We start from the raw sequence: 144179 nt of genomic DNA, 5'->3' as shown, positions 1-144179 counted from the left end.
ATAGCCCCGGATTCTGAAGAGGAATGGGGCTCAAAAGGGACTTAGCCAAGCCTGGAATATCCAAGCCAGGAATAAGACAAACATTGATCAAGTCTCAGCCAAAGTCACAATCCCTGCACTGAAAGGCTTCCTCCACACACAATGAGTGTTTGAGTTAATGGAAAGCACTCTGCATTATCAAATGCAGTCCTAAAATTACACAAATATCATACTTAGAATGAGGATTTGAAGTGTGAATTATTCAAGTTTACCAGGAAAAATTTCAGCTGTGCATATCTAACTCCTCCACATAAGTCTAGGTTAAAGCAAAGCCTCTAGTATAGACATAAATTTCCTGTTACTTTTCTCTAGTTCACCAAAACCACTAAGTTTAGGAGGCTTATTTATTCCAATTTCATTCTGCACACAATAAGAATTTCTATTTTTTTTTTTTTTTTGAAGTTAATGCATAAAGTTTATATTTATTCATTTACCTGGAAATTTAGAATTTCAAATTAGCTTTCAGTCACTTAACAGGGAATTTCAATGGCAATTTCTTATAGGTAAATTGAAAAATAGGACCATGAGAATTTTCAGTTTTGTTCTTTGACTCCAAGTCTTTGTGTACTTGTGCTTATAAAAGCATTAAAACAGAGCTTCAGACAATATGAACAAACACTTTTTCACTGAAGAAAGTGGACTGTATACACTCCACTTACAACAAGATGCAGGTCTGGCCCATTGTTCTGGTTTTGGCTGAGATAGAGTTAACTTTCTTAATAGCTGGTGTGGTGTCACGTTTTCCATTTAGGAGGAAAATAATGGACAATATATCACGTTGTTTTAGCTGTTGCAGAGCAGTGCTTATACTAAGTCATGAACTTTTCAGCTTTCTCATCAGCTGCCCTGCCAGTGAGGAGACTGGGGGTTCACAACACACCGTGAGGGGATAGAATGAGGACATCTGACCCAAATCAATATTCCATAAAATATAAAATCATGCCTAGCAATAAAAGTGGGGGAATTTGGCCAGGCAGGATGCCATTGCTTTGGGACTGGATGGGCATTATTTGGTGAATGGTGACCAATCATGTTTTGCTTCACTTGTTTTGTGTATTCTTTATTTTTATTTTTATTATTATTATTATTATTATTATTACTATTACTATTACTATTACTATTACTATTATTAATATTATTATTCCTTCCTTTTCTGTCCTGCTATACTATATCTCAAACCATGAGTTTTACTATTTTTCCACTTCTGCCTCCAGTCCCACTGAGAGGGAGTGAACAAATTGGCTGTGGTGTTTAGCTGCCTGCTGGGTTAAACCACAACACCCATAATTCACAGTTTTGTTGAAATGTTCTATATAATGAACGAGTAAATAAAATATATACTCTTGTGCTTAAAACAAGGCTTTGGACAAACAGCAAAAACAGAACTCATGCCAAGCCATCTGCAAATCACAGGAATGCATTTCAGCAAAACCCCCTGCAAAACCCCCTTCTATAATATAAACTGGCATATTTGCCTTTATGTTTCTTAAGTTTCTCCTTGCTAATACGGGACAACAAATATTAAGCTTAGCCTCAGATACAAAGGCATCCAGTAGATACTAATGGATGCAGACTATCTTAATGTTAGAACAAAAATTATAGGCTTTAAAATATCTGTCAGACTTTCCCCCAGGGCACTTGTTACTTGATTTTCACCATTTTAACAGGTAACAAGTGGAAAAATTCAGGCATCAGGTAGGTGAAGGAAATTTCAACATCTGAACATTAAAAATTCATTTTTTATCGGTATTTCTAGCTTTCAAAAAACAAAAAAAAGGTAAAAATAAAACATTTATTTCTCCATAGCTTCCTTTTCACTGTAGTTAAAACACGGGCTTTGGATATCACTGTTAACAACGTTGTGAGTACATTACATTTAAACTTAAAAAATTATGAAGACTATGAAACATATTTTCGGTGTAAAACTCTGATTTTTTTTTTCTTTTTTCACAAAGAAGTGAGAAACACATCATCAAGCTTAGTCCTTGTGTCTTCTTTAGGTGACAATGATGAGCATGTTCTTTGTATTGAATGTTGCAGGAGGGCACGTTTCCCAGATGGGAACCAGGTAGGCTCACTCTTTCTTGGTCGGGTAAGTTTCTGCCTTCTCCTTGCTCTTGCTGTTCTCGCTGACACCAGTGGATCCCACATCAACTGCCTTCTGGGAAGTGGCAGAAAACGTCTGTATGAGGATCCGTACAGCATCGCTCAGCTGCAGGTTCTGGACAGACAGTCCATTTTGGTTATTGCATGTAATTAAGATGCAACTGTCATTCAAATGTTTACAAGTCAAAACATAACTTTGCTCATCTAAACTGATGTCTTCCAGGCCATCATCCCTGATTTGTACTTTGGCAGTGGCATACCATGCGTTGTCTTTAGGATCCACTTTCAGTGAGATGCCAGCCAAGGTCTGTTTTTTCCAAGAGATCTTCAGGTACTTTATAAATAAAAACACATGAACTCATGTTAATAAAGACCAAAGTCTTAATCAAGATCAGGCCGGATTCAGTATGGTGATAGTAATGACCCAGGAGAATAGCATTTATCTAAACTAGTGAAATCCAATATTCACTCACACGATCCTTATTCTGGTTCTAACCAAAACAAAATATTAGTATCCCTTTCTATAGCTGTGGGCAACTGCCAGATAAATACTGATAATATTATTTATATCTCCCACTGCAATTAATTTCACCTAAATTTGTCAGACTAATTACAAGACCACAGTTCTCCTCTTTCCTGTAATTATTACAGTGCTAGCACCTCAAAATCCAATTCACAACTAGACTTCCATCATATCTGTTTTTCCACATACAAAAGAACATAAAGACCAGAAAGAGCTCTTGCAGGCTCTGCAGTTCTCAAGTTAAGATTTAGATGTGTGTAATAAGTAAAACAAACAGACAAACAAAAGACAACTTCATGACCTATTTACACTTCTCTTTATTATGCCAAGTTATTTCCCTTTCTGCCTTCCATTTGCACAGCTCTGTTCAACAGAAGCAACAAAGAAAATTCATATTATTTTGCAAATTTACCACCTACTGTTAGAGATTTATTTTCTTCTATTCATTTTCATAGTATACTGAGCAGTTTTAAATGGGCCAGAAACACTATTTCTATTATTACTGCTAATGGTTCCAAAAGGGAAAAGATTTAACTTCATCATTATTTTTTACAATGCATTATCATAGAAAACATCAATATCTATAAATGATAGCTATTGAAAGATTGTATATTGCAAGACCTTTGAGACATGATGGTTTTGTTATGTTCATGGAGTGCAACTATCATCTTTGCAACTCAGTGTGAAATAGTGGCTTCTGTGCAATAAGCAACATTCTGTGTTAGTACCTCTTCAATCAGTAGATAGATGGCAGAGAAAATGAAATACAAATGGAAAAATTTATATTTATATAATATAATAAATATTTATATAATATAATAAATAGACAGAAGCTAGTTTTACAGGTCTTTAGTGGAATAAATTATCTATTTCTTTTTCCTCCTTGTAAACAGGAATCAGGTTTATTGACTTTTCACGTAATATTATCTTGCTTAGTGACATATATTTTGTGCTTAGTTTTGCTCATTGTGTTTGTTTTGATTTGAATGCTTTTGCATCATTGAATTAAAAACACTATCAGTCATCTTCTTCCCCCAACTCAACCTTACTAAGGTTTTAAAGAAGTAGTAGATGTAATTGGGCAGAGCCATATGTTTTATGAAGAAGTTTCTAGCTTTCAAAAAAAAAAAAAAAAAGATAAAAAAAAATAAAGCATTTATCCATAGCTTCCTTTTCACTGTAGTTAAAACACTGGCTTGAAGCTTCACTGATGAAGAACCTGTACAAACTTTGATACTGTCTGGAATTCTCCAATTCTCCAAAGATGAGTTTTGCCCTGCTCTTGAGTTGTAGCAGTCACAGTATTCCACTAAGAGGGAGGTCAAACCTAGAAGCTATAACTATTCTTCTTATATTTATTTATGTGAGTTTGTGTGTATTTATGTACATATCAAAGATGTACATTCTTTCACTGATCAGGAACTCTGAGCACAGAGGAGCTAGATGATCAAATGATGTAAAATGACCTATGAATTGAGATGGATTAAGTCCAGCTGAATTTAAACTACCTAAGAGCTGTAGAACACATTCTAACATTTCAGTAAATAAACATGAACAATTACATTGTTTGTAGCAGTTGTACAGTTGACCATACAAATTTTGACAAAAATGTTGACAACAAGAACATCACCATACTTTTTTTTTTCCCCCTCAAGCTAGTAACATACAGTGAACAACTAAAACAAAGGGAAGAAAAGTAGAGCACAGTTATGGAAGATTGATTAGATAGAGCAGATCAACATCTGTTTTCTAAGAACTAAAAATAAAATAAAATAAAATAAAATAAAATAAAATAAAATAAAATAAAATAAAATAAAATAAAATAAAATAAAATAAAATAAAATAAAATAAAATAAAATAAAATTAAAATAAAATAAAATAAAATAAAATACAATAAAATAAAATACAATAAAATAAAATGATAGTAAGAAGAATAAATGATTCTAGAGCTGAATTGAACAGAATAGATTAGCCTATCATCTAAAAAAGCCTTGTGCCAAGATATATATACGTTATATTTATATGTATGTATATATATGCATATTGTATATATATGCATATATAATACATATATATATTAAGAATGTATTATGAGATTAACATTCAGTATTTTCATAAATTAGAAATGATTTTCCTTTAAATATACAAACTGGCTCTATCTTATCAGGCCCATCTCCACATGGACATCTTTCTATGTCCAGAGACATAGAAATTCCAAATTTAAATAAAACTTCAACGTTCTAATAATCTTCTGTAATGCACAGGCAAGCCCCAAACTTTTCCAGATTTCCATAGGATTAAGTCACAGATAAAAAAAAATATATATCAAATAGTTATGAAAATTGTTTTCTTTCTAAACATGATCAAAGGGAGATAGGCAAATATTCAATTTCACAGAATCATAGAATAATGTAACATCTGAGGATAAGAAGGGACCTCTGGAAGTCATCTGGTCCAACCCCTCTGCTCAGGTAGGGACACCTTGAGCATTTTGTCCAGGGCACTGTCTATTTCTATAAGACATACAGAGTTTTCAAGTCAGCATTATATCAAATGCCTGAGGAATACCTCAGAACCTCATACCTCTTATGTTATTTAAAATATTTAAAATGGTCATAAAATCTTGAAAAAAACTTTACACTGCTAACATAAAAATTGACAAAACAACAAAATACAATAAAAAAAAAAAATGAAGAAAAAAAAAAGGACTTTTAAGTGGAAGTAATTTGTGTTACTCATTGTTGATTTCAAAAACTCATAAAACATCTTTTACATGACTTAGAATTGACTAATGTCCATTCAGATGTTCAAATGAAATCTTGTAAATCTTTTTCTTCTAGAAGCCCTGAATTATTTGTATTTTACTTGGTCTATAATCAATATATAACATTTTGAAACACATCTAGAACTCAGCTCATAATTATTATAAGCCATTGATATTAAGTAACATTCTTCATTTCCATTTCTTTCAGTAGAGCTATCCTTGATTTTGTCCTACATATCAAGGTGAATGAAATACAGTACTAAATTCTCCTTTAAATTGACTCAGGAATAACAGCAATAAGATGAAAAATGATGATGATAATAATATTTCTGCTATGCACTACACTGTAATCAGGAAAGATCTCCTTGACCAGTCTGTCTAGTAAATCAATTTTACCAAATTTAGTGTCTACCTGAGTTGCATTTTGTTTCATGCTTGGATTATAGAAGTAAAATAAAGTCACCATCCCTGCTTTACTGAACTTGGTGACTACCTTGGTTTCACCAACAATGAGAGTAAGCCTGATGCTGAAATGCAGGATGCAGAATATGAAAATCAAGCCAAAAATGAGGATAAATCCAGCCAACAGGAAAAACAGAAAAGATAGGAGAGTGTTTAGAAAACTCATAGCTGTAAGTGTCTTGAAGGAGCAGAAGCAGAATGATGTACTTCAGAGAGCACTACATCTCACTGTTGGCATTCTGGTGACCTGTCCTTAAGCCACAAGCCACATCTTCCATCTAAGTGTGTTGGAAATTCTGCCACATCACAATCGGTGGCATAGGGATGACATAGAAACCTCCTGCATACCTGATATGCCTGTGCAGTTCCCAGCCATTACAGGTCATGACCTTCCAGTCTTTGTATAACCATACAACCAGCATTATGATACTAACTGACTTTTTCAGAAAATTTTAGTGCTTCCCAGCAGTAACCTGGGGAGATATTAAATTTATCTAAATTGTGGGTTATTTCTCTAGTTGATCTCTATCTAACATATACGTAATTATGTCCTGGAGATCAAAAGATTATTGAAGATGGCAGGAACAACTGAAGTTCACAGAATCACAGGATCACGGAATTTCTAGGTTGGAAGAGACCTCAAGATCATCGAGTCCAACTTCTGACCTAACACTAACAGTCCTCCACTAAACCATATCCCTAAGCTCTACATCTAAATGTCTAAACAGGGTCACATACAGAAGATTGCTTGGGGCCACATCCAGTGTTGTTTTGATGGATGGAGTTTTTCTGGGCAATCTGTGTCAACATTTCACCACCCTCACAGTAAAAGCATGTTCTGTTCTGTTCAGGTATGTTTTCTTTTGTGCCCATTGTCTGTTGTCATTTCATAAGATACTGCTGAGAAGAGCCCAACTCACTCTTCTTTACAACCCTCATGGGGTATTTATTCACATGGATAACATCCTTCCTGAACCCTCTCTTCTCCAGGCTAAACAGTCCCAGTTGTCTCAGACAGTCCCAAATGATCCCAGCTGTGCCCCAAAGACATCATAAATCTTACAATTTCCACACCACACAAAGCAACTTAGCCAGGATGTCTAGCTTTATGGAATTTAATGTAAATTGGAAATACACCAAATCTAGCTTTCTTTTGAAGAAATACCTAGTCCAAAAACAAAAGAAAAAAAAAAAAAAACAAAAACAAAACAAAACAAAAAAACACTTGTTTTTAACATATTTAGTAAACTTGGTTTTAATATCAGAAATGGAAAACAAAAAAGTATGTACTAATATTGCTATTTATATTGCAGTACTGTACCAAGATTCCACATAAATATTTATGAAGCTCTTATTTGTTATTTCTTGAGAAAATGTTACTAACTTATAAGTTAGCAACAAGAAAAGCATATCAGCTTTGTAGATACAACACTATATATCTGTGGATTTGTGTGTGAAAACAGTGAAATAGCTCATTAACATGCTTTTTACTGAGCTTACTTGCCAAGACAGCCTAAGTGAAAAAATAAAATTTAGATTTTTTTCAAGGAAAAATCTGAGTTTATATATAACTCTTTTTGTACTCTGAGCATGAAATGCATATTACTAGTTTAGGTTGCTTTCTTTGTTTATTTGTTTTTAATTGTCAGATGATTTTTCTGGTGTAGATGAGGTCTTTGGTGACACCACAGTACATGGGACTGGCACTGACTCAAGCATGCTGAGCCAGAAGCTTATATTAAATTTGGGGAGAGTCCAGAGGCCTAAGCATATCTATAACTACAGTCTCTTAAATTCAAATGTAATGAAACTTGTGTGTCTACTGTAGATTTAATGTATAGACCGCAACTGCATATAATAAAAGTGCTCTGGGGTTTTGTATCTGTTGTTATGTCTTTCCTAGCAGGAGGGATTTTCTTTATGTTTTACTGTAGAAACAATGATCTATTGGTGATCTATATAATTATAGACTACAAAGTATATACTGTAGTATCTTTCAGTGTCTGTATCAAACATGTTAGTGAATAAAGAGCAACAATGAAGAATGAATCATGATACGTATTGAATCGGTAATACATTCAAGACCTATTGATTTTCTCATCTTGTTGTAGATAGAGTGCAAAAAATTTGATCTCACATACTTCATAAGGTTCAGGTGAAGTGTCACCTATAAAATTTGCTAAAAGAATGCAACCACCACAGCACCTACTTTGAAAGATATTAACCACGGTGTAACAATGTTGCATATCCTTTTGTCTAGATCCACGGATCCAAGTGGGGATAAGCAAAGTCCTGAATGATTACATACTGAAGTTAGAAACACTAACTACAGATAATCAAAGTTCAAGAATTTATCATTATTATTATTATTATTTATGGTACAGTTATTCATTTTCAATTTATTATATGTTCTTGGCAGTTACTCAATAGTCACTTTCCTAGAGGAAAAATTGAACTTTTAACTTGATTGTGTTTTCTTTGCCTTTTTAGCTTCCTCATAAAGCCATAAAAGGATTAGCAGCTTCATCTGATAAATTGACACCTATGTGTCCCTGTTGGACATCATCAGATCCAGCAATGATCAGATACAGTCAGCACACTCTACAAACTGAAACAGAAGTACATCTATACTAGCATTTCAGTGAGGCTGAGGACTTCACTTTGGAAGCAAACCTTGTGCTCGCTACCACCTACTGCATTTTGGTTGGCACTGTGGAGTGGCACAAAGGTGTGCTCACCGCACTTATTTTGTGTGACACATTCCAGGAGCACACTAGACTGGAGCTATTTCACAGTAAAACCCCTAAGATGACTATAATATATCTGTCAGGTCCTCAGGGCCAACTGTTTCTCCTACAGACCACTTCTATTAAGCTGCACTACTTGTTAATGGAGACATAACTTAAAAGAACCTGTCTTTTTCCCTAAATACATTACTTTATCCTGGGGAGAGATCTCTTACTCTCACTCATCCTGTGAATTGAACTGTCACCTATTCTGCCTGATATTAAGAACTAAATCTGCTATTAAAGCACTAGTCAGAGAGATGAGTAACAGTTTCTCATACTATAATAGCTTGTAAAAGTCTGCAGACAAAAATAAATAAATAAAATTATGTGGATATGTATATGTGTGGCTTCATGCCTTTTGTAACTTTTGTTTTACTAATAAATACAGATTTACGCAATCATTTGCTGTTGGGTACAAAACTATCTTGTTCCACTATGGCATTTTGTCTCAGAGTAGCATATTTTCACAACTTTATATCAAAAGGGTAAATAGAGGCTATCTACTTTATGTATGGAATATGCTTTCATCTAGAAAAAATAAAATTAAATAATCTTGAAAACTTACTAATGCATTTTTTTGAACTCATGATTGATAATTTTTATAAGTTTATTTCCTACACTATTTCTTGGCATAAATAGATATGTAGATACATATATTTAAAGAAAAAAAAATCACATTAACTACCCACTGTATTTTTATAGTATTGTGGACAACACATAATTCATACTATAATGAAATTCACATACTAGATCTATCATTATTAAATTAATTACTTTTATCAGCATGGATGTTCTATCTTTCTAGCAAATGCTGCTCTCACACAAACCAAGTAAGCAATATTATCATGGGAAGGAACAAGAAATATATCATGTTTTTCTTTATAATGAATAGAACAAGATAGCATGTGTTTTCACCTGGAATAACCCATGTCATGTTTGTCTGTAGGCAAAATATTGATTGTTTGAGAAAGATCTCTATTTCTAGAGTAGACTAACAGGAAAATATTAAGTATCTGCTATAATTTTTCTTCAAGGAAAAGTGTACTGCTTCTACCTCAGAAGTAAAAAGTAAACTATAGCTCTGTGAAGCTCTCTCTTTCCCTATATATATATATATATATATATGTATCTAACATGAAATATCATTTTGAATCATTCTGAATGAATTATTTTTATCTTAGTTTTCAAATCCTCTTTGTAGAGATTCATAAAGAAAAGGTCATTTTGTATTCACAGGCCTCATATCTTTCAACAAAAGAAGAACATTCCCAAGTATTATGGAGAAAAATTTGCATTTGCTTTTATAAAGAGGTTTTGCCTTATCTATGATTTCCATTCTTTTCAAGACAACATCTCTTAAAGATGTCTTGTGAATGCACAATGTTTAAATATATATATTTGTGAAGGGAGAGGATAAGAATGAAAAAACACTGTATATTTTATATATAGTGACAATCCGTGTTCTAGCTACAATAACCTGAACAATACAACTCAGTATCTGCTGGTACCAAACAGTAAGAATTCAGAAATTCTTTGTTTCTCCCTATAGAATCACAGAATCCCAGGATGGCTGATGTTCGCAGAGCCCTCTGGAGGCTTTCTGCTTCAAACCCCTGCCCAAGCAGAGACACCCAGAGCAGGCTGATATAATTTTGATTTTGTATAAAAAATAATCCTGAATCCTCTGAATTCCCATATCCTCATTAATCCAAGAAAAGGGAAAAAAAAAAAAAAAAAAAAGAAGAAAAAAAAAAGTCTGTGTTGGGAAAATAATAATAATGATGATGATAACACACCACCAAAAACAAAACAAAACAAAAAACAACAACAACAACAACAAACAACAAAAACTCCTTTATAAACAGCAGCATATGGATCACATACCTCAGGAAAAACACATCCTCAGCTAGCAAGACCAATATTAAGAAAAGTTGAACGCTCTTTTCCACTATCCGAGCACTTAGTCAGTCTCTTAAGGTCTCATGCAGCGCTGCCTGGCACAGATATCTTTTTATGGCTCCTGGATGCCCTCAGTAAATTTTTCCTGAACCAAGGTCCAGGAGACCAGATGTGTTTTTGTGTTTTTAAATGGAAATTATCTAGCTTCTTAGCTGACTTTTTGCTTTTGTTTGTGTTGTTGTTGTTGTTGTTTTCCTTTATATGATATTTTCTTTCCCTAAGAAAAGCAAAGTAAGAAAAAAGTTTGAAGTTGTCTTCTCTTCTCAACATGAGATCTCCATTGTTTGCTTCTATATGGTTTCTATTTCCCTTTTCAAATGCAGTTACCACACTTCTCACAAGCTAGATAGGTCTAAACAGAACTGTAAATTTAATGTGATACCCTGACATATTTGATGTCTATGTCTTAGAAGTTCTGACCTGTTTATCCCCAACTTCAGATTTCTGTTGATTTCCACTCTCCAGGACATCCTTCCAGTTCTTTTCCTTAGTTATTTAAGCAATGTTGTGTAAACAACATGGGAGAACTGCTATTTCAGACTTCATAATAGAAAGGCAATGAAAATCTGGTTCCATGTGTTGCTTTCAGATGCTTAATTACTTTCACTGCCTTCATGTTTTGTCTTTGCTTTTTCCTCTTATTATAAAATTCCATTCAAAACACTACAAAAAGTTGCCCATAAAGTTTGCAAATCCTGAAGATACATGTGATACTCCATCAGATAGAGATGAAGGATAAACAACTCAAGTTCCACTGCTTTCTGCTTCCAAAATAAATAAATAAATAAATAAATCTGCTCACTCCTGCACTTTCTACTTATCTTAACGAGGTACCACCTTATTCCTGCCAAAGGCCATGAAAAAGGATATTGAAATATCATCTCTCATAAGCTCCAGGCCGTGAAACTGAAATGGAGTAAGAGTTTTAGGAAAGCCATTTTTGGTGACTATTATTAGACCTATCTCCATTTAAATGACTCGTTTGTTGGAAAATTATTATTACTTCACTAAATGTGTCATGTTCTTTCCACAAACCACATAATATAGTACAAGATAATTAAATAGTTTAAATCTACCTAGTTTAATTGTCCCTGCTTGTATTACATAACTGCTGGTGTGTAGTCAATAAGATACGCTCACTTAACAAAGGCAAATTATTTCACTCAAAATTCTTCTTGCCTTATCCGCCTGAATGACATTATCAGCCTGAACTACTCTCCTAGACAGTGTTATGACCTATATTTAAAAGGGTAATATTGAAGACTAAAACAATAAACACTTCTTTTTAATTGTCTTTTAATCCTTAATAAAGTATAGAATAATAAAAATTTCTTTCAATTTGTTACTTTGACTAATTTTAATGAAACGTTTAAAAAGAAAAGATCTGGTGGCCTGGGTGTGATAGGCACTGACAGGTTTCTCATGCAGATTTATGGAGATGAGTATTGTCTTATGGATATTTAAAGGATCATAGTTTGGACTGATAGATCAGCTACTTTATGTGCTCAAAAGGCTTACATTAATGAAGTTTAAAAATTACACATTCTCATGTGATTTAAGACTAAGGTGATGGTGAATAAGGTGAATAAGACAGGATACAATGCATACTGTAGTCCTCACACTTGAAAGGACATTTCCTATGGCACTGTAAAAAAATGATGATCTCCATTGTATAATCTAGTCAAGTGGATTTGCTCAGTTTCATAAATGCTTGTCAGCTTCTAGACCCCATTACAACAGAAATTCAGTTTCACTTTCTCAGGGTCACTCCTGGCATTCTCAGAGGTATGAGACCAATTATATTTATATTTCTGTTTATTATTATTGTTAGTGTAATTGCATGAAAACTGCCAATAGCTTTTCCTTTTTTTCATCATGAGGATTATAACTTAGCTAAATTATAATTAATTAGCTAAATAATTAGCTAAGTTATAATCCTCATGATAATAAAACATTAAATTCCCAAATTATAAGGAAAAACATAAGAATTAGCAACAAACTCCAAGAAGGCCAGCAATTATGCAGCATTGCCTGCAAGTACTTTAAATTTATATTTACTATATTCAAAGGAGTTTAAATTTACTTTTTCTCTCTGATTTCAAGGCATATAGAATGACTTAATGCAAACAGTCAGAAACAAATGTGTTTCATGGATTTACATAGGACTTGGCATGACTCTGACTGTCTGGCTGCTAGTAAGCTGACTTCAATGAAGCTAATGTTTATAGAAAAAAACTTTAATTAGGTATTCCATGCAATAGGTAGCATGTAATTGGCATGAATATACCTTCTGCGAGCAGCCTGATTAGTCATAAATAAAGCTATGCAGTGCTGCTGAGAGTAATAGATGAATGCTGTGTTCTACTGGTACCGATGCATATTGACTTGAATAGCTCATGATGATAATAACATTGTTTTAATGAACTGGAGCTGCCAAGGCAAGACAGAGGACACTTTGTGTCATAAATCTATAACCCCTACTTTTAGATAATGAGCACAGACTAATTTAAGGTGACACAAAATAACCTGATTGCAACAATTCACTTGCAATTGGGCAAACATATATACATACAGTTGTGTAGGTGTAATTGGAATTCCATAATGAACCTTTTTTGCAGAATATTCAAATTTATACAGACAGATTTGATTTGACACACTGTTCTAAGCATAGGTTATTTACATTATTACCAAACTTACTATATGTTTATAATGCCATCTGACAAACAGAAATTGGAAGTCAAATGTTGTTTCTTACTCCAGAGGAGTATGTTTGCTCCATATGAAGAACTACATTAAGCAGAGCTTGGACTTAATAAGTGATTTTGTAGTAAAGATAACTCTTTACATAGGGCTGTCATAGATTTCTCTTTGTTTCACAACTATATATACACACATATTTACACAGGTGTTTATAAAGCTATCTGTAAATAATATTTATGTAAGAGGTGTGTTTCTACCACAGACATATCCATACTCTTCAAAACAGGGATTTTTAATTGATGAGAACTGGAGAGCTCTGGAATATGAACTCTATAAAATAAAAGTGACAGTTACAATCTTTAAGACTCAAAATTATAACCAAAATCCTCTTGCTATGACACAATGTTTTGCTCTAAGAAAGGCTACAGGGGAACTAGAATATACATGTAAAATGTGGAATACTAGATAAGAAAAAAAAATACAAGTTATAGATATTATGAAAATTTTAGTGCAAAATGCACCCAAATAATCAGCAATCATATTCAAGATCCAAAAGTAAACAAGTTTGGGCATATATAATAATTATATACATTTTAATGTGGTTGGCTGCCTGCAAATGGTCACTATTACCAATATAAAAGTTTAAAACTTTCTTTGTCATGGATAGAAGAGAAACTAACGAAAAAAAAAAAAAAAAAAAAAAAAAAAAAAGAAGAAAAAAAAAGACAAATTGTACAACTTTTACATTTATCTATAAAGTTTACTCTTCAGAACTCTCTTCTCTTTTGTTTTTCTAGGGTGTTTTTTGTAGCACTAAGGAAGGTTATAATCAGTCTTGTTCAAGGAAAAGTGAGTTGTTAAGAAATGGTGAGAGAAAATTTCAAGCTTCTATTCCTGGAGTTTGGTCCTGTTTTCCTGAAGATTAAACAAAACAAAAATACCCAAGAAATACAGTAGAGGTTAAAGGAAAAGTGGTGTGTCTCTTTCTGGTGTACAGTCTCAATGACATCTCTGCTGAGAATGACATCTCTCTGAGAATGAAATATTTTGTATATTCTTATGCATTTTAGAGAACTAATGAAAGGCATTATTTTCATTAATCTTTAACTGTGGACCAGAAAAACAAGATCTAATATATATATATATTAATATATATATTTTTTTTATATATATATCCCTATTTATATATATATATATATATATATATATATATTTTATATATATATATATATAAATATATATATATATTTATCTCCCTATCTTCTGTCAGAGTACCTTCTATGATTTCTTTTTGGTGGCTTGTTCATTTTTCTCAGCTTTAAGTAATTATTTCTTTGGACTTTATGAAGTTCCATGCACCTTTCAGTGACTTTTCAGAAAACAAAGTAGTTGTGAAGATTATGTACACCAAAATGGTGATTCTTAATAAATCTCAACAGACCTACGAAACAAATAAGACTGGCATATACAACTTCACTTTGATGACAAAACTCAACCTGGATCAAAAATTATGTATGGTCTCTGTGGTTGTTCTTTCCCCCCCTCCCTCCCCCCCAGTTAAAAATTTCCTCCCCAGTAAGCACAAAAAAGAACTGAGCATTATTCTAACAATTGCTATAGATTAGTATTGATGAAGATGTACTTAGTATTGATGAAGAATCAATAGTCCAAAGCAAAGTAGGGCATATGTTCACAACAGATCCAAATTCATATGAGTTTAGCCTTAGCCAGCAGTTCTTCATCCACAAGCTGAACTTTTATGTGCTCTAGGCTATTTCGCTAGCAACTCTGAGACTACTTGATAAGTGCTGTGTTACCATTCTACATGGAGATTACTGGCTTCCCAGCCTGCACAGTCTACCCATCTCAGCTAGAGGATGCACAGAAATTCTGAAAAGGGACAGAGAGAAATTATACTTATTCTTTCACATGGATTTTTCACCTGAAAAATATAGTTTTCACCACCTTACCTCTCCCAATACAATCCACAGTACATTCTTCAAGCGATACATTTGTGATTTCATGGGTGGTAGTACTCCCGGGAGGACTCTGAAGATAAAAATTTAGCCACTGACGCAGATGCTAGCAATCAGAAGGAAAAGAATTAATTGTCTAGGGAGCAAGTTAAGATGTGTGACGTGGATTTTAAAAATCCCTTCCATTTATTAGCTATTTTTATTAGCTATTATTAGCTATTAGCTTTTTGACTTTTTCCACAACTATCTCAAAACATGGATGTATTCACTATAAAAAAATCATCATTTGGTGGTCATCACTATGTTGGAAAACAAAGCAAAGCAAAACAAAAACATAAAATTCTCTTGTACTTCCCTGTTGTATTCCAGGAGATGTCAGTTATTTTCACCCATCATAATAATTTGCCAAAGAAAATGAGGAGCTGCTTCCACCGAAAAACCTGTTCTATAAAGTGCTGTAATAACATCTAAGGACAGTTTTCAATTTCACTGATCTTTCAGTAATATGCTTAAAGCTTTAAAGGCATCCTACCTAGTGGTATTTCTGAAGAAAGTGGTTTTACTCTACTACTCAATGAGCTGCACAATGACCACTCTTTATGGTTTATGGAAGATGCATAGAATGACAGTAATTAATTGATCCTGATCTGTTTCTCCTCATCTCTTGCTAAACATCTGAATTTAAAGAGAGAAAGATTAGGTTATAGATTAATTTCACAGTTAAGTACCATAACATAGTACATGTCACACACCAAGTGCGTTTTGATCCTTTATTTTTCCCCAACTATTTTTTTTTTTAGGAGAAAGTTATAAAAATACTGAAAAGCTTTCTTAGCATGGTAGTTTTACTAGATTTCATAGTGTCAAGGTGTTAAATCATGCAATTTCAACTATCACAAATTATTAGAGCTTATTACTAAGACTACTATTTGCTCTTTGCAAATGTCATAGGGAAGAAAATTTCAGGTATTGAACTTATAAACACTTGCAGACAAAGTCTGCCATTCTAAAAAGCAGAAACTTAATTTTTGTTTTAAATTAAACGTAGATGACACATTTGTATAGCAATTAATAGATTGTAAAAATCACAAATTCCTCTTAAAGCAGTTTTATTTATTTATTCTACAGCTCTCATGGCATACACAATTTTATAAGATTTCTTTCTTTTTTTTTTTTTTTTTGACACTTTTTTATGCGGATTACAGATCTGCAAAGTAGAGAGAACTTTTAAATAGGTAGCAGTATAAAAGCACTTATTAGAATTCAAAGCTACGTTTTAGAAAGTCCCAAACCTCTTTATGAAGATATTCCAAAAAGAAGTGATAACAGTCACATGGAGAAATATCAAATCACATTATTCCATACAAGATGAAGTCAGCTGACAAAATTCCCAATTAGACGCAGTAAACAGGCAATATTTTTTGCCTCGTTACTGATTTTAACTCCACCAAGAGACAACACCAAAGTGTTGACCATTTTACTGAGGGTCTGAAGTATTGGCCCTGTTGGTTAAAATGTGCTTTCTTTGCAGGAAATGTCATTTTACTTTAATAGTAATAGTAATAGTAATAGTAATAGTAATAGTAATAGTAATAGTAATAGTAATAGTAATAGTAATAAATCCATTTCCTTTTATCTGAACATAAGTCCAGGATTTGCATCTTTTCTGTACTACTCATCCAAATTTATGAGTTCTTAAGGAGTTTAAAAGTTTTCATTAACAATTTATCATTGTCTCTTTCTACATTAAACTGCTGGCAACAGTTTGCCATATAATTTGAAATTAATGTCCAAATTTTGACAAGTCACTTCTTTAATGGCAATTAATTATTTTCTACTGAGATTTACTAATAAACTTTATTTTTCCTGTTTGAATCAGGCTTTAGTTTGAGCTAACAATATATCATACTGCTGAACACTTTTCCAGTTTTTCATGGTACCTAAACACCACAAGAATCTTGCAGCCATGCATTTACTGGGAGTATTATTTGTTGATATCATTGTCATTCTAGCAGTTATCATTTTTTAATCATGATATCACTGAAAACATATATCACTGAAAACAAGGAAGCTCACAGAAATAGGCATTTAAATGCTGCCTATTTTTTCTTTTTTCTTTTTTCTTTTTTTTTTTTTTTTCTATCAGCTGTCTTTTTTTTTTCTATCAGCTGTCACATAGACACTTCTAAATGAGCCTGTTTGGAAGCAATTGGTCTTTGACTGATGTGCAGATGCAGCAAAGATGTTACTGTATAATCAGAGAGAGAGAATACATTTTCACTCCCAAACTTGCAACAGGCAACAGGCAAAGCAGAGTCACAATCAAAGGGAGCTAAATACAGCTCTTCTTGGCTCAGTCTCTTATAAACTGTCTGACTGAGCTTCTACTATTCAATGTTGCCAAACCAGTAAGTTTCAGGTGACTGTAGCAGAGAATAAAAACTCTGTTATTTCAGCAACAGTGTGAAGATTTGCTTTGCACTCTGCAAATCAGAAACAGTGGGTACTATAGGGAGTGGCAGGGATATTTGAAAAGCAAGAAAATCAAGAATGAAGAGAGAAGGTTTCAAGCCCAATATGCTGACCTGGGTCAGAGCATTTGAAATAGGATAAAGAGAACACTTTCATCACTATTTTTCAGAGTCCTTGCTCTATTTTTGCTCTTTTTAATCCCTAAGATATTTACATCAGCATAAATTAAACCTCTTGAAAGAGAAGTGTAGTTTTGTGAGTCTGTAGTATACTCATGTCTCCCACACTTCCCTGTTCTTCAATAGCAGTGGTCAGTATTACCTGACAGTATTTCATAAACAGGTCTGACCAACTGAACAAGAGGTGAAAAACAATAAAGACACCTTTCTGCTGTGTTGAAATACTGTGGTCCTTTGACAGTCTGGTTTTTGAAAACATATCTGGGAATAAGATTTATGGAGCTACACACATATATCATCAGTCTAAGAATTGATTTTGTACTGACAGAAATTAAGTCTTGGTGATTTCTGACAGCTTCAAGATTAAGGAGATACAATCTGAGGTCACAATGTTGGATTTCACCACTAAATGTCTGCATGAGTACTGCTTCAGAAATCTTAATGCTTTACAATGTCTGGTCTATGATCTTATTAGCTTTGCCAAGCCCTGGCAAACTTGTACCAGCAGAAGGATACTTGAGATGGCTCTTTTTGCCACCATTCTAAACAGAAAAGTATAGAATTTTTCTTAAAAAAAATGTTTATATTAGTCTGCCATTCAAATAGCAGAATGAAAATGGAGACAACAAATATGGCTGGGTAAGGAAAAGGAGGCACAAGAATGGGAGAGGAGGAGAGGAGAGGAGAGGAGAGGAGAGGAGAGGAGAGGAGAGGAGAGGAGAGGAGAGGAGAGGAGAGGAGAGGAGAGGAGAGGAGAGGAGAGGAGAGGAGAGGAGAGGAGAGGAGAGGAGAGGAGAGGAGAGGAGAGGAGAGGAGAGGAGAGGAGAGGAGAGGAGAGGAGAGGAGAGGAGAGGAGAGGAGAGGAGAGGATTATACATTCAAATTTAGTGTTGTTAAGATTGACAATGGAAATTTATCTCTTTTACTTACTTTGTTCAGGACATCTTTCAGAATGAAGATGATGAAGGTCTGGTGGTATGATGACCAGAGATGGGGAGAGTAACATCTAGAAAAACAAAGAAAGACAAAACTCACTGTATTCATATCAACTGTTCCTGTAACACCACCATCAACTGAAGGATTAGAAGATGTAAGAAGTCTACTATTTCATTCTTGTCACAAGAATAAAATTTTTTATGCCTGTCACAATAGTTTTGATATATCTGTCGTGCTTCTTCCCTATTTAACATAATCCTGAATGAGTAAATTTAGTATATCTTTAAATTGTTGCTGAATTTTAACTCTTGTCTTGAGCTAAGATGGATTTTTTTATCCCTACAAAAATTCATCAAACTTCCTCATATTTCTGAACAGTTAAGCATACTTCTACTGTTGAGTAATGTACACTATTACAGAGCATTACACTGGATTCTGCATTGCTCATTGCTCTTAAATATCTTTTTAAGAGGGGACTCATCCAATTAGAAAGCTAGCTGGAAGGCGACAAGCTTCACTAGACACAAAGGAACAAGCTATTTGAGAAAAAAAAAAAAAAAAAAAAAAGGATAGATAGATAGATAGATAGATAGATAGATAGATAGATAGATTTCCATCTTCCACTAGATTGTTGAGACCAATGGAAATCAGAAAACATAAATCTGGACAGAGGTCAGCTGGAGCTCAAATAATATTTTTGTTTTAGATCAGTTTTATAGCTGAGGAAAATGCAGAGTGAACTACAAGAAAAGGGTGCTGGTTCATCTGAGACCTATTTTATAACTTCAGTTACGGTGTGTTTTATTTTTTAAGGAAATAACAGTTATGCACACATGCAAAAAGCTTTCAGGCAGATTTAATCAACTCGAACACCTCAGGAAGTACCTTTGGGCCTTGGTTAAATTGACAAGACCACTTATCTTTCTGAAATGGTGTATTTGAGTCTTTATAGACCAAATTCCCTTCATCCCTCCTGCAGCAGCTGTGCTAAACCTCAAAGGCTTTTTCTAAGCAATGTATCTAACTTGGAGCTCCTATTTTAAATTATCTAGTCTACCTACATAGCTTACTACTCCTGACCATAACACTGCTTAATGTAATGTGATGCGATGTAAATGTCAGCTTGAATCACTGCTAAAAACAAATGACACTTTTTGGGACAAACTAGGAATTAGAAATGGTAAACAAATATTCTGCTGTCAGCATGTCTCTGCATCAGGCTGATCAACAGCCTGGCCTTTCCCTTCTGGTGCACTCTGAACAGCAGCAATTTTGCTTTTGTGTTTTAATAATGGGGGGCCAGGAGTTTGAAGTGGTGAATATTCAGTCCCATGAAAGAAGCCCTTGTTGGATAAAAAGAAGACAAATACTAGGCATCTACAAGGACAAATCAAAACAATGTTGACTGAAAAATTATTTAGGTGATACAAATAGTTTTATTCTTGCCAAATAAAAATGTAGTTAGTTATTGAACTCCATTGTAATATTTTGTTAACAGCAGTTTTACTTTAATATAGCCATTCTCAACATCACTCAAGAAGTTACCTTAATTTAGTAGTAAATTAATAAAATAAATACATAAATTGTTCAGAGGAATGTAGCTTACTGACTGTCAGAAATTGACTGTAAGATGTGAAGTTTATTTGGAGAATCTGTAATTCATCACCAATTTAAATCAATGGTAGTACACTGAGACTCAGTGAAGATGAACTATGTTGTGGTCAACAGCTATGCTTTTAGAATGCAACTCTTGTTTATGAAGACAAATGACTGAATTTTAACCTCCTGTCACAAGCAATGCATTTTTTTTCTGCAACCACCCTTGTGTCCTGAAGGACTTCAAGATAGAGGATGGTCTTCCCAGTACAGTCTTGCTATATTATATTTCTCCCACAACAGTTTCATAGTACCAGATAAAATGCTTTCACACATTTCTCTAAAAATACTTCAGGCAAAGCTAGGAATTCGTACAAGGCTACTCATTTTTCCTGGGAAAATCATAACTTACTTGCTGAATTCAACCAATTCATTCAAAGGGTATATCACAGAATCATAAAATATCCTGAGCTTGAAGGGACCAACAAGGATCACTGAATCCAACTCTTGGCTCTGCACAGGACCACTTAAAAATCAAACCATATGTCTGAGAGCATTTTTCAAAGGCTTCCTGAACTCTGGCAGGCTTGGTGCCGTGATCACTTCCCTGGGAAGCTTGTTCCAGTCCCTGTCCATCCTCTGGGTGAAGAACCTTTTCCTAACATCCAGCCTGAACCTCTCCTGTTGCAGCTGCGTCCTGTCACTGTCACCAGAGAGCAGAGCTCAGCACCTGCCCCTCCAGTCCCCTGGTGAGGAAGCTGCAGGCTGCCATGAGGCCTCCCCTCAGCCTGCTCTGCTCCGGGCTGAGCAAACCAAGGGGCCTCAGCCGCTCCTCATATGTCCTGCCCTCTAGGTTCTTCTCCATCTTTGTTGCCCTTTCTTTGGATGTTCTTTAGTAGTTTTCTGTCCCTTTTGTACTGTGGTGCCCAAAACTTCACACAGTACTTGAAGTGAGGCCTCATCAGTGCAGGGTACAGTGAGACAAATGCTTCCATTGACCAGGAAGTGCCCGATGCACCACAGGATATATTTGTCTGTTTTGGCTGTCAGGGCACACTGTTGACTCATTCAACTTGCCATAAAAAAAAAAAAATAAATAAATAAAAATAAAAATAAAATCCCCAGATTGCTTTCTGTGGGGCCACTCTCCAGTTTCTTGTCTCCCAGCAAGACACATATATTCAGGATTGCCTTGTCCCAGTTTGAGAACACAATACTTGCTCTTGAGATCTAATTAAAAATATGACACTAGAAACAAATGGGTGCCTTTTACCCTCCATCAAAGAAATACTCAGTTACTTTGGCATAGCACTTCAAAGGGACTTTTTTACTAGCATTTCCACAATCCAGGTACCAGAAGTATCGTGTCAGGAAGGTTGTTCTGAAGATCAATTACAGAAACTGCCACGCTGCAATGACAAGAGCTGGCATGTTCTAAAGTATTATCTTCACAGCTTGATCCATTTCTGTAAATGTCACAAACCAGGTCTAAATTTGTGTTTTGTTTTGTTTCCCTCTTTCAGCCATAAAAATTCCTGACAAAGATATGGGAACAATCTGTTAAAGTCTAACATCTCCATAATAAGATTGCAGCAATTCTCTAAAGTTCCAGTCTCCAAATGTACAGAATATTCTTCTTTCTACTTCAGAAAGATCAAGATTGTTGTTCTAGCACATCCAAAAGAAGTGGATAGTACACATTCCAGTTCCCCTCTGGATGGCACTCTGGCTTAGAAACATCTTTTGCCGACCAGAGGGTAATTCATTAAAAATATGACTCAGCCATCCTGGCAACTGAGTAGAAGCAGTGCCAAGCAGCTGTAATCTGCTTTGTCTCACACAAACAGATCTTCTACTATTAGATCTGATATATATATATATATATATATATATATATATATATATGTTTTATTCGTTAAGAAGGTTTTATATATATACATTCGTTAGGAAGGTTTTCCAGTAAGGTGTTCCTTAAACCGTCTTGCCAAAGAGAAGCCTCAATAGCAGCTGAGATCCTTTCCCCCCCTTCCAAAAACTTTAAACAGGTCAGAATATATACATATATATATATATATATATATATATATAAAAATATATATATATATGTAAAATTTGATCAAGGCTCAGCTCAAACCACTTGGTAATATCTAGTAAAACTATATAAAAGATTGTACAAATCCCATGGATTCAACTGCAAAGCAAGTATTACTTGTTCAATATTTCTATTATATTTCCACAGTTTCTTTTTTCTGTTTATTCTTCAAAGGGCATAATTTAAAAAATAAAAAATAAATAAAATCATCTAAAGCCTCCAAAGAGTTTGGTATTCATTTTAAGTCCAGAACAAACTAAGTGAGGTCCAAAACAATTCTCCCTGACAATTTTTTCATCATCTTCTCATCAAGCCAGTGGCCTAACCCAGCTGATGCTTAAATTAAGGTCCTACACAATGGATTCTGGCTTTCTAATCAGTTCTACAGATGTTCCTATATCAGATTTTGTCTACATTAGTGTCAAGAAGTTCCAAAGAAGAGCTGGTAATTCTGGATAAATTTAGCTCTTTATAAAGGCATTCTCTGAATAGCCAACAGTACACATTATCCAAGACTGTGCTGTTTGGAGGTGAGATTTGAGGGAGAGTATGTTGTCACTTTAAAGCTATTTCAACTAAATCAACTCTAACTTATCCTTGTTGTATCTTCTACAACAGTCTATGTAGACAGAGCCCAGGACTCTCAAGTTCCCAGACCTTTTGTGAAAATCTCTGTGAAATGCCTACATTTCATGAAGAAATGTAATGATGTTACATGTAAATATGTTAACACAACCATTATCAGCTGCCTACATAACAGGCAGAGTTCTCAGGCTTCAGTAACTTCCTACTTTGGAGGAATCTGGTAAACTTGTGATTTTCCCATTTTACATCTACCTCACCTCTAGAAGGTGTAGAAGAAGATCTGCACACATAGCAGTGCAGGAAGACTCATATTTCAGGGTCAAACATCAGTACTTATCTATGGCAAGTAGATCTGTCTCAAGAACAGATTATAAGCAAAGATAAATCATTGGGAGCCCTGTGCAGCTACACAAATAACAAATAACATTGAATGCCATGTCAAATATAAGTCATGTGTTGAGATGGACAGAGTGATCTGGTAACTCCTTCCATAGAATAAAGTGAGTTCATAGGTTACTGCAAGACTTCCAGAATTGAAGTATGTTCAGTCCATTTAAACTGACCAATTTCCTATTCACATCAAGGACGTATTAACCACTGACAAGTCAAGTTGAAAGTGAGACAGATAGAGTATTCCATACACAGGAGAATGTATGCCACAATAATTCCACTAGATTTTAAGAACAAGAAAGTAAAAAAAAAATATTATTTTTTTTAAATTAAAAATATGATGGAAACATCAGTGAAAATACAGTCAAACTCTGCATTGTGTGGATATGCATATAAAACTTTCACTAATTCATCATGTATATTTCACTCCACTTCAGTGTATTTAAATCATTTTGAGTTGCCGGTATCTGTTTTCCATTCATCATGGATCACTCTCCTTTCTAATCACTGTATAGCAGTTACTTGATTAATTTCAGATTTGTTGGTGACAAACAGTTGAAGAAAACTATATAGAAACAAACTTTGCATGTTGCTTTAAAAGTATTATTTCCATTTTCATTTTTCTATGCTATATGCTTTCTCCACTTCCTAAACTATGTCTACTGTCTGAGCACTGTCTATTCTGTATACATGTGAAAATACTCTTCCTCAATGAAAGTTTCACTGTGTCAGTGGTGTACAGCTGATCTGGAAGGAAACACCTGTAGAAAGAAGCACATGTCATGCTTGAGATCTGAGCAGAGCATCCTACAGTGTACTAGTATTCCTTACAAAATACCAGTAAATTAGCACTGACATCAAGAATATATGCATAGCTTACAGTATTTGCCATGCAAAAATTCTACCTCAAATTCTTCTAGATTTCTTTGTTGTTTTTCCATTGCTGTTCTTATTGAAACAAGAAAATTAGTTTGCATACCAAGGATTTCTTTGGAAAGTTGGAAAAGGTGGAAAATCTCCCTCAAGACTTGAGGTATTTAGAAGTATTCCTCAGGGAGAAGAAAAACTATATAAATAAATTATTCTGTGCTACAATTCTTGGTTTATAATTCAAATGGTCCATACAGCATATGAGACAGCTGAAATACAGCATGTAAATAATCAGTAGTCATGGAAGAACTGCAACTGCTGTTGGACTTACAACAGGAATTAAGAGCGCTGGATGCCCACTGGTCCCTGTTTTGAGGAAGTATTTTTCCATTATGGTCATGTTGCTTCATGTGTTAATAATGATTCTGGTGTCAAAAGTCTTATGGTGCCTCTTCAACAATGTTTCTAGATGAAGTCTTCCTTCTGTACCTACCTCTAGGCTCTGGTAAGAGCTCCTCTCAGACTTACATCTGAAAATATAACAAGGACAGGAATTTTAAAAGGATTAGAAGGCAATTCAAAATAAAACACTTGGTCTCATGGAATATACAAGATTAATTAAAACACTGGAACTAGAGGTTTGTTCTCAAATAGAACACTGATAAACCTGTTAAGAGAATATTGTGCTCATAGTTAGCTTTGAAGAGTTCTCACAGAACAAGAGGAGTTCCAAATACAAATCATAGCCTGAAGAAAGATGTCTCTGAAAAAGAGAGCTTTAGTTTATCATGAAGAGGATTGCTATATAATGGAGTAAAATGTCAAGTTCCCTCCCAGGTAGAATATATTGGTTACTTATAAGTTCATTAATTCTTTGGACACAAGTATAACAAATGCACTGACTAGTACTTTAAACCTCAGCATTCAGAGAAAGCAAACAAACAAGAAAAAAAAAAAAAAAAAAAAAGCAATGAGGATAATTGATCTCTTCTCTATATTATCAAGTTAAATAGTTGCATCTCTGCATTCTGAGTTTTTAAATCTTGAAAAAAACATCTTTTTGAAACCCTGATGTAAACAGACTCATGGTTTTTGAGTTCTGTATTCCTCTGAGAATTGTATAAGATGCATCACTTTATGATATACAGTAGATCACACCAGATAATCTCGTGGAACCTCATCAGTATCCCCAGATGGCAATAAGAGCAACATCTATATTTTCAGTAAAGAAATATATAAAGAATATAAACCTTTCAGCAACAGTTATTATTTCACTCTGAAATGAAATACATTTCTCACCAGTTGTTTACCCATATTATTCACTGATTATAGATTTTATCTCCTTAGCACATCCCTCTTAAGTTCTTAGTTCTTCATTAGACTAAAAATGATTTGTCCAGCTGTCCCAGACACCATGAGTATGCCTGAGATACCATGCATGAGACACCATGAGATACCATGAAAAAGAAAGAATGTTTCTCTTTGTAAGAGAAAAATAAATAGAAGATGCAAAGTGGGGGAAAAAAATAAATAAAGCATCTCAGTCTTCATATAAAAGCAGTTTCCATCTTTCAAGCAAGTCATGTCTTTACTTCTGAACTGAATCGGAAAGAATAAATGGAGGACCCTCTTTTCTACACCTCGAATATCTCTCTGCTTCAGGTCAGGCCAAAATGTCATTTCTTTGAGATTCTTAACAGCTTTGAAGTGGAGGTTTATGGATATGGCTTCTGAATCCTGAGTTTATAGTTAAACAGTCATTTTCAGAGGGAAGATCATCACTTTTGGAAGGAGCCTACATTGAAGCTTGTTGATAAATTGAACTGTGTACACAGTTGACACTTAGACATACTTGATCAGTCATGTATTCCTTCTTTCTGTGTCTTTACATGGTGCATGGGCCTGTGGGAGTCCTTAGCTGACTTTACTTGAGCAAACACTCCCTCTCTGTGTAAAGTGAACAGCTGTTGTCTCAGAAACAGCACAGTGCTACACACAGTCTAATCAGCTGTGATGTAGAGCTATCATCCTACCTCTAGTTTTGGTGTTCTCTCTGCTAGCAGTGATTCAGGGGTCTTTGTGCCTTGTAGACCTACTGGCACCATCTATAACTGAATTTAGTGAAATTCTTACTAAACACTGAGACCAAAATCAGCCAAGAATAAAAAGTCATATTTGACAGTTTTCTGACTTCCTATGAAATTTCTGAACAAAACAGAAGGACAGAACTACATTCAAAATGTCTAAAATTCATCAGCAATTAAATTTTGGAGACATATGTGTTTTTTGTTTTTTTATGAGTAGCTTTGAAAATAATTTCCCTTCCCTTCCCTTCCCTTCCCTTCCCTTCCCTTCCCTTCCCTTCCCTTCCCTTCCCTTCCCTTCCCTTCCCTTCCCTTCCCTTCCCTTCCCTTCCCTTCCCTTCCCTTCCCTTCCCTTCCCTTCCCTTCCCTTCCCTTCCCTTCCCTTCCCCCTTTTTTTTTTTTTTGCCCAGCAGCTGAAAGAAAATGTTTAGCATAAAATTTTCTGGTAGTACATGTCCCATATTAGAGATATTTCAGATGATTTGGCTTTCTTGATAAATCATGAAAAAAGTTTGTAGACTCTAATACCCTTTACCATAATATTTAAGACTGTCAAAATGTAGTTTGCCTCAGACTTTCTGAATGGGCTTCAACTATTAACCATTAATTCCCTGATGCTAACATTTGACATTTGTCCCTGTAGATTGATCCCTAGAAGCTAATTGTATTCTTCTCAAACTATTGTCCCTTGAAGAGTAAAACATCTGGCGAGGCATTTAAAAGTATAGTGACCTCCACTGATGTTTAAAGTTTTGTTTAGCTCCTTCACTGCTTTGATCTTTCTGCTTTCCATAATATCTTCTTTCTAGGGAAATGCCCTTGGAAAGGGGAATTGTGAAAAGACTATTCCTGGAAAGCTGTATCTGGGTAGCGAAAAGGAGCAAGTAGGCATTATCAGCTTCCATCACCCAGTGAAGTTGTCTCCAGGTAAAATGTTGTCTTTGCATGGCCTTCACCAAGGGAGTAATGACTATTAGAATGCAGAATTGTTTTCCTGCACAGAAAACTATAATTTCTCTGCTGGACTATGAATCATGAACTAGTGGTTTATTTTCAGTTTAAATTATCAGCTAATTATTATTTTTCAGGCAAGCAATAATCCCTTTCATGACAGAAAGCCTTCAAAGGGAATATTTTCAATCGAGAACACAAAGAGCTTAGGAATATAAAGCAAAGAAAGGTTAATCTTGTCTTGGTGCAAGCCTTCCCCCTTCTCTAAGTAGTCCAGAGCTTCAAGTAGTTGGAACAGCCTTGAATACAGAGATTTTCATTTACCACTCTGTGATAATCCACTTAAAATCTATATCTGTGAAAATTTGTATTTTAAGGCCAGAAGTCTGAAAGTGAAATGGCAAGATAAAACAGGAAGACAGAAACGCAGCAGTGCTGGTAAAAGTGAGAGGAATTCACAAAGAAAAAAAAAAAAAAAAAAAAGAATTTGATTAGGACAACAGAGGACAGCAAAATAAGAGATTTAGGGTTAGATGACAACATTATCTAGGACATATTCTTCAGAATTAATTCGTTGTATAAAATTAGTGTTGTATCTTTCATCAAGGCAGAAGAATACAAATATTATTCTGGTTTTAGTCTGAAATACTAAATGAAGCAGGATCTAGTCCTGGGAAAATGCCAATAAAAACTGTTGGGTTAGTGTGGAGAAAGAAAGTAGGCTCCTTCCTCCTTCTGAGCCATTAGTCTAAGCAGAAGGCACCACTGCCTTTCCCCCAAAAGGCAGAAAATTCAGTGATGCTGGGAAGTCCATCTATTGGGCCTTTTAGCTTCCCATTTCCCTGCTGCATTAAGTGGAGCTGCTGAAAAGACTTGCACTAAGCGTAACAGATCCATATGGTAATATGTGCAGCGTGGAGCAGACATGCTTGCAGCACGCCACTGGCTTTGGGTTGCATGCTTAGGGAGCTTCCCATGCTCTGCCAGGGCCTCCTGCCCACAGAAATGTTTGCATTTGGAAATGGAAGCATTTGCAAATGGAATTTGTTTGGGTCCCTTTGGTTGTTTGATCCCAGCACTGAGTCAGGAAAATGTACTAGCATAACTGTGCCAGGTATAGATGAGCTCAGGAAAGCATATCTGAGCAGAGGATGGCATAGCATTCTTCATCAGTCTAGAGAGTGACAGGAACCCACATCAGTTCCTCTCTCTCTCCCCCCACACACAAATTTTCTTTTAAACTCAACCTTCATGCCCTTCATTGTCATGTTTTGCCAGGCAACGATCAAAGGAAATTGTGCAGCTGCCTTTTAAGTCTATTACACAACAAGAGTTCCAGGATTTTGATTTCATTTCAGAGGTAGGTCACAACTTCTCAATCTAGTCCTTCCTATTTTTCTGCCTTTGAACTTTATTTTAGTGCCTGAAATGTTAAGATGTTCATCTTCCTGGCTGGTAGCTCAAATACCATACAAGCATCACTTTATAGTTTGATGGGGTTTTTGAGTATTAGTTCAGCTGAAGCAGATGAGTTTCCTGGAGGGCAAAGTGAAGGAAGAGGAGACAAGAAAGAGAAAAATCTTGAAAATTTCTAATGCAAGTGAGAAATGGAAAGCAAGGTATCACCAGAAGATAAACCTTGCTAGGATAAGGAACTAAAGGGAAAGTTGAGAGGTTAGAGAAACATTTACAAAGTCAAAATGTAAACTATTAGAAAGAAAAAATAAATAAAAAGAAAAAAATGTAGCCAAAAGGAATGTAAAATCATTGAGATTTTAGTCATGTTTAAATAAGGATTAGAAATTACTTGAATTGCAACTGATGCCACTAATCTCTCAGCTGTTGTGTTTTAGCCATATAAACTAGTTTACAACAGTGGCAACTGTTGTTCATTTATATCTTTTTTAAACTCATTAATTATTTTATGGCTTCCAGTTTAACATTCTACTCCCTACCTAGTATTGAAACTTCTTTAGAAAAAGGGAGCTGTTTAATTGGACAAAGACAATCCATGCAAGTTCTACACAAAGGTATAAAGTATTGTTATCTAAAACAGTTTTGTTTTGTTTTGTTTTGTTTTGTTTTGTTTTGTTTTGTTTTTTAACAGAATAAGGAAGACTCCAGTGCAGAGTTCATGGACAAAAATGTATTCAGTATTACACAATCTGTCTTGAGATCTGAAGGGCACAGCCAAGTATGTTTGTGTTGTGTGTTTCTTCCACCATTTAGAACAACAACAACTCCAGTCACTTAGTGGAAATTACAGTGATGCTTTTCATCAGATTCTGAGAATAATGTCTGGCAAAGTGGCTTTAGTCATCTTTCCTAAGGCAGCTATTGTGAGCATATCTTGGTACTGGCTTTGTACTAACAGAGATATTAAAAGGTTTGCTCCTGGAGAAGTAAATGAAATGCTTCAGGACACAAAGGCGGCAGAGCATACAGAAAGCAGATAGATTTTAGAGGCAATCATATACTGAGGAATTAATAATTCTCACTGACTGAATCATGTACTAGGTAGTCAACATAGTCAAATACCATTTATTTCTACATGTCTTTATGAAATAAAAGTTTTGGCAACTTCATGACTGCTAGCTATATCACACAGGACAGTGACTCATAGTAAGGGTACCGTTAATGGTTGTCTGTGCACTGCTGAATCTGCTGCCCAGTTATTAACCACTAATCCCAAGTAGTCTAGAGGACAAAATAGTTTTGATTTATAACTCCACTTAATGTGTTTTCTGGAGTACTGTAATGATAACACATGCACATTTATCTTCATTGTTGCTGCTGGGAAATTTAAAGGATGTCTGTAGCAAGCTTTTCCCATTTAGAGAAATAAATGTTAGGATTTTAAAGCACTCTGTGTTATCAGAAGAAAACAACAAATCTATAACCTAAGAAATAGTATGTGGATGAAGAAAATAATATTCAAATTTCTTCTACTGCATATTGTTTTAGAATTCCAAATATACAGAATCAAACCCAATTCACAGTAGATACAACCCTAATGTTAAGTCAAGAACATAAGCACTCAATGCAACTGACTGTGTAGGTTAAATAGCAGCTACTAATAAAACCAGTACTGAATATTCCTTGTCAGTCTCAACTGTCATTTTGAATGACACTAGACTGTGATCAGAATCACAGTGAATTGTGATTTCACTAGCTTATTGTATTCTGAGAAAGCTGTAATTTCAAAACCATGACTTCTTTGATGTAAAACACTTGTGACAATTCTTACCGAAGTCAGAACATACTGAGTTATAAAACACTTAGAACACATTTAGTTATGAAATAATTTATGTCATGCAAAGTTGCAGCTGTAATTCAATGCAATTCTATTGATTTCAGAGAAGCAATACTGCCTTACACTGATATTCTGGTCCTGTAAACTTAAATAAACTTAGAGCAGTTAGGACTGTCACTGCACAAGCTAAGCTTTGCTATTAACTCTACTTATTCTCTGACAGATACATATCTTTTTTTTAATCTGTTCATATATCTATATCTATATCTATATATATACATGTATATATTATTATTTTTTTTTTTAATTTGCTCATTCTGACCATAAGCAATGCTGAGTTGTATTTATGGCTACAGCTGCTGTTAGCGCAACTATGAAGGTCTTAGGGTCCTCCAGTACTGTATGTAGGACTAACTACAAATAAAGCCAATATTGATACAGTGTTTTGTTGTCAGAACAGACCTGAAACAGGCAACAGATAAACAAGACAAATATTGCTCATATGTATTGTCATTAATAACAACAAAAACATATAATGTTACCTAATTTCTTACCTTTAGCAGAGAGGTTTTTTTGTTCTGAGGATACCTGCCTGAGAATTCTGCTTCTAGTTACTTCTTGAGGTTAGTCCTGATAGTTAAATTATCCTGAGGATGTATCTATTTTATTTACCTTTTAATATGTACATGTAAGTTAAATTACTTTCATTAGTAGAGAAGTTTCAGGCACACTTCTGTCACCTGTCTCCTTAACCAGCGTAGGTTCACAGAAGACCTGAATATATTTTCTTTTTCAGAACAGAATAACATCAACATAGAATGTGTATTCTTTGCATTCATTCGTTCAGTGTTAATTTCAACAGCTCCATGAGTAATATTATTGACATCTTATGGATAGACTCTGAGACACGGGGAAACTACTTATATCAACTAAAAGGGAAGATATTTGAGTCATACAGATTCAGTGGTAGAATAGGAAGGAGAACCTTAAAAACCTGAGTCTTAAGGCTCATGTCTAACATTTGATTCATTCTCTGAGCATGAACCTCAGCATCAACCTTAAGTTAGGACTTTTAGTATAGCAAATTACAGGGGAAGCAGGGGAAGAAGGTGTTTACTGAACACAGTGTGTGCTGAAATACCAGCATCCCTGTTTGCCTATCCATTGCTGGTAGGATGCTTAGTAAAGTATATGAGCTTTTTTGCCAGATTATCTATTTTAACATGCATTTCTCACATGGGAAAGATGTATTCAGGAACCCTACTAGCTTTGAAGAAACTGTTGCTGAGAGCTTTATGATGTCAACACCAGGGCCATGTAAGAATACCCAAACCAAAAATCATTCTTAAGGAGTTTTTTTTTTTCTCCCTTTCACCTTCTGACTTACTTAAGAGAGTGCTAGGAAAGATCTGCTGCTTATTTACGGTTCCATATTAGATGACTTCACACCAGACAGAAGTCTACATTGGGATACTTCAGACAGCAGGAGGCTGATATACTGCATCTTCAGACCGCTGGTGGTGTGTGGGGAGAAAATGTCTCATTTCTTAACAGTGGAACTTTCACAGTTATCATCTCTCATCTTCCATAATTCTTTCTTGTGAACGTGTGAATTAACCCAGGACAGAACAGAAAATGAGAAAATAAAGGTGTGGAAGCAGGTGAAAGGATGGACAGTGCAGTGGAAGCTCAGGAAGACAAAGTGATTTCTAAGGCAAGAAGAGAACCACATATCAGATTTGCTGGTAAAGTTATGATGGCAAGGCTTGAGAAGACTGAAGGTGATGGCTCTGAACAAGGAGAAAAGGTGAGGGGGAAACCTGAGGCAGTGTTTCTTGCAGGAGAAAATAGATGAGAAAATAGAAGAGCTGCAGCTAACCTGACACTATGCACCAGGGACTGCCAATGAGATGTGAAAACTTTCCATTACTAACATTTACCTAACAATAGCTGGTTGAGTGAAATTCATTACCATAAATTGGCTGTTCACTGAACTATGGAATGATTTCAGTGCTCACAGTCCCTTTCCCAAAAGAGAGGTGAGAACATCACAGACCTCACTCTTAGCAAAGGAACACCGTTCTCAGTCACAGGTCCCGCAGACTGGTCCCACAAGCCAAAGTGCAGGACCTCATGGCAAGACAGGGAGCATAAAGACAGTTTAACCTACTACTGTGTTTAGTTTCTGCTTCTTTTCAACACAGATTTTAAAACATCCATAGGTAGCATTTGGACTCTAAGTGCACATTTTAAAAGAGTTCAATTTCTACTGTAGATATTATTAATAGAAAACTGTCAGGCCACATATTTGCTATTAAAAAGATTTTTTTATTATTATTATGAAATTATTTTACTAATTTTAGCAATTGCTCTACTAATCATTACAAATTGATATCTAAGATATTATTAAGAGAACGTGGCTGTCTGGAGAACAAGTCCTACGAGGAGCGGCTGAGGGAGCTGGGCTTGTTCAGCCTGGAGAAAAGGAGGCTCAGGGGCGACCTTATTGCTCTCTACAGGTACCTTAAAGGAGGCTGTAGAGAGGTGGGAGTTGGTCTATTCTCCCACGTGCCTGGTGACAGGACGAGGGGGAATGGGCTTAAGTTGAGCCAGGGGAGTTTTAGGTTGGATCTTAGGAAGAACTTCTTTACCGAAAGGGTTGTTAGACATTGGAACAGGCTGCCCAGGGAAGTGGTGGAGTCACCATCCCTGGAAGTCTTTAAAAGATGTTTAGATGTAGAGCTTAGGGATATGGTTTAGTGGGGACTGTTAGCGTTAGGTCAGAGGTTGGACTCGATGATCTTGAGGTCTCTTCCAACCTAGAAATTCTGTGATTCTGTGATTCTGTCTTATTCTGATTCTTCATCCATGAAGTCGATGAAGTCGATGGGGCCGGATGGGATCCACCCAAGGGTACTGAGAGAACTGGCAGAGGAGCTGGCCAAGCCACTGTCCATCATTTATCAGCAGTCCTGGCGATCGGGGGAGGTCCCAGTTGACTGGCGGCTAGCAAATGTGACGCCCATCTACAAGAAGGGCCGGAGGGCAGACCCAGGAAATTACAGGCCTGTCAGTTTGACCTCAGTACCAGGGAAGCTCATGGAGCAGATCCTCCTGAGAGTCATCACGCAGCACTTGCAGGGCAAGCAGGCGATCAGGCCCAGTCAGCATGGGTTTATGAAAGGCAGGTCCTGCTTGACGAACCTGATCTCCTTCTATGATAAAGTGACGCGCTGGGTGGATGAGGGAAAGGCTGTGGATGTGGTCTACCTTGACTTCAGCAAGGCTTTTGACACGGTTTCCCACAGCATTCTCCTCAAGAAACTGGCTGCTCTTGGCTTGGACTGGCGCACGCTTCGTTGGGTTAGAAACTGGCTGCATAGCCAGGCCCAAAGAGTTGTGGTAAATGGAGTGAAGTCCAGTTGGAGGCCAGTCACTAGTGGCGTCCCCCAGGGCTCGGTGCTGGGGCCGGTCCTCTTTAATATCTTCATCGATGATCTGGACGAGGGCATTGAGTGCACCCTCAGTAAGTTCGCAGATGACACCAAGTTAGATGCGTGTGTCAATCTGCTTGAGGGTAGGAAGGCTCTGCAGGAGGATCTGGATAGGCTGCACCGATGGGCTGAGGTCAACTGCATGAAGTTCAACAAGACCAAGTGCTGGGTACTGCACCTGGGGCGCAATAACCCCAAGCAGAGCTACAGACTGGGAGAGGAATGGTTGGAGAGCTGCCAGGCAGAGAAGGACCTGGGAGTGATGGTGGATAGTCGGCTGAATATGAGCCAGCAGTGTGCTCAGGTGGCCAAGAAGGCCAACGGCATCCTGGCTTGTATCAGAAACAGTGTGACCAGCAGGGCTAGGGAGGTGATCGTTCCCCTGTACTCAGCTCTGGTGAGGCCGCACCTCGAGTACTGTGTTCAGTTTTGGGCCCCTCGCTACAAGAAGGACATTGAGGTGCTTGAGCGGGTCCAGAGAAGGGCGACAAAGCTGGTGAGGGGCCTGGAGAACAAGTCCTACGAGGAGCGGCTGAGGGAGCTGGGCTTGTTCAGCCTGGAGAAGAGGAGGCTCAGGGGCGACCTTATCGCTCTCTACAGATACCTTAAAGGAGGCTGTAGTGAGGTGGGGGTTGGCCTGTTCTCCTACGTGCCTGGTGACAGGACGAGGGGGAATGGGCTTAAGTTGAGCCAGGGGAGTTTTAGGTTGGATCTTAGGAAGAACTTCTTTACCGAAAGGGTTGTTAGACATTGGAACAGGCTGCCCAGGGAAGTGGTGGAGTCACCATCCCTGGAAGTCTTTAAAAGATGTTTAGATGTAGAGCTTAGGGATATGGTTTAGTGGGGACTGTTAGCGTTAGGTCAGAGGTTGGACTCGATGATCTTGAGGTCTCTTCCAACCTAGAAATTCTGTGATTCTGTGATTCTGTGATTCAATGACATTTCATAAAATTAATCAGCAAGAGTGGTCCTCACTCAAGTCTTAGCAGCCTCACTTTTGTTTAAAAAAAATTAATAATAATTTATTTTTTTATTTTTTTTTTTTATTTTTTTTCAATTAGAAGTCATTAGTCTCTTGCAGGCATGTATTGTTGAAAATCACCATGTTGACAGTCATAATGAAAAATGTTTACCTTAAAATATAGATGACAGAATTTACTTTGAAGTCCGTACATAAGGGCTTTGCCTAGTTTCCTTATTCATCAGCTGCTTCATTACTGTGAAAGCTAGAGGTTTGACTCTTCTGACCTGTTATAAATAGAGTCTCAACTCAACCTGAATTTAGTAATATTTATAAAAGACAAGTAAACAGCGTTGGGTGCACGGGGAGTCTATGCTCTACCAACACACACACACAAACATAGAACCTTCTAAATATAAAAAACATTGCTTTTACATACTAAACCCGAGTATGCCTATACATATGTACAATCAGAAAAGGTAACAAACTGTCCTTTAAGTCTATTACTATTAATGTCCATGACTGGGGGAGCATAGTTGGCCTCGTTGAAGTGTTCCCATATCTTCCATGACAGTCTCCTTTTTCCATTCCTTTTCTTGATTAAAAACACCAGAGAATTCCAGGGCTAGTCGTGGGAACAATATGTCTCGCTTTAAGTTGTTAAGCAACCCAGTCTTCGGGCCTTATGTATCCTAATCTTCCTGGATCGAAGAAAAACATATCCATCTCCTTTTCAAGGCCAATAGGGTCTGGATCAAAAGGCACGTCCAGGCCAACAGGGGGCGGAACAGCAAAAGCCTTCGATGGCTGTAGCAGCAGAGGGGCCCATGGCGTAGCAGAAGGATCAGTAAACGAGCCCACAGCTCCCTCACTGTCTGGCAAACCACGTTTCTGACTGTGGTCCCACGTGGCTCTTTAAGGCCTCAGAGACTGCTTGCCAGGTGCTGAGCAATCCCACTGCAACCTTGTCGTTTTTAGTTGCAGAGTCCCCCACCTTGACCTCAATTTGGTCCCATATTTCAGGATCATAAACTGACTGATTGTTAATAAGGAGAATAAGCTGTAAGGTTACCAGGACAGTCTTTGTTTCTAAGGATGTATGATTCCCCGTGATGCGCAACTGCTTACCAGCGAGGGGCAGTTGTGTGCGCAGGTCTGCTTCTCTCAGCTCGAGCTTCTCTCCAGCTCCGGTGCGGCTATTTCCAGTGACTTTCTGTGCGAGCTTCTTTGAGTGGTTTGCTGAGTTTGGCCAAACCTGTCTTCATGGGGCGATCAATGTGCCTGTTCCCATCCTAGTCTCCGTTCTGCTGGCCTGTTCCTTTTCATTCCTCTTTCCTGCTTCTTTATTGATGACATAACTTCATCGTGTTGCCTTTTTTTATCTTGAGGGCAGGCTCCCCTCTTATACCCTTCTCCCCACAGCAGTCCTTTTCAAAAACAACTTTTCATTGGTCAAACAACTCTGAATACAACAGCAACAAAGGAGAACTAAAGAAAACATAGGGCCGCTCCTTGATAGGGAAGGTCTCCTCACAGACGATGACGTAGGCAAAGCAGAGACGCTTAACGCCTTCTTTGCCTCTGTCTTCAATGCCGATGATGGGCTTCGGGACCCAGGGTGCCCTGAGCTGGAGGACCGGGACGGTGGGGATGACAAACTCCCAACTGACCCTGAACGTGTGCGGGATTTGCTACTCCACCTGGATCCCTACAAGTCCATGGGTCCGGATGGGATTCATCCCCGGGTGCTGAAAGAGCTGGCGGATGTCATCGCAGAACCTCTATCAATTATTTTTCAACGATCCTGGGAATTTGGAGAGGTCCCTGTAGACTGGAAGCTGGCAAATGTTGTGCCAATTTTCAAGAAGGGTCAGAAAGAAGACCCTAGCAATTACAGGCCTGTCAGTCTCACGTCAGTGCCTGGTAAAATCATGGAGAAGTTGGTTCTCGGACTCATTGAGGCGCACCTGGGGGACAAAGCAGTCATTGGTCCCAGCCAGCATGGGTTTGTGAAGGGTAGGTCCTGCCTAACTAACCTGATTTCCTTTTATGATAAGATCACCCGTATGGTGGACCAAGGGAAACCAGCTGATGTGATTTTTTTGGACTTCAGCAAGGCTTTTGACACGGTTTCCCATAGGATCCTACTGGACAAAATGTCCACCATACAGCTAAATAAAAACATCATACGATGGGTGAGCAATTGGCTAACGGGCAGGGCCCAAAGGGTTATGGTAAATGGAGCTGCGTCAGGCTGGCGGGCGGTCACCAGTGGGGTCCCTCAAGGCTCCATTTTAGGACCGGTACTTTTCAATATTTTTATAAACGATCTGGATGTAGGAATAGAGGGTATTTTGAGCAAGTTTGCTGATGACACCAAACTTGGAGGAGTTGTGGACTCAAATGAGGGCGTAAAGGCCTTGCAGAGGGATCTGGACAGGTTGGAGAGCTGGGCGATCACCAACCGCATGAAGTTCAATAAGAGCAAGTGCCGGGTCCTGCACCTGGGACGGGGAAACCCTGGCTGCATGTACAGACTGGGCGATGAGACGCTGGAGAGCAGCCTAGAAGAGAGGGATCTGGGGGTCGTGGTAGACAGCAAGTTGAATATGAGCCAGCAGTGTGCCCTGGCAGCCAGGAGGGCCAATCGTATCCTGGGGTGCATCAAGAACGGCATCGCTAGTAGGTCAAGGGAGGTGATTGTCCCGCTCTACTCTGCGCTGGTGCGGCCTCACCTCGAGTACTGTGTGCAGTTCTGGGCACCACAGTATAAAAAGGACATGAAACTGTTGGAAAGTGTCCAGAGGAGGGCTACGAAGATGGTGAAAGGCCTTGAGGGGAAGACGTACGAGGAACGGCTGAGGTCACTGGGCCTGTTCAGCCTGGAGAAGAGGAGGCTGAGGGGAGACCTCATCGCAGTCTACAACTTCCTCGTAAGGGGTTGTCAAGAGGCAGGAGACCTTTTCTCCATTAACACTAGTGACAGGACCCGCGGGAACGGGGTTAAGCTGAGGCAGGGGAAATTTAGGCTGGACGTCAGGAGGGGGTTCTTCACAGAGAGGGTGGTTGCACACTGGAACAGGCTCCCCAGGGAAGTGGTCACTGCACCGAGCCTGTCTGAATTTAAGAAGAGATTGGACTGTGAACTTAGGCACATGGTCTGAACTTTTGGGTGGACCCGTGCGGTGTCGAGAGTTGGACTTGATGATCCTTGGGGGTCCCTTCCAACTCGGGATATTCTATGATTCTATGATAACTGGAGACTGCATGGATTCTCCTGAATCACCCTTCTTTGTTTCTTCTAAACTCTTTTACATTCCTGATGGCCTCATCGTTAAGAGTTTGATGTTATCACCAACCACGGGGCTTTCTGACCCCCATGGCCACACTCCCACATCTCCCCCTTCTTATTAGTATCAACCATCCTTTAGTTTAAGTAACCCTAATAACTTAAGCAACACCTTGCAAGTCATAATACTGGAGGTAGTTACCAGCGAAAGAAGAACATACAGTGTTGAAAGGAACCTAGGCATTGCTGAGATTCCTGTTTTTAATGTAAATGTATAAGTGGCTGCAGAAATCTATGGCATCCTTCAGAACTCTGAATGCCCACAGTGGCTTAGAACATCTCTGACTCCTTTCCCAGAGTTTTTTGTTTTGTTTTGTTTTGTTTTTTTATGTTGACTGTATGCCCCTTTCATCAACTTTCCACAGTCTATTTAGAATGACTTAAAAATATTTCCTGGAACAGATCACAAGAGGAATCTGGTGTTTACAGGCAGATATTCCAGTGTGCCATCCAGATCAAAGAGTAAAAACTATTTGAGGATTGAGGAAAATAAAGAGTGATTTTCCCCCAGGCATCTGCTTTCAGCATGAACTCTGCTCCTTGCCCCCTGACACAACTAATAGAAAAGTACAAGCTTTTATAAAATAACAAGCAAAACAATGAAAATGGAGACAAACATCATGGCCATGAGGGATCCTGGAAGAGGAAGGAGAGTGGGATTATCCAATCACCATTACAGGACCATTCCTTTTGGCAGTAACAGGAAATCTTTCATTAGGTCTGTGCTATCAAACTGGTCCCAAACAAAATGACTGGTAAAGTGGAATTTTGGCTCCAGACGTTTGGTTGGTCTTTATTCATTCCTAAAGAGAAAAGAATGTATGCCACATAGAAAATAAATAGCATTTAAAAGTAAGAAGCCAGGCACTATTTAATTTTTATTTTTTTTTTTCACAGTGTAACCAATGCACTTCACAGCAGATACAGTGCCAATAATGCATTACAACTCTCTTACAAAGTTCAGTGTTGAAACTCTCTTAATTCTTACCAGTTTAGAGACATCAGAGCACAAACATCTAATTTGTTCATTTTGCACAGAATACATGGTATTCAGTGGTGGCTTTTACTATTTTTACTTTTACTTTTAAGACTATGGCTTTCAGAGTTTTACATTAAAAATATTACAAGCTATGTCTTAGAGACGCCAGTATGAACCATGCATCAGGGTGCAAGCACATTTCCACTCAATGCACAAGGACTAGTGCAACATCTATATGAAAATTCTGTAGACATTAACGTATTAACATTTACAATACAGTCATGAGTTATAACACCTATCCTTCAAACTAATGTCAGTCTTCTCTGGGCAACAGATTTCTGACTTTTTTTTTTTTTTAAGAAGTCCTTCTACGCTAGTTTTTCTCCTATAACCTTAATACAGAAATTCTGCTTTCAATGCTTCGAGCAGCTAAACACCTTCTGATAATGAGGGCTGCAAGCTCCTCCTTTCTGAGCTTGTTAGCATTATTCCTTCCATCAGTCTCAAAGGAGTACTCAAAATCAGATTTTAGCAGAAAATGTACTATTCTGCATGAGGTATTCTGTTGTCAAAAAGACACTGGGTGAAATCCTTCTATTTGCTTTCATCTCTCCTCAGACCTCAGAAAAAATAAAATAAAAATAAAATAATAAATAAAATAAAATAAAATAAAATAAAATAAAATAAAATAAAATAAAATAACAAATCAGTAATAATAATAAAAATCCCACAGGCAAGAGAGAACAAAAGGCTAAAAAACTATATATAACCTTGAACTTTCTGCAATATTCTACAGAAATCTAAATTTTATATTTATTTAAAACTATCTGTGATACCTAGTTAGTTTGAGTCCCTTGCTTTTGGATTGCTTTAAAAGCAAGCTTAAGGAAAGACAGAAAGGGATAAACACTCACCACTCTCTAGAAAGCAAGTATTTAACAGATTTTAAATTAAAACAGTATTTAAATTACACACTGGAAAATGAAGCTTATAAAAAAAATAAACTCTGAGTACATCTTTTACCTTGACAGCAATAGAATTCATACAATGAAAACTAGAATCCATCTGTTCCGTGAATGCAATCACAGCACCTCCCTCAGTACTGACGAAATTCTTTCCTATCAGTAAATCAACTTTTCACCAGAAGCAGAATTTTCATGTTTGTCTTCAGTGATACCAATTCTTATCTTCAGTCAGAACATTTATGTTCTCCATTCTGTTGCTTTGTTTTTGTTTTTTAGTAAAAATAAATTAATGTGAATCCACAAAACTCATCAAATAAATCCAGAATTATTTTAAACTTCTGAAATATTTCTGCATTCTAACTGGGGAAACAAAATAAATAATAAAACATATTTTTTTATGCTTAGAACAAAATTTTTATAGAAAAAAATGTTTCTGAAAATGACAATCAGAGCTTGATGTATATAAAAAGGTTTAAGAATATGCTCTCTAATCTATATATGAAAATGTCTTTCCATTGCTAATATAATTTCTACTACATTTGCAAAATCTTAGTTGTATGGGACTTAGCCAAGAGCATCTTGTCGTCTATGAAGTTTTCTGTTCCATTGTGCTCTTTAATAATGTTGTCAAATACTAAAATGGTCATATCAATGTTTTACTCTAACCTGGCACACAGACTTTATCAAAGCAGAGAAGCAAATAATATTCAATTTAATATCTGAAAATGCTTTAATTTTGGCATTGCACACAAAAAGTTACGGTATTTTAAGAGGGGCTGAAGAAGTCATGGTTTAATCACATTAAAAGCCTGTGAGGATACTTTGATGTTTCTGGGCAACTGAATATAATAATGGACAACTGCACAACAAGGTTTTTGGAGAAGTACCAAATAACTGAGCAGAACTGTAAGTATCAGCACATACAATATTAGCCCAACTGAGGAGGCTTCTGAATGTAAAACTGAAATAGGATAGCAGATTTGCATTAGTATTATGTATTTTATATATACTCCTTAGAAGGAGCACTGAAAATTATTTAATTTATCTTCTGTAAGTTCTGTATTTTTGCTCAGGAAGGTATAACAAAGGCTTTCATATATCATTTTAAAAGTAACATTGATGCATAATATTGCAATATTGTCCACTGCTGCCAAAACTCTATCAAATTGAATACATTGAACATTCAAATATGAATGTTCAATTACGTAGCTTAAAAATGACAGATTTTTTTAAAAACAGAGAAAAAATTAAAAAAAAAATAAATAAAAAAGGGTGTATTAATATGTATTAGTAAGAAACAAATTGTGAATCTGTGAAACATTATGTGACCTATAAATGTTGAGACAAAGACCTTCAATAAGGGTGTATGCACGTTTGAAGCAGCTATTATAATGAAACCTCAATATAATAGAGACGTCATACAATAAATTACCAGGTGTTACTTTTGAACAATTACCATAAACTTAGTCTTCAGATGAAACACTATAAAATAAACTGTAAAAATAATATATAGAAAAACAAAACAAAACAAAACCACTGTTTATAAAAATTCATTAGAGAGGAATACAAATTATAGCATTATTGTTTAATTAATTGGAATAGGAATTATAAACAAGTATTATATTTTTCAATATAGGAATCAACATAAGATTAACAGATTCTGATCCCTTGGTTTCATTTAAGGAAGTATTTATGTTATATTATAATTTAAACTATAAACAAATATATCATAATGCAACCCTCAATGTCCATGAAGAACATTCTGGGCATTCATGGTGGGCAACAGTGAGAAAAGCAAATGTTGTGAAGACACACCAATCACTAAGATTTTTTGGGTGACTATAGTGTGAACATGGATGGTGTATTTATGTTGAGCCTGTGAATACACAGATGTCTACATTTACCTGTCTTGAGTATTCCGAACCCTTCAGGTCCCTTCAGTTTTCCTGCTCCTATACCATCAGAGGCAGAGGGACAAACATGACATTACCTGTTTAAAATGACTGTGACCTGCTTTCTGCAGACTTCGCAAACCAAAAGGTTTGTATTTGCTGTTTTTCTCAGGAGGAAAAACAATTTAAAGGGAAATTGACTTCTGCAGTAAACAATGACTCATCCTTACTTCCCACCAACAGAAGCCATTTGGGGGTTTTGTTTTTAAATATTGAATTGGCAAAAAATATTATACTCTCTGTGGGGACAGTACTGGTCATTGTTGTTAAGAGTGTTTAACATTTTCAAATCTAAATGACAAAGTAGTCTTAATGCCACCCTACAGAGCCAGTCTGCCTCCTCAGCTGGATCAAAAGAAAATCGCTTTTCCAATGGGTAGACCTCTCATACATTCCCTGAATGAATTCAGTTCAGGGAAGCTTGAAGAGGAAACCTTTCTTTTGAATTCAGCAAGACTTAAACCATGATGATAAAGATCATTCTGTGAAGCCAGAAATGCAAACAAATTACTTCCAGCCTGGGTAATCTTTGAGTTTCAGGTAGGCATGCAGAGATGTATGGAAAAGCAGCTACCACAAAGAATTACAAAAGGGAAGACTTATTACTGTGAGCAGACTCCTGTCTCTTTCTGGATCCTATCAGTTAGTGAAACTCAAGCCCTGTTTTCAGTAGAAAAATTGTCCTCATTTATACATTTCATACACTTTCTAGTACTTTAATACTCTTTTCTTGACTAAGAACAGGGATGAAGAACATAGAACAGTTTATAGGTCTTAACATCCCCCGTGGCTCCCTCACCCAGCTCATATTATGTTGATTTACCATAAGCAAAATTTGTAGGCAAAGCAAGATTTGTCACTGTGAAGGGAAATGAGATTGCTCAGCAATTTTACAAATATAATTTCTTCCTTAAAATACCATGAAACTTTTAATATATTTTTTAATACATATTGCAGATTTTTTAGTGGGCAAAAACACCTGCCTATAGATAAAAGGTGGAGATTCTTTTTTCTGTTACAGTTTTAAACTTTAACTGCTTACCTGCAATGGCAGCCTGAAGTTTCCTCTAAAGCCTTTGTAATGTTCCAGTTCTCTCGGTGAGATTTGCTAATATATAACCTCAAAAATTTAGTATTCACTGATCTAGAACAGGTCTCAGAACCCACAACCTGTAACAAGTTTTGGACATCTTGCCCAGGAGTGCAAACCAAATTATCCCACATATGCAAAAAAATAAAATAAAATAAAATAAAATAAAATAAAATAAAATAAAATAAAATAAAATAAAATAAAATAAAATAAAATAAAATAAAATAAAATAAAATAAAATAAAATAAAATAAAATAAAATAAAATAAAATAAAAATCCAGTGCCTTGTAACAGGACAGTCAACACAACGAAACTGTACATGTGCAGACAGATGTACAGGGATGCTTTTCCATTATTCTGGAAGTAATAGCTCTGATCCATCTTCTAAACAAAATCATGTAGCCTGTTTGAAATCATAGACCAGCAGGCAGAACAGGCAGAAATCATCTTTTTTAAAAACAAAACAAAACAAAACAAAAACTGTTACCAGAATCCTTGGAGGACACTGGTTTATGCCTGACATGATCATAATCCACCTTTCCAACCTCTGAAAGAGAAAGAAACTTAGTGATCTAGGGGGCCATACTGGTGCATCATCAGTCGGATGATCCCTTCCATCTGATTGTAACATTATCTTAGACAAGAGTATAATAATATCTTTTTTTTTTCTTTTTCTTTTTTTTTTTTTCAGGTTTTGAGTCATCTGGCAACATGGCTTTCCAACTGCAATTGCTGGAACAATTGAAGCAGAAGCAAGAGACCACCAAAGGACATACTGATTTTTGTTGACTTAAACCACTTGGGTAAGAAGTACGTGGTGTGAACCGGCACAGGTGTTTTCTCAACCTGAAAAACCTTTGTCATTGAGTCAATTTCCCCCATGGCATGTTCATTGTGGAAATTCACAAGCACAACATTTCTTTCTAATTCCTTGTTTCATATTCTAAACTCTAGTCTAGCTAAGAAATTTTACTTTAGTTGCTATTCTCTCTATTATAAACACCACAAAATACAGTTTTATTTTACAAACATAAAATAATGTCTTTAATGTATAACTAAGCTGAGAACTGCAATAAATTTAAAAAAAAAAAAAAAAAAGTTATGAAAGCAATGATTTTAATAATGCAAATTAGAAGTATTAACATTAATCCTCAGTTTTATGGAAACAGTAAACTGAAATGATAACTGATACAATTAAATAAAATATATCTCTTACATCATGGCAATTTAAATCCAGATTCCTCCTGTTGAGCTTTCAATTGAAAGGCCAAAGGCGCTCACAAATTATAAATTGCAAAGTACAGTTCAGATAACAATTTTAAACAAATCTTTTACTACCATTACAAATAAGCAACAGAAAATTATAGAAACTGTGTTGGAGGTGATTCTCCTTCAAAGCCTTCCACAATCCTATGTCTCTGAATGTCAGAAAACTGGATAAGGTTAAAGCCTTTGAAGGACATCAACATGTGAATATAAAATACACTACCCAGAGCTCATGCGTTGGTTGCACTCTTACTGCTACTACATTAAACACATGCATTCAAACACAGAAGACACGCACTGAAGATCAGGAAGTACGATCACAGACAAAACCTTACGAAAAAGTAACACTTTGACCTGTACTTACTTTACAAGTGGTAAACACAAATGCAGAAAATAAATGTCTCTGTTTTGAAAAATACATTTCAGGAGATGTTCACCATGGGTGCAAACAGTTTCCACAGATTTGTTTGTCCCCTCTCTGCCTTTCTGGCAAATTCTCCTCTGTGTCCCTTTCTTTCAATGAGAAAATGTTTTACTGAAGAGGCTTTGGCTCCCATCCTTAATGCTCAATGATTTGAGCTACTGAACACTCATTATTGAAATTAATGCAAATTAAGCATGTCTTAATGGCATCAATTCAGGATAGCATCACTCTTTATGTCAGTACATAAGCACATGCTTTTCTAAATTCTGGACTAATTACTGTACTGATTAGGAATAGGTTTAAGCATGTCTTTAAGCAGTAGTGGTCAGAATAATAGGACTCCAAATATTGCAATCCCACCTATCAGTAAATGAGTTTTTTTCCAGGTAGATTTCAAAAATGGTCACAGCATCTAAGCCTAGGTAACCGTTGTCTCTGTTTCTTGCATTTTTATTTTTTTTTTGACCAATGCTTAGAGTTCTTGTAATTTATATATATTTTTATTATATATATATATATAATTATATATATATATATAATTATATATATATATATATAATAAAAATAATAATATATTCTTGTAATATATTAATGTAATTTATATATTAATTTACATGCAAACTGGAAAAAAAAAAAAAACACAGAGGACTAAAATAACACATTTATTACATGCTAAGTTACAGTTCACTGCATTCCCATTTCAATTTGAACTCACAGTACTATGGGAAACTGAAATGATTTCATCAGAAACAGATGAAATACACAGAAAAGTTTGTCAACAGACAGAAGCAAGTGCATCTCTAAACAAAAGTCATAACATTCCATAGATTTAATATTTCATTACATTGTTTTATAGAAATTAACGATGAAAGACTTTTTATCCATCCCTCCTTTATTCAGGATGTTTTCTGTTGCCCAGGTAAATCACTGGAGGTTGATTGGCAACTGACAACCAAATAAAAAAACTAACTGGATGTGCTGTGAAATTTGTATTTCCCCTTGCAAAGTGACAAGTTCTTTCAAGTCCCTGTTGTTTAAAGATAAATGAATGACAAGCAGGAGCTCACAAAAATTTGGACCTGTATTGAGTAGCAAGTAGAATGACTTTCAAATATGCATCTAACATACTGCTACTGAAGCCACCTTCATCCCTCCTACAGAGGAAGATGTTTAGTGTGCTGTCAAAAATCACACTGCACTATGGAATTAAAACTGACATATTTCCATTGTACTGAACATTTTCTGAAAATGAGAATCTAAAGAAACAATAACATTGTTAATGATGCTGCACCTCTACCCTCAGTCTACCAGTCAGAGGAAGTTTGTGCTCAGAAAGGTCATACAACAGATGATGTTTGGCTAAATAAAGAAATAAAGCTTGAACTAAAATGTGATCTTCTCAGTCACACTTACTTCCAGATTCACCGCACATAGTCTGGCATTCTTTATTAAACTTTAGGGCTGAACACTGCAGTAACTGTTCACATATGTACTGAACATCTTATTAATTCTGGTACCAACTAGCCTATGAAAATCCATTACTTTATTTCTGATAAAAATTCAGAGGAGGTAGCACATTCAGAAATATGGGGGAGGGGGTGGGAAGGTGGCTTCTTCCATGTATCATTTTCTATAATTAACCATTAATCATGTCTTTATCTCTAGTACCGAGCATCCTCACCTACAGCCAAATGTTAATCCCATTAATCCTCTTTAAAGATCTGTAAGGTTTTCTGTGTAATTCTGACTTCTACTTAATGCATATCTTAATTTTACAGTGATTTTTGCAAGCTCACTTGAGACCAGTTTCTTTCTGAGAAAGGAGGAAAGACTGCATTTTTCTATAATGAAGACAATGGATTTAAAAATAGAATTTAGACAGTAAATGCTGCCAGCCAGCAATAGTCAACACATAGAAGTTAGTCCAGAAAGACTACCACTGAAGAATTCCTACTAAAGGGAACAGAAGCTCTGACCATAGAAAGGTTAGAGTACTGGTCCTGTGATTTTGGGGGGATACATCCCATCTTGAAGAAGGATCTGTAATACATAAGAATTATGTTTATTTTTTCCTCTTATGAAAATGCTTTTTCATTAAGAAAAAAAAAAAAAAAAAAAAAGTATATATATCAAGGATATATATATATCAAGGAGGTAATTACACAGCAATCCGTAACACAGTATCAGTAAATCTGGCTTTGGCTCAGTGAGAAGCATAAGCAGTAACAAACAGAATATACAAAACTATACTGTATGTGAAGCAGACCAGGTCCTGTATTTTACTCAAGAATGGATAGGATGGATAAATGGCTTTGAATACAAAGTCTATAGTACTATTATAGGGTTTTTCCAAACTCTGATTATACAAATTCTACTAAACTCTTTAACTCTTTCTCTGCCCCTGAGTATGGATAAGACAAAGGAGATGGAGATGGGGAGGATGTGTAGAGTATTATGTTGAAGGGCCAACATAATACGTTAGCCAACACCAGTCTGGATTCCATGAAATTAGATCAATGGCAGCTAGGTAGGAATTTATCAAATTTGTAGCCCTCTTGGAGAACTCTGGGAAACCTGCAATAGTGAAATAACAGCAGATGGAGCACAGACATACATGTAATCAAAGGCTGAAAGCCAAAAGCCTATACCAATGGTCAGGATAAGACAAGCTCAGAATTACCCTTGTGGATTTTTTGCAATATACGCATTTCTTGCTGCTCTTGTCTCTGTGTTTTGTATAAATATGAATGTGATTAATCATGACTTAACCATTCTTCTTAACATACAGCAGAGAACAAATGACTAGTTGAAAAATAGAAATGTTCCACTTCAACTTTTTAAAGTCAGGAGTTAATAAATATCATCATCTTATAGATGAAATGAATGAGAATAACTAATCTCATATTATTAAGGCTTTATTTGTTAAGGTGTAAGAGATGCTACAGAATTCATCTGCATTATCATTTAGAATTGAAATTCAAAGGTTATGTAGAAATGTTCAGTTCAATAATATAGCCTTTTGTCTGTGCATTTTGTTAGAGCTGGACAAAAATAGGTTTGTTTTCAGATAACCTAAATCATAAGAAGTTTTATTTTTAAATTTCCTCTTCAAAATATGTTCTATAGTTGATCACAAGAGGGAGACTACATCATCATATTTTCCCTCATTGTTTCAGATTTTAAAAACATCCAATCTGAATCATTTTGGACCAGCTCTATTCTTTAGTCATTCCATGGTCATTCACTGAAAAGCATTGACAGGTAACTAACTTTTTTTTTCTGAGTTTGTCCAACCACTGAATTTTATAGATAAAGATAGCCAATCCAATAAACAAGATTGAACAATGCAAAGGCTGTTGGAAAGAAGATTCGAGAATAGGAGTCAATTTTTGCAATACGAATGTGTATCCTTCCTTCTCTCCAAGATCCTGTGCGGCAGTCTTCAAAACAACAAAAGAAGCTAGCACAGTCTTTCCCTTCTAGGCACTCATATCCATAATCATCATCACGTTCGGGGAGATGATTAATGTTATTAATTGGAATCAGTGTTGATCCAGGTCGAACAGCAATTGCAGGTGGTTTCTTAAGAGAAAAAAAAAAAAAAAGAAAAGAAAAATACAGTGTTTGTTTTTGTTCTACCTTCTCGTCAAATAATTCCATATGCTTCCCACAGCAAGGGCCACTATAAGCACATTAGCACAATATAAAGAAATTCAAATATTGCAGAAAACAGTTTTGGGAGCTTTGCAAATTATGAACTGCTCTATATAATTAGCTCAGGCAGGCAAAAGATCATAAATGTTTTTTACCTGCCACAGTGAAAACTGGGTTTTGATGGGATCTGGGAATACTGAGTTACACAGATAGGGTTAGCTGATCCCATCTACACAACACTGTTCTTCTACACAGAAGGACATTTTGAAGTCAGCCACAGCTTGGTGACTGGGTCATAAACAAAACCATGGTCAGGATATAAGCACCACTACCAAGGGAATGATGGCTTTACTATCATTTGGAATCTTTAGTACTGGACTGGGCTTGTTTCTGGATTTTCACTAAAGGAAGATAGTGGGATCAGAACAGCATTACTGTTGGATTTTTGCAGGCTGATACACACAAGGCCAGGTTATGTCATCTAACCCTCTGATGCTAAATCCCTAAATATGCCATGCTGAAAGAAACCAAGACATAAGGCTCCTTAGGAGAATGCCATGAAGTCAGTGAAAATGATTAATTTAGTTCTTAATTCTTACTTCTACTTTCCATGTGCATAACTCAACCTTCTTGCATTCTCATTAAAACTGAGTGTAACAGATGTTAAGATTCATAAATAACTTTCACAGAAATAACCTGTGTGCCTTATTACCTATTATATATGTTGTTTGCTATTACCTTTCTTGTGACTTTCCACCTTCCTTATACTTGCACTACCACTGCCCATCTTTCCTCTTTTTATTATTTTGTTTCCATGTAGCTCTTCGCTCCTTATCCTTGTTTTCCCAAATATTCCAAAATACATTCTCCCTTTCTCTGTCTGTCCTTATTTTAATTTCTAAATCCCATAGCCTTTTTACACTATTCTATAGTCATCTTGTTCACTCATTCTTTCAGTCCCATCCCACTTCTGGTATCTCCTAAAATTTTCAGACTGAATATGGTGGTTACATCGATACTGCTCTTACTTTTTTTTTCTTCTTGTCATACAAGGAATCAAAACAGGAAATAATGCAGTCATTAACTGAATTTACAATGAAGTAATTAGCAACTCTCTCTACTGAAACATATAAAAGAATCCTTCTTATAATTTATACATGATAGGAAAGTATGAAAGTATACATTATAGGAAAGTATGAGAAATGTATGAAAAGCAAGAAGCCACATCATATCAATTGTTCTGATGCTTTAGAGTCCAATTGTCCCACTTCCAGGAAATTACTTTGGCCAGTACACAGATGTCTATACATTGTTAAAGGAGGAACTTTATTGCTGCAGGGACATTTTACTACCATATCCCAAGGGGACAGTGTTAAAACTGTGTAGTATCCTCTATATTTTTAATAGCCTTTGTAACTTTACTAATAAGCATTTTTACCAGAGGAAGATTAATACAGACTGCTGCTTCAACACTTTTTAGACATGATGACCTAGGGAGGTAATTATCATCCTAAAGGACCTCATTATTCTTTTCAGTTATGATAAAATACTGACAACAATAAAACAGCAGCTACATATGAGACATTAAAAACAGATCTTATTTTTGTAAAATGTAACATTAAATTTGTTTTGAACTTACAAAATCATTACTTTTTTGAAATATATATAGGGAAATATGTCTATTTAATATAGGCATGCCTATTTCTGACTTTACAAGAATTTTCTGACTGCTGGTTCCACCAATGTAAGACTGATGGAATGATTCATTTTCATTCATGAAATAAAATAGGAATTCCCAACTCAGAAACATCATGATAGGAAGAAAAAATGATGGTACAACTTTTTATTGTTGACGGGACAAATGATTTCTAATTTTCTGAGAATTGATACCTCATCTTTATCTGTGCCTAATCTGGAGAACATCTCTCCCCCAGAATAGATATAGATTATAAAAATGTTTTTTTTTGCAATCAAAACCAGTCATTATGCATTACACGAGATTAAGACCACAGTAAAGAATGCAGTGAGACTTCATAATCAACGTGTTAATTCAACACCAAAAGGGGAAGGAATGTTTTATATTTCAAGGGTACATTGATCACATGACCTAACTCACCACTCAGATTACTATAGTAGTCACCTGCTCTCAAGAATTACTGACATATCACAGGAAGACATTCAGAGAAGGGAAACAAGGAAATAGTCCATTCCACAGCAAAACGGAAGAAAAACTAAAACAGTCCTATAAGAAGAGCAGCCAAGGAAATCCTTACTTTTCAATAGCTTGTACCTTCAGAATCCCAGCAGGATTCTCCAGCACTCAGTGATTGTTTGCTCTAGAGTTTCTTCTGTTGCTGGAAATATTACCAGCATTCTCCCTGCCATCTGTTCAACAAATCCTATGTTATACCACCATAGTTGATTGAAACTAGCTTCTGATGTACATGTAGAATTTTGTAGAGGTGCCCTGAGAGAGGCAGAAAGAGTGCCATCTTACAGGCCTAGCTCCTTACAGGGAGTACATAACATGTACATAAAACAATGTAATAAGGTAAAGGAGGTGGGGTGAGGGGATAAGATGTGAAAAAGTTATATTTTTCAAAATATCAAATGAAATCTTTAAGGTAAACCTGGAGATCAGGAAAGGACAAAACTAAAATAAATTCCTTAGCAATTTGGCCTACTGAGCCCAACATGGATCCACATCAATGAGAGAAAACAGATCTAGGATCCATAACCTATGAATTTAGAGATTACAAAGCAGAGCTCAAATCATCAGAAAGGTGAATAGTCCAGAAAGAAACTTGTAGTGACAACTGGTAACTTGAACAAACAAACAAACAAAAAATCATTTAACCTTTTTTTTTTTTTTCCATTTTTGGTATAAGTGAGTTTATGGTGTGTGGCAAAGTAGAATGCAATACTTCACAATAACATAAACTCATGTTATTGGCAGGGACTGGCAGGGACTTTAAAAAAAAAAAAAGTATATAGAGTACTATACATGTACTGTGCATGTACATAACTATTAATACTGCAGATAAAATTCTACATACAGTGACAAGCATTTATAATACTCTGCAGTAAGATGAAAACCAAATTAGTTTGAATTAACAATAGCACATGTACAAAAGACAGCCATCATCTGTGGAGCTCATAACATAGGCGATACATTCACTTCAGGTGAAATGGAAACCAGAACAAGATCCACAACTTATTAAGTTTAATCTTTCCTGCCCAAACTCATTATCATTACTAATGTGGATTTGCATAAGCCAATTCATAGTACCTTTCTTGATTTATGCCAGCACATATTTTTTAAGATAATATTGCAGTAATCATTTGTAAAATCTCACCATTACTTCACAAGATCTTTTGTTACACCTTTTCGGCATCAGTTCTTGGAATAATATTTTATTGCATTTTGAAATAGAAATAAAACTTATGCAAAGCAATTTTTCTTAGGAAAACACACCTGTGAATAAGAACTTTTCAGAAAAAAATAAAATGACTATTTGAATTAAATTAACTAAATTGTGTAGACTTTTCTTTTTTAATTGCACATCCATAATTGCAAGAAAGAATGAATAGTAGTCTCTGACAAAGAAAGAAAGAAAGAAAGAAAGAAAGAAAGGAAAGAAGAAAGAAAGAAAGAAAGAAAGAAAGAAAGAAAGAAAGAAAGAAAGAAAGAAAGAAAGAAAGAAAGAAAGAAAGAAAGAAAGAAAGAAAGAAAGAAAGAAAGAAAGAAAGAGGAAATAAATCCAGATTTGTAAATGTGTGACTTCCTATTGATTAACCAGATATTTTGTTTAATTGCTCTGTTTGGAGCAAGAAATTTTAGATTTTCTTAAATTTTAATAAAAACTTTATTTATTGAATGAAAATCCTTTACATTTAAATATATTCAATTTGACACCCTCCATTTTTTTAGCCCTTTCTTATCTAGTATGCTCTTAAAGCCATAATGTGCTGAAGCATGTTTAAAGAACTGTACATGAAAATATTTTTTTTTCACTCCTTAGAAATAAAAGGCATGTTTTAAGAACAAAGTAAAACACAACTGAAAAGTGTTTTGAGAATTAAATTACTACTTCTAATCTTAGTCCAAATGTCAGCTGTTTATTTGACGTGTCTTAGTTTATATTTCACTATTCTTCTATATTTTGCATTATTTTATGTGTGGAAAATCTCAAAGCACTTGTCAGATTATTGCACAAATGGCTGATATAGGAAGATGAGTTCTGGAAGGTCTCAGTGCTCCATTTCTTGAGAGCATACTTTCAAACCACTTCAATGTCTGCTGATTTGCCACCAGCTGATCTTTAATTTCTCACTGGTTTGAATATGCAGTAATCCTCCTCTCTTCACTTTTTCCTTGTTGCACATGCTGTGAATACACCCATTTCTGATCCCTGATCCCTAAGTGTTGTTGAGACTTTGTTGCCACAATAATCTCAAACTGAACTGAAACTATACTAACACTGGGATGTACCCCAAATTCTGCAGCCTCTATCATTAAGCAAACACAGTAAGTTTAGCTGTGGCCCTTGCTAACACCTACCTTCCATGCAGTTGCTCTTACCACTAACAGCGAGGAGGTTTTACATCTACATTTTCCAATTGACTTCCAATTTTCTTGTCTGGGATTTCCTGAGGATCATGGTGATACACGACAAAGGCAGGATAATGTAGTACTAACCTTTCACCGCTAGTCTTGTCACCATTATTAGTTGTCCATATGAAACAAACAGACTCTCACTTCCCTGCTATTAAGCCACAGCAGTTCCACAGAGCTGCCATAAAACAATTTCCCACAATAGCACTGCTCAAAACAGGTGCACCAGCACTTACTGATGGGAGTCACAAATCAGATGTGGTTCATACCAGGATTTCTGCAATTCCATATCTGGGCTTCTGTAATTTCATTTCATCTTCTGTTTGATCTTACACAGGTGTCATTCAGCCCTCTCCCAGGAAAGACAACTGATTTGTCTATGCTACAACTTGTTTGGATGAAATGATCCAAAAGTGGGCTTTACAACTTTGTCCTTCCTTTTATTCAGTCCCAAAGAAGACTAGAATAAAGCCTCAACTAATAGGACTACTTTTCTAATGAATAAGCGATTTAATTCCTTTTCCTAAATATTTTAGTAATGTAAAGATTAGTTTTAAATATTTGTACTGTCTTCCAACAATGTTTTTTTTCAGAAATTCCAATATTCTAACCATGTGAACAGAAATTCTCTTAAAATAGAATAGTATTTACTCCTATGATATCTGGGCATTCATACAAGAAAAACCTCAACTGGTAAAAAAAAAACAGAAGATTCATTTTACCAGAAAGAAACATGGAAGTAAATGAAAAAATTACTTAAAGTAATGTTTATGAAGTTAAAGAGGGTCAGAATTCTAACTGATAATAAGCAGTTTTTCCTCTGCAGTGTTAGCAAGGTAAGACCCAAATGACATTAGGTGATACAGACCCTAACAACTCCTCACAGCTTCAGTCCATTTACATTATCTTTGTTGCTAAAATCTCACCTGTGGCTCTTTGACAGATGTTGTTTCCAGAAATGCTTTGCCCCTACAGAACTCTCCATAGGCACAAGCTCCATGGGCAGCTGTAGAAGCACCATGGGTATAGCATGGAAAATTACATCAAAACAACCCTCTAGGGTGTTTTAGACTTGTGTTCTCACTCACATATGAGTGGAATGATCAAAAGTTTGCTTTTTAGTAGTATTTACAGAAAACGAATACAACCCCCCACTTATATAAAAATAAATAAATAAATAAATAAATAAGCTGTCTTTGAAAAAGTACCTCAAAATTAATATGATAATAAAATCAAGAACCATTTTTTTTCCTTCTTAATCATTTGGTTAAACTTACTGATGGCTTAGATTTTGCCTTCTTATCTTTTCCTTTGTCCCCTTTTCTGTTGCTGGTAAAATAATGCAAGGTGCCATATTCCATCAAGGCAGCAAACACAAAAATGAAGCAAACTGAGACAAAAAGGTCCATTGCAGTCACATAGGAAACCTTTGGGAGTGACTTCCTGGCAATTGTACTCAATGTTGTCATGGTCAGCACCGTTGTAATGCCTGTTTGATAACGAAAGTAAGAAAGACAACAGAAAAGTAAGGATATATGTGAGTAATTTGATCATATTGTTACTATATATATATAAATACACTACACAAATTAGCCCTTAATTCATTCATGAGGCATACAAGAACTGAGCCACAACAGGATTCATCCTAGATCACGTTCATACACACTGTGGATCCAGTGCCCACCAGGGGATCATTCAGAAGGTAGCACATTTCACCTTTAATTTAAATCCTTCCCATATTCAACACACATCAAAGAAAACAAGACACTGATAAAGTTTGTATAATTTTATAAATGTTACAGAATGCATGTGTAAAAGAAGTACAATAGGCAAAGTGGTACAAATAAGCACACATTTTATAAACAGGTAAAAGACCCTTGGTTCTTGATAGTTTAAAATGTCTAAAAACACACACAGATAAAATAAAGGTGCATTATATATCAATAATTAAAAATAATAACAACAACAACAAAAACAGAAACAATAAACTTTCAGAAAGCATCAGAAAAAGGAATTCAGTACTTGAAGGGGACTTATAAAAAAGATGGGGAGCAACTCTTTGCTCAATCGGATAATTACAGAATGAGGGGAAGTGGATTTAAACTAAGAGAGAGGAGATTTAGATAAGAAGTTAGGAGGAAATTCTTTGCTCAGAGGGTGGTGAGGCACTGGAACAGGTTGCCGAGAGAGGTTGTGGATGTCCCAAGACCAGGTTAGATGAGGCCCTGAGCAACTGATCTAGTGGGTGACGTTCCTGCCTAAGCAGGGGGGTTGGAACTGTAAGATCTATGAGGTACCTTCCAACCCAAGCTATTCTATGATTCTATGATTATATGAATAATGTTTACAACTATTTGCTTCTGATTTGTAGTAGGTCAAATTAGATGACTCTCTTAGCCTTTCTGGTCTCATTCTTTGTTACTAGATATTTTTTCAACACTTTGTCTTTAGTAATAGAAAATGTTTCCCTTTATTTACTTATATATATAGGTTAATTAAATGAACAAGCTGTCCTAGGTACCAATTTGCTTAGTATCTCAACAATACCCCTTTCACTGGTTTAACATTTAGAAGGTGTTAACACTTTCTTCTTATATGTGATGCTTCAGGGAGATGCAAAGCTTTTTCATAGTAGTCCAAAATTAAGATGTGACCTTTACTTTGGAGAGCAATACTTGAACACACACATAATTTGTTACTTACATGTGCAGGCTTATTGAAAAAGAAAAAAAAAAAAAAAAAAGTTAAAAGTTTTTGTTTGTTTGTTTGTTTGTTTGTTTTTAAGTGCTATACCAGTCTAGGGCTTTCTATGGCTTTTCAATCTAAGCATGGAATCAGGAGTTGCTATTGACTGATGATGCAGGAGGGAAGCAGAGGTGATTTTACAACAAATTTTTCAAAGAAATTACTTGCCTAAAAGGGCACACAGACAACCACACAGTTTTTCAGTAGTGTGCTTTGCTCCCAGTAGATGTTTTTGAGAATCAATTAGACATTACTCTACAAAATTATGTATCCAAAGGCCTTTAATCATTACAATCCTTCTGCTTTGGGAAACCCCAATCTGCCAGGATCTTCCAGCATGTATGCAAGAAAAATTACCAAGCAGTTTATATATACCCCATTTATATATACCATTTTATATAGACCCCAGCACAGACTCCAGGTTGGAAGTGACACCCACTATTCCCTCTGCTGGCTTCTGTTCCAAAAGGATGAAAGATGACATGGACTTTTCCAGTCCTCTCCGCTCTCTGGAAGGAAGCAAACCTTCCACAGCATCACAACTACTTGCCATGATGCACCTTACTTAGTTTTGGATTTCTTTCCTTAATTTATCAGTCCTTATTTTATTTTTTTTCCCTTTAAAATTACATCTGTTTAACTTCTAAACTCTTTAACTCTTTTTTTTTTTTTTTTTTTTTTTTTAATTTCATCAGGACGCCTGCATTTGAGAAAAGTCATCCTACAATCTGCCAAATATTGGCTTTTGAGTATTCACACAAAAGGAACTCAGAGTTAACTGCAGGGAGCCATAAATATGATATGGCAAACATTTGTAGTACATCTCAAGTAGATGAAAGACAGTACTGCTGAAGTGACAGCATGAAAACTCTAGTTTCAACATGAGATCCAAAGCAAATTTGCTGAGTTAGTGGTACAGAAAAAGCACTCTGTAAAAAGAACAAATTAGATACTAGCAGGATACCAATACGACAGTTTTTTTTTCGTTACAGCTAGAATCCTCTTGGACTGTCCCCAAAATGATGCCCAATGATTACAAAGTAAAAGAAATTTTATAATACATTTATTAATATCAAGAGATAATTTCACTTATTTATTCAAGATTTTATGCTCAGAAACTTATCACAGAACTTTTGAATAGCACATATGTAAGATCCAAGACTTGGATTTTCTTCCCTTACCTTTTTATTAGGCTACTAAGCCATGCTCATTTTTGCTTAATTTCTTTCTTGACTCTTGAATCTTCCAGTCCCGACTGGACTGTAGTCCATTTTCAGTGGAAAGGCAGGGAGTTAAAGCCTGGACTTTCCTACTTCTAGTAGGAAATGCTCCTCCCAGGTGGGAATGGTGTATTCAAAACCCTTTAAAATGATGAAGATCTCTCACATCCTAAGATACACTCTCAACTCTTGGCCTTTCCAAAAAGAAGGGGTCATACTGTCATTACCAGTTTTACTATAATCACCCACCAGTGCTAAGCTGTGAATTGTTAATGTGCATCCTATGCCTTCCATGCATCTCCATCTATTATGAATATATGGGGACTACGACACTTCTACAAGGCAGTGTATGAATCCCAAATGATCACATGTAGGAGGCTAGTGCCACACCAATCAGTTCAGCCATGATAACATTAACACAGAACTAAAACTGTAGTGAACTTGCAACGTTTAAGTAATATCTGTAAAAAAATCAATGTCCCAAAGGATGGAAACAGAAAATTTGCAATTTAATGTGCTTAAATGGTTGAAGTTCAACTTTGGTTGAAAATTTTCTCTCTTATCTTGGACTTAAGAGAGCCATTTGTTTTCATTATTAAAACAAACAAATAAACAAAATAAATTCACCAAACACACACACATAAAATAAAATAAAATAAAATAAAATAAAATAAAATAAAATAAAATAAAATAAAATAAAATAAAATAAAATAAAATAAAAACATATCTTCACAGTTTTCTGGAGAATGGAGATGACAAAAAAAAAAAAAAAAAAAAAAAACCATAAAAAAGAAAAATATATATTTATGTGAACAGCAGCATGTCCACAAGGCCTGGGTCAATGTTTCCAGATTTCCATTCTCAACACTCCCTCCTTGTGCTGTGCTACTACAGCTGGATCCTCATACCTTGCAGTTCAAGAGAAAGGGTAAGCAACGGTCATAACCTGAAGGGGAATAAACTGTGGTTAATTCAGTGCCCTCTGCAGTTTTGTATTCCTGCGGAGTACCAGAACCTTCGGAGGTGACAAAACACATCCTTACCCAGAGATGTCCTTGCAGGAACTGCATCCTTATTGATCCAAAATGACACCCATGAAAGAACAACTGTGAGAATACAAGGAATGTATGTCTGGATAGTGAAATATCCCATACGTCTGCTGAGATCAAAGAAGATTGTCATAATAATATAATCACCTACAAATTAAAAATAAATAAATAAATAAATAATGCATTCTTGGATGACATTTAAAATTGGTTTTAGTTATATCTTCTTCTATTATATTTGTTCTACATTGACATTACATGCAATAAAACTTCACACTTTGCCTTACCAGACAGAGTATGAGAAATTTCAGTTGTATTTCGTAACCCTACAAATGCAAACTGGTACAATCTCCAGTATTTTGGATCTGCTACTTCAACAGAGGTTTTCTTCCATTTGTATTCTATTTCATTTCTGGGATATCCATCTAGAACAAAACAGAGCAAATCAAGTGTTCAGCCATGGTATATATCAAAGCATGTTTTGTGATTTCTGAAGTTGTTTATAAAATAAACTAGGGCAATATATAAAGTGCATCAGAAAGTGAGAAAATCTGTACTCCACCTGATACACCTAACAATGAAAACATATCTAGCCTAACTTTAAAGTCTAGCTAGTATGATCAACCAAAAACGGTACAAATACAACTGGTTAGGAAATACCTACACAAAATTTTGGAACTCTGACATGAAAAACTGTCTCAGAGTCATCGCTATGTATCAATATGTAATATACATTAAGTTTAATAGACTACAAAGAGCTTAAAAGTATATACACTTGCTAGTTTATACTTTGCTAAAATTTCAGTTCCCTAGCATGGATTTTTGTGACTGGAGTCACTGTTCAGTAATCCAACTGGAACTGCAACTTTCTTGATTTTCATGTGTTTCACATGTTGTTCCAAATTATCCAAATTGTATTTAAACATCAGAGCTACCAAAGTTAATTTAGCTAGAGATATTAAAAAAGAAAGTGCTAGATGAAAATATTCATTTAAGAAGAATCACTGAAGTTTGATTTCATTGCCTATTAGATTTCACATTTAGGAATAAATTGTTTAGCTGTGTTCAGGTTGTTTAGGATTCTTTTGCCAGTAATAGAACAATTCCCTTAGGAACAGTATATATATGTTTAACATAGTTTATATTAAAAAAATAAGTCTGTATGTTGTATTTGTTGCTCATATAAGTAAGTTCGACTGAAAGTATAAGGAGTCATAGGATTTAGCATTTACAAGAACAGGCTGAAGAGAGCAGGTCTTTTTGCTCTTAAGTATACCACATGGAACCAATTCAAAGCTGGCAAGTATGGCAGGCATTAAAAAATAAAGTTCTTCCAGGAAAATAGATCCCTATTAACTGGAATGGGCACTGCATCACATTCCTAAGCAATATGATTATTTTTAAAGCTGCAACTAAATGAAACGCATGTAATTCAACTCATTCATTATTGCATTTAATAGTGCAATAAATAATACAATAAATCAAAGCAAATTATAAACAAGTCTGTTATTTTTCCTTCAGTGCAAGGCGTTAAAAAGTAATTACTTGCTCTCTTGTTGCCAGAACTTAGGGAAATTTAAAGCCTGAATGTAGAAAGAGAAGAAAACAAAGTATTGTACCACCTACAGCTTGAAAATTCCAGTGGACAGGAGTGTTCATCCATAGGAAAGTTATGAAGCTGAAGATAACATTCAGCATTAATTGTCAGTCTAATTAGAAAATGAAATTAAAAAAAAAAAAAGAGAGAGAAAAAAAAAAAAAAAAAGAAAAAATAAAAAGACAAGGGAGATTATATTCAAGCATCCAGACATCCAGAAACTTCAGACTAGATAGTAAAAAGCATGCACTGAAATCAGTTTTGCCACTTAATGGACCTTATGGATAGCCAACTGTGTATCTGCAAAAAGCATCCACCATGACCTTTGAAGAACAAAAACTATCATCACGTGCAGCCTGAGGACCTGTGTTGTTTCAATTGCCATATCAAGTCAATTTCAAAAATGTCAAGTGATTTGAGGGATTTCCCAGATGTCTCTTAAAGAAAAAGGGGTAAAAGGGTGGGGATGAAGGCAGGGCAAGGAGAGTTTATTACACCAAAACTTTAACATAGGGCCTGCTCTATGCTTATGGAAGAAGCTCTGGTAAAGACAGTAGTATGGATTGGAAAGAGCATTTCATAACATTTCTACTCATCCAATGTCTAAGGCACTTAAATTATTCAGGTAGCTAATAAACATTTTAGAAGCAGTTTTGAACTCATACTATTTGGACAACAGAAACATTTGCTGCTTTTAGAAAAATACTATTACAGATTCCCAAAGATCTTCCAAGCAACGAATGAGAAAAACAGTTCAACTAACTTTCACTTGAAAGCTAGATTAAAGGGTTTGACTCTGAACTGCCTTCTTTGCATTTAGAATAGCTCCTTGTCTGATGGTACTACAGTGAAGAAAATCAGAATTTCTTCTAAAATAAGACTTTGAAAATTAACATGAAAATTAACAAAATGCTCATGTGCTGAACTGTATGCAATACTTCCATACCAGACTAAAAGGGATAGGAAAAGGGTTGTTCCATGCACTACCATAAAACACCATAAATCTGTGAATTAAGTAGTTATTCTACCCAAAATGTCATTAGGTTTCCCAAAATCTGACCTGACCAAGAGAAAGATATGGGATTATAAGGGAAAGTGTAGTTCTTTTTATACACCTTGGGGGGGGGGGGGGGGGCGGCGGAGGAGGGGGGAGGAGGGAAGAGACCTCTGGAGATGCTTTTCAAATTTACCAACTATGGTATATGCATTTATTGCCTTTGCTTTCCATTTTAAGTCTTTGGATAATCAAGCCCTTACAGAAAAAGACAACAAAACTAGATTTCTTTAAAAGCAATGCAACCAGATCTGGAATCACTGAAGGGTGCAAAGGAATGAGTAAGGTCTAAGCTCAGAGTAAACTCAGTAGGCCAGAATGTAAGAGTAACTGAGCATTAAAGAATCAGCACACCTTGAGTTAGGAAAGAGTGGTGGTGCAGGGGAATCTGGAGTACTGTCAGACTTAGTTATTGTTGCTTCAATCTGCAACCTATGGATTTCTCACTGTTATTCCACTTAAGGCTAAATTCAGACCATAATCTCAACTATACAGATGTTTGCTTTTTACAGTGCCAGGTGAATACACAGTTTTGCTCTTTTATTACTAGCTTATTGCACTTTATAGCTCAAACTCCAGCACAATAACTCTAAACTATTGCTTTGGGAGAGCTCACATTTTTTGGTTTGTTTTGCTTGTTTGATTGATATATTAAACTCTGTTAAACTAAACAGACAGAAGGGTAAAGTCTAAGTATGAATTTTTCGCTAAAAATAAATAAATAAATAAATATCATGTTAACAAAAGAGACTATATAGGGATTTTTATAAACACCAGAAGAATAAACTGTTTACAAAGTGCTCTCCCAAGGTATTCATATACCTTCAAATGAAGCATATTAAGAAAAAATTAAGGGAACAGAATCTCTTTAAAACAATACAATTCTTCTTTCTTCTGTTACAGAATACTTTTAAAAAATACTCATACAACACTAACAGCCTGCATATGAAAACATCATAAATGAAAAAAAAAAGTAATTTAAACTTTCTACTTTAAATAGTAATCATGATAGTAATAACTGATGGAGAGCAGAATCAGATTTACGGCATCTTTTGCATTCACTAACAGCTCCAAAACTAGCAAGATTTTTTAGACTTTCTTGCGAAATGAAAATAAAAACTGAGAGATGACCCTAAAATTCTTTCTGTAGACTAAAGCTATTCAAGAACTCTTTGATAAGTGACTAAAAGATCAGTACAGATAGCCTAGATGCAAAACTTTAAATCATCTAAAGCATGCCCCATTTACCAAGCAGATTAATTGCCAACATGTTTGCTTATGCCAAATTTGGAGGAACAGGTTTAAAAGCCTTTTAGGGTAAACACGTAAAGTAGTATAGGCAGAACTTGGTCCTTAGAATTAATTAAACTTTTTATGATTTTTATTTTTTGAAGCACTCATATTTTTCTGATAGAATATAATTTGGTGGAAATTAAATAATGAACTGCTTAGCACAGAAATTTGTTAAATGATTTATGACTAGATCTGTGTTAGCTTAACGACAGACCACCACTATTATGTGTTACTATATATGTTACTGATATATTGATATATGTTACTGGCTACATAATATATATATATATATATATATTTTTAATCCTGTCTTTACCTAAATGTAATTAAAATTTGCTATCCATTTCAATTGGATCTACCCAATGATCTGCGCAATATATTTCAGTACTAACTATTTTATGTTTTTCATGATCAAATAGTTTATTCTTTTTCTCCTTAGAAAATTTTCAAATTCCTGTGGTCCAAGAAAGAATTGCCAGAGACATGCTCCATATTTTTTATTTTCATATTCTTAGCTATAACAATTCTGTTTGTTTGTTTTTGTTTTTCTACTTATTTATTAAGAACCCACCTTAGAGTGTATAATACTCTTCCATCACTCCAGATTCGAAGTAAGCGATTTGGAGTTGTAATCCAGTGAGCATCAGATTTCCTTGAGTTCCGGAAGAAAGTGTCTGGAATCCAAATTTTTCCAACCATATTGCTGTTAAGCATAAGCACTTTCATTGAGCTGTTAAATTTTAGACGACTGTCATACCAAGTCTGGGCAAAAATTATATCTATGGTGTATTCCTAAAAAAAAAAAAAAAAAACCACAGAGAAATATCCATATCTATGTATACATTTACCAAAGCCTGCAAGTCAAGAATTTGTAATTCATATATAAATCCAAGGCCACCTCTTCTATTCTCTTTTGTATCATTTGTGTTGCACTCGGCTGCCCCAAGCTAGGAAATTACAGACTGATGAAAGGCACATACAGCCTTCTGCCTCTACCTCCTCTCCCCTGAAACATAAGGGAGGAGCTAAGGAGTAGGAGACCTGATAGAAGCTTGTTGTAACTTGGTGGTCTTCAGAAAACACAACAAATTCTGGGGCCACAGACAGAAATTTAAGATCAGCCTTTACAATTCTGGGCTAGACTACATACTACATATAGTCTACATACTACAGACAGAGATTCTCCATTGCTTAAAAAGCAAATCAAAAAAAAAATTCTTACGTTTTTCCTCTCCCCAAAAAACTCCACAATATATGCTTTAAGGTCCTTCAAGAAAGCTACAATCATCTTCAACATTCAACAACAACAACAACAAAATAATAATAAAAAATCATCCAGTGGCCAAATTTCAGATTTTGAAAAATTCCTGGATATACAGGAAGTGAACAACTCAGATTGCAGAATTACCTGTTACTATCTGCCTTATGTATTTACTACATACACACAAAATATGTGACATTATCATAGTAAGGAAAAGAATTTCCCTAAAGGAACTTGACATTACTTATTAGATCCTGAAGAAAACTTTTTGGATAGAAAGCAAAGTCCTCAGTAGACTTTTATGGATATAAAATAAAAGTGGTGAAGAATAATAATAATAATAATAATAATAATAACAACAACAATAATAAACTTAGCCTTTTAATGAGGCAATTCTTGACACAGTAAAGAGGGAGATATAAGGGAGATATGCATTGAAATAAAAAATTCATTGCATCTGCAAAGAATCCCACCATTTGCTCCTCCACATCACATAAAGAATCAAAGCTTCTGTTGTGTTTGTCACAGCTCCAGACCATGGCTCTGATCTAAACATCAGTAGCCACTCCATTTTGTGGCAGATCTTTCCTAGATGGCTGTCCCATGACACCTCCAATGAACAACTCAACATCTCTTTTCAGAGCTCAGTCTGCTGGGAAAAAGTACTGAAGACAAGACTTAGACACATTGTGTTTGTTGGTCACCTGTCATTTATGAGGGGAAAAGGGAGAGAGAGAGACAATGGTTCAAATGCCTGCTTAAGCCAAACGATGCGCTACGAGTTTACTTGGCCAATAAAAATGTGTGTTGCAAATAGTCAATGGACTCCTCACCCAGTTCTCCAAATGATAAAAGCCACCTCCCAAGAAAGCTTGTGAAATTTTCCACTCCATCCTTGAGAAGTGCAAAGATAGGTATTAGGACTGCCTAAACCTCTCTCAATTTTCCCACCTCTTCATGTGGGAGAAGAATAGGTTTGGGATAGAATTCAAGAAGGAGGCTTGCCTCTGCTCTCTGGTCCACCTGGACTTTGGTAACTCATTCACTCAAAGATTACAAATGATTAGTGTAGGAGGCAAACAGCAGGGGGACAGAGGGAACAAAAGGAGTAATGAAAAATGCATTTTAGGGATAACTTCACTCAAATTCTGTTTATTCCTTGAGGGGCTTTGCCACCAGGGGAAGATTCTGCAGGTCAGAACAAGTACTTGATTATTTTATTTCTATGAAAGTCCTTCAAGACAGCTGTGAAAACCCAGGTCTTGTTTATTCTTAAAACTCTGTTTTCTGTGTTCACCTACAGTGGTTACAAATGGAAAGGAAACTTGCTTTGGTCTATTGTAAATGAATACACAAGACAGTACACTAAAGAAGTGCTTTAATGGACTTAAATGGAACGGCATGAACAAAGATTTATTTGTTGCCTTAACAGTACAAATAGGAGAAAAAAAAAAGTCAGTGAGTGAAATCAACAGAAACAACCAAATGTATGAAAAGAGCAGGCTGACTGAGTTTGAAGGTGCTAACCTAAGCAACCACTTCACAGTGGCACTGTGCACAAAGGCAAGGAAACTCAGGTTGCCATAGAATACCAACCACCCTAAATTAGAGGATCTCACAGATGATTTTGAATGTACAGAGCAAAGGAACAGCCTCAGTAGACCCAGATGCTTGGATTCTACTATTTTTCAGTATTAAATGTGCAAGTTTTTTGTTTTTTTTTTTTTTTATCAGAACTGTGTATTACAGGAGTTGTTTAAACAAAACTCATATTTTCTCATTAAAAGGGGAAACAGGGATCCCTAAAATATGTTGAAAATGTGGTAGAAAAATCACTATAATAAAGCACTTAGGTATCTTCTCTAAAAGTACTTTGTTTCCAGAATGAGATGAATGAAATCCCCATCTTTGTTTATATACCATAATAAAAAGCACAACGGCACATCAGATTTATACAATTTTATTTTAGTGCAGCAAATCTTTCTGAGCAACTATGTTGCTTTCCTTGTTTTCTTAGAAAAAGTGAAATTTAACACTCTTATCACTACCTCTATTAATCTTATAAAGCTCACAATTCAATGCCATTCTGTAACCATAAAAACTGGTTTACTATTTTCTCTTCCAAATGAAACTAATGATAAAATAGCCATGCAGAATAAAATGAAATCAATCTATGCCTACATTAGTCACAGCCATAGCAAAATGTGTGCTTATTCATATTTAGCCTCACATGGTTCAATAACCATGTCACATGTTAGCTCAGATTTGGTATTTGATTAGATCACTGAACTCTTTTGTGCAGCTGGCATAAAGAGCCCACCTGCCTAATTATTTACAGATAACTGCAATCCTCTTCCATCTCTTTCCTCTCTAAAAGATCATAACAAACTCCAAAATCTGGGAATACAGTGACAAATCAGAGATTACTATTAAAGGGCCATGCAGTCACAACAATCTGTGAATACTGACAAGCAGGTGTGTAGTCTCAGAGAAAAACAAGTAAAAGCAACTATTTCAAATAGAGTAGGAACAGTTATTGTATGTGAATATATTGAATTCTCAAAATTAGTTTCTCAAAAAGAACAAGTACAGTTCAATTATAGTCAAGCAAGAAAATAGCCTGCTAATGTTTTTTATTGGAAAGTTGGGGGGGGGGGCAAATACCATTCTACAAGATTATTTCTTAGTGTACCTACAACATGCCAATTCCAACATAACAATAGCATCAATAAGGATTAAAAAAATTACACAAAGAAGAAAACATTTTTTCTTGATTATTTTGTCTGGCAGTCTCACAAGTGATTTGATATTCCATAGTAAAAATTGTAGAAAAGTCAAGCAATGAGTAGCTAAATGTCTGGCTGGATTGTGTTAACCACAACACATTTTCTTTGGCAACTGGAAAAAGTAGCCTAGCTTTCTGGGACTAAATACAATGCAGTGAGAAGCCCCCCTCCCCCCCCACAAAAAAAAAAAAAAAATGGAGCTGAAATATTGTGTTATCCAACTACAGCCCTGCAATACAGTTCATTACTGATGAATTTCAGAGGGGTAAAAATAAATAAATAAGTAAATAAATAAATAAATAAATAAAAGTGTCTACTTTTCATTCCTTCTTCACTCACAATAAACCTACCCTAGCTTCTCTACTAGATTCAAAATTTTACATGAAGCACACCTGGATTTTTCTGCAGTGCCACAAGCGAATTCAGAAATCTATTTCAGAGGTAGTGCCTGAACTCAGTTAAGTCGCTGAGTGTGACACGATTTCATCTTGTTTAGTTACCCATAATATTTTCACCAAGTTTCTTTATTCTATTCAGTTTTCTAATTCCTTTAAGTCAAATTTAATGTGAATGAGGCAGGGAATTCTTCAGGGAAAAAGAAATGAAGAAAGGGAAGCTAGAGAAAACACTCTATCAATCTATATGTTTTGACATGAAGTTATGCGATTTAATATCAAAGACTCAGATAAGTGTGATGGTTAAGAGGTTTAGACAATGAAGAGTCATAGACAAACTGGCAACCAAACACATGCTCTCTCAAGAGGTAAGAGCCAACAAAACCATGAGGCACTAGCCAATTTATCTTCACCTTGTCATTGAGAAGCCAGTATGCTCTCATAGTCTTTACCTTTTCCCTCACCAAAATATCTCTGGACACCAATGCAGTGTCTTTAAGTACTTTATTCAAATACTTAGCTATCCTTTAAGTATAACTTCTCTTAACAAAAGTTTTAACATACGGTTGCTCTCCCTGGTGGGTTACTTTAAAAGCTGTTTAAATAAGGTTTTTGAGCTGCATCAGACTCAACCATGGTTTCAGAACTTGATCCCCATGTCTGGGACTGAAGCAAAAGTAAAATTCCACATTTTAGTAAGCCATTTTAGTTTGTTCACTTGTGGGCCCTCCAATGAGATTGAAAAGATCTGACAAATCACAATGATTCTGATATGTACATCTAATATTAAATTAATGATATTACAGTGGTGGAAAGGGTGGAGGTTGCAGGAAATACACTAAACAAAAGTGTAAACCATCTGCTCCCAGACTCTTTTAACCCGTCCAACTGTTATAATTATGCAGCTAATCACACTGGAGGGTGTTACTATAACAACATATGCACAGGGGAAGTGTAAATATGGCAAATCATATCTACAGAAGGTGAGGGAGCACAGAGAGACCTATACAACCATGATACAGAAGATATCTCACTGCTCCTCACAACATAATTTGGCATCTGTGCTTCTCCAGTCCTTGTTTTGAACATGTAAAGTGACAGATGCAAATCAAAATGTGAACAAAAGGCAAGATTTATTTGTTTTGTAGATTATAATAAAAATCTTGCCCACTAGTTAAAAGATTAGATAGAAAAATAACTAAAATACTTCAGCAAAATCTCTGCTTTCATATGATCAGCTTAGATTTGGGACTTTTGAAGAAAGCATGAGAAGAGGAAGTAAACAATATGGATACATTTGCATATTGAAAATAATACAGAAAGGGTTTTTTATGCTTTTCAGTTGAAATCTGAACATTTCAGCCACTGCCATTCAAAAACATTAAACTACAGAAAGAAGCAGACAACTCAGATCTCAAAAATCAGACATACATACATACATAGATATAAATAAAACCCAGGAGTGAATGCTAATAAGGAGTAAGTCTTCAGCTTCAAGGCTGCCAGTAGTGATCTATCAACTGCATTAACAGTAGTTTCTAAATTCTGAAGCTACATCTACCTTTCTATAACTAGAGAGACTTAAGTAGTCAAAATTAGTCCCACGAACAAATTTAGCAACAAAGCTGTGCATCAGTCAAGTATACATGGTTTTCTACAATTTCATTTTATAAATAAGTCTCAAACACAACACTTCACTGTTCAGTACACTACAACTGCTTTACCACCAGATTAATTGCACTCTTTGCTCTTTTAAAAAAGAGCAAAGTTACTCTTTGCTCTTTTGATTCCACAATTTTCCTGATAAGATTCAAAATCCCAACATTAATGGCAAAACCAAAATCCCAACATTGACAGCAAAACCAGGACAGAGACTTACCTGCTTTTGGTTTCTATCCTGCAACTCTTGTATGATACGTGATATATGTGATCCTATGTGAAATAATAGCAGTCATACCAGTTTACCTATCTGGTTCCTGAGGCAGTCAGGAACCTCCTAATACTTGTGTGCTACACTGAAGATATAAAAGCATGAATAAATGATAAGAATTTCCAATGACTTTATTTAACTATTGATCCCAAGTCCTTTTTAAGGGCTGGCACACTACAACAAAATAAAAATAATGAAAGCCAAGATAACAGCCAGGGAAGTTACATTCACTAGTAAAAGAACACTGCATTTCTTAATAGCTACTTTATCAGCTCTCTCACACCTACTAAGAGTGTACAAACACTTATTCCAAACACTTATTCCAAAAATGGGTTTGCCTCCTTAGTAAAAAGCTAGGAGGTGTGGCTGTAGAAAGGGCAAGCAGACCATTCCCTCGCTTGGCAAAGTAGACTTCCTAGAGCATGCTCTATGAGGAGAAAAATCCTGTTCCTATAGCTGCTCAGCTTTTAACAGATGTTGAGATTTTATAGTGTCAGCATAGATCCTGGCACTCACAAGGACAGCAGCTTTCCTCTGGAGCACAATAGTGAAGGAGTCAATGACAACCTGTATTGTAGGAGCCAAAGCCAAGGGCAATTTCTAGATGACTACAAGCAGTTTTAACAGTCAAAGCACATCCCTCATCTTTCTACCCAAAACCTAGGCAAATCTAGGCCAGCAGAATCACTCCCACAATTTGAATGCAGCATCACAAATTTCCATATAGACAGACAGATTAAGAATTAATAACAAAGAACAGACATGCAATGTTCTCCAAAATATTTATAATATATTTGAAGCAAAGATAAGAGGTACATGACAAAGAACTCTATGTAGCTTGTCTAAGCTACAGATACAAGACAGACAACCACAGCAGCAGTCAGAAAGGGTTTGGAGCAGATATTAAGGCATCAGAAGTAACAATAAACTGTACAGCAGAGCAGCCAAGAAGTCTGTGCAGTCTGGAGTAAAAGCAGGAGTGGAACACTGGTTGAGTGATAGCTGATACCTTCATCTTTTCAGTGAAATGCTATGTGGTAATTATATTACTGTTATTCTTGGTTTAGGTCAAAACTGATTTCACAGATGCTCAAAAGTGCTTATATAGGATACACATCCTCTGCAAGGAACTTACAGTTTAAATTTAACATAAAAAAATAAAATAATATAAAATAAATCTGTAAAGGCAATAGGAACAAGAGTAACAGAAAACAGAGAACACAATACCAGTCAGAATTACAGATTACAGATAGTGATTTTAGCACAGCAAAGGCTTAATTGCTTGCAACATTTTGTAGCCTCTACAAAAAAAAAAAAAAAAAAAAAAAAAAGTTTAAACAGGATCATGATGAGAACAAAAGGGAAGAAGCTTAGAAGCTTTTTTTATTTGTTTATAAAAAGTTTCTTTCAAGCAGAAGCTAGCCTCTTGGGAAAAATGAAGAAAAAAAAAAAAAAAAAAAGAGAGCTGAGAATAGGCTTTGAAGTTCCTTAAAGGAAGCAGGAGCAAGAAATAACTCAGTAGAAACTGTGGAATGTTCTCTCTGTAGGACATCTCTAAATGGTATGAGTGGAGCAAGACTGCAATTGGAAAGGTTACAAAAAATTGTCATCATAACAATGGAAACACGAACAAGAGATTAACTGTGACAGATAGATTAAGAAAAAAAAAAAAAGAAGAAAATCAGAATTTGTGAGGTTGTCTGAGGCCTTGCTCCTGGTTCTGTGATCCATCGCATTACGGAAAATTTTTAGATTTCAGACTTCAGACTTCACATACAGAGCAGTGATTATCCACAGCAAAGGAAAGTGTGGAAGGGTCAAAAAGTTATTGTTTTGTCTGTGAATATGATGAATCTAAAATGATATAAAATGGATTTTAAACCAGTGGCATACTCTCTACTGAAGTCAAGAAATTTAAAGTCAAGTAAGATGTTTTTTTTTTTCTTAATTATTATTTATACTGAAAATATGTCAACTGTGTCTTAAGTGACACAATGCAACTAAACAAAAACAAAAACAATATCTCCTGAAACATGAACTAGACTAACACAAGATTAAAGAATGAGCTACAGAACAAAAAGTTCACAGATTACATCATTCCTAAATGATTCCTAACAAATTAGGGCACATTGTATATCAAAGAGCACAGATTTTCTAGTGCAATGTGTGGGACCTTAACTACCTATTCTGACTTCATATCTGTAAAGAGACGACTGGCAAACTGCAGTTGAAAAAGTGACAAGTACTAAATGCTGTTTAAAGTGGGGGCTGAAAAGATGGCTCTTCTTTGGTTGGTTTTCAGAAAGCTACTGCAACATTTCCCTGTCATACAAAGGCTGTCTTTTCCCTCAGCCCTTGCCATTCCCTTCAAAATGATCACAGAAATTGAGAGTGACATACAGACTGTTGTGCTGAGCCAGTATGAGCAGAATATTGCTTGTACTTGGCTGATTCCCCCGAAACCAGGTAGGATAAGCTGCAAGTACCTTGCAATAGTAATAGGCAAACTCGCTGCCTGCCAGAACCAGACTAATCAATTTAAGCTATTTTTTCCCCCATGAAAAACAGAAAGCATTCATAAAATTGTATTTATGAATTATTATTCAAGTTCCTACAGCTTGCAAAATAAGAAATACTAATAGACATGCTGCTTTTAATACTTATTTTATTTTTTTAAAAAAAATACGTATTTTATACCATATTTTATAAAAAAATACTTATTTTATAACAAAGAAACAACAATGTTTAAGATTACAGAAGGTTTGTTCAGCCTGGAGAAAAGGAGGCTCAGGGGTGACCTTATCGCTTTTTATAAGTACATTATAGGAGGCTGTAGAGAGGTGGGGGTTGGTCTATTCTCCCACGTGCCTGGTGACAGGACAAGGGGGAATGGGCTAAAGTTGCGCCAGGGGAGTTTTAGGTTGGATCTTAGGAAGAACTGCTTTACTGTGAGGGTTGTTAGGCATTGGAATGGGCTGCCCAGGGAAGTGGTAGAGACACCATCCCTGGAGATCTTTAAAAGATGTTTAGATATTGAACTTAGCGATATGGTTTAGTGGGGGACTTGTTAGCATTAGGTCAGAGGTTGGACTCGATGATCTTGAGGTCTCTTCCAACCTAGACAATTCTGTGATTCTGTGAATATTTCCTCAGCTGTTGTAAATGAACATTGTCTCCATCTATCTCAAACACTCCTCTGAGTAAGAAGCAGTTAACTCTGATCACTTTTAGTGCTGATAGGCATCAGAATGATTGGGATCTACCTTTCTTAGTCAAAATAAAAGAGTAAGTTGGGAAAGAAAGTGTGCTATTCTAGTTCAGTCCAAAGAGGATGCTATACAATAAGCGACAGGTAATATTCAAAGACTTGTTGATATTTCTGTTCTGATTTCCAATTATTCCTACACTATGAAAGAGAATGGAAGCTGCTTTCATAAAATGCATACAATGGACTCCAAAACAAAATAAAACAGAACCTGTAATGCTTGCATGATGAACATGCACAACCTACACAGTCTACAACTTCCTCGTAAGGGGGTGTCGAGAGGCAGGAGACCTTTTCTCCATTAACACCAGTGACAGGACCCGTGGGAACGGGGTTAAGCTGAGGCAGGGGAAATTTAGGCTTGACATGAGGAGGGGGTTCTTCACAGAGAGGGTGGTTGCACACTGGAACAGGCTCCCCAGGGAAGTGGTCACTGCACCGAGCCTGTCTGAATTTAAGAAGAGATTGGACTGTACACTTAATCACATGGTCTGAACTTGGGTAGACCTGTGCGGTATCAAGAGTTGGACTTGATGATCCTTAAGGGTCCCTTCCAACTCAGGATATTCTATGATTCTATGATAACCTTATGAAAACTCAAATTCTCAAACGTGGCCAGAAGTGCTCATGCCTTTACTCTCACTTGGTTATCATAGAGCTCTTACAGACAATGGTTCTGCTCTGCACAATCTTCTTCCAACATGAAAGGAATTCCAATCTGAGCTGTCAGACCACAAAAGCCAAGGCACTAGCATGGTTCTGCCACAGGCAGTAGCAGAGAACATCTGCATATCCTGGAGACATTGGAGCAACAGTAGCACAAAACTTTATGTGTTGGTGAACACAGAGGGACTGGGGGATGAACACAGCAAAAAAAAAAAGATTGTGAGGCCCACCGACAGCATGGATGAACATGTATTTCTACACAGGGACCATATAACAGACTTAAAAACTGTACCACCAGTGGCCTTTTTTAAATATATATATTAGCCCTACTTTGGAAGGAAAGAGCCTAGAATGTATATATTAAGCGCTCAGCAGAATAAGCTTCCACATAAACAAAAACAGGCTCTAAATATTCATCATATGTCTAAATTCCATTAAGAAACCTCTAGACCACTGCAGAGGTATTGGGGACCGAGACTTTGACCGTAAAAATGCACTTAGGTATGGTTTATATGACCATTGCAGGATGCATAGCCCAGGGTAGCTCTAAACGACAGATTCAAAAATCTAGTATTAGAAGCCTAAATACTTCATTGATCTGGACACTTGTTAAAAATGTTTACTCAGGCTGCAGATGCCTAGAGAGACCACATGCTGTAGGAAGACATTATTTATGCATGGGGTGTCTATACCATCTAGAAATGTATGTAGATCTTTGTTAAATTAAATACTGAAAGCCAAAATGCAAGCCTTCAAAAACAAGTTCTGATGAATGTCATACATATGCTTAAAGCCTCACTTTTATGAAAGTGAGTCTATCAGATAGCAAGAGGAAAATAGACTGAATTATAAACATAAATCAGTTTCCTCTCATAATGAGTGTCCTTTGAAGCTTTCAGAGGAACATACTCCCCTGATATGCTGTTTCAACATCGTTTCAAAAAAAAACCTTTCTACATCATGCCATATTGTTTCCTAACTAAATAGTTAAAGGAAATCATTTGCGGGAGTGAATTAACATATTTGGCAAATGAGTAATTCGATGGGGAATCACAGATATGTGTTCTCACATAAAGTGATAAAATGAAGGACTAAGGACAACCCTTGTAATGGAAGCAATTTTTGGAATATTGGTTAACTAGCACAAACAATATTAACTCCAGGGAAAAGTGCTTCCCTAATGAAAGAGCTCACATAACAATTGCTTACAGGGTCAAATCCATAATTATTTTTTGCTGAGAATGTTGTTTCCTAGATTAAAGACATCTTAGTTGGAAGCCTTAATAAAAACTATTTGCATATATATGGTTTTATTTATTTTCACAAACATTTATTTTTCTAGTGATATTAGATGTTCATATGATCCAGGTTCCTGGAGTCCAAGCACAGAGAAAGCAATTGCTATTTTATGAAGACCATAGTGCCCTTAGATTATAATTTGAATTGCTAAGTAGTTCTTTGCTCATTTTTTTAAAACATAGAATAGTTTTCAAAGTTCTGTGTTTTAAAGACATTTTTACCTTATTAGCCTCTGGTGAGCAGCTTCATTGTTATTTCTTTTTTAAATCAGGTTAGGGGGATAAATGTTGATATACATTATAACCAGTAGGATCCTACTTTATAATGAAGTAATATGCTTTTTCAATTTGATATCCTTGCCTTAGATTAAAGTCAGTATGACTGCATTTTGTTAGCACTATGTCAAAAGCAGCATTGCCCAACTGTAGCAGATATGGGTAGACCTCTAACCAAGTGGCATGATATAGTCCTATGGCTGATCCTATAATCACTGCAGGTGTAACACATGGTAGGGATAAGAGGATGGCAAGAGTTGGTTCTTTATAACTGGCAAACTGGAGCTGTAAATATTTCCCCTTTTTGGTCCTCGTGTATGCAACCTACTGGTCACTGGCTGAAAGACCTCATTACTAATAAAGGAAACCTTGGTTACTAGTAAAGGAAACATTTACAGTTTGCTATGTTCTCATTAGCAGTAAGTGCCTGTCCCCATATTTTGCTCCCGCTGTGAGTTCCTTCAGAAGATGTGAAGAGGAGAAGCAGAGGAGAAAGACTACATTTGGAAAAGGGATGAAACCACAAAAAGCACTTATATTGGGCATGAAAATGTGAAAAAAATCCCCTACCACATTGCTTGTGCTCTTTCAATCAGTTATTTACATACAGCCCTCACCTGAAACATTGAATTCCCTGCCACAGCCCAAGTGATGACAACCCTAAACTTGGTAGACTGTTACACTTTAATGTATGTCATTTGCCATAGATCTGCATCATCTGTTTTTGGCATCTTTATCCTTAGTATCTAAGTACCACTGCCCTTTCCAGCTTCACACCAATGAAAGTCAACATTCCCCGTTCCCAAGCATGATGACATACAAGCAAATCACTAAATCTTTAACAGTCTTCTGGAATAACTGCTTTCACCAAGTGCTCAGAAATTGCCTGCTCTGGCATATCCCAGCATACTAGAACTAAACAAAATGCCCTTCTGTATGCAAATGCAAAACTGTGAGCAGTCCTGTAGGGAGGTAGAAAAGGAAAAAGACAGGAGGACAATGAGCTCAAACTCACCCAAGTGCCAGTCTCAGTCTTAGTACTTCAGATCCTGAGCTACTGACAGGAGCCACTGCCAGTGCTGGGTGGCACTGCCCAGGAAAAGTCTTGTACAGAAGCCTCTCTAAATCCTCTAGCATCACCATTTCAGACAGAAATGACAGAAAATCTAAGTAATTTGAGAAAAGGCCACAGACTGAACTTCCTCATAAGTGCTGTTATTTCAGTATTTGTACCAATAGATGAGATCTGACCTCAACATATCTCTCCTGAAACTAAGGTGCGTTGCATTGCTTTAACTTCTGAAGAAACCAGCTATGTGCACACACATTGAGGAAGACCCATAAGACTAAATAAGACATAGAAGAAGGAAGACAATAGAGTTTATTTTTTGTTAATTTCCATGAATTATCAAAATAAATAACTCATTACACTGAAAACGGTTTTACTCACAAATGCTGGGTAAATTGTTATTTTTCCTAGTCTTAAGAATATCTCCAGGAAATATTTTATACTGGGCCAGAGGTAGACCAAGTATAAACAAACGTAGTGAAATTGTTCAACATGTACCAAAATAAACACTTGATGCAATGTCTTCTGTATTTTTAGAAAACACATTTTTAAAAATAAGTTTATTGAAATAATTAAAACAATTTGGAATACATAGTATAAACAAGTTTCTGCAATAGGCATAATTATATCTAACAGCACAAGAATACACAGTAAGACATAAAGAAGCTTATTTGAATAAGCTTATAATTATTTCATAATATTAATCTACAACATCTTTCAGATACTACTTTCTGTCAATATTCAAAACTTACCATATTGATTGGGTCAACTGGGCCAATGCTGTTAACATAGACATCTGTCTCAATTACCGTAGTTCTCACTAAACAAAATAGTAACAATAGTAATTACATATTTAATTAATTCTTTACACTGTTAATATATTTCAATGTATGTATTAAAAAAACAATTTTTACAACATTTATTAAACAACATTTATTAAACTCAGAAAAAGTAAATCTTGTTTTGTTCATTCCGTGAAGAATCATATAAGATTTGACTCCCTTATTCCATGTGAATTAAGTTAGAATTATCAAGATGATTTTTTTAATTCTTAATACAACCACCATCTGTCATGTTAACAGGTACAAGATAGATATAAAAAAGTATAAAAGGTAAGGAGGGTGCAGGGGGATAACATTCTTCCAACATTAAAAATTAATCATAAACAGAAACAAATGTTTAGAAAAAAATGATAGTAGAGCAAACCATAAGGTCTTGGAGCAGGTGTGTTTATCAACTACAAGAAATCAATATACAGCACCTCTGTCAATTCCTACTGAAGATGTCTGACAAAAATAAAATAACTTATTACATATTTCTTCAATTCATGCAATAATAGAACACCAAAGGATTATTAATATCCTTTCATCAACTTGATCAATATACTGCTCCGCACACCAAATTGAAAGTTCATTAAGAGAAAGTCATTTAAAAGTTAAACATTTTCAAACTTATTTTTCTAAGAAAACCAGTAAAACTACTCTCACTGGGCTGACAATATTAACTGTTTTAGAAATATATTCTCGTATTGTATTTACAGAAAGACAAAAACTCTAAGCATCTTCCAAAGAAAGTCATGTCTGATGTACCTGTCATTGATAAATCAGTTCTAAACTCATAACTGTTTTTTGGGGAAAAGGTACAAATGGTCAGGGTGTGGTGCAGGAGAGAATTGCATTTAAACAACATCAATTCACCAGGCATTTTTTCCAGCTTGTACTGGAGAGTGAATGACAAAGAGTATGGACACAAGATATATGTCCTAGTCCCTTAATTACAAAGTTCTGCTGCTCTTTCTCCCATGATCTGACACATTAAAGTGAAGCACCTCTGCTCATTTGTAGATGGAAAAGGAGGAAGGTACAGGAAAAACGTACTTTGATTTCATAGAACACGGGTGCTACGTCATCAGATTTGATTTCTTTATACTGCAAACAATCAGAGATCTCCTAAGTGCTCTATAACAAATGTAAAACCTTAATTAATACAGGATTTTTCAAACCTAAAACTAAAAAAAATCTAAAAATCAAAAATTCAGACAGGCACACAGAAAGAAAAAGGGCATCCCTCCTGTCAGCTATGACAACAGGCAAGATACATTTCCTAAATATCCAAAGATACCTTTTCCCTGCCAGTCTCACTTGGCAGGAAATTCTCCCTGATCCCAAATCTGACTACCCATTGCCCTGAACCTGAGACCAAGACACCCTAGTCAGGCTGCACAAAGAATTTTCTGTATGACCACAGAGCACTAAATCCTTTGATCGTCCTGCTGTCCCGAGCGTGATTCACAGAATGTTTAAATGGACCCTTGGAAACTAGTATGCACAGATGGAAATATCAGAGGAAGAAAAAATAATAGTAAATAAATAAATTTGTGTGTATATATACACATGTTGCCTCTGTAATGTTACATGTATTTTTACACACGCCACGTCTCATAAATACATATGTACTCCCTTTGATTTTGAAAGCCTGTTTAACTATATAACAAACCCCTCATTTTAACTACTGCCAGACTAGAACAGAAGGAGCTGGATCAAAGCATATCTTGCTTCATTGGTCAAGAAATGCTGGATCCTGTCCTTTTTGCCCTGTAATTGTAGGAAATATTTAATTCTTCCTATTAATAGGAAATTTTGCTTTATTCTGAAGTTCAGTTCTTTAATTCCAACTTTGGCAATTCCTAGCCATATGTCAAACTTCTTCTTCACACACAAACATCTACACACAAGGATTAAAGTCACCTCAGACTTCCATAACCTGAGCAGTTCATGCCACATACTGCAAATGCTAGTCATGGATAATCTGTTCAGCTTTAACTTCTAAACTTGTTCTATTGTTTCCAGACCCATCTTGAGATGTGGACACCAAGAGTGGAATTTTTTTGTAATGGTGTTATCGGTGCTGCATGAATACTTCCAGTTTTCTACTCATAGTGTCTCTTTTCAAAGGGGACTTACTCTTCTGGGTGATGCATACCTAAGAACTCATACTACACAAAATAACCAAGTTTTGCCCTAAATCATTGCTCTTCTGTGCAGATCTCACCTTGAATTATAACCCACAGGCTTTTTTTTTTTTCTTTTTTCTTTATTTTAACAATTATCTTTTGTTTGTGTCTATGAATTTACTGAAGGACGGAATTATTCTGCACATACAGTCTCCAACAATCTGTGTATCATTTGCCTACTTAAAAAAAAAACATAAATTTGCTGAAATCTTTCAAAATAGCACTACTCTTGATCAAGACTTTCCTGTGAGACAGCCCTACCTCTGATATTCCCTTATTAATAACTGAATTTTGAGATCTGTCAGTAAGCCAGTTTTTAATGTGGGTTGTGTCAATTTTATGAAATTCCAGCTTGCAGAAAGCAGTACTTGATCTGCCACAAGGGTTCTCTTGTAATGTGCCACAGGGTTCAGTTGCCTTTTCCATACTGCTCTGAGTAAGATTATTAGACCTATTAAGAGCCAGTGAAGAGTCTGAAAATCTGCCTCTGTTGAAATTATTTTAATTGACTCAAACCAAGAAGAAGAAATATATCTGATGCAATAACATTAAAAGGGGCTGTTTTTTTCTTAGTTCTTCTGTATAGAACAGATCCCAGTGTTTCTGTGAATTAGAAGAAAGAATTCATTCTACTCATGTTCATAAACTAGAACTGATATGAGCCCACTAAAATGACAAAAGCTGGAGGAAAATACATTATTTATACTAATTTAACATCCATATAATTACTTTTTTCAACTGCTCTCCACAAAGAGCTAACTGTGAAACGTGGTTTGGGAAGATATTTCTACAGTGAACACTTCTTATTTTATTTACAAAATTTAGTAACAGCCTTGAAAACATTATGAGTAGGAAGAAAGCTGTTTAACACATCCTGAGTGAAGTGCAAAACAGTATTATAGACTTACAGAAACTTCTAAAGAGTGAAAAGAGATTCCAAAGAGTGAAAAGAGAGCACGAAAGAGGTTAGAGTAAAGCAAGAATGCAAGAGGACAGTAGACTGCATATTAAACAGGGAGAGCAAAGAACACCAAGAAGCAGCTGCCCACAAGAGAGAATTCATCAGGTCTCAAATTAGCTGTAGCATGCAAGAGACAGAGGGAACCCATTTGCTAAGCCTTATCTGGAGAGATGCACTCACACTTCCTGATTTCCTGCTTTTCTACCTTTTCTTTACTAGACTAAATTTCTGTTATTTAGAAAGTTTGACTGGCACTGAGCATCATTTGACACAAGCATGTAGCTAAGGACAGGTTTGTCCCAGGAAAGAAATAAGTGACTTGTGCTTAAAATTCAAGAATGAGAAAGAATTTCCCAGCAAGCAACAAGACATGGAAAGAAGTCTTTCTTTTGCAGATATGAACCAGTGCTTCACTAGCAAGGGATGATGCTGGATAATCCCCAGGAATATTCTGAACTCAAGTTTGGGTTCAAAAATCTGTATTCTGGAACACATTCGCTCTAGATTAGAAAAATCAAAGTGACAAAAATCTACTTTGATCATTGACAAATTACTTTAATAATTGTTCTTGCTGTTGAAAGTAACTCTGTTTCAGCCTGTATTTACCCAGGTCCAATTTTCAGCCTTTGATATTTGAAATCTCTCTGCTTTTTTTGTTGAAGATCTCTCTTTACCAGTTATTCTAGGTTTACAAACCTCTATCTCCTGACAGAAACTATTACAATTGTTTTAAAAATGTAGAATGTTGCCCTTTTTCTTGTTGAATATTCTTCCATTTAGTTTACTTCAGTCCTCACCATTACCCAATAGAATGTTAGTCCATCTAAATTCACTCCTGTTAATTCACTGTTTCCCTTATCAAAAAAAATGTGCATTTTACAGTGAAGGCATAGCACTTATTTTTATTTATCACAATTTTTAATTTAAACAGAGACTTTTGCTAACTTCATCTAAGTTGGTTTTTTTTTTTTTTTGGTTTTTTTTTTTTTTTTGAGAGAAAATTTTCTGTAATTCTTTATTAATTGCATAAAGAAGCCTGAAGAATTTTCTCTTCTTGGTGCTAAAGCAGTTATTCAACAAAGAAATTAGGTGCATAAAGAAATAACAGGGGTCTTTAATTTGTAAAAATATTTAATATAGCAATAACAATTTTCACAACCTAATCTAAGAATATACTTATATGGCTATCTATATTAAAATTTGTCCTCAAGTGTTTACAGTGGGCTTCCAGCTCCATCTCTAAATAATTTTTTCAGTGAGTTTGATGAAAGCAGAGCCCTGTTCTTCACTCTTCTACCTTTATTATTATTTTGTTATTTATTATTAAATATAATTGATAATAATAATAATAATAATAATAATAATAATAATAATAATAATAATAATAATAAAATCTTTAGCAAATACCTACCCCAACACTTTTATAATTTCCATCATTTTCCATGCAGTACACCCAGAGTACTTTTAACATTTACTGCATACAGTCTCCTACACATTATTCTTGTACTTAATTTCCTTTATTTCTTGTAAAATATTCTTCATATCAGAATACATACTTCTCTACATTTTCCTGCTACTTTTTGTGCTTATTTAAGTTTATTACTTTCCTGCCTATAACAACCTTTTGTCGATACTACAATAAGAGCACCTACATGTTCAAGAGAATACCCTCATTATAGCCTTATCTTTTCAGAGTTAGTGTATCTGTCAGTCTCTTGAAAGCCCACATTTTGTCAATGTAACCCTTAAATCCCTGAATACATCTTTTCACCTTAGTGGACTGAGATGCAATTACTTGCCCATGCTCTGCTTACAGGACAATCACAACTACACAAAATTCTCTAGGTAGAAATTTCTCTATGCCCATGAGCTATCATCCTCATCATTCTTAAAAATATTTCAGTAATGACTTTTCTTAACTTGGTGATTGAAAACATTACATTAGAGATGTAATATGTCACTAATCAATATTTCTAATTGAACTTTCAGATTATCAGTTGTGTTTTACACAACACTGGGCATAAGACACAGCTAGAAAAAATATATATAAATTGATAAACTAATATTAATTATTTTAGTATCCATTAGTTGTGAAAGGTGAAATAATGAGCAGCCAGAATACTTGCCTTTTAGAAAGTTGAAAAATAATAAATAATTTGATCTAGGACTGGAGCTAAAACAGTGTGGTTATAAGTAGCCAAAAGGTAAACATACAGGAGAATATTTTTTCATTAATACATCAACACTCCAAGATTGTATCTGTAATTATAGGAATTTATACTACAGATAAGAGATCCCAGGTGGTAACCGCTACTATTTCATACTGAGAAGAAGTACTTTAATAATATGTTTATGCTCCAAACATCTAAAAGTATGTTATATGTGAGTTAAAGACTAATATGTTTAATAAACATATTAAAGGTTAGCAATTTAGAAATCAGTACAACTCATGGATACTTGTGTGAGACACACCAAAAATGACAGAATGTGGTTTTCTGCTATTAAATTTCAGTATTACCATTAACTTTTCAACTTTCATTTGGCTCTCCTTTATCATCTTCCTCTGAGTATTTAACAATGAAACCCCTTATCTCACTCTGAGATGCTGAAATTCTGTGTCAACATCAGGAAGAAAAAATTCTGCTCTGCTATTTAAATTCAAAAATTGCAGGCCTCAAAACAAATAAAAAAATAAAAAAATAAAAAGTGTTTTTAACTGAGCATTGTAATTCAATAGTAAAGATTTTATGCGGGAGATTATTACCTTGAAAGATAATTATAATTCCAGTCAATAACCTTGCTGTAAAAGTACTGACATACACTCTGAAGATGTGGAATCTGACACTAGATTTTATCCATATAATTGAAGCAGACTAAGATGAATGAACAATAGGCCGATTTTGTTTTTCTCTCTGATAAATCTCTGCTGCATCTCTCAAGCATCTGGACAGAATATGATGCCTGTATTTGAAGGTGGAAATTTCATCTTACATTCTGAACAATTTCTGCCCCATGGCAGAACTCTGCAATTTCTCCTCCATCCAGAATGATCAGCCTTAATACTTATTCCCCTAACAACAATGTGAATACCCCAGAATGTCTCCTGTTCTCATCACTGGCTAATGTTCACCAGCCTTTTAATATATGGGTAGACGTAAGTCCCAGATAGCAAAGGTCAAATTACTATAAAAGCGTAGCATCAAGAAAGTAAAGAAGAAAAAGAAAGGGAGTGTTTATATGAGAGAAGGTAGAAGTTAGGAGGTGTTTTCTTTTGGAAACTAGTATTTGAAATCCAGAAAGTTACACATAGAGTTACTCACAGAAAGGCAGAGCTTTTGCTCTGCCAGGACCAGTGAATAACCAGTTGGATATGTCAGAATAATTTTCTCTTTCTCTATTTTCCCTTTCTTTATTACAAAATATTAAGGGGAGAGAAGAGAAACAGAATTCTGTTTTCTTTCATCTACACCCTCCATTTGAAGGATTTTTTGTGGAGATAGATTACTCCCTTATAATTCTCTTGCATCGAGCAGTCTGAAAGAACAGGAATGCTATACATCTGCCACACATTGAGAATTTAAAGAAAAATAAACTGGAAGAGTTTTTTGTTGTCTAAATCTTCACAGTAGTTCAATGAAATAAAGGTGAAGGGAAAGACTTAAAGCAAACTTCATGAGATTCCCTGTTATGACAAACAGAAAAATTGCCATTCAGTGTCTTCAATGAAACAGTCAGCAACAAAACAGAACTAAGAAATTTAGGGGAAAAAAAAAAGATTGTCAGAAACTTTTAAAAGGAAACAAACAGTCTGGGATTGCATCTCTCTGATCTCCTACATAAATGAAGTAAGTCTAGATTGTACAATTGTTTATTCTATAAGCAGCTTATAGACTTACATTAAATTTCTTTGACACCAAGTATTTAACACATAAGTCTGTCCTCCACCTCTCCATCCACAGTTCAGAAAACAGACCCAGAGAAATAAAATTATTTTTCTTAGCTTGATCCAGTATGCATGTGGCAGACAAGAGATGGTGAATTTTTCATGTATTCCATGTTTTCAACACAAATCCTATTAAATATTTATACTTAATAGTTATATCTGAATTGATATTTTGACTATTGAAAGACAAAATTGTTTTCCTACTAACTGCAAAGTTTAAAATACAGTAATGAAATCTTCCTTCCTATAATCTTCAAAAGTCCTAAACTGTCTTCATAGATTCTTACAAAGTTTTTCAAAATCTGAGCTAAGGAAAGATGAGTGGTGGATTGAGTTCAATCTCTTTAAAATACACATTTACAGTTCACTTTCTAAAGTAAGATTAAAATGTCTAGGAATAATACTTTAATAAACTCCTGCTGACTCTCTCTCTATATATTTAATTGTGGCTGGTTTATATATACAATTATTTTTGTAATATTATCTTGGAGTAACAAAGCAAAATATAATTATCTTTTAATGGTTTATTGATCACTGTCCCAAGAAAACAATACTTTGCATAAGGAAAAAATTATAAATATAACACAAAAATTCTACTCATGCATGGTATATTATTTTTACCAGTTCTAGAAAACCACTGCATTTTATTGCTGTTATATTTAACTTTATTAAGCATAATAACACATTAAACACATTTGTGCCAACTTTAGCAAAATGCAGGTGATCTCTGGTTCACATCTTCTATTTACTGAATTATTTTAAGAGCTTACCTCCAATATCTGGCCGAAGCTTATTGTCATATCCTTGAAGTAAGGAGTCCAGTATGTGAGTCACATCCCCACCATGAATCTTTGGTGCTAGGACCCATGTTTTATTCACTGTTAGATCTTCGTCATCCTCATCATCTGCTTTATCGGCTCTAATGGTGATTGAATTTAAAAAAAAAAAAAAAAAAAAAAAAAAAAAAAAAAAAAAAAGGAGGAGAGAGAAGAAGAAGAAAAAAGTTTAGAAAGAAAGAAACAGTTAAACAAAATACACAAGGTGAAGAAGAAAATGGTAAAATACTGAATATAATTTAAAGTAATTTATAATGCGTTTTGGTGCCAACAGAAAGAGAAGTACTTTGTTTGAACCACCAACATTTTATTTTATAGCAGAGAAATTTTAAGCTAATAAATATGTCAAGAGAAACATTAACACATTACATACACAGAAAAACTCAAATCATGAGTAAAACTCATAAAAGTACCAGTAGGCATCCTCTGTCAACCTTTTCCTGTTTTAAAACGCAAAATGGAATTCCTATGGGTTTTTTGCTGTACATACTCCATTTTCAATTCATGGTATTAATGTTTCTAGTAGATGTTTAGTCATCATAATAGGCACATATTGGTGTCAAAAGCATTAGTAGGATTTCCTTCTTATTCTATCTATAACAATAAGACCTCAAATGCACTCACTCGACTCCATTCAAATTTTAAGAAAACAAACAAATATTGTGTCCATATGCTATGAAACATTCACAGTTAGAAGCTGCAGTCATGTGTCAAAAATATATCGGCACGTATATGTGCTATAGTTAAAATTCTGTACCATTCCTTCCAGTTACGATTATCTGTTAGCCATCTATTTTATCAAGATGGAACAAATGCACAAGAAAAACACTTGTATATTCATACATCGCCTATCTTTTGATTAGATAAGCAGCAATATATATTTTATTGCTAAGTCATTAGTAAAAAAATGGCAGTACATTGGCTATGTCTGCAGAGTCACTCAGATATCATCAAAAGGTCAAAGAGTGCCTGGAAGTAGTTTTCTTTCCATTTGGATCAAATGCATGTGGACTTAAGTATTCCTCCAATGCTAAAGTTTGCAATCTACATTACTCATCCAGCATATTTCAGGGAACTGCTATGGGCTTCAAATCAAGCAAAGTGCATCAGACTGATAGCAGTAACTCTGAGAGCCACACAATCTTCACAAATGGACACTGGATACCAATTATTACTGAGGGTATGCAATTCATATAAATCAGTTCTAATGTTACCATAAGCATAGGTATTCCCGTAAAGGAAAGGAATCAAAGAATTGTCCTTGTACCAATTTGTATTGTACACCAAAACTAAAAATGTATTTCTACATTATTGGAAAAGGATTTTAAAGAGCTTCTAAATTACAAGCATACTGCACTCAAGGCTAAGGGTGGAATTTCTCAGTAAATTTCCTATAGGAATGAAGACCACAAGGATGTTCCACAACACTACGACTTCATAGAGAAAGAACAGAAAAAGTCAGGAAAGGACAGAGATGCCTGGTTGTTATTGTAGTCCTTCATGGGAAGGCACCAAAATATACTGTATCCAAAAGACCTTGCACCACCTCTCACATAATGCTATTAAGTCTCGCTGAAACTCAAGACTATCACCATTGTAGTAATTGCTCAGTAGTTTCAGGATGCCTGCTTAGTCAGGCAAGTGCAAGAGGGAGCTGGCAACAATTCAGTAAGTTTCCAGAAGGTGAACAAAAGGCACTGCTTGGATATCAGGATTTTCATACCTAGCTTGCTGCAAACAAGTCACAAGAGTCTATTATAGCTGGAAGTAATAAGAAATCTAAATACAAGGTTCACCATCAGCTTCCCCTCTAACCACCTGAAAAGTGCTTTCATTCTCTTAAATTGAAATGTACCTTTTACTGCACTACATAGACATTATAGAAATGTCAGCTATTAAATATTTAACATTCCCCATTAGCAGGATACCACTAATGGGAGTGCTAAAAGAAGTAGGAAGTGAAGTTTTGTAAATGTACACTCCTTTTCCCTCAAAGCTACCTATTGCCATCTCTTTCATGTTTCATTACCACACTATTTTATTTATTTATTTATTTTTGGCCTGGTTGTACTTTATGTCATCTAATTACTACATAAATTATCTTATGGTTCATCAGAGTGCAGAGGCAATCCCAGCCTTTCCCTGAGGCATTAAGATGACGAGGAGTAAAACTTAACTTATGAGCAGCTCTCTAAGGAAGGAAATGTTCACTACAAAACTGACCATTGTGTCTTATTCTTTTTGTTCCCCATTCCTTAAACAACAGAAAGTACAAGGAAACTACCAGAGCTCCATAGTTGACACAGAGTGATGAGGACACAGTTTTGTCTCCCTTTAATGTTCTTTTATGCATCATCATTATTAAAAGTAGACTAGATTTAGCCAAAATGAATGGTACAAGACATCATGCCAAATGCCCATGCTGACCTAAATGCAAAAAGAGTTACAACCATGATACGTCCATGCACAGCCACTCAAATACACTGCCATTTTGAAGCGTTCGTTTTATTCATGGATTTACAAGACAACTCATATGGGAAGGGACCACATGAAGTCTCTAGTCCAGCCTAAAGGTCAAACCAGGTTGATCAGGGCTTGATTCAGTCAGGTATTGGAGACATCCAAGGAGAAAAAACAGTACTACCTCTCCAAGCAATCCACTCTCCACTTCTCTTTTTTCTATAATGTAATATCTTTAAATATATTTGAAACTAATAAAAATAAAAGAAATATATAAGTACATATCAGATTTGTACTTCCTGTTTTGCTTAATGGAAAATCTTTGGACATCTACTTTTAAAACTTTGAAATATAAAGTACTATGAAGATGCGGACACTGATAAGTTTCTGAAAGCTATTAATAATACAATAGCAGGGTGAGATGGAAAAATTCCATCCCAACATCCAACAGCTTTTCCAGACACTACTAAATAAATCCTTTTAAGGTAGTTCTTTTATCAGGAACTGTTTCTTTTCTTCCATACCAGTATGCTAGCTCAAGACCTTGTGACTTGTTCATCCATTAGCTAAACAAGCAAAGGAACCAGTGCAGATTAGAAATAAATATATCCAAATGTGGAAGAAAAGGCACTATTGCTATTCCGAATTTGAGAGGAGACATTCTCACTCTCTCCAGTCCTATCTAACTAGCCTTTACAGAGATGACTGACTGCGACATCTTGCTACCAGAACACCATCCTTTTAATTTTTGTTTAGAATGTGCCCAAGACCACTTTGAGCAAGCAATGAAGACTATAATCTCTCTGCAATGGTAATGGCAGACATTTCTGCACTTTTGATTCGAAAGCCATAGCAATTGATTTGCAAGTCACACAAGAGAGATAAGACAGGAATGGTGTTGGCTGGAAAAAGGAAGTGAGCAGAATATATAGAATATCTTCTGTATGCGTTCCAGTGAAACAGAGCACACAACACCTGCCAGCTGGAGTAATACATTCAGAGATTTGGGGAAAGTTGCATAAAGCAGATAATTCCCCACACAGAGCAAATAGACACGTGAAGGGCAAACAATGGATATACACTAATTTCTAGGAATCAGAATTACTAATTCTTGTCATGCTACACTGGTTTGACCCACTCTGTTTCAAAGGTAGAAAACCCTTCAGAATTACAGTCAGCAGGATTTGTTGAGATGTTACCAGGATCTAAATGAGGCTGGTACACTACATTATTTAAAGAAATATTCACATAGGAGAACAAGTTGGTCCAAAACTGTTTATCTTTGGCCTAATTACAGAATCACAGAATTGTCTAGGTTGGAAGAGACCTCAAGATCATCAAGTCTAACCTCTGACCTAACACTAACAAGTCCTCCACTAAACCATATCGCTAAGTTCAACATCTAAACATCTTTTAAAAACCTCCAGGGATGGTGACTCCACCACTATCCTGGATAGCCCACTCCAATGCCTAACAACCCTCACAGTGAAGCAGTTCTTCCTAATATCCAACCTAAAACACCCCTGGTGCAACTTTAGCCCATTCCCCCTCATCCTGTCACCAGGCATGTGGGAGAATAGACCAACCCCCACCTCTCTACAGCCTCCTTTAAGGTATCTGTGGAGAGCGATAAGGTCACCCCTGAGCCTCCTCTTCTCCAGGCTGAACAAGCCCAGCTCCCTCAGCCGCTCCTCATAGGACTTGTTCTCCAGGTCCCTCACCAGCTTCGTCACCCTTCTCTGGTCTCGCTCAAGCACCTCAATGTCCTTCTTGTAGCGAGGGGCCCAAAACTGAACACAGTACTTGAGGTGCAGCCTCACCAGAGCCAGGGACAGGGGGACAACCACTTCCCTAGACGTGCTGGCCACATTGCTTCAAGCCAGGATGCTGTTGGCCTTCTTGGCCACCTGAGCACACTGCTGGCTCATCTTCAGCCGACTATCCACCATCACTCCCAGGTCCTTCTCCGCCTGGCAGCTTTCCAACCACTCATCTCCCAGCCTGTAGCTCTGCTTGGGGTTATTGCACCCCAGGTGCAGGACCCGACACTTGGCCTTGTTGAGCTTCATACAATTGACCTCAGCCCATCTGTCCAGCCTATCCAGATCCTCCTGCAGAGCCTTCCTACCCTCAAGCAGATCTATACATGCACCCAACTTGATGTCATCTGCAAACTTACTGAGGGTGCACTCAATCCCCTCATCCAGATCATCGATAAAGATATTAAAGAGGACCGGCCCCAGTACTGAGCCCTGGGGAACACCACTGGTGACTCGCCTCCAACTGGATTTGACTCCATTCACCATGACTCTTTGGGCCTGGCTATCCAGCCAGTTTCTAACCCAACGAAGCGTGCACCAGTCCAAGCCACAAGCAGCCAGTTTCTTGAGGTGAATGCTGTGGGAAACAGTGTCAAAAGCCTTGCTGAAGTCAAGGTAGACCACATCCACAGCCTTTCCCTCATCCACCAAGTGCGTCACTTTATCATAGAAGGAGATCAGGTTCGTCAAGCAGGACCTGCCTTTCATAAACCCATGCTAACTGGGCCTGATCACCTGGTTGCCCTGTAAGTGCCACATGATGACACTCAAGATAATCTGCTCTATGAGTTTCCCTGGCACTGAGGTCAAACTGACAGGCCTATAGTTTCCTGGGTCTGCCCTCCGGCCCTTCTTGTAGATGGGCGTCACGTTTGCTAGCCGCCAGTCAACTGGGACCTCCCCCAATAGCCAGGACTGCTGATAAATGATGGAAAGTGGCTTGGCCAGCTCCTCCACCAGTCCTCTTAGTATCCCATCTGGTCCACCCATATGGTGGATCCCATCTGGCCCCATCGACTTGCATACATCCAAGTGCCATAGCAGGTCACCAACCATTTCCTCATGGATAGTGAGGGCCACATTCTGCTCCCCATCCCCTTCCACCAGCTCAGGGTACTGGGTATCCAGAGAACAACCGGTTTTGCCGCTAAAGACTGAGGCAAAGAAGGCATTAAGCACCTCCGCCTTTTCCTCATCTTTTGTAACTAGGTTTCCCTCCGCATCCAGTAAAGGCTGGAGATTCTCCTTAGCCCTCCGTTTTGCATTAATGTATTTGTAAAAATATTTTTTGTTGTCTTTGACGGCAGTCGCCAGATTGAACTCCAGACGAGCCTTTCTAATTTTATCCCTGCACTGCCTCACAACATCCTTATAGTCCTCCTGAATGGCCTGCCCTCTTTTCCAAAGATTGTAAACCTTCTTTTTCCTCTTAAGCTCAAGCCACAATTCTCTGTTCAGCCAGGCTGGTCTTCTTCCCCACTGGCTCGTCTTTGGGCATGTGGGGACAGACTGCTCCCGCACCATTAAGATTTCTTTCTTCAAGAGCACCCAGCCTTCCTGGACTCCTCTGCCCTTCAGAACTACCTACCAAGGGAATCTACTAACCAGTGTCCTGAACAGTTCAAAGTCAGCCCTCCAGAAGTCCAATACAGTGGTTTTACTGGTCCCCTTCCTGGTTTCTCCAAGAATGGAGAACTCTACCATTTCGTGGTCATTCTGCCCAAGACAGTTTCCAACCACCACATCTCCCACCAGTCCTTCTCTGTTTGTGAAGAGAAGGTCTAGCGTGGCACCTCCCCTGGTAGGCTCACTAACCAGCTGTGTCAGGAAGCTATCTTCCACGCTCTCCAGAAACCTCCTAGACTGCTTTCTCTGGGCTGTGTTGTGCTTCCAGGATATATCTGGGAAGTTGAAGTCCCCCACAAGAACAAGCGCTGACGATTTCACAACTTTTGTCAGCTGCATGTAGAATTCTTCATCAGTTTCCTCATCCTGGTTCAGCGGTCTATAACAGACCCCCACCAGGATGCTTCCCTTGTTGGCCTTCCCGCTGATCCTAACCCATAGGGACTCAACCTTATCATTCCCAGCCTCAAGTTCCACAACATCAAAACTCTCTCTGATACAGAGAGCCACACCACCACCCCTTCCATGCTGCCTGTCCCTTCTGAAGAGCCTATAACCAGTCATTGCAGCACTCCAGTCATGAGAGTGGTCCCACCACGTTTCCGTGATGGCAACCAAGTCGTAGCCTGCCTGCCGCACGATGGCTTCCTGCTCCTCCTGTTTGTTACCCATGCTGCATGCATTATTGTAGATGCACTTCAGTTGGACCATTGCCTTCTCTCCCAGCCTTGCCATTGTTCCCCCTGGCACAGCTCTAACAAGCCCTGTTTCAGCCCTGTCCCCCTTCTCACCTAGGTTAAAGCCCTCTCAATAAGCCCTGCCAGCTCCTGGCCTAGGATCTGTTTTCCCCTTAGAGATAGGGACCCATCTGCAGCCATCAGGCTGGGTGCCGAGTAAAGTGCCTCATGGTCAAAAAAACCAAAATTTGTATGTTGGCACCAGCCTCTGAGCCACGTGTTTATCAGGTGGGCTTTCCGTGTCCTCCCTGTACCCCTCCCTGCCACCGCAGGGATGGACAAAAATACCACCTGTACTCCCGCTCCATCTACTAACCATCCCAGTCCCCTAAAGTCCCGTTTGATGGTCTTCAGATTTCTCTCTTCAATGTCATCACTGCCAGCCTGGACTATTAAAAAAGGATAACAGTCAGAGAGGCGATCCAGGTTGGGAAGCTTTCTGGCAGTGTCCTGATCCTGGCCCCAGGGAGGCAGCAGACTTCCCTACGGGTAGGATCAGGCTGACAAATAGGTCCCTCTATTCCTCTGAGAAGGGAGTCACCCACAACAAGCACCCTTCTTTCTGTCCTGGTGGAGGCGGTCCTGAGGCATGGAGTTGACTTCTTCGCCCTAGGCATCCTCCTGGGTAGACTTTCTACCTCTTCCTGCTCGCCCTGCCTGCGCCAACTGCTGTGCCTCACCCTTCTGCTGCGCCACGCCACACCCTGTTTGCCCATCCTGTTAGCTGCCGCACCACTCCCTTCTGACACGCCACACCCTATTTGCCCATCCTGGTCACCACACTCCTGGTTGCTCGCGCTTCCTAGGGGCACCTTATGAACGGCTGGGGGGCGGGAGGGCGCTGTTGGCTCCGCCTTTGCTGCTGGCTCCGCCTATGCCTCGTTCTGGCCTCATTCACCTCCCTCACGAGGGCTGCCGGGTCTTGGCGGCTGCTTCGAGTGGGCTTGGTGCCCGAAAAATTAGTCCTGCCTGCCCAATCCCCCACTCTGCTGCAGAACGCGTCTGACCCAGAGCCGATTGCCTCAGTAAGTCTCTGTGCCTCTTAATTCACTTTTCAAAGGCCATTTTTTTCCCCAGCTTTTGGAATGGGATAAAGAGCAAGATAGAAGGTTATAAATTTAATTCCAAACTAAAAAGATAAAGTGTTAAATTCAGGTATGCCATTGAAATATAACAACAGTTAACTTCAGCTTAACACTATTTTACTTCTTTGCAGTTGAAATAAATCTTACAAACCCATGAAGACTAATGCTAATTAACTCCACCCTAACTTTAACAATAGTACTTTCCTCTCTCTCTCATAACCCAGGGGAGAAAGGCAAACTTAATTAAAGAAGAGTTCTTTTCCTTTCCCAGTTTACCTAAAGATTATTTCACTGTACACAGATCATCACACTTGATCCTCTCTCCATTTACTATAAACTATATTTTTTTCAACAAATTTCACTCAGTAGGTCTTTTTCAGACTGTCTGGAGAGACAAGATTCAGAGCAAATATATTACATCTTTACATTCAAATATTTCTAGGTTGACCCTAATTTTTATAATTCTCTAAGTATGAAAGTCTTAACTTCTTAACATGCTTGTTGTTATAACATTTCAGCTAGCCTCATAAACTTAACAGTAACTGCATGTATACAGTGAACAGTAATTAGGCACAAAGTGCCCTAATTATGCTCTCTGTCCTTCAACTAATTGGAGACATTACCATGACTAATAAATCCCCCAGCACAAGCAAATAATGAATGAATAAGTCTTTTCAACATCAGGCAGCATGCACATCTTCAGACATTAATATCACAGGTCTTTGTTCTACTTTAAGTATGAGAAAAAACAATCAGATGAGCTTTAACTTGCAATTAACATCTGTCAGGTTATATAAGGAACTGAAAAAAAAAAAAAGGATATAGTGAGACTGCTGCTACTGCCATTTGCATCAGCATATGAAAGTATTACACATAGAAGTACATGGATAGCATAGACAGGGTATTTAAACACAGCTGAGAATCAATTTCATTACCCACTCCCAGGCTCTTCTTCTCACCCAACACACACAAGGGTTCACAGTTCTCCAGGTAGGGTTGATCTATGGGGAACCTATAGACTTTTGGAGAAGCAATAGAGAATGGCCAGAAAATCTGTATTATCTCCACTGACATTTCATGCCTTCACTTTCCTCTGAGTTAAATGAGCATAATCCCATTTTACTCTAGAAGCACTGCTAACTCTCTCCTGTTGGTAAACTGGACACACTGCCTTGCACAGAGCATTCCACTCATCTGACTCTCTGAGACAAATTAAAAGAAGAACAGAAGTCAAAGCTGAGGATGAAAGAGAAAGCTCCTTTTAATGAGCAGATGAAATAACATTTCCATTTCTAAAAGACCAGTCTCAAGTCTGCTCTTCTGGCTGACAAATGAACTGGTTCAGCAGCTAAAGATGCATGCAGAGGCTTTACAAAGAAAAGGAAAGGATAAGGGGAGGAAATCAGTGTTCACAAACCACAGCCAACTAATAGATGTCTGACACTGGATGTAGTGACTGGAACCTGAGAAAGGAAGTTCCCAGCACACATTGCCTGCACAGCTTTCAAAAGGTTGCATAATGATAGATAGAGCACAAATGTGAAGACCATGTCTTCACAAGACATCTTCATCTTGACAATAATAAAGTCCACAACAGAAAGTTTAAAAACTTAAACGATTCCACAATCAGTAATAGCACTTTTCTGCTTCTTATATGTAAGGTCCTAGCAGCCTATATATTTTGATATATTTAATGCAAGAAGCAACTAACAAATCATAAAAAATGCTTGAAGACAGCTGTTATTCACTGTTTGTGCTTCCCAGCATATTAGTTGTATCTCCTCTAAGTATAATTCAATTTAACTTCTATTTTACAGTACTTCAAAAATAAATAAATAAATGATTTTCAACTTTCAGACAAAATGGTAATGTTTCCCAAACTACAAACATGAAAGAATACACTCATGGTAAAAATACGACTTCAGAAGTCTGTCAATATCCTACAATTAACCAGACAATGTTTCACAATAAATTAGTCCAGACAAAGGTTTCCAGGTCAGGCTTCCAACCTCTCAGACATCTAACCAGACATGATTTTGCTCCAGAACACCAAACATGATAAGCTTGGATACAATACAAAAGTGTATTTCATGGCCCCATCAGTAAGAGTTCAGATGTCAGATGACCTAGTCAACTATGAAAAAAGACCTAAAGCATTGCCAAAAAACAAAGCATGGGATTTGACAACCCAGTATTCAGAGCCAAGCACTTTTACAGGTGCTGGTTCTAATTCTGAAGGTAAAAAGGCAAGTTCTTATATGTTTCACATGAATGACCAAGGCATAGGGCCAGGTATAGAAGAAAATCTGAACTGTAGAAGGATGACAAGTTTAAACATTGCCCGAGCCAGAAGAGACTTCATTACAAATAGTGCAAAATACATGTACAACTTCAACATGGTAGGAAAGAATAATTGCTCTTATCTGAGCAATTTAAAATATATAATAGCATATTTTTTTGGATCTACCTAAGATAAAACAAGAACCTGAAACAGATTTGCAGTATCCTTCAGGACTCTGAGTCCTGCACATACAAGAATATCACTTTTTCACAGCAATACCAATAGCAGCAGAACCACATAGTCATAGAATCATAGAATCATACATGTAGAATATCCCAAGTTGGAAGGGACCCATAAGGATCATCAAGTCCAACTCCTGGCACCACACAGGTCTGCCCAAAAGTTTAGACCATGTGACTAAGTGCATAGTCCAATTGCTCCTTAAATTCAGACAGGCTTGGTGCAGTGACTATGTCCCTGGGGAATGACTGCTAGAATAGGACACAACAACATTTTTTCCTCAAGGACTTTCCTGAATTTTTTCTTCTGCTTCTACGAGTACTGTATTTTTTTAGACATCTCTCCAAAACTTCAAAACTTGATGACTGACTTCATACTCATTTGGTATATGAAGTTTCTGCAGAACTCTTTTGCACTTCATCATCAGCTTCTTCACCGGTATGCTTTATTCATGGCAGAAAATTCCTGGGAAAATACTGGAACTGCAAACAAAGAAATGTGGCTACTGAAAACATGTATCTGGGAAGCGTTACTAGCTCTTTCTAATCCTGTGAGATATAGACTCACTGGCATATTCCTTCATCTTCATTCTTCTTAAAGTGGTTTGACATTCTCTTGACAAAAACATCTCTTTTATTTTTTCCCCATCCATTTCATCTCAGGTGCTTTTATCAATTTATTCCCTTTCCTCCTGTTGTTATTTTTTTTTTTTTTTTTTTTGCCTTCCCAGAGTCTGGCATCTCGTTGTGTGTCAAAATGCATTTCTATCCCACTGTATCCATTTCTATCCCAAAAAAGTATCTGTTTTACTTAATATAGCTTTTTAAAATATTTTTGCAGTTTTCCTACCAGATACCATTAGGCTGATTCTTCTTCTGTATATACATACTTACTTATGTTCTTCGCTTTCTCTAGTATCATGTTTTCTGACTATTCATAATTTCTTGCCTTGTTTCCTCTTTCCCTTCTCCTTCACAAGTTTTGACTGAAGGGATGAATTTTCCCCTGAAACCAGCATTAAAATTATCAGGGAAAATAATAATGATAATAATAATTAAAAAAAAAAAAAAAAAAAAAGATTCTTATCATAGAGAAAAAAACACTCAATTTTTAGGTTAAACTTAATAAAGAAGTAAAGTTTACTTACCTATTTGATAATTGGTAAAGTTTTGTTTAAGAAAATCACCTAACAAAACAAAAGCTGGCATTTCAACAATTCATATAATCGAAAGTGTTGCCTACAAATTTGAGTGTTTAGACTACCAGACTCATGGCATCTTAATGCATATCACAAGCATCAGGTGATCAAGCTTTTCTGAGTCATTACAGCTTTGAAGTGCACCTCTGAAAGATATGAAACTTTTCTCCCACACACAATAAGTTCAGTACAATTAATTTTAGTCTCGGTAAGACCTTCACTTAAAAGCATTATCACATTTCTTGTAAAATGATCTTCAACATCTCGGTGGTATACTAGTATAACAAAAACTAATATGAACAATACAACTAGACTTAACTCTGAACACTTAACAAAAGCACTACCTGACTCCAAAGAACATTTATAGAAACATGATTTTCTGAAGTTCAGAACAACAGGTATTATTAAAGATATGATACAGAAGATTTTTTTTCTGAGACCAACACAAATTGCTCTACTCCTATGTCAACTTTCATGTAATGTTATATTATTTCAAATGACACTTGTCAAATTTGTTCTTATTAATTCAAATGACTTCAAAGTTCTCACAGAAATTATCATCTGGACTCAAAGCATCGCAATTATTCTTTATCCACCAGTCCTTACACATAACACTGAGTTAATTTTCTCTCATTGAAAGTTCATCCAATTATTGATATGTTCAAACCAGTATAACTGCCATCTCTGCTTCTACCAAGTTACTGTCCAAAAATTAATTGAAAATTTTCCACACATCTATCTATCCACATACAGGTAATTCTCCGTGCCAGTTCAGAGCTACTGGTTTCTCAAACATATTAAGTTTGATAAAGCATTTTGACCACCTTAGTAAAAATAGTAGTTTACCTTCATATGTGGTCACAAAAATACTCTTCCCAGTTTTGTAAATCTGATTGGGACAAGTAGCTGTTTCTGCACCTCTGCACCCCTTTTCTTTTACACTATAAAACAGAGAGCAAGAACCTCATATGAGTGAGATAGCAAACAATACTGGGTGAAAAAAAAAAAAATGTAATTTGCTAATTCTTGCTATTTCCCACAGAATCACACACTTTAGAAAAGACCTTGGGAAGTCAAATTCAACTCAAAGGAGGGCTCATACTGAATTCAGAAAAGGATGATTAAAGCTTAACCCATTTGGGTCTTTGAAAACTCCAAGGACAGAAATCCCACAGCCTTAATGGACATGTTCCACAGCTTATCTATCCTTATAGTGTGGTGTTTTTTTTCATTACACCTTATTGGGTCTTGTCCTGTTGCAATTCTTCATCATTGTTCTTTATTCTCTTACCACTCATTACTGTGAAGAGGCTATCATTGTCTTCTTAATCACCTTCCTGTAAGTGCTAGGGGTTCCTGTTGGGTCCCTCAAAGCCACTTCTTCTGCAGGCTGAACAAGCCCCAGTCCCACAGCCTCTCACCTCTCATCACAGGGAAAGGTTTCCTGCCTGACCAGCTTGACAGCCTGCTGCTGAGTTCTCTCCTGTTTAGACCCAAAAGTGGATGCAGTATCTATATGTGGTTTGGCAGGTGCTGAGCAGAGTGAGACAGTCACTTCCCTCAACCTCCTGAGTACATGCCTGTTCAGCCCAAAATGTTGCTGGCCCCCTTTGCTGCTAAGGCACCCTGATGTCCACCACAAGTTCCAGGTCCTTTCTGGCAAAGCTGCTCCTCAGATAGCAGTCCCCAGCCTGTTCTGTTGCCTGGGGGGGGGGCTTCTGGCCCAGCTGCAGAACTTCTTATTCATCCTCAACAAATTTCATAATATTCCTCTCAACCCATTCTACCATCAGCTCTGGGGCCCTCTGAATGGCAGCACTGCCATCAAACATATGAACATAAGCAATCTTTCAACAAGTTAAAAATACATAATTTTTCTTCAGCAATGGCTATACTAACATCATTGTTCCTGATGCTCTGAGCAGCTCTTTTTCTGCCCCAGACAAGTGAGAAACCAGGACACATTTATCACTAGTCCTCTTTTCTTCACACCAATTATTCTATGTTCTGATTACAAACTTGCAGAATGTGTTGTGTGTTTTGTTTTGGCCAACAAAACCTCTTAGGCATAAAGTGCATTCTGCCATTATATTTTTTTTAGAGAAATATGCATTTATGTTCTCCTACCAATTGTCTTCTAAGGAGAGTCTTCCCACCATTATATGCAAAAGAAAATAAAACTTATCAAGAAGATAAAGTAGTTTTTAAGAAAATTGATACTGCCTTGACTGAAACTGAAGTGTAAATTACTAAAATTCTTAGGGAGATTTATTTCAGATGGATTTGAATGAAACCTAGCAATGGACATTGTTAAGTTTTGCCTTCTCATTTGGTAAGTCTCACCTTTTTTGTGGGTTTTGGTCAGACCATGCAATCAAGCAATTAAAACATAAAACGCCATATTCCAGTGCTCCTTCAGACCAAATAGCAGGGAAGAAATTGAGCTTCAGAGAACAGAAGATAAAAGGATAACCATAGCAAATTATAGAGTCTAAGTAGATATGACTGAAAAGAGACAAATGGCACTAAGTAAAGGACAAAATGTTCCCAAATTACTAAGAAAGGACATGATGATGAAAAGGCATCACCTCTGGATATCTGGAGCACATTAAGCACAACGGTATCAGACCTCCTCGGAGTTTCAGACTAGAATCATCACACAGAGACAAACAGACATAAATCCATGTGCCACATGTCAGCATCCAGTTCAAGAGACTGCAGATCTTTATCTGCAGTTGACTGATGAAAGGTTAATTATCGTCAGGTTCAGAATGAACTGATGTATTTTTGGTGTGTTAAGTGCTTTGATTGAAGAAACGTTTTCCAGAGTAGAACTAGACCTAAAACAAACCTAACATAAATGAATACTGAGATCCATAACCTTAATAAAAAGCAGTTACCCTAATTAAATGCCACCCCACAGCCACTATAACATTAATCAAATCACAAAGTCAACAGTGTTAGATTTCAACTTTAAAATGTCTCCTGCATCACAAGAAATATATAAAACAAGTTCTCCTTCATGAGGTAGTTTCAGTTATATAAGCTACTGATATTTATGCATACTCATGCAAACATGTGTTCTAACACAATTCATAGCATATTTCCTGCAAAATCTTCAGGTAACTAGGAATCTACTATAGCCCTTCACAAAAACTAGCTTCTTAAAAATACTTCCAAGTAATGACACACACCTGAGCAAGCACCAGTCTTCTTCCCTGGGAGTTTAAGAAATATATATAGGCTGTAGTAGCAACAGAACTAGAGACTTGTATTGAACTGCATACCATAACTGCAGTGTATAGGTGAATCTGGCTCAATAACATAGAAAAAGCCATACACCTTCTATAACTAGGCAATGACAACTTATACCCAAGAGAAAGAGAGTCAATGGGTTCTTCTGAATTTTTTGTGTAATTGTTGTGTAATTGTTATTAGGCAATTGTGGACTAATCCAAAGGTCAATGAAATTAATGAATAATCATACAAAGAGGCAAATATGCTCTTTAAGGGCTAGTGACAATACCTAAACCATGCAAGATAAAATTTGCTGTCTGTCTCTGCAAGCAAAATTCTCTCTTCCCCAGTGTAATTTATTGTGTATTAAATATAACACATGTATTTTACAAGAGAAGCATTCCACCTCTTGACAGATGGTGAATAAATTTTATGACTGTCAGAAATATCCCCTGCTGGATGAAACCTGCTGGCCATCAGATCTTCATCAAAAAATCTAGATCTTAAGATATGGCTCCATAGCTCACCTGCAGCAGGTCTGACACAATCTGGTACATATTCAATGTCTATATGTTGGTGAGGTCAAGTACATTTCTCCCTCAAGGAAAACTTAGGGAATAGTTTATTTTTAAAAACATCTACATAATCTATTCTACAATGTAAATGTGACATTGCACAGTGAAGAGAAAACAAAAAATTTGTCATGACTTACAGTGCCAGAGTTAGCAACCTAAATTAATACTTAATATTACAACTTTTCCTAATATAAATTCCACCCCGCTGAACTTTATTCTGAAAGATAAATTGGACTATAATATTACATTATTAATAAGAAGACTTAATCCCTCATGGTACACTGCCTTAAATAAGAATAAAACCATATTATATGGGCAATCAGCTACTTTTTAAGCCTTCGAATAATTTCATCCAGTGGGGATGTATCTTGTGTTACCTCAGATCTTTTCTACCTGCAATTTCTGTCTATCTTCTTGAAAACAAGAAGAATGACTGCATATAATTTAGGACCATGGAAAGACATTCACACCCGGCCAGGAATGAGGAATGCAGTAGCACTGAAAAGGATTTGAGAATCAAGGCAAAAATCAAAAAGAACACGAAGTACACCAGGGCAGTACTGGAGCTAATCCTGGGATATATTATCTCAGCAGTATTAAGCAGGAGTAGGGAAGTAATATTCTGTGTGTATATACCATTAGTGAGGCTAATATTTGTATAATCTACCCATTTTTGAGGTCTGCTCTTCAAAGAAAAATTTGAAAGGGTTTAAAAAATGTCTAAACGAATAATTCAATATTTGCTGAAGAAATTTAAGTAGCTCAGTTTACTTATCTGAGAGAAAAATGTAAGCTGCTATCAAGTTGCCTCTTAAACTATATATACCAAGGAAATAATTCCAGCTGTAGCTTGGGTAAATCCAATTTAATGGAAAATTCCACCCTGTGCTGAATATCTCTGATTGTCACACATTTGTATAAAACTTTCATTTTGGACTAGATCACTCACCCCATAAATACTGCTATGGACGTAACTGCACATCAGTTTCTCATCTCTGAGAGGTGAGGAAGTTTTTCGAAGCAAGGAAGTAATCCAAACATGTCATGAAAGACAATGGTGAAAACAGAAAACTGGATGTTTTATAATCAAGATAGTGATTCCCTTTGGATGTTTTATAATCAAGATAGTGATTCCCTTAAGAATCTCAGGATTAATTTGAGGTGCTCTGAGATTTCTTCAAGGTGCTGCAGACCATGCTCCATTCCTAAGAGCATCTGCAGCCATGGGTCCACACTGTGAGGTTGCCCTCACAGAGGTACAAGAATCAGAGGTACAAACAGGGTCACGGTTTTCCCAAGAGATGGACTGAAGCACATCAGATTCAAAAGTGGCTGGGACAGTTGTAGCATGTGGTAAATGGAAGAGGAAAAAAAAAAAAAAAAAAAAAAAAAGGAAAAAAGAAAAAAAAAAAAGGAAGAGAGGAAGAGAGAAAGAGAGGAAGAGAAAGGAAGAGCAGAGACTTTTTCATCTAGCAGAAGAAGGCAGAAAATCCAGTGGCTGGAAACTAGAAAAACCTCAGACTAGAAATATTGTAAAATACTTCACTGGATTTCTTCTTGTTGAGTGTGTGTGCAGGGGCTTAAAACAGTTATACTGAAGCAACAAACCTGATGCAGAAGTTAAGTTCTGCATCTTCATTTATTCTTATGTTGGACCAGATTATCATAACAGATCCTGCAGACTTGAACATACATCAATGAAAGCATATTTTATGAAGTATTTATTTTCATCTTTGCCAATCATTAGGATTTCCCTCTTTGAAGCAAATTCCATTCTGTTCAACTTCTTGGAGCACTGGAGAGACATATCTAGTCTTTCCAGCCACCTCTATCACAACATCTTTTTCAGTGCATGATTTACCTTTTTAAGTCTAAATATGTAGAATCAGGTTTTTACATAGGCCAGTAGGCCACTGAACTCACCACACTATTTTTAGATTTATTAATAGAAGCACTCACATGTGTAAAACTGCAAAATCAGGATTTCCATGTCATCAGCAGATTAATTCAATTGCATTTGAGCTATTCTTCCTTACAAATTTTTACTATTAAGTGAAATTGTCAAGAAATAAAGCTTAGCACCACTGCCATCCACCACCCTTTCAAAGACTCTTGTCAGTGTGCTACATACTATTGTTTGTAATCATAATTTCTCTCTGTCACTTTTTACCACACGTTATGATATTATTTTAAGTGCATAATCAGTTTAGTATGCCATGCAAAAGAGGACTAAGCAAGTAATTTAAAAGCCCAGACACTCTTCTCTCATAAATGTTACTATCAAAAAAAAAAAAAAAAAAGGTTGTTTGTTCATCTTGGCAACTTGCAGACTCTTATCTTTTTTTCTGTGAGTTCAAAATACATGACCTCTTCAGCTATATATGATAGCACAAACCAGTGCAACTTACTTTCCAACTGCACATATGCCAAGGTACTCCTACATACTGTCCATAGAAACTAGGTGTTGCATTAAACCCAAATTTTGTTCCTCTGTAACTTCAAAGAAAAAAACTAGTCCTTTTATCCCCTTGTAATTTACGTGGTCAGACATGTATCCATTAAAAAGTTGACCAAAGTCAATGAGTGCTCACCTTTAACATTTTCTACCCAGCTTAAAAAAAAAAAAAAAAAAAAAAAAGTTTGACTTGGTAGCAAGCAACAATATTTAACAAGCAGAAAGTTAAAAGCAAATGAAAATGTTGTTTAATTTACTATGAGATCATTTTCAGATTGCCATGGTTTGAAGATTTCCTTTAAATCCAATAAAGGAACAGAAAATTATGCATAAATAATAGTCATTCTTGATATTTAACTATTTCTAGTTAAATTTTATATTAACTCTGCCAAAAAAGATTATGAACTATTAATAAAATAAAGAACTTTTTAAACAACTGGTTCTACTAAATAACAAGTTCTTCACTGTCACGTCATGAAAAAAGCATATATGAGTAAGGATAATAATGAATAAACATCGCAGATGTTCAAATGAAACACTAAATCACTATTATCAAGCATTAAGAAACCCATGTTGTTATGACAGGCTTAACTCTGATCCATGAATTTATCCAAGAAGAAAATGTAGGCTGTATTATATAAGTATTTTCCTACGAGATGCTATGAAATGGAAAAGAAAATATTAGTTGACATTTGCACCTGCTGACAGTCCCATTGTGATGGGGCATTTATAACTGCTTTTTAGAACAGCCACCGCCAAAACTAAAGAGAATGTATGGCAAAATAAAGTAAACCTTACATATACTGTTATATATGCTGACCGACAGATATCATTCAGACAATGTCCTCGTTAATAAGCTTGATCTTTTGGTTAGCCCTGAAGAGGTCAGGAAGTTGGACTCAATGATCTCTGAAGGTCCCTTCCAACTGAACTCTTGCTCTACTCAGTAGAAAAAAAAAAAAAAAAAAAAAAAAAAAAGTGACAGTTTAGCTGTGCCTGTATATTTAGAACTAGGAAAACAATATTAATTTTATTATCAGCCCTTATGGTCTCCCCAAGAAATATCTGTTTATTTGAGATTACTAAGTATAATGAGTGTGCTGAACTGCTGAACTTGTAGGACTGTGGTGACTGCTGGGTAACTACTTTTTTCTTGCCCATACCTGGAAAGGATCACTTCTGTAGAAGGTAGACAAGCTATTGAAGACATCCCTCTTCAAAATACCAGCTCATGAACTTACACCGAGTGCAATGACAATTCTGGTCTGTTTGTGGTGTGTGTGCAGAACTAGGGTAAAACAACTGTTTTACAGATCAGAATTCAACTGTTGCAAATTCCTTCAGTGAAGGTGTGCTATGGCGTTGGGGGCAATACACTAAAAATGGTTGAAATCAACTTCAGATTTCCTTTCTTAGGCTTTAGTTCCACATGTCATATCTGCAGTAACTTTTACCCACACTCGACACAAAACAACATATATAACTGAGGGTTGGAACTAGATGGTCTTTAAGGTCTCTTCCAACCCAAACCATTCTATGAAATGCATACGAAAAGTTATGCAATTTGCAGCCTTTAAAAACCATGGCTTGAAAGATGTTTTGGCTCCTGTAGGTTGTTTTTGGAAAACCAGCTAGAATTGGTGTAGCCTAGTCTATTCTTGAGAAAAGCATTGCTTCTATGTTTTTTCATTTGGACTTCAATGAAAAGCTCTGGCTGAAACTACAGAAAGGCAGCCAGAGAAGAGAAATAGTATTTCCATCATACTTTGTGGCAGGCTGCTAAAAGGTGCTAGAGCTTGCAAGCTCTCTGCAAACACCCTGAGTTGTAATGCAATACACATCAGAGAATCGGGATCTGAAAAACATGTCCATTTGTGGTTACGTTAAAAAAAAAAAGAAAAAAAAAAAGTCTCTCAACAGAGACACTGTTTTCCTATGTATTCTCTGGATGAAAGGCAAGGTTGAAAAACGTTGATTCAGATAAGTGCCTATTTAAACCAACGGGCGCATTTTATCTGAGATGTTCTGAAGCACAAAATAAAAAGATGCATGTAAGTTACTCCTTTTTCTCACTGAAGACTTCTCATCAACTTCTTTATAAATGCGACCATTAATGAGATGTAAACATAATAATCTAACACCTAGTCTTATAATCACAACCACACTTTGACAAACAAAACAACAACAACAACAACAAAAAAAACTTTTTTTTTTTTTAAGCTAGTCCTTCTCCTTTGTAACCAAGCCTTTGAACTGATATATTAGCATGCATATTCTTTTCTCTCAAACCACTTGATAATTTCTTTCATACCTGAGGTACAATATGTTCATTAAGAAGCATTCTGAAGATGCACAGCTGCACTGGTATAATTTCCATCAATGCTTTTGAAAAATATTTCCATAATATGCCAAGGTTTTAAAAGACAGAATAAGAAAAGTATAATCAGTAGGGTTTCTAAATAGGATAACACAGCAGCCTTCGGAAGATGAGAGATGAGCTGAGATGAACACACTTCACACGATTGATAAATGATCATTCAACATGAGGAAGGGGTCTACATTCTAATAGACTTTTAAAAAAATGTTTATGGATTCTTTTTTCTTTTTCAGCCAGTCTTTATACTACATATCTGATATAGCCTCTTGGAATGACAATTTGGTCTTCCTTTATGAAGAAACTGAGCAACAACTGAATACCATTTCGATACTGCTTTGTTTTTTAAGGACAGTATAACCTGTGGAATGATGCACATTACTTCTGAATTATTAAAGCCGTTGAACGATCAGATTGCCTTTTGTTAATTTTTTTACGGGCACTACTAACACACAACAGCACCAAACTGTTGTGTCTTGAGAGCCCTCCAGCCCAAATTTCGCAACTCTCCCTCGGAGGGCACATCTCCAACTTGGCGGACTTGAGCAGCAGCAGCCCGGCACGCGTGGGCCCGATCCCGCAAGCTGGGGCTGGGCAGGATCAAGGCCAGGAGGCACTCCCGGCTGCGAGCACCCCACTGGCTGGGGGAAAAGAAAAAAAAAAAAAAAAAAAAGTAGCAGCACTAGCAGCACCACGAGCGGTGCCAGCACCCTGCCATCCGCGGCGGGGGCAGACTCTCCCCACCCGTGGGAGCGCAGCCGGGTCGGGGGTGGCTGTTTGTTGCGCCGGCCGGGTGATGCGACGCTCCCACGAACAAGTGGGATGCGGCAGAACTTTTACTTTCCCGGTGCCGGCTTCCCCCGCATCTAAAGGAAGCACCTTTAAAATTTTATTATTATTATTATTATTTATTTATTTAAGTTTCTCAGCACGCCTCATTCCCTTCCCCAAGCCCGGCCGGCACCTCCCCGGGAGGAGACGGGCTGGCGGTGGCGGTGCCCGGCCGTACTCACCCGCTCCCCAGCCTCACGGTCAGCAGCAGCAGCAGCAGCCGGGCCCCGCGGCGGCGGCTCCAGAGGGGCGCGGAGCCCCCCCACGCATCCATGGGCGTGCGGGAGCTTCTCCTTTCCCCGACTTTTCTCCGGAGAGGCTGGGGAACGGCGACCCTGCCAATCCCACCGTCCCCCCCCCCTTCGCGGCACACGGCAGGCAAAGGGAGGGGAAGGAAAAGGGGGGAAAAATAAAATAAAACACCCAAACAGGTAGGAACCCACTCTACAAGGACCGAGCAACTCGCCCAATAGGCTCATCAGGTTGCTCCATAAATTATCCTAAAAACCGCCGGGCGAATCAATCTCTAGCAGAGGTGGAGCCTCCCTTACTAGAAGGGAAACATGCTTGGAGGAAAGGGTGGCATTGATTTGCTATTTTCTCCAAAGAGGGAAATAAAACATCTTTAATATATATGTGTGTGATGTATAAAATATTTAATATCTATTTAAAGCTATATATAATATATATTAGGCTTTTTAATATATATGTTAGTCTTTTTTTTTAGCCTGAGGGGCAGCACTTCGGCCCTGGCAAACGGAGACTCGCGGCCGGGAGAGGATGCGCTGGGTCCCCTTGCGCGGAGACCCGCGAGAACTGCGCGGTCCCGCTCGACCGCGATTCTGGGGGAGAGAGGCACCAGCTGCAGGCATCGGGGGAGCCTCCAGCCTCCAGCCCCTCGCCCGTCCCCAGGGACCCTCCCCTCTAACCGCGGCCCCCTAGGGCTGCGCTGGAGGCAGGCGGCGCGCAAGTGCAACCGCGGTAATTGTGCGCACCCCAAATACGAGAGCCGCGCAAGCCCGGAGGCTGCAGGCGGCTCTGCGCGGCCGCAGAGCGCCCCCGGGATGGGGAAGGGAGGCCGGGGGCTGAAGCCGACGATGCTACAAAATGCGTAGGGGCTTGCCATAAAATGAAAAACGAGCTATCTTTATTTTTTTTCCACCTCTCCTTCCCCTTGTTGCTTCTTCCTCCTGCCCCTCTCGGGAGACCTGCGGGGAAGAGTAGGCGGGAAAAAAAAAAAAAAAAAAAAAGAAAGGCGATTTGTATAAATTGTGAGGCAACCGCGGTGGTGGAAACTCGGCGACTATTTTGTGCCCGCAGCCCTTTCCTCCGACGGGACTAGCGCGGAAACTACGCACGTTCCTGTGCTTCAGGTCGGGCGGCAACCCCAGCCTCTCTCCCTAATTCTTCCTGTCCCTGGAGGTGTCCCAGACTGCAGCTGTCTATGGGGCACTCCTGGAATAACTGCACTGCTTGATTCTCAGCATGAAGCAACCTGTTTGGTTGTGATCATTATCATAATCCTCCTCTGAGTCAAAACTGTATAAAAATGCAACTAATGCCCCATTCAGTGGTTATTCCTATGAAAGGTGTTGTTTTGTTTTGGGTTCTCCTGTTTCTTTATGCATCATCATCCAGTTATTGTTCCACACACACAGTTTACAGCTGCTTTAATGGTTAAAGAAATTCACCACGCTTCAGAGAGCTGCAGTACATTAAGTGAAAATTCAACGACTTGAAAATTAATAGCCAGTCCTGGGGGTGCTGGCAGAAGGTAAAGGCACATATTAGTATATGACCTGAGGTCTCTTTATTGGTGGATTAACACAGCAGGCAGCATCCTAGCATGATGGCAGAGGCATGAGCTCAGAGGAGAGAACATGCATTTATTAAAGAGTAAGTGTAGGAGCAGCTCTCCTGCTGCAGCTGGTGGCACTGGCTCTAAGGAGCAGGTCTGCTGTCCCCCTAAGCAATAAAGTAATCCCAGCCCATCTCCAAGTCCCTTTCTCTCTGTGAAGTCCTTTTGCCCTGAAAACAGCCATGGTCTTTAGGTTTGTTATGGATTGATCTGCCAAATAGACTGAGTTTCACAAAATATGCAATGAATTCTTCTTATGCCTTTGCATTCTGATGTTTATGGAGCCATTAAAATTCTTACTATTCTATAAAACTTCATCCCATCAATGAAATGGTATACAATTAACGTGACTATTGAGAAAGTTTGGCATGAGAAGTTTAAGGGTACTTGCAAGATTACAAAACAACTTCTTTCTATATGAGCAGTTTACAATAAAGATTTAAAAACATAATTTCACCCCTGTGTAGGACCACCTGCTTGCTAGCACTTAAGGAGGTAAAGGATTACAGCTAACATAACATTTAGAATAAATAGTGCAAAAATATTTTTTTTGTTAGATTTCTGGGATTAGGATACTGAGGCACAGAAGACTGACATTAAAAATAGTTTAAAATCAGCACCAATGAGATTTCTCAAATGACACAAGAACAAGAATGGTATCAGGACCCACTGGATTCAGATAGTAGCAAATCTGACTTTTCCTGTAAGCAAAGGAAGTCCATCATAAAACAATAGATGAAAAATTGTTATAAAAACTTTGAAAAGCAAACATGAAAGAATAATAGTAAACTATCAGAAAAAGAAAACTCAAGGATAAAAAAAAAAAATCTCAAATTTTCTGGATTTCTAGGAAACAAAAGAAGCAATAAAGGAAAACTGTAAAATGGGAGAGGTGATATTGAAGGAAATCTGGGGAGGTTAACTTTGCCCAGATGAGCATCAAAAGAAGGAGATGTTGATGCAGGATAATAAACTAAGGGACAGTGTGTTAATCAGGACTTGCTGATACTCATCAAACACTTGGTATTGGTGAAGCTGACCTAACAACAATATTTAAATTCTCAGTTAAAGTCACTTTCTCCAGCTGACAGTAGAAGGGCTCTCTTCAAACAAACAAATGACTAAAACATTAGAGGGATCACCAGTGCAATTTCAGACCTATTAGGCATCACTTCAGAAACAGCAAAATGAACAATGCTAATGCTCAAACAAAATTGCAGGATTCAGATCACTGTTGTTATTAAAGAGGAACAAACCAGAATGTCTTCTGCAAAGGAAAACCAATGTGTCTCTAACTTCTTCAGTCATATTTAATGAGTCTGTGAATAGAAGAATAGGGCTACATAATTTATTGTCTTTCAAGACCTTTTTAAGTCTATCAGTTAATTGTTAAAAGAGCTGCATAATTATAGGTTGGGTAGGACATTAATGTCATCTTTCACAAATTGCTTGAGAGTACCATTGGCATGGTCACATTTTTGTAGGTCTGTTCCTGATTTTATTTTATTTTACCGATTCCTCACTGAACTAATGGTTTTAAAGACAAGAAATAGCAAAATTTGCAGATGAAAGTTTTATTTTTTAAGACTATGGAAAATAAAGAGTATTGATAAATTCCTTAGAGTAAAGAAAATGAAAAGTAAAATGGGAAGTGATGATGCTGGCAAACAGAAGATGATAATTCAAGGACTGAATTTGGTAAAGATTTGAAGTACCTAAATATGAAACTGCATTGCAGCCCTCAGCCATGCAGCTACCTAATAGTAGAAGATCCACAGAAAGCATTTATGTTTGACCATTAAATGCTCCAGCATTGTAGCACAGCACCCTTATAAGCAACCAGAAGGACACTAGTTTACATAGGTCGGGACCAAGATTCTGCCTAAGCTCATCTGAAATCTTTTTCTACACTCCAACCTTCAGGATTGCAATATAATAAGATAATCTAATGCAACATGAAAGTCTTTTTTTCTACACAGCCAGTGTAGATAACTCCTTTCCCAACTTCTTATAACTGTGAGGTTTGGTTTGGATTCCATGCAAATCCCTCAGGCACTGTATATAGTGTTTATATTTATATATATAAATACCCCTATCCCTCAGGCACTGTAAAACTTGGCACAAGCTCGTGATTTCCAGTCTGGATGCTACCTATTCAACTTTGAGGTACCTACAATCTGTAGTGCATCTACAATTATAAAGAATTTTCATGCTTAAAGTCCAAGTCCAAATCTAAGGAGGAGGAAAATAAAACAAAACTGTATTTTGCACCTGGGAGCTTTCACTTCTAGTTGAGGGGTGAAAAGCATGTTGAGTCCTCAACATTTCATTGTTCGAGACCACCCAGGAACCTAAAAGCAGCCCTATGTAATTTCATATAGTTGGTATCACACGTTCTTTATTTCTCTGTGACGTAACTGTTTTCCTGACAGGAACAAATTAAATTTGAAGGCAGGTCTGGGTGTTGCATACCACCTTGAGTACATGAAGAGTTTTGAAAAGGTAGCACTAATGGGTGGTCCAACTGCATTCACTATGCTTGAGGAAAGTTGGTGGTCGTCACTTTTGTAGTTGTGTAAGGAGCACTTATCCTGCTGAGAGCAAAGACATCCAATGTGTGGAGAAGGAAAAGAAAATAATTTAGGTCTTCTGTTCTCCAGAAAAATAAAAGTGCGTATAATAGCAAGAGCTAAAGGACCATTGCAGCCATGTCTTCAGAACGGTAGATTCAAATTTACTTAGCACATTTTTAGTGAAGTTACATATGCAAATCCTAAGTGTGGATGCACAAAGTAATTACTTGTGGGAATTGTGGGTACCTTGCCCCTCAGATTGCAAAGACTATACACGTGATTTATGTTCTTGCACTTGAATAACTAGATATGCCAGTGCAGAGTCACGTGTATTTTGTAACTGCGGTCCAAACAAAAACAGCTACATTCTCCTTAGGACACATCAGGAAAAAAAAAAAAAAGTTAAAAAACAAACAAACAAACAAACAAACAAAAAAAAAAAACAGAAAGAAACATTGTTTCAAATATGTAATAAATCTTTCATACTTAAACCCATCTGAATGTTTACCCTGTAATAAAATTGAAGAATTGTATAATAAACAGCATGGTAGCCTGTTGTTGCAATTGTAAAAATAAATAAATAAATAAATAATAATAAAAATAATTTCAAGAACAAAGAAAATGAATACAAACATTTTAGCACTGACCTTTTAAAATGTATCCTTAAAGATGAAGCCAGTGGATTTTCATGGAGGAGAACAGAAAGATGGAGAAAAATAACGTCAGTGAAGCTTTCATATCATGATTAAAACCACAAAATAATTGTGTTCGGTGAAACAGACAACATCTTAATAGAAAATAAATTATAAAACTCTCACTTCCCATAGCTAAATACCATTTTAATTAAGATTTCATCTCTGATACATTGATTTAACTGCTCACTCACTTATGTTATTCATTAAAATGATTACTAACAGTGCAACTATAGCGGCACTTAAAAATTAAATGAGAAGTAATCTCAAGTAGAGAGCGACGGATGTGGGAAGGGAGAAGGCTAGACAGCTAGACACATCTTTGCATCCAGGGGAGAGGAGAAGTGTTAGATCATACAAAACTGTATTCCTCTACAATTACCATTTGTTACCCTTCTCCTTTTATGCCATGACAAAATGAAAAACGTTGAAGTGGAGGCAGATACAGGGTAACAAGGCTGAAGTGCCTAGGTGAAAAAAGGTAATTTCAAATCCCAATAATTTGCTTGGCCTTCCTAAAGACTATTGCCATTGCCTTTCACTAGACCTTGAAATATTCTCAATATGAGTCAGAAAACAGAAGTGAATACTTTCTTGCCCCGTCCTCTTTTTTCAGGATATAAGTCAACACTCTGTCTCTTTTTCCCCCCAAGAGTATATTTTTTTTCTCTGCCTCTCCCTCACCTTCCAGGAAATATCACAGAAAATGGAGGCCATGGGTACTGGATTTCCCAGGACCTGGATTTCCCATCTTTCAAGATGGTGGACTTTCCTGTGGAACATAGTGACCAACAGAAACAGGGCTGCATCATATTTGCAAGTGCGAGGCACTTGTCTCGCACAGGATGTGCGAGACAGGATGAGGAGTCTTACACAGGAATGGGGCACTGAGATGCCTGTGGCATCTCAGGCCAGTGGTTTAGGAACATAAGTCCAGTTTGGACTAGGTTGGTATTGCAGGCGGGAGGTGAGCACTGGTTCAGACTCTTCTCTAGTCTATGTTGTTTTCCCTGGCAAGGAAGCAACATGGTTCACCCCAGTGAACTACAGATGTGCATATACAGTTTACTTTCAAATTGAACTTCCCAATCATCCCCATGTACTGAGATTTTATTGGCATAACAGAGAGGTCCTGAAGCACATGATGATGTTTGCAGCATCTTTTTGGAGGAGACTAAACTAGAAAGTGCCTTCCAGAAGTGCTGGAACCTACTGTATTCCAGTTCTAATAGGTCTTCAGTCTACAGGACCAGATAAATTGTGGTCCTCAGCACCAACTAATTTTCTCTGAAGACCTTCTCCTCCACAGTATTTGCCAATGTAGCTAAAACCACATTAAATAATTAGAAAACAGGGACCCTGGCATTAGATGTGGCAAATCAGCCTTCCAAGCACCTGCTCTCATAGCTTCAAATCTTATAGCAGTTTTCTTTTCTTTTTGCTGTTTCCTCTTGTCTCCAGGCAGGATGGAAATTCTCTGAAAATGGTAAGAATAAGAATTGTTTCACAGCTTATAGGATGCTCTCAGGAGACTAATATTTGATTATCTGTCTGGTCTCATTTTGTTAGAGGCTAACAGGGCAGCTGTTCTATCTGACTACTGTGAACACTTACTGTTCCAGCCAGATCAGGAGGACAAAGATGTGAAAATGAAAAATAATGGGACAGGCAAAAGAGTGTGGTCTGTACTTTTCCCAGTTTCAAAAAGAATTGGTTGGTACTTGGTTCTGCCTCTGTTGAAAGTTGAAAGTGGCTTTTCAGTATACCTTATCCTGACAAATCCTCCTCAGAATATAAGAAGTTTTTTAATCTGCAAAGTATAAGACATAAAAAGGTGAATCCTCTTCATAAGACTGGTCTGTCCGATAATGTAAAAACACTCTCTCCAGAATGCCAATTTAAACTCTTAGTAACAGAATCCCATCGCAAATCTAATGAAGAGTAATATAATTGCTGTCCAGAACATGAGCACTCTTTTTGTAATATATTATGTCACTTACTGAACTTCTCCTATAATTGTTATTAATTGACCTCTAGACCTCTCAACTGTAAAAAAACCCTGAGGTATTTAGGAGATTGCATTTTTTGTGCATCAGATTACATTTCCTTGCCTATTGCAGAGGGTATATATTCTTTGAGATTGCACTAATTTTCCCATTTTCTTTTGCATCTCCATTTTTCTTCTTATGGTTCTTCTTTCATCTTCCCATTATTGGTTAGTGTAGGACACTTTAAAAAGATATCTTCAATTTCCATTTTTAATTCATCACAATCATCAGTATCTCCCATGCTTCCTAGGGAAATAAGGAGAGATCTGTCTGAGCTTCAAATTATACAAATAGTTTGCTGTAAAGTCAATTGTCAGGTCAACAGATTTATTTGCAGTGTCAGGAATAGGTCAAAATACATAATGTAAAAACTGCATTAGTTCCAAGCTTAATTACTGAAGCACAAAGTGGAAAGAAACAATCTTCCTCAGTAGTTTTTCATGACAAGTCCTCACTAGATCACATAAAGATAACACTGTTAATTACCAGTAACCATTTCCTGATGGTATCAAACATGTCAGCTTTAAGGAGTGTTGATATAGACTGAAGTTAAACAATAAAGAACATATGCATATGAACAATGCATATTCCATTGTGTCAAAATGCAGAAGTCTTCAATGTTTTCAAAATGACTTCATCACTTCATCAATACAAAAGTGCTCTGATTTTTTTTTTTCTTAACAAGTCCCAGAGAAGGTTATTTTTCTCTTTTAATCAGTCCTAGAGAGGTAAGACTAGAATACCCCTAGTCTTGGGACTTTTGCTGCTAGACAAACTCTTGTTTTTGCAGTCATCCTTAATCACTGACTTGCATATTCTAGTATATGATGAAAATTCATCATTCCAGCATGACGCAAATTTTTTGCTGTGCAGAGGTAGTTCTAGTGAATGGCGCAGAAATCAACTTTTTTTAATATGAAGTAATTATCTTACGGTTTATCTTGTGCTCTCAGGAGAATAATCATTAACAGCTACGATTATCAATAACAATTCACCCTTTTGATCAGATACTAAGGTAACAGTTGTTTAAGTTTATATCACTGATGACTATTATTATTGAGTATGATCCTTCCCTGGGGTAATTCAACCATTTTCTTGAAATATCTCCTAAAATAATTCCACTGACAAGACTGGTGATATTCATATTATCTTGTTCTTCAGCTGGTATTCTGTTATATTCTTTGATTTCTTTAATAGCAGCTAAAAGTATTCCATGTTTTTGAGAAGTTTCACCTCAGTTACCAAACCGTATTAGCCATTTAAAAGAGATTCTTTATTTAGTCTGAAAAATATCATTTTAATTTAAACTGATTTAACAAAATAAATTGCAAATTAAAAATAATTTTCTAATGAATATTGTTTAATTTCTTTAAATTATTTCTTCTATATTACTAATTCTTTTTCTCTATTAAACACTCGTTAGTTCCTGGCAAAATGTCATCCACCAGGAGGCTAGCCCTTTTCCTTTAGAAGTATTGCAAAGACTGCAATATGTTAATAGCTGTCAATCTCAGTGTGTCATAGGTTTATGACAGGTGTCCAGTAAAAGCTGCCATTCATTCAGAATTTGATGATGCATACTGTAGCTGAAGAATCTCCATTTTATACACCTCTTTATCATAGTCCTCACTTCTCTCTGGATCAATACCAGGATCTAGGTGAGTATTTACAAGGCATTTTGCAGCTCCTCTTGTGTCACACTATTTCTGCTGAGAAAAACTTCTTTTAAGAGGACCATACCCCTACTTCCATTTTTCCAGCTTGTCTCTTCCCCTCCACAGAATTTCTTCAAAATATCCACCATAATATCAATGACTTTTTAAATTTATTTAACTACCTTGTCAAATTTCAGAGTGGGGTGCACACATTCCAGTTAATAAAAACGGATATTGAGTGTGAAAACCTTCTGGAAAGACAGAAAGGTAAAGAGACAATCACTGTTCAGTGCTGTCTTTCTGCAGAGCCTTCTGCCATCATGAACCCTGCTTGCCTTTGCTCATTCTACAGATTTCTTCCGGTAATTATTCTTTTGATAAAGCCCTGCCTCCAGGTTTTAGAGTCTGTGTTGTGAGCTGGACCTGGAGTACAGCTGCACTCTCTTGGTGAATCATGACAAGAACAAGAGAGAGACCAGTCTCAGACTTTGCCAAAACTCCGCAGATCCAGTCCATAGCAGAGTGAGATCAGGCCCTTGAAGAAAAAAAAAAAAAAAAAAAAAAAAAAAAAAAAAAAAAAAAAAAATTGGAAAAGAGGCTTTCACGCTACCTCTTGGCCATGAGTCACCAACATACTATGCTAAAGCACAGTCCCTGTATAAGACCCAGATAAGTTGAGTCATAGCTGTATGAATGACTGCAGGAGCATACTGCAATGGCAAAATACTTTTGAATAGCAGTGGTGTAGTCCCCTGCCAAATGGATATCACAGAACATTTTTCTCCTGGTGACTAAACACTCAAAACTGTCTTTAAAAAGTAAAGCTACTTGCCTTCTTGGGATGATGGAGATTCTTGCTTGCAGCAACTATTCTTGCTGTAGCCTTATAGGAATGTCCTAGTCAGAAGTGCATATTTCTTGTTTGGGCTCAGAATAAGCTGCTTTTAAACAAATCTTTAAAACTTCTGAAAAATGGGTGACCCTACACATTACATCTGTTGAGGAGAGATGATTTCATTAATCTTGTTTGAGTCTCTGATGATTAAGAATGTATTGAAAATAACTGCAACATAATATAAAGTTGTGCAACATCTTACTATATGTGCCTAATGTCATCTTACATAATGTATGTAGTTGTGATTACATTTTGATTTTATTTAAAGGCTTTTCAAGATAGCAAGATATGTTTTTATCCTGTAAGAATGCTCCTTGAAATATTGTCATATTTTCCTTGGAGAAATAATTTAGGTGAAAAAAAAAATCACCATACTGAAGTAATTTTCACATGTTTTACTTATCAAGGAGTGGAGAGAAAATTTTAAATGCAATCTCTCTATTTTGTTAGAATGTCCGGAAATTCCAAGTTATAGCTGAACTTCAGAAAGTCACAGCAAAAATGAAAGTTTAGCAAGTGCCTAGTTGGACACCCAATTTACATCTGATGTTGTTGTGGAGTGTTTAGGCTAAGAGATTTACTTCTCAGGATCACCAAGTAGTCCATGGAAAGGAGAATAATTCTTTTGGAGGATTCAATTTCTCTTTCTCAGCTGCACAGAGAATCTACAATTCATCTGTGTGACTAGTCCTTCCCTCCCATTCCTTCAGATGAATTTCACTGTAGCTGTACTACTGCTAATTACTGTTTCTGACAAATTGGTAGAATGCATTAAATTCCTAGAAACTCAAAATGATCAGTCTCCCCTCTGCCTTATGCCCCACTGTACAGCGTACAGCATACAGCGTACAGTGGGGCATAAGGCAGTGTACTTCTGTACACTGTACAGAAGGCCTCTTGCCTTCTTTCATCCACAGTGCGGCTATATGGAGTTGAGGTGTTAACTACACCTCAAATCCCCCAAACCAAACCAAATAAAAAACAAACCAAAACAAATCACTGTGTATCAAGATCTTGCAGATTTCATGCTGCTAATGCTGCCTATATTAATCATTGAGAATTTATCAAATTAACTATAGCCAAAAGAAAACCCTTACTTTACTAATTAACTTTTCTGAAAATCTTTTAGCCGTGGATGAATGTACCCAACTGTCTCAACCTATCATCTGAAGGTTGGTAGTCTTTTCCCCATTTCATCATACATGTCTGTGGCTGCTTTTCTTTCTCTCTGTAAGGAAAATATAAAATCACCCTGCTAGCTACAAGAATAACCTAGTAGTAGACACCATGTTACATCTCCGGGCTTATCATCATCTTAGAAAAACTAACCCAAATATTAAACTGAGAAACTTTCGCCCTGTTGTGTGACATCTGGATTGCAGAAGGCTTCATCATGTCCTTATTTGTTTTGTCAGAAACTGCCCACCTAGTGTATCTACACTGACAGCAGATTGTGTTTCCTACAATTGAGGTAGGTATGAATGACATAGATATGCTTCCTTTTGCCTTTTCCAGATTTAGTCCTTGATCCTTGGCTATAGAAATGTTTATCACCTTCATCCCTCTAAATAACGGTGACTTTTAAATACCTTTCAATCTTGTTTTAAATTTCAGATCTTATTGCTGGTTTTGTGGCTTTTTTTATAGGAGCCCAATATATTATTCAGGATTATAGGTCTGTAATCTGCTGCATGCTGATGATCCATCCATCTTTATCCCTGTATTTCTCTATCAACAAGTTACCAGAATCAAGTCTGTTGTGATGATTTTTGTCTTTTCTCAGGGAAAAAAAAAAAAAAAAAAAAAAGGTAAGAGACTGTCTAAGACTAGCTGAAATAGTTGGAGAATGCAGACAGACTTTCAGCTACAGAATGTCTTTACCAAGTCTGAAAAAAAATGTGAACAATTCCAAGCAAAATAGAGGTTAAATGCAGTTACTTTCAGTTTAACATAATTTTATTTGTCAAACAAACAAGTTGAAAGCAAAGAGCACTTAGCACCTGTTGAACAAAGACCTATAGGAGGTAGGAGATAAGGTAGATTGGTTTTATGATCCATTCACAATATGGTTCTGAATTTTTGGCTGTTGAACTAAGAGAATTATGTTTGGTCCTGGAAGGTTGTTATTTTTAAACAGAATTCTGAAATCACACGTCATCTTCAGACAGTATTTTTCCATGAGATTTTGTAAGTTTAAGTACTTTTTAGTGCCTTTAAGTCCTTCAGTAAATCCTCCTCAACTTGATGAACTTACCCAAATATTCTCTTCATAAATCAGTTCAAACTTTTAGCTCTAGAAGAACTCCCACTAATATAGCTCCTAAGAGTTTGCTTCCCTGTTCTCCTGTCTGCAACTAGTTTTACTTCTTTCCAGGATTTTTCATGGTAACTGGATGTTTTATATTGTGGTCCTGCCTCTTTCTCCTAACAAAGCCAGTACACAGCTTCCAGTTACAAATCCCGTTTAGAATATGTAACTGTCAAAATATCCAGTCTTGGATGGGGAAAGAGTTGCTAGTAGGCATTTTGAGCTGCCTTTGTTCTTTGTACAAACCTGCTTAAGGTGATATCATTATCTGTGCAAAACATAAATGGATTTTAAACAGAACTGTTAAGTATACAAAGAAACTTAATTCATGTCGGTAATAACAATAAGTTGGAATCAATGATTTAGGAGTTGTGTCCCAGTGCTACCTACCAATGAATTTTGCATATTCATTGCATTCAAACAGAATTACTCTATCTTCTTTCCTACACAGCTTTTGACAATGTGTGAAGTATGCTAAGGATTTGAGTTTAACTTCTCAAATCTTCTCTTACTTATAGAAGCCACTAAATTGCACTACCAAGTTATATAATTACATTAAGGCAGTGACCAAAAGTAACATGCTATAAATGTTTTAAATAGCTACTATGATTCTACTGACTGAAATCCCTCCTGTTGTAAAGCAATTTTGATAACAGTGATATTGCCATAACTATCAATATCAACGTATTAATATCAAGTAGTTACCAGAGCATATCTATACACAAATAGATGCATCTGTGGAGCATTATTTTTGTGGACTGAACTCTTTAATAAGCTTTGAACAAGGATGTATGCTTGTATGCTTGACTAGGTTGTGCTAATGAAGTGTTAATTATTTTATCAGGAAAGAACACCTTCAAGGCTCATGAAGAAGTACAGCAGCCTCCAAAAGATCAATATTATAGCCTTGAAACTGCAAGTGCAAGATGATACCAGAAACCTCAGGGCTAAATACATAAATCACAAACAAGCAGTTACTGGTTACTAAAGAAATGCAACCTTGAGGCCAGGCTAGCACAGGGCCAAGGGATAACAAAAATAGCAAAGGTATCTAACACATGAATAACCATATGTACTAAAATCCAAAAGTAACATGGAATTTTCAGACCACTGGAAAAAAAATAAATAAAGCATATGAATTTGCTGGAAAACCTATAAAAATAATCTCAGACCAAACCAGAAATAAGGAGGAAGAAATCCAACCATCAACACTGTGTTCCTTCTAGTGAAACATCTGAGATGCCAGATCCCCAGAATAACTCCCCTTCCTTACCATATTCTCTTTAAGGAAGAGTAGTACTATTAGTCTTCTGGCCCAGAGTATCAGTGAAAAAGTGAACATAAAAGAGACAAGGATAGACACTATGAAGTCTGTGTTCAGCAATTGTATCTTTATTATAAATGAGAATTAGCTGTAATTGGATAATTTGAACAGTAAGTGCCAGTATCATTGTAACAAGATTAGTAATAAGTCTTTGATTAGATTTCTAATATGTTAATTAGATTAACAATAAATTCTTGACTTTGCAGAAGGTGTGTTTCTTTAGCCCACATAGACTGCACAAACTATGTGGTCTGGTGCTCCACCCTTGTGATCGCAATCTGGATGCATTACTCTAAAGATATGTAGTGTATCTCAATTATTGTTTATTTGTTCATTTCTTAAAACATACACCTGCTGTAATCATAGACAGGTTAGTAGGATAGCTTTTCTTTTAATGAAGTGCTCTGTATATATAAGGTCCTACTGAGTAGGAATATTTGATCACCTTCTATGTCACAACAATCAAAACAAGAATAGCAGCAATTTGATGAAGAGATTGTGTCATTGTTTCCACCTAGCCCCTAGCACTCTGGAAAGATGCAGGGATTGCAAGACCTTAAAGCACAAACCTGTGCAGCATTGGCTAACTGCAGTCACTTAACAGTGCTCCCTGAACTACACAAATAAGGAGCCACCTCACACCCACAAGTTAATTGTGCCCTCAGCTCATCTGTACAGGCACCATTTGACCTCCTGGCCATCTCTGAATTCTCTGTATACTCTCATTGTTACAATTGCTTCTGACCAGATTGGTCAGACTGTATCAGGATGGGACTGAGCTTTCATTTATCTAAGCCTTCTCCAGGCACAATTCATCTTCTGATGGCCCCAAAGAGCACCTGTGAAGGTGAAACTTTTCCTTTCGCACAGAAAGCTCTACTTCCTTCCAGCTACAGAAGCTTCTGTCCAAAATTATAAAGTTTCAGAGAGATGAGTGAGAAAAAAAAAAAAAAAAAAAAAAAAAAAAAAAGAGAGAGAGAAAGTTCCTTGTATCTTTGATATTTGTTTTGGGATAATTAGTTTTTCACTAATAGAGGCGGTTTAGGGAAAACAAATGTTTATAAAATAGTGATAAATGCTTATGAAATGAGCTGCTGGAGTCCTTGATAAAAATCACAGCCCATCAGACACAGTTACTGAAGAACAAAGAATCACTTAATATGCCACAGCACATCTTTGTACTGTATCCTTAAATATAACAGCACCCTAAATACATAAAACCCCAAAAGTCCTTTCTAGAACTTTCTAGACATTGTCTTTTTACTTCCCTGACGTGTCTGATTACTTCAGTTCACAGAATTTCTTAAATAATCTCTCAACCTAACGTAATTTAATAATTTTTGAGTAGAATGTTTTCAGGAAATCTCCCTCTAAGGGAGTAATACCGTAGCTTGTGATTAAATATAGCAAATTATTAATGTGTTTGCTTCTTCCTTTTCCTATTCTGAATTGCCTGAGCATTTTTTCCCCTTTATCTACTTTGTAGGCATTCTCTCCACTTCAAAATAGCTGTGTCAGTCATAAAGCATAAAAGAGCTATAAAATCTGACTTTAAATGGTGTCCTAAAATCCCTTAGGGACCATCCAGCATTCAGCAGATTAAAGTAGTAGTTCTTCAGGACTGAAATGACATCTAAGTGTGAAAACATATTTTAAGGAAAAAAAAAAAAAAAAAAAAAAAAAAAAACAAACACAACAGTTAGATACTCCAGTAGACAAACAAACCTTTTAAAGACAGCTCTTGTAGAGCACAGTAGCTACCTAGATATTAATATGTCTCACATCATTTTTCATATGCTCTAAATGGAAGTGACTGTGATAAGAAAAGGCTGTGTGTGCTCCCTCATCATTTACACAACACAGTGTTGAACATGGCTACTACTTTGTCATCTTCCCACTATACCTGTCACTATGCAGAGACTGTGCTAATGGAAAACAAACCATTCCCAGTTAAAATTCACTACAAAGTCACAAGGTGAGCTTTAAACACAGCATCTTGAACATGCCATGGTGCCTGGATATCATGTATTATCTCTAACATCCTGATTATTGTCTATCTGTTTACTGGCACCAGAGTTGTAAATGTTGTTTTGCCAATAAACACAAAAAGCTTGTGCCAAAGAAAATACAATTTAAATGTAGGCAAATTAAGTAGAGAAATTTGCTAGTAATAGAAATCAGTAACAGAACTGAGGAATGACATTTTGTGACACATTACCCCAACAGTTACTCTTTGGGGACCTAAGCACAAACAGAAGAATGCTGCCTGTAGGCAGACCCACAGGAGCTTCGTAGGGTAAAGCCTCACAAACCTCAGAATCAAACTTAAAATGACATACCTTAGAGAATGAGATTTTGAAAATAACCTTTCTTTATTATAATTTCCAGAGAAGGAAATGACATGACAATTTCATTCTTCCTACCCAAGCAAAAAGAAAGTATAGATGGGTGCTCTGTGCATGCAAAGTAAGGGAGAAGAATTTTTGTGAGGCAAGTTAAAGGACAAGCAAAATATAATTATTTTTCATGCAACTCAGGCTAACTGAATTGGGAATGGAAATGCTGAAGGAAAGGAAATTGTAAAAGTCTGAGCTTCATTTTACCAAAGCTACAATGTGATCTGCTTTAAAAGAATTCCCTGGAGATCAGTCCAAGGCATTCAAGTGAAAGAATTAATATACTCTATATTTCAGAAATAATTTGAGGCACCAGACAAGTTGGAGGTAGAAAATACCTTAAATAAACTTGAGTTAAATATCCCTTGTTGGGTTATCGTGAGTTTTATGAACCAAGAAGTCCTTTTGAAGCTGTTTAATAGTTATTACAATTATTAATTTTATCCCACATTATTTTAATAATTAAACCTTCCCAGTTGTTTCTAAATAGGAAAACAACAACAACAACAAACAAACAAACAAAAAAACAGTGATCTGGTTTGATGCCAAAAGACATCAAGTAAAATGATTGCTAACATCTGATATGTGTGGAGCGAATTTTATTCTCAAAGCCATTTCTAAGGCACCTATCTTACTATCAGAACAAATGTTCTGTCTCTCTCTCTCTCTCTTTTTTTTTTTAACAGAGTACTAACTTGGGATTTTCTGGGAATTAATATTGGTTTGAAATATCTCATGGCCTTTTTTTTTTTTTTTTTTTTTTCCTGGGTGAACTCTGTTTCTGTAGAAAAAAAAAAAAAAAAAATTGTATGATCTGAATCCCCTAGTTGACTAAAGTGTATGTTCTCTTTTACATTTTACATTTTGGTAAGTTCTCTCATACCCTTCAGGAACTTTACCACAGACTTTTGGAATAACTCTTTTATTATTGCTCTGTAATGTTACTTGAGCTTTCTTTTCTGTTGCAGCAAGATGGGACACACTTGCATACATCCCACCTTGCACAGCCTGATGCCGGGTTATATATCTATGTGGGTGAAGCAGAAAAAGGGGACAGCCAACAGCCTGACTGTTCACAGGAATGGAAGGAGAGTGAAAAGAAAATGTTTACCCTTTCCAGCTGTTGAGAATTTCCCTGGGACTGCTGGCACCCACAACTTGTAACTGAGCTGTCTCTGGAAGCCCTCTTTTTTTGGCTTGCATGCTGCTGAAAGATGGTCTCTGATGTGAGCTGCCTGCCATCTCCTCCACACACCGTGCAGAGTTGGTGCCAGTCACCTCGTGCCCCTGTTGTACTGCAAGAGCTGGGGGATCACCATGCCTTTTGCACCCACCTGCAGCTCCAGCTCTATACCCTCCCTGAGCAAGCAGAGGGGAATGAGGGAGAATTTCTCAGATGATTTGGAAAAGCTAAGGAAAGGATTATGGCTTTACATACATTATAAATCCTTACGCCTTCCTACTTTCAGACTAACTGCAAAGGATGTTATGCAGTTGAGGTTTGCCTGTTATTGACTTCTCTCTAATGCATGCAGACATTTCTGAAAATAAAACTGTTTCTTCCTCAGAGTTCTGTGCCTGAGAAGAGGTACACTACATCTTATCTTCTGTGGTTTTGTGGGGAGATACAGGACTCAGAAATGCTCTTGTAAGCTCTCACGCTTTTTAAAAGGAAATACAATAAGTACTGAAGCTAAGGGAAAAAGTCCTATCACTAAGCTAATAAAGAATTCACTAGAATGCCACTTGCTGGGAAAACAACCAAAATTAAAAAAATAAAAATAAAAAAATAAAAAAAAAATCCCTAACAATCAAACAGAATTTAAAGAAATTAAACTTGAAAATGCTTGATGCTAGAAAGGATAGGGAAAGATCTGGAAAAGACCAATGCTAAGAAAGAGTTATTTTCACTAAGGAAAAAATCATGAGGATTAAATGTGTTAGCAAAGAAAACAACAAGAAGAAACAAGAAGAAATCCCTCAAACAAATGAAATTTAAACAGGCTGATTTTGAAGAAAGCTATTCCCCCTCAATTGCTCAGCAAGTTTTCTTTGAGAAAGTGCAAGTTTCCTGCTTTTCTGACTTTCTGCTGTAAATAAAATAAAATAAAATAAAATAAAAAAGACAGGAGACTGAAATATTTTTCTTTTGATAAAACCCTCCTTGCCTTCTACATATATTACAAAGAGCTGAAACACAATAACAACTGCCTTTATTCTGCACAAGTCACCTTGAGAGGTAGAATCTAACCCCAAATTTATTTATGGTGACTCTCAAGTATGACTATGAAAGGGATATATAGTACTGAGGAATGAATATGAAATACGTTTTACTTGAAGCGGTACATTATTACATAACCTCTCTTTTGTTATATAGCCTCTTGTAACCTGATCGAAGGCTACAAGAGCAGAAAGGCTACAAGAGCACTTTAAGTAGAGGAAGGTTTTCTAAAAGTTGACTGCAATGAGAGCTCACTGTTGAATACAAGGTCCCTCTCTACCAAAATCTCAGTGTCATGGATTCTGAATAAAAGACACATCTAATGTTTCTGTTTTAATAATGTATTAATGTTTTTTGAAATAAAAAGTTATAGGAGAAGAAAGAGCAACTCACAAAATCAGATAAATTGACTTTTTTGTGTGTGTGAATTAAGAATATTATCTGTATTTCTCTTTTCTCACGTGCCTTTATTGCTGGGACATTTTCCAATACAAGAGCTACATACCTGAAGGACAGTTTGAGAGGTTGTTATCATTCTTTTCAGCTCCATCCATACCAGCTTTCACAGTTTTCCCACCACTAAAAAAAAAAAAAAGCCCTAATGGCCCCCATCCTTGTGAGCACCACAAGAAATATGCTTTGTCAGGTGCCCCAGTAAGACAAGGCACCTGACACCATCCTTCCAATCATTCCCTGTAAACCTGGGGTCATGCCATAAACCCCAGACTCATTTGCCCAATCTGCTGTTGCAACCACCAAAATGAGCTATGGCTGTTGGACTCTGTGAGGCCACATTGTGCCACCAGCTTACATGAGGGGAGGAGGTGGCAGCTAGATAGCCACACGGAAGTCAATCCAATATCAGTATTTTACATCCAGGAAAAAAATAATAATAAAAAAAATATAAATAAAATTAAAAGGTTGTTAGAAACTTGAGCTGTAATACAATCTGATCTTTTCCTCAATGGCAGCTGATGGTCTAGGTCTTTCACAGCACAAAGAGCAGGTCTATCCGTGTTTCTTTCCAGGTTCATCCACCTGCAAGGTGCCCCTTCACCAAAAGCAAGCACCACCATCTGCTTAAAGGGTCAGAGATTTACTCAGAGATTTCAACAAGATGTAAGACACCACAGCAGTTAGCAATACAATTTTCCAAACACTCAAATGCTTACTTTAAATTATTCACAAATATTGCAGGTATTGATATTCACATTCTGCTGCACTGGGTGTGAGATTTCTTTGAGTCACTCCCTAATTATTGAGCTAATGACTATTGCCTAGACGAAGTTTCTGATTTAGAATTAGGGAAATATACCATGAAATGAAAATACAATTCTCATCTCACATTAAATTTACATAAATCCAGGTTTCTGTTAAACATTTTTATGCTTTAAAGAGTTTTATACAGGTGTACGTTCTGGGAGGATGAAAAAGTTATAAAATCTTTTATTTTTCTAAATACCAGTGACAATTACTTTTAAAATAATCCTTAAAGCATGAGTGATTTCTCTTATAGAAGACTTTTCTAACTTATTTTGGTTATAGATGTTTCTTATGAGTGACAAATGTTACTTCTGTACTTATATATAGAAAGTGGTTTGTGTAAACACCATTTTTAACCCTAATTTAACAATTTACTGAAATGGTCATATATCTGGCTTAGCAAGAAAAAAAAAAAAAAAACAAAAAACAAAAAAAAACAGTTGTGCCTTTTACTGAATTAATTCTTAAAACGAATGTATCAATAAATCATGTTACTTTATTTAGTCAGATTTTCTAAAGTGTAAAAGAACATAAAAAGCATCAATTCCTTAAAGGTAGGTCAGGCTGAAAGACAGTCAGGGTTAGAAATAAGATTTTCTAAAATTTTCTCTTTAAAATCTATTCTGAATAATTAAACACTCAAATAACATAACACATTTCTAAGCGATTTATTTGTAACTTGCTATGAAAATAATATGAGTCATGTTCTGCACTTTTCTTCTTGGATGATTCTCCCTCTCCAATTATTTTCCAATTAAAGTAATTCTTTTATTAGCTTCTTTGCACATTTTCCTTTTCTTTCAATCCCTATGGTGCTGTACCATACAACAGATGTGATTTCCATAGCTTTTTCCTCTTTCATTTAAACCACTTTTCTTTTTTTGTTGGGATTTCACTGAGATATCATATGAGTGGGATGTTAAACAGATATTGAGGTTATTTTACAGCCTCAACATTGCATTTTATTTTAAAAGCTTTTATGCAAAATGACAAAATATGAACAATAATGGTCCCTGAAGACTAGGTAATGCCTTCAGGCTCAGCTGTTAGCGTCATTCCTTGATTAAGTAGAATGAAGAAAAATTGTGGTACAATTCCTATGAAAGAACATCATTGTCTTTCCTGTAACAAGACCAGATTATATTCCACTTCAATGGGAGGAGAGAGCAATGGCCTCACTACACACCATTCTGCTTCTTTCAGGGCTGCAAGTTTAGGAATGAATGTGAATCTACCCTTGCATGCTACCTGGGCAGGAAAGTGCTTTGTTCTGAGTTCCATAAATTTAAATTTAAAGAAGCTGGAAGCCCATGGCTTAGACAGTTACACTCTTTGCTGGGTTAAAAACTGGCTGGAAGGTTGGGCCCAGAAAGTAATGGTGAATGGAGTTAAATCCAGTTGGTAACCAGTCAGGACTGGTGTTCCCTAGGGGTCAGTGTTGGGGCCCATCCTCTTTAATATCTTTATTGACAATTTGGAATTGAGTTCACCCTCAGTAAGTTTGCAGACAATACAAATTTGGGGGGAAGTGTCTGCCAGAGGGTATGAAGGCCCTGCAGAGGGACCTGGACAGGAAGGGTCGATGCCAATTGGGTGAGGTTCAACATGGTTAATCACCAGGTCCTGCACTTTGGCCACAACAACCCCACTAAATATTAGAGGCTTGGGGCAGGGTGGTTTGAAAGCTGTGCAGAGTAAAAGGATATGGGGATGTTGGTTGACACTTGCCTGAACATGAGCTGGCAGATGTGCTCAGGTGGCCAAGAAGGCCAACGGCATCCTAGCTTATATCAGGAATAATGTAGCCAGGAGGATCAGGGGGGTGACTGTCCCTCTGTACTCTGCTCTGGTGAGGCTGTACCTCAAGTACTGTGCTCAGTTTTGGGCCCCTCACTACAAGAAGGACATCAAGGCCCTGGAGTGTGTCCAGAGAAGCTGGGTGAAGGGTCTGGAACAAAAGTCCTGTGGGGAGCACCTGAGGGAGCTGGGGTTGTTTAGTCTGGAGAAGAGGAGGCTCAGGGGAGACCTTATTGCGCTCTACAGCTATGTGAAAGGAAGGTGTGGGGAGTTGGGGGTCGGCCTCTTGTCACAGATAACTAGTGATAGGACTAGAGGGAATGGCCTCAGGTTGTGCATGGGGAGGTTTAGGTAGTAAATTTGGAGAAATTTCTTCTCAGAAAGAGCAGTCAGACATTGGAATGGTTTGCCCAGGGAGGTCGTGGAGTCACTGTATCTGGGGGTGTTCACGGAGAGGTTGGACATGGTTGAGTGGGTGATACTGGTTCAACAAGGCAGGAACAAAACCCACAGCAGTGTAATTCAAGCATGAGGTGAGGAATTGTTACTTAGTAGTATTTGGTATGATCTTTTCCTTAAATTAAATTTAAAATGTAAACAATTATATATGAGAACATGATGTAGATCAGTAAGTCAGTTACTCACCTATTTGCCTGTGCAATTTCAGCATCTTTGGTTGTTTACAGTATAATACTGTACTTATTCTCTTAATCAAATGCTATGACTTTCCTCAAGTATACAAGGTACAAGGCAGACTTTGTCATCTGAATGTTAATTTCTACTAAAATAGTAATTTTGATATGCAGTGACACATTACCCCACTGAGGAAATCTTTAGATGAACTGAGACTTTTGTTTCAGTTTTTATATATGGTCTACATTTTAGAAATTGTAATCAGTAAGTGAACTTACATATTAATCAACTGGAATAATTTGTGGGTAATGTATTAATTAAATACTTGAAACCAATAAGATTCCTTCATAGAATGACAGTGGTTGAGGTTGGCAGGTACCTCTGGAAGCCATCTGGTCCAAAGCCCTGAAGGGACACCCACAGCAGGGTGCACAGCACCACATCCACGTAGTTTTTGAAAATCTCCAAGAAGGGAGACTCCACAGACTCTCTGGGCAGCCTGTGTCAGTGTTCCATCACCCACACAGTAAAGAAGCATTTTGTGATGTTCAGAGGGAACCTCATGTGTTTCAGTTTGTGCCTCTTATCCTGGCACTGGGAACCACTGAAAAGTGCCTCTTTGTACCCTCCCTTCTGGTATTTATAAACCCTAATATCCCACCTGAGCCTTCTCCAGTCCCAAGTCTCTCAGCCTCTCATTATAAGAGAAGTGCTCCACCCCCTCGACCATCTTTGTGGCCCTCTCTGGTCCTTCAAAACTGATCAAAATAAATTCTAATGAAGGAGACTTATGAATGTTCTGAACAGCAGTACTCAATGTGTTATTGCAACACATACCAGGATGAGAAAAAAAAAATAATTGTTACCAGAAAATGTAATTGGATGCAGGGATGTAATATGCAGTTGGTACTTGAGCAGCTGTAAGGGATTCAAATATAATTAATAACATGAAAAATCAAATGTCAACATTAAAAAAAAAAGTCAGAAGTAATTCTCATATGTGGAAAGAGAGCAGTTTTTCCACCTCAGAAAATAAAATATATATGTGTATATATATATATATAAACAAACAAACAGTAAAAACAAGTGAAAATCTGAACAAAAAAAAAAAAATCAAGATCTGCAGTGGGAGTTAGGAGGAAACAATGGTTAAGACATGCTATCATGACCTAAATACATTGCTAAAATTAACAAAATATCACTCATAGCAAACTTTCATTAGCATAAAATTTTTTCTTCAACACTGATGATCACTATTTCTTCAATATTTAAATAATTAAAACAATGTTGATATGTGTGTTATGCTTACTAAACTTCAAAGTTAACATGTTGTTATCATTATTATAACTTAGCAACAAACCAACTACTGTTCAGGCATAAATACTTAGGCCTTAGCAACCGGTATAATGTGTGAATAGCGAGAAAGGGAATAATTTCAAGTAGTCAGTTATTTATGACATTGTGAAAAGCTCAGAATAATTGGAAATCATCTTATTGTCATTAATGTTCTGCAAGACTGAATGGATAATTTAGAAATTTTCATTGCAAAAGCAGAGAATGAATAGCAGGAGATCAGGACACTGAGTCAGTTGCAGTATCATAACATAAAAAGGATTATTCCAAGTAACTTTAGACTAATAAACATAAGATATTAATGTGTAATAAGAGATCTAACCATGTAATAAAGATGAAACTGCTGACAAGCTGAAACACACTGTGAAAAACCTTCTCACATACTGGCTTTTCTGTGGTGGACAAAAGAATTCTCCACACCGCTATCACCAAAATGAGGTGCAGCTGCAATTCTAGACCATGTCCCACCATTTCCCATTTCCTTATTAGAGGGTAAGTGTTTGTATAGTTGATAAAATCTATTGCTTCTGTAGTAGCTTTTGTAGGAACTTTTAAATAAGTTCTTCCTTACCTTACCGTCTGCAGTTTTAGTTCTATTCGGTTCAGAATGTTGGTGCAAAAGAAACTTCAGTTTGATCTTCTTTTATGATTTCCTCTCTTCCATTTCCTTAGCACCACAGACAGTTAAAAATATGTATTTGTAGCCCAGTAGGGGAAACAAACCTCTTCCTTGCCCAAATTACTTGAATTATCCTAATTGGAGTACCAATTAAATAATTAACTGATTAGTCCACAGCACACTAAAATGGCACTTCTCAGAAGTGATCCATTGACTCAGATTGTCTGGAGATACAGAGGCTGTTATAACTTTTGATGCTGAGCTCATAGCTCAGAGACTTTCTTTAAAAGTGTAAGGAATACAAATTGTTTTAAGGAAAATTGAAACATCTGCATATTAGGTAGGAAAAAAGGGGTGTGTGTGGGGGGAAGCAGCAATGACAATAGGTCACATATTGTGTTGACTATCATGGGAATGCAAGAGATACAGTTCATTTTTCCCAAATTCCCTTAATGTAGGAGAAAAATATTTGAAGAATTAGCAAAAATCCTAACAACCCTAATGGCAATGTCCTGCTATATGCTCCTAATTCTGTAAAAGATTCAGTCCTTGATGCATTCCTTCAATGTATAACACCACACCCACATTGTTCCAGGAGTTAAACAGATCTGTTGACATCAGTAAAGTTATTCATCTCTATAGCAGGATTTGGATCATGGTCATAGAGAGTGGACTCTGCTTTTCTGGCTGGCTCTGAGAGGATGACACTGAATATAAAGAGAACTCAAGTAAATATAGAAGCTGCTGATAGACAGGAAAGATGTCTCCTATGAAAAATACCAAATAAGTTTGACACACTTGCCAAAAGGCTAAATTACAGACAAAATATATGCTAATAATAAGGTGGGTGACAAACCTTGGAGACAAAGGGAACTTCCCAGCTTACAGGAATCAGGCCAGGATTTTACCCAAGGATTCAAAGTGTGACAGAGCAAACAAAGCTGGAAGACGTGGGTTCACAGCTGTCCTAAGTCCTTGTCTTAACTCCGGATGCTCCTTCCCATTTCTTACCTTCAGCCAGCACTTGTTTTATGCTGTAGCTCAGCTGGTGAGATGAGGGAGCTAATCCAGCCAAAATAAATAAATAAAATCAGTGTTTATTTTCACAGACTATTGTTATCCATATCAGTTCCCAACTCACCACAATGATGCCTCAAGGAAGCAGAAATGCATCATCAAAGGTGTCAGGACTTCTGTTATTACCATGGTCTGGTGTCACCTTGTACACATTATTAAAGCACAGCCTGAGAGTGATGAATGTCAGCCTAGGTTTTTAATTCTGTAATTATTTGAACATTTTGTAGTATTATATTAAGCTAGATTACGAAGTTTCCTCATTGATGTAACAGTTTTGTTCTATAAATATTAACTGTTCTTCTCTAGGTTTCCATAAACGTGATCCAAGCAACAGTTTGTAGTCATTCACAGTTATAACACAAATATACTAGCCATAAAGACATAGCTTAGACCCGTGTCTTATGCAGAACATTTACCTAATAATGCATGCTGCATTAATATCAGGTATAACTCATGTTGTTTGGTGTGCATTACAAAATACAGGCTGTATCATATTTATAAAATATAAGTATTTCTTCTGGTAAAACACCCATGGATTGACACTGAATTACAGTGTAGCAGAGTATATTAAGTTCTGTTTTTTGAGCCAATTAATGTTACATACACTTTGCAATGTGATGTGAGATTCAAAAGCAGGCATTAACCCAAGGACTATGCAGAGGCTAGGAATTTGGTCAGGTTTGGTAAAGTGCCAGGGTGCATGTTAGCTCAAGCTTTGCTGAATCCTTTTTCTTCAGTCACACTCAATGGTCCCCTCATGTCAGGCTCCTTATTTTCTAAAGGAGAAGGCAAATCACTGCCTGAACTATAACAATCTGTGTTTGTTCTTATACAGAAATGAACTATATTCCCTCTTGCGCACAACCATTTCATTCAGTGTTTTAGAATTTGAAGACAGCAATATATCCATGCATACGTATATTTGTATATATCCACATATACCTTCCTACCTTTAATTATCTGCTGTTTCTTTGATTAAACAGTAACAACAAAAATCAAGGCTATATATTAGATATATATGGCAATATATATATATTTATTATCATATAACTCTTCAACAACCAAATTCTGGACCTTTCAGATTGGCTAGGTCACATAGAGGGTGACAGAAAGCAAGATGAGTCACATACTGCCTCAGGCTCAGTTGTAAGACTCAGAATATCTTCAGGAATTTGGTAAATTAAGTTCTCAGCATACCTATAGGTTCACTTTTAAAGAGGTAGGTATTCACTTTTTTTAGTAATAGATTTATATTCAAGTCAGACTATTTCTAGAGCTAAAGGGTTCTCAGTGTGACTTCTAACTTATTCACATTTTCTTTATATAGCTTCTGTTTGTAGTGAGATATGAATAAAACCTGGCTGCTATTCCTATAGCTTTGGGCTTTGAAAGTGAAAAAGGGATGAATGCATTAATTTGTGGCCCTGTGTTATAGGGAATGTTATTGCTGGTGTCAGGTTGCCCCAGGGTCCACCCCAGCAAAAAAACTTTCAGTGGGGCTGCATAATCTGAGAGGTCAACGTGATCTCTTCTGGTCAGGAGAGATCTGCACCACTGGTAACAGCCCATCTTGTGGAACTGTACTGCTCAGATTTAACACTGAACCTGGAGCTGATAAATTCCAAGGCATAAGGCCAAGAAAGTGAAGAACACATTCACAGAAGAAGAAATAAGGTTGAATCTAGAGCTTGTTTAATTTTGTGCTATGAGATACAAAGTGATTTACTCGGTACCTTTGGAAGCAAATTACATTTACAAATTCAGCCTTCTTTCCAACAGTAGCTTTGACAGCTTTTATATAGATTCACAGGATCACTGAGGTTTGAAGGGACCTCTGGAGTCCATTGGGTCCAGCCACCTGTTCAACCACCCACAACAGGGTGTCTGGGCGAATGTCCAGGAGGCTTTTGAAGTTCTCCAGGGAGGGGGACTCTACAGTCTCTCTGGGCAACCTGTGGCAGTGCTCACCCTCACAGTAATTTATTTTTTTGTATGATTAATTGGAACATTCACTATTTCAATTTCTGCCTCCTGTCCTTTCAGTGGATAAAACTGAGAACAGCCTAGCTTGGTTTACTTTACTCCCTCCCATTAGCTATATGTATACCTTGATAGATGCCTCCTGAGCCTTTTCCAGGCTGAATGGTCCCAGTCCTCTCAGCTTCTCAGATATCAGAATTTCAAAGCCCTTCATCATCTTGCAGCCCTTTGCTGGACCTGCTCCAATATGTCCATTTCTCTCTTGTTTCCAGCATATATGGACTGTATTCCATACATGGTCTCACCAGGGCTGAGTATGACCTGCTACCAATGCCCTTCCTATTGCAACCCAGGAAACTGTTGGTCTTCCTTACTGCAACAGCACAATGCTGGCTCTGCTTCTTGTCCACAAGGACTCTGATGTACTACGCATAGCTGCTTTCCAGGCTGTATAGGTGCATAGGATTATTCTTCTCCTGTTGCAGGTCATGACATCTTCCTTTGTTGAATTTCACAAGGTTTTTCTCTGTCCAGGTTTCCAACCCTGAATGGCAAGACAGCCCTCTCATATACCAGCCACCTGGTTCTGTATTACCTGTGATCTTACTGAGGGCACACTCTGTCCCACCAATCAAGTCATTAGCAAAGATTTTAAACAGTATTTGCCCCAATAATAAAGCACTACTGACTTACCTCCAGGTGGACTTTGAGCTGCTGATCACAGCCCTCTGAGGCTGGTTGTTCAGCCAGTTTTCAATTCACTCCATCTGTATTTCATCAGTTAGTCTATGAGGGTGTTATAGGAGACAATGACAAAAGCCTTACTGAAGCCAAAGTAAACAAATCCAGCAGTCCATTATTGGCAACTCCATCATCTGTGTCAGAAGTTGTCATCAAGGCACTCCAGAAGCCTCCTGTATTGCTTAGCTTTCTTTTTTTTTTTCTTTTTTTTTTCTTCTTTTTTTTTCCTTTTTTTTTTTTTTTTTTTTTTTTTCCTTTTTAACCTGTGCCTGGATGTGAAGTGTGAAGTACCTTTTGCAAATGGCAGCATGACCAGTCTTTGATAGTGCCAGTACCACCTTGCCACCATCTCATTGTTGGATCTTTGTTAGTGTACTAGTTCTGTCAGACTTTGTTTTTCAACAATAGAAATATTGACTGCTGTGCACAGCCCACAGTAAAAGCAGTTAACTCTACCTAAAATGCAGCATGAAACATGGCTTGACTCTAAATTTCTGTCACTGTCATTTCTGCAAACTCTAGCCTGCTTAGCGTGAGGTGGCTTCAATAGAAAGGAGAAAGGGTTTTTGAAGGGAAATGTGTTTCATCAGAAAGTTTAACAGCAACATGCAAAGCCACAACAACTGAGAAGTATTTTCCTTGCCAGTTCTCACTATCTTGAAATATTGACAACTGATTTGGGAAAGGAGAGGAGAGCACCACTTAAACAAGTTACTCTGCACAAAATAGCAGTCTTCATAAAGCTATGCCACATTTTTTGCATTTGCTACTCATGTACCATATTGGCAAAATATGATGCTAGTCTTTAGAAAGTGGAAGAGACATTGAATTTCTTCCTCTTTAATAATTTACACCAGAGTCTCAAAAGATCTGCAAATAAATTGAAAGCAGAGTTGCTTTCAATATTTAAAACATTATGAATATTCAACTTTCATTTTTACAGTGGCTCTTATCCACAACAAATGCAAAGGAAAAGTGTTCAACATGTTTTAAATGCTGTATCTAGCTAAATGATTCTCTTTTCCCATATGATTTGTCAAGTCTGCAAATATTACTCAGGTCTCCTGTTTACTTAGTATCACTACATAGTTTAAAAAAAAAAAAAAAAAAAGAAATAAAACAACAACAAAACCCCCTACCCATTAGAATCTGATTTTTGGATTCAAATTTTCCTGAAAAAAAATACTGTGTACTAGACCACTTTCTGTACTGCTATTAATTCCTTAGCATCCTATAGGAGCATAAAAACACCTTTGATCATAGTGAAATGTTCAGGGGAACAACAAAAACAAAAAAAAATCAAACAAAAAAAACCACTTTCCATTGGAACAATAGTCATCTTTGAGAGGTTGCTAATAAGAAAGTATTACAAGTATATTTTGCCCTCCAACCATATTTTGTCTGCATACATTTTTGCATCCACAAAGAAGGAAACATATAAACAGACAAGCAGAACAGAGTGCTTCTTCACCAATAACTTCATACTTATTTTTATCTTGGCATTAGGATGCTGCGTTGCTTTATATTACAATATTGTCTCTGCAGGGGAAGAAATGAAGAGGAAGTCAAATTCATCCAGTGGCTTCAGAAAATGTTATTTGCAGTGTCCTAATAAATCAGTAAAACTCTTTATAAGAAAATACCATAGTGTCATGGCTTTGACTGGGATAGAGTTAATTTTCTTTGTTCGTATGATGCCTGTTTGGATCTTTAGTGTTACTACAACAATGTTGTTAGTTGTTGCAGAGCAGTGCCTACACAGAGCCAAGGACTTTTCAGCTTCTCATGCTGCCCATCCAATGAGGAGGCTGGGGGTGCACAAGGTGCTGGGAAGGGACACAGCCAGGGCAGCTGACCCAGACTGTCCAAAGACATATTCCACACCATGGGGCACCATGTTCAGCAATAACAGCTGGGGTAAAGAAGGAGGAAAACGGGGACATTGGGAGTGACGGCATTTGTCTTCCCAATAAACGTTGCATGTGATGAGCTCTGCTTTGCTGGAAGCGGCTGAACACCTGCCTGCCATCGGGAAGCAGTGAATAGATTCCTTGTCTTGCTTTCCTTTCACACATGAATTTTGCTTTACCTAGTAAACTGCCTTTATCTCAACACATGAGTTGTACCTTTGCCTTTCCAGTTCTCTCCCCATTTCCACCTGGGGAAAGTAAGGGAGCAGCTGGGTAGTGTTAAGCTGCCTGCTGGGGCTAAACTACAACAAATAGATATGTAAGAAACACACTGGTCATGCAACTGAGATTGGACCCTGTCTGTGCAAACTCAAAGGATAGACTAAGAAAAAGCAGGGAGCAGTGCAGAAATGGCACGGCTACACATCTACCAGTGCATATGAAAAACACCTCCGGCTTTTTCCTGACTGCACCCTGGAGTTTCCTGGAGACAGCCAAACTCTCAAAGCCACTCCAGCAGAGGACTGTTTGTTTAGGAGCACTGGGAGAAATGGCAAGCTAGGAAGTGGCAACATTCCTAGTGTATTGCCCAGTGTATTGCCCAAGATGCAGCACGTGTCCTGTTCATAGAATTTTCCCTGAAATATGTTTGTGATTGTGTTGCATGAGGACTGAAGCTCACTGAGCTTCAATAAATATCGATATAAGGATGACAAACTCAGTTTATCAGCAAAATGGAGTCAGTGCAAGTGTGTTGTGAGCTAATGTATAGTTTAGGATTACAACATATAGGAGTCACTAATTCACCCAGTAGAGGTATGGCTGCCCTACTGCAAGTACTTGGTGATTGTGTTGTCCATGGCCCATGGCTGAGTGCAGTTCCACTTGGAAAGGTAATGCTGTAAATGGCTGTTACATCAGAATGGTGGGTCACATATTGTCTCTCTACAATATTGTACTGCTGCTTCAGTCTCTAACACAGGCTCTTTGGAGCCTTGGGATCAAGACTAGAACTGTTCAAGGTGCACTACAAACAAGCAAACAATACCAACCACATAACCAAAAAACAAACACACACACACAATTTTGAGCTATCCCAAAGCAATCAAAGAAAGATTAAGTTCCCCTAACAGAAAGGCAATGACCTCATTCAGCTTGCACCCATCTGCAGGTGGAGTGTACTTCCCAGTGCAGGACACAGTATGCTGTAAATAGCATTTTGACCTGAAGAAAGGAAGTCAGCTTTCACTGACATTTGTTTACTCCTCACATTTTGATTTTTCTTTCAAATCAAGGAGACTGGGATGATAGCAGGCTGTATTCTCTGACAGACACCTACGAATGCATTTGTTGGGAGCTGTTGGTACCTTTCCCAGTCAGAGTTTACAAGCCTGAAACAAGAATCAAGATGAACCTTCCAATATAATGCAATCTACCAGCACAGCATATCTTGAAACCTACGAGTAACATCACAGACCTCATAAAGAGATCTTGCCAAGGGCCACAAGGAGCAGGAGGATTTTCAGAGGTGTTTCTGAACTGAAGGCTGTCACTGGTGCAGACACTGGGCACACAGCTGGTGCATCCTGTCCTGTCAGCAGCTGCTGGCATACAGAATATGAGCAGGAGCTGTGCTACGTTGCCTTGGGACCACTACCCAGCCTTGCAGTTACAGGTTCCTGGCTCCCCACAGGGAGGTGCTGGCACTGAAGCATGGGGCTTTCCAGACCAAAGGGCTGCATAGCAGTACAGGGCCCTTTTCCCCAAGGAAAGAGCATGCTCTCTGAACAGGCTGCCTGCAAATCTTCCCTGCATTTTTAGCACAGAATCCTGCACTGACTGGGCTTGTCATGCAGGAAGTGTCAAGGCTGACAAAGCAGACATTTGGCTATGTGGTGTTATGCATTTGTTCCAGCACAGGAACCTCTCTTTGAGCTGAGAGGTGCAACTATCTGATCTAAAATCCCTTATAGCTTTTCCCACCTCATGAAGTCCTCCATCCTGATACCTCCTGAACACATCCCTTGCTCCTTCTCTCAGTTAACAGCCATTACAAGTTCAGGATAGAATTAAATAGTCTCTGCACTGGCAAAATGGCCGATCTCAGACTTACATATGAAATGGCAGCAAAACTAGTCTAGAAAGTGATAAAATTTGAATTTTCCCTTTCCTCTCCTCCATGTGGTGTGGTATCTTGCCATCTTTCATGCTTTATATTAAGAACACAGCTCTCTGTAGCCAAGTACCTACATGCAGTTGAAATTTAAAAAAAAGTCCATCGACCGCATTATGACCCTTACCTCATGACCAAAGGCAATCAATGTATAAAAGAGAGGTTTTTCCTCACTTGGTATAATATGTATTTCTTAGCACCTCAATACCTGAGAAGTTGCTGTGCCAAAGAAGGTACAAAATCACCCAGTGTTATTTTCCTGAGATATGCAATAGCAAGGCTCTCCTGCTGCATCACTTTGATTGACAGAAGTCATCACACACATGCAAAGGATATTGTGTTAAGTCGCGATGGCTATAGCTTGGACTATACATATAGAGACATTTGTCTCAGAGGTCCAAAGTGATAGAGCGAGTAGCAACAACTACAAGTTGCAACCTGGGAAATTCCAATAAAAAGCAAAGAAATGTGTTTCTTTGTCATGAGGGTGGTAAAAGAAGAACGTAGACCCAGACAGTTTGTGGCATCTCTGTCCTTGGAGGTACTCAGCACTTGACTGTATGAGATCTCATAGAACTTTGTGAAAGTAGCTTTGCTTTCAATGGAGAACTTGACAGGCCGGCCTCCGGAGATCCTTTCCAGTGTAAAGCACTAGAACTCTACTATATTTACATATTTTCAACATAGATTGCTCATACACTGTCCTCACATTCACAGGTATTCCATGAGAGTGTTGTATAGCCCAAGCCCTTACACAAGGAGCCCCACATCGCTGCTTATCAGCCATGTCGCTTCATGTCGCTTCCATCTTCCTTGAAGAGCATTTATATGCCTGGTATCCAAAGCTACAGCTACACAGGAAAAGAAAGGGGCCATCCTAAAGTATAGCTAATTCCACTGAAAGACTTGGAATTCAGAAGACAAATTTAAAAACAAATAAATAAATAAATAAAAACAACAGAATACCCTACTCAAAGCATTGGCACTTGGGGTCACAGCAGTTGTTACAATATGCACTAACCCAGATATCTTCATGGAGCACATAATTGGGTATTTTTATTTTCTATATACATACTAAAATATATAGATAGATATATTCATATAATCTATATTGAGCTATATGGATACTGTATATTGAAAAGAAGGCAAGTATGGATTTTGATTGAAACATAACATGGCAATATCACATTAGAGCAGGACAATGGGCTGCTAACAGTCTGTGGTAGCTGACAAATTGAGTTGTTTCCAGTTAAGCTTTGTTACCCCACCTACTACCAGTGATGAACTAAACTGTCTATTAGGAGTTTTCTTATGCCCATGAACTGGGGGTTAGTGTATACCCTGCAGCATTACGTTTTAAAACCTTTTGAAAACATGAAACATTGCTATGTGTAATATGAATACATAAGGATATTCTTATTACATAAATAGAAAACCTAACTGACACCTAGCTAAGCAATATTTTCTTTCCAAAATATTATTTTCTTCCTCTGGGAAATTCTATTTGGAACAAATAAGCACCTTTGCACAGGTTTTAATGGGTTGCTTAAAAACAGACAAATAAAAACAAACAAACAAGAAAACCCACACACAAATCCTGAGAGAAAAGCCATGAGAAGGATTAAACATTTGTGCTGTCAAAGCATTAAAAAACAAAAATACAAAATGTGTTATATTTAAATTAACTTTAATAAGAAGTACAAAAAGATAATGTTAAGCAATATTTTGCATGTGATTAATAAATATTCTTCAATAGCAAGCAAAGTGACACATTCAAACATAAATCCAGTTACTTCTTTTACATTTTAGAAAAGTAACAACTTTTTTCAGTTAAAACAAGGTCACAAATTACAGAATATTGTCATCCTCTTTAATTATTTGTAACTATGAAACCTACTAAATAAGTGAACTGTCACCCAGAAGATTTTATGTGATGTTGATGTTCAAGGTTAAGAATACTTACATTTATCATGCAGTTTCTTAATGTGCATATTTGATTGGTGTTTAATTTTCTTTATAATTATTGGTTCCATTCTTTTCTTCCTTTTGCCATATTTCTTGTTAATATAGCGTAAGCATGTATTTTCAAACTCCCATACATTTTAACATCTAAGAAACTAACTGAAATACATTTGTCATTCAATGCATAAATGTTTTCTGACTGCAGTCCAGCTGAGAAATTGCTAATGTCTGAATCAGACTTCACATTATTTTTACTTTTTATTTTAATCAAGTATAACAAGATTTAGTGTAATCACTTCCATTAAAATTAAAGTGCCTTCAATTTTTTCCTAACAAAGTGACTATTCTGGAAGGTGAAAGGGTGCTGTTTAGGAACTGATTTTTTTTAACAGTTTATAGATACAGTGCATATTGTACATGTGTATTCTAATAGATGTAAAGAACTACATTGCATTCCGTGCTAATGCTAAGCTACACTAGCTTATAAACTGATAAATTCAGCCAAGATGAACATCTATTAAAGAATATAAAAAGCAGCTGATCAAAGCATCTTCTCATTCCATTCTCTATTTGCATCCATCCCCAACAGCATAGATAGATGGATGAAGTACTGGAAAACAAAACAACACTTCAACTTGTTGAAGCTCACCTCTTTGAATATCAGATGAATGAAACCACTCAGTGCAATCATTAAACACCTTGAATGCATAAATATGTGCTCCAGGCCACTTAATCAAGTGAAGAATTCAAAATGTTGTATAAGGAATGTAAGTTTGAAAGCAAAATATAACTTCTAAATCATCCAACAATAAAAATATATTCATATATATTTATGTAGACACCAACACTAGAAGAAGATTATACATCATCTTGCATATTTTAAAACATCCTCCAAATTACTTTTTGTGAGTGTTATCACCCACTCCTAACTCACAACACTTTCACAATATTCTTAAAAGGCATTAATATATACCAGGACTAAGACATGAAGTCTCATATTTCAGTATGAGTGTTTCTTCTTTTAAGGGCTTTTCTCTTGGGTTAAAGAACTAAGCACCTCTATCCAAAGGAGAGTCCAGGTGTACTGCCCTTCTGGAAAAAACTTAATGACTTCAGTGATATAGAGGAATATCCTTAGGATCCCAAACATTTTTCCTTTAAATTCAGTGCAAGTTTCACCCCAATCTCAGTCAAAGAGGTCAGACCCTCAAAGCTTATTCTCTTCCAGTAAGATCTAATCACAGACTTAAAACATGTGCACAAGGATTCACCTAGAAAGATCTAAATCTAGAAGAAAGAAAATTAAATGAAGTAGAGGAAAACAAATTTTTAATATAATTAACATATGTCATTCATTGAAACAAAATGTTAAGCTTTTAGCTTTCAGTGCTGAAGTTCTAAAGTGATGAAGCAACTTGTGGATCCTCAGAAGGCTGGAATTAACATTCAGATTCATAATAGCAGAATTAAACATTCTGGTTGGTAGGAAGTTTGGGTTATCTACAGAAAAGAAGCAGCAGAAGTTCCCCTTGACTAGAAAAGAACTACAAAACAAGGTAATGTTAAAGGGATACTTAAAGCTATACTGCAAATTGACAGTCTTCTAGCAGAAGATACACTGTGATTGGGAAGAAGTGAAAGGAATCCAAAAACTCTTCTTTCTAAAGAACTACTCAATTTTTTGGAGGCTGGACTGTGACATGACTTTAATTTAATTTATTTTAATGTTTCAAAGTCAAATTATACCATACTCAGAGATTCTATTTAGATTTGTTTAATCACTTGCATATTTATCATGTTCTGTTGTTGTTTTGCTTTTATTATTGTTTTTGTTTTAGCGAAGCTATTTAACTTTCTTGACTCATTTTTGAATGTTTTCTTACTCTGTTTCAAAACTCATTGCATTACTTATCTAGACTTTAGCAGTGCATGTTTGCACATAATGGGCCATAGACTGATGATCTCTTCATATCCATACTGAAATTCACTTTCATGTGATTTTTTTTAGGAATGGAAATATTCAGAAGCATAGTCTTTCATCTATTTTGTAAAAGGCCAAAGCAAAAACTTGTGCACCACTAAGCTTTCAGAATAGGAATTAGAGGTATGGAGGATGGATGATGACTATGTGCATAACTAAAAATCACAGCTCTTAAGAAAACAAAACCTGGAAATAAAAAAATTCTGCTCTATTCCTGAAGTTTCTTTCCTCCTTCTGCCTTAGACAGCAGAAATGACACAAAGCATACAACATTTTGTATGGTTTTCATAAAGCTGTCAGCAGAAGCTTCTCGCTTTCAAAGGCACAAATCATTTCCCTCAAATTCAGTGGAATTATACAAGTATTCCAATTTCACATGTTCTAAAAGATACTTTACCACAACTCCCATAATGAAAGCTCAGAACTGAACCCAAAACAAAAATACACATTACCTCCTTCAATGGCTTCTTCATCAATAATTCTGCAATCCACAGGCACAGTTACACAGCCATTTTATTCTCTTTACCCCTCATCTCCCCAATATATTCATAAGGTCATTTAGTAATGTTCCTGTTTGGGGTCTAATGAAACTCTTTTATGCTCTCCTGTAACAATACAGGCAGACTTAATTTAGCATAACTATAGTAGTATCAGTAGTGTCCCAAGCTAAAGCTTTTATCTACCATAATATTTTTTAAGATGCTCAGTAATGCAGCAGTTATTATTTGATTTACCCACATACAGAAAATGAAGATAATTTCATTGCCTACAACATAATCAAAAATTTTGGAAACCCCTGTTTTACAAGCAATCTCTTAAGAAGTCTTCAGCAGACAACCCTGGCTAATAAACCCTGCTGATTTCTATATTCTTCCCATGCTGTTTTATAAATTACTTTTAAATTACTGACCACATGCATCCAGAATTACATGTCCCAGTACTACATCAGAAACCTATTTCATTAACTTTGTTCTGAATTAGGATAACTTCAATCCATGTTTACTACAGTGTTATATCATTGCATTTATTCTATTTGCTTCTTAAGTTACATAGAATGTGACATGACACCCTGAAAGAATAGAAAAAATAAATTAATTATCTTGTCAACCAAAAATTTCACAGGTAGATTCCATGTGCAAATCTTTAATAGTGAGATAACTTCCATTTGTTCGTTCATGCTCTCTCTTTGTTTTAAGTGTTTAATATCAGCAAGTCTTACTCAAAATAAAATAAATTTTTGTTTGGCACATACATTTCTGAGACAAGCATTAAAATCTCAGACAGAGTAGCTATACTGCTAAACAGAAAGAAGGCCTAACTATAGTATTTTAGTGTTCCTTGAATGATGCTTGTGTTCACTTTAATGTTTACATTCAAATTCACTTATCCAGTTGTTAGTCTTAAAAATATGCGATTTATGTGTAGCCAATTTATTTATTTTAGATGTTTTGGTAGTGAATGAGTGAAGCAGACTTCTAACTCCTACAGGAGTTTGCTTTAATTCAGACCAACTGAACTAAATTTAAAAGTAAACCTTTTCTGTAGTGTATACACTCTAAAACCTTCCTGATGCTCACAGGAACTGAATGGAAATACTTACATGTAACATGATTAACTTTTACAGAGTGAATTTATAGCAATAAATAATAGTATAATAGGCATAATAGTATGCTTATTTTTCTATATTAGTGCATGAAAAATGTATCTTTAGCATGTGATAGGCACCCATTCTTTTGCTCAATTGTCTCTATGCATAACACAAGCATAGAGAAAATGGTCAGTGACCAAAAAAATAGTTGCACCCAATAAAAGTAGTAGCAGCAGAGCTGACTCACATGAAACAGCATCAGGCTTCTTGTGCAAACTGAAGATATGCTTTTTGCATGCAGCTGAAAATTACACAGACGTTATCTACCAGAGAAAACTTCCTGGAGAATAAGACTTGTACAGTTAAAAAAAATTCAGGGTACCCATTCTTAGATAAGGATGTAAAATCTTTCCTTATTGTTATCTAACATGCCTCCAAGAACACTCATGTTTGTAGTGGGGTAGTTTGTAGTTTGTGCAGTCATGTTTCTGACTACACAGTGTCATCTGTGGAGTAATGCACGACATTATTTGAACACTGTGAAGTGTTGGGAGTATCTGGGATGTGGCCAAGGGTGAAACACAAACCTCTCTTTCTCATCCCCGAGTTCAATGTGATTCAGAGTTCCTAAATCTTGCTGATGTGAACTGAAGGTTAAGAACTCTCACTAGGTCACAGACCTCAGCTACAGAAAACATAATCAAGCTACTCAAGTCCAAGAGCAGTTAAGCATGGGCCTCCATTAAACTATACAGTCAGAGCCCTTTGCCAAAAACAGAGTTAAAAGTGAAGGGATTTTTCTACAGTTCTAATATTTACAATTATTTGTACATATGTACATATTTATATATTTATTCATACCTGGACAATGTGACATTAAAGGGGAAATTTAAAATTTACAAATTAAACATTTTTAAAATGTATAATTATACCATGAAAAGAACCTTTTTTTTTTTTTTTATTGCTTGCCTTCCAGCCTTATGCTCATAATCACACTATTGCACACATCTCCATATTACATGGAAGATCTACATTTATATATAAATATATATGAAAATAAGGATATTTTTATTTGAATGTTCTAAATAAAGTGCTCGTTTTTTAACTACTGTTGATGAGAAAGGTTTAATCTGAGAGTTTAATTAGAGGGACTTAAAGGGATACACAACTTGTCCATGCTTCTCCCTTTATTTTGTTGACTTATTTTGTTGATGTCAACTCTGTCTTAACTATTAATTCTGTTCTTAAAATGCATTTGTGACCTTGGCATCTATACTGTCACACAAAGTACAAAACAGAATCACATTAAAAGCAAAGAAAATGCAAGAAAATAAAGCAGCAAAAGAAAGCAGTTTCTCTTTGTTGATTTTAGCACATTTCCATGTCTTAAGATACTCTTTTATTTGATTTTAGAAATATTTGTACAACTCTGAACATACCTATTTTATGCACTATACTCAAATACTGTACAAAACTGCAATAAATGACACTATACGACTACATATGTCTCTACTAGAAGACATCATCATAAAGGTGTATCTTTTTTTAAAGGTCAACTAATAACTGCTAATGTATGTGTGAATCAAAATATTTTTGATTGGCCACATATACTAAAATCTAAATACAGTACACAGTTATTACTTATGTCATCATTTACCAGGCCTTTAGGGGCATAAAGAATGTTTGCAAAGGATTCGAAGAAAAAAAAATAAATAAATTTGCTGATCAGTATTAAATGTTCATATAAAATTGCAAATGGCAGCTCCAATTTTGTCATAATCATATATACGAAATACAATTGATACCTACTGATGATGCATAACCTTTTATTAAAAAAATAACATTCAAATCTTAGCAAAACCATTTCTAGTATACAAAGTTGTTGGAAATTTATGTCAGCGAAATGTAAAGTTGCAATTTACAAAAGCAGCAGTAAATTTTATTCATATGGACAATTTCCTGAACTTAAATAATGAATTCTTGTTTCCTTTGAAAAATATGCTTTCTGGGACAAATACAGGTAAATCTTTCAATGGCAGGTTTTAGCATATCACTAAGCAAGGAAAAGAATATATTACTGATAA

General features: G+C 36.6%; 1 protein-coding gene across 1 annotated transcript; it reads right to left on the bottom strand.

The window, feature by feature from the left end:
- Positions 1-48509: 48509 nt before the first annotated feature.
- On the bottom strand, positions 48510-105322 carry GABRG1 (gamma-aminobutyric acid type A receptor subunit gamma1; the record flags this gene model as incomplete). Its single annotated transcript, XM_082759398.1, has 9 exons — positions 48510-48788; positions 54753-54964; positions 58484-58636; positions 58774-58911; positions 60113-60195; positions 63002-63222; positions 76129-76196; positions 84064-84212; positions 105231-105322. The coding sequence occupies 9 exons, from the start codon at positions 105320-105322 to the stop codon at positions 48510-48512; spliced, it is 1395 nt and encodes a 464-aa protein (XP_082615524.1).
- Between the last annotated feature and the right edge of the window lie 38857 nt (positions 105323-144179).

The sequence above is a fragment of the Aythya marila genome (genome assembly GCF_965140915.1).
Source record: "Aythya marila genome assembly, chromosome: 4".
In the NCBI taxonomy this organism is placed as follows: domain Eukaryota; kingdom Metazoa; phylum Chordata; class Aves; order Anseriformes; family Anatidae; genus Aythya; species Aythya marila.
Note: the sequence above shows the minus strand (reverse complement) of the source record. Positions and strands in the feature narration are given on the sequence as shown.